Below are 144,179 nucleotides of genomic sequence, written 5' to 3'. Positions count from 1 at the left end.
TTTCTGGATTTAGGTTACAGCATATATGTCAATTATAGTTCAATAATGACAGATTTCATGTTTGTCTAATTCTTAAAACCACATCTGGGCAGTGTTTGAAAATGCAAATTATTAAGACAGCATTTCCGGGATTGCTATGTTTGTCTTTATGTAGGTATTTTAGTGACTTGACGTGCTGTTTGAAGCAACAGGGGTAAAGAAAAACAGTTCACCTTTTGCCTAAGTAATAATTTAGTCAATATGTGTGGCACTGGAAAAAAAGTGTGTGCTGGGGAATACTATTTATTTTAAGGATAAGCACATTCACTTTAATTCAAAAACAAGCAAAACTTCATTTTCAGGGTCACATTTAGTTTGGGTCAATCTCAGCCATGCTGGCTCAGCTGGGCATAAAAGGAGAAGTCAAGGTTTTATCAGGCATCTTCAAAAATCAGAGTAATCACTTTGCTGTAATTCAATTTGCTAAAGAGGAGAAGCTCTCCTTTGTAATAACTAAACTGTACACAGGAAGATTTATTTGTAAATGGTTTGGAGTTCTGCTGCCTCACAGCTTCAAATTCATTAGCTCAGGTACAAGCCTGTTAACTATCTGTGGTTTCCTCTCACATCTCCAAAATGTGCATATTGGATTAGTTATTTACTCAAAGCTCTCCCAGTATGCACCTCAGCAGTCTCTGCCTACCTTGTTCCTGATGCTGCAGGGATACTCTCAAACTCCCTGCAATCCTTCACTGTAATAAGTGATTTCAGAAAATGAATGATTCAATGGAAGGCCTTGAGGTGCTCAGTTTACACATAATAACACACATAATTTGCCACTGCAGCACTTGACTAGTATACAAATTTAAAGTGATGAACTCTTTAATACTATTAGGTTGACCACAATAGCTGTCCTTAACCATACTGATGTAAATGTTGTAAGTGTTATGAATAAATAAATTCAAAACAGAAGCCGATTTAATTACTCGATCAGTCACTCTTCAATTTAATACAGCACCTTTGAGAAGAACAGACACTGGCTTCAAAACTCTGCAATCACCCTCACCCCAATTTCTGACTACTAAACCATCACATTACTAAACCATAAGGCCTGAAGGCAAGAATAAAAATTATTTAGAAGGCAAGGCCTAATCCAGGCTTTGGATGTGAAGCATGAGTTAAGGTTTCTCAGGATGACTTAGCTCTATTATTCGATATTGCCATGTTGTGATTTTTTTCTTCTTGCCAGCATGGTCCTATGTAATAATGGAAAGGAGCTCCCAGTTTCAAAGTTATTTAAGTGACTAATCCTTATTAGTGAGGTAAAAAGCAAAACCTGCAAATACCAAATCAGCTGTTGCTGTTATGAAAAATAGAAACAAAACAAAAAAATCAAAGAGGTTCTAATTATAGTCAAACTGATTACTTAAAAGAAATAACATAGCCTTACTGACATGTAGAAACAAAAGAATACATTACCCAACACAAACATTTTATAACACAAAAATTAATAATAGTGGTATTAAGAAAACTGAAGTAAAATGAATAATGACAAGAAGATACATTTGTATTACACCAAAGTCTAAAAATACTAACTAAAGCTGATAAGCAAATACATACATTTATATTGTAACAAACATGATAAAATCATAATATTAAATATAACAAAGAAGATAGGTCTCATGAAGGTAAATAAGGCACAGTGTATATTCTGTACTTGTGTACATTTTGAGTATATATATGTACATTATATATATATATATATATATATATATATATATATATATATATATATATATATATATATATATATATATATATATATATATATATGTTATACAGTATCTGCCAAATAATACAAAGAGAGACACATGTTTCACCCTTATTGGGGCTCATCAGGTATATGCACTTACAGGGATCGAACTTCTGACCCAAATAATCAGATTGTGACTCAGACCTAAGAAAAAAAAAATGTATATACCGACATGAGTCGGTATCTTGCACCCCAAAAATGAGGCTGAGTCTCAGTATTGTAGGAAAACCAGTTTTAATCAAATCGAAACAGGAACAACAAGGTTATTTATTGTAGCAGAATCTATCATTCTACTATACACAGACACAAAAAACAGGCAGGGTCGGGGTAAGGTCAGTGGCCAAATTATAATGTTTCCTGCATCACCCATTGGGCGACAGGCACTTTGCACGTGGCAGCGGGCAGGTTGTAGTTACTTCTGTGGTGCTGCAAACCTGTGGTTTCGTAAGCGACAGACAAGCAACCCTCAACATATGTGGAAGTCGTGCTTCTGCATGTCATCCTGTCGGGGAGGGTCTCAAAAGGTCTCACAATATATATAACTACAACTAAATCAACCCAACACCAAATTTAGAAGAAAAAAATTTAACAAGACAAGGCATCATATAATAATTGAAAACAAAATAAAGGAGTAAGAAAGAAGGTATAACAGAAATAGAAAACAATTGTCTGTTAAAGACACCAAAATATAGTTAATTTGGTGGCTTGTATTGCATTTAAAAGTGCATCTCATGGGAAAAGGGAGAAGGCTCAGGGTGAAAACATATACAATTCGGGGAACCCCTCAGCCCCATAACAACCCTCACCCCCATACCCATGGTCTAAATATGAACTGAACAATGCTTGTCAAGACAGGCTGTACAAAAAGACCTGGGGCCTCATGCGTAACGCTGTGCGTAGAATTCACACTAAAACATGGCGTAAAGACAAAAGCGGAAATGTGCATATGCACAAAAAAATCCAGATGCATAAATCGTTCTTCCGCTCCATAAATTCCGGTCAGCGTGAAAAGTAACACACGTGCACGCACCTGCTGCCCCACCCCAACTCCTCCCAGAATTACACCTCTTTGAATATGCAAATCAATATAAATAGCCTTTAGGCTCTGCCTTCTGTGAAAAGGCAATGGCAAAAGCACAGGGAAAATAGACGAATTTCAGCAAATACCAATTTGAGGCAAGGAAAAACGTATTATTTGTTGGTTTAAACAGCGGTACAAACAACAAAAGGAAGTTGATCGAGTGACATAGAGTGTTGGAGAAACTCGAAAGCTCAAGTTCACAGTGCCCAAAATAAAAAAGAAGTCAGATATCAAAGTCGCTGTGAAAAGAGTCAGTTATCACATTTGTGCTTATTATTTTTTTAAAAATAGTGAGTCATATTCATAAATAACAGTGGTAACAGAACACGGATATGTTAGTAAACTATATTAAAAACTTGGCTTTTAATAGCACTTTACAATATCATCTAATTAAAAACATAGCCTTAATAGAGTTAGGGTGGCTCAATAGCTTTCAGAAACAGCAGATTTCAATGCGAGTGATGTCAAAGTGGCATTGATTCATGTCCTATTGTCAGTTGTTCCTTGTGGAGGGTCCATGACTAATTGTAGTTCAAATTTCTTAAACATGACATTTTTGAAAAATGCACATGATGCATAGTTAAAATGTCTATTGCAAAATCTCAAAGAAAAATTTTTGTGTTGAATCATTTTTTTTTTACTTTTACAGTAAACTTACCTCAAGCAGGAGAAGGGATCTGTTGTACAAGTAGCTGAGCACACACTCTCCCAGCATTTGATTCACTTGCATTGGAGATCAGGAACGGCCATCTGAATGAATAAAAGAGGAAAATATACAAAATTTTCAAATTGAAATTACCTCCCTCAAATCAAATTTGAAATATCAAACTAATCTATAATTAAAGTCACGCAGAATGTTTCTCTGCTTTAAGATAGATGAGTTTGCAGATTTGCCAATGATTTTCAAAGGGAGATATTGAAATTTCAAATATTTGTACAGCACACCCTATTTAAAATATCCAAAAAAACTGAATTTTCCCAAAAATATTCTTCACAAATATGTGTGCCACATTTGAACAAAATCAGTCCACTGGGAGCAGAGTTCTTTCAAGTGGACAGACATGGCAACTGCAGTAGGTACTTTTTACAGTATATATACCTAACATCCTGTATATCTGCTAGAACATTGTGAAAACTCAACAAATTACTTTAAGTTAGTCAGTGTTCATGTACACTGTGATATTATTATCTTTCATTTAATCATGAACACTCTGCTAATATGTAATTTACCACATTAAAATTTTTTTTTAACATATTCCATGACCGCACATACATCCACTTTTGTCCAGTTTAAAGTTGGAAATTAACCTAATGTCCATATCTTTTGGATGAGGATGAAATGGGATCATTCAGGGAAATACCACATTAACATCCAGAGAATCTGCAAACTCCACAAAGAGAATGACTGGGCCAGAAATGGAACATAGGCCCTTGAGCCTGTAAGACAGCAGTCATAACTATGTGCAGGCATTCCACCCTCCTAATAAATAGCCTGTTCATCCATTTTGCTTACCTGCTTTTTTGGAACCAGACCTTATGTCACACATGCATCTGCTTATTTGGATGGGTTCAAACAACCTAACCTTCATATATTTGTGATGTGGGAGGAAAGCATTGTTCCAAGAGAAAATCCACAGGCCACATGGTAAGGACATGCCAATTATCACCTGAACCCAGGACCCCCAGTCTGTAAGTTACCCAATGCCAATATGCCTATGGGAAGTTTTCTGCACACTCTATCAATGGATACAGATAGGGAGAAGGCAGGTGAAACTTTTAACCACAGTAAATAACTGGGGAAAATTGAATTGAATTTAATTCTTTTATTGTCATTGTACACATTAAATTGAGATTCAATGGGCAACTGCACCAAAAACAATAATCTTTCCAGAAAATGAGAAATACAGCTCAATAAAACAATACAAATATACAATATGAAAACCTAGGTACAATGTACATATACATATACTACAACATGCTCTACCGGGAGCACTTAATGGACTGACTGACATTTATAGCTCTTAGGATGAAGCTGTCTCTGAGCCTTGAAGTTCATGCTTGAAAGGCTCTACAGCATTTGCCAGATGGGAGAAGTTCAAATAGACTGTAGCATGGGGGAGTGGGATCCATGCAGATGTGGGTGGCTTTCCTGGGGCAGCGTATGCTATAAATGTCCTGCAGGGAAGATGCATTCAGACAATCCTTTTTGCTCTCAGCACTACCTGCTGTAGAGCTTTCCAATCAGCAACTGTGCAGCTGAGATACCACACACAAATACAGTGGGTTAGAATATTCTCTGTGGTGCAGCAGTAGTAGGTCAGCAACACCTTCAGCATTCTTAAGATAAACAGCTGTTGCTGTGCCTTCTTCAGCAGTGCAGTGATATTAGCTGTCCATGAAAGGTCCCTGGAGATATACATCCCCAGGAACCTAAAGCTTCATACACACTCCACCCTGTCCCCATTGGTGAAAACTGGAGCATTATCCTCATCTTCTGAAATCGATGATGAATGAGCTCCTTGTTCTTCCTTGTATTGAGGGTTAAGTTCTTCATGGTAAGTACCATCTCACCAGATTTTTCACCTCCGCTCTGATTTGTCATTATTGGACATTAACCCAATCACTGTTGTGTCATCTGCAAATGATACGTATTGGTGGTATATGCAGGTACACAATCTTGAGTGACAAAGAAAGTGGAATGATGCATTTTTGTGTAAGAAAATAGATACCCAATACGCGATCAAAGGTCCTTCTGATTTCCTTTTCACAGTCTTTGTAAACAAAATCATGTTATTTATGTGTTAGCTCAATCTTATCCTGGCATTGTCATTAAAGGATGAATGGAAAGGCATGCACCTGTAAAAAAAAATAAAAATTGGTGGTGGTTAATTCAACAGTAAAAGTTAAAAATGAAATGAGAAACACAATTCCTTTTTTTTGTAAGTTTTTACTGGAAGTTAATCTTCTTAATATTGTTGATTTCCCCTTCATACTTCTAAATTGGCTGCATTCTTACACAACATCTCCATAATTAGGTAAAGAAGACATAAGTTTCGAGGTAAGACAGTGATACTCAGTTAATCTAGTGCTGGAGAGAGGCAACATGTCACATCTTCATTGGCACATGCAAGTAAGAATTTCACTGCACTCTGTACATGTAACAGTAATGACACTATTATTATTTATCTTTTGACTTTTGATAGGTTACTTGAAAATATATTCTCTTTCCTGAATGCCATACTGTAATGATGATCATTGCTTGTAAAGGCTGGGGTCCTTGTCCGCCCAGGACGCCTCTTCACTGTATGGACCAGGGGAGCAAGTCTGATCAGGACCATACCTCCCTCGGAACACTAGATGGCAACCCCCCTGGGTTGCAGCGGTGCCTACGACTCCCGCAGGGCTACATGGGAGTTGGAGTTTGGTATAGCCCTGTTGGGATCCGTGGGCACCGCCAGGGGAAGCCCTACAGCGCAGCTCTTCTGCCACACCTGGAAGTGCTGCCGGAAATAGATCATCAAGCACCTGGAGCACTTCCGGGTGCGTTATAAAAGGAGCCAGCAGCCACTACTCTGGGACCCAGAGTCGGGTGGTAGTGGATGAAGCTTGCCAGAGAGGAGTGGTGAAGATAGAGAGTGAAGAGGAAAGTATTGTGCAGTATTTTGCTTCGGACTGTGTGTCGTGGACTCGTGGGAACGGGCAAGACGTTCTCCACGAGTGAAGAAAAATAAAAGCACTTGTGTTTTTAGCAGTGTGCCTCCCGTGGCTGTCTGTCGGGTTTAGCGTTGGTATAGTGCCATCTACAGTCACAAGGTCTTGTAATGGTAGAGATTGAAAATGGGGTTACATTAAATGATGATTTACTAATGAATAAAATGGGTGGCGCAGTGGCTGTCTCACAGATTCAGTGATCCAAGCTTGATTCCCATTACCAGTCACTGTCTGCATGAATATTACATGTTCTACACAAATCTGTGTGGGTTTCCCCTAGGTATTCTCCACTGTCATGTCCCAAAGGTGGAGGATGTTAGATAGATTGTTATATAGACTGGCAAGTCCAAGCTGGCCATATGTGTGTGGATGTGTGTGTGGGCCCTGCCATTGACCAGCACCCTGTTCAAAGTTGGTTCTTGCCTCGCATCCCATCCTGCTCTGAGGATACACTCTTTTTTTCGTTCATCCTTTTGTTTAAGTAATAAATGCCTGTTACTGCTGTGTTTCATCTTAAATTACAGATGAGGTTGTTCAGTTTGTGCAGAATGTTAGAATATACCAATAGGGACACAGGGGGTTAATGTTCTTTTAATTTGTTTTACAAGTAAAGGTTTAACAAATATTTTGATTGTACTGACTTTATTAGTGTTTTTGATTACAGTACTAATTAATATTTCAGTTTGGACAAAAATAGGTATGGTAAAATGCATGCTTTAGTTTAAGAAACAAATTTCATGAATGTGAACTTTCACTGGATGTCATTGCAAATAATAATAATAAAAAAAACTTTTTGTCACTGGTACAATTTGCAATGAAACTGAGAAATTATTTTATAAGTTTTAATATATGATCATGCTTCCAGCACTCCATTTATGAGTTTGGGAAAAAAATGAGGACACAAATGTCCCCAGTCCAAAATATAAGTCAATTATAACTAACAATCCTTCTCAACTGATGAAAAAAAATACAGTGCAATACCAAACTCTACAGAAGATCGCTGAAAGCACTAAGTAGAAAAGCCCCCTGGTCTGTACCAACTAACTGTTACCTAATCCACTTTCATCTAGTTCCCGTGACACACAGCCATTAAACAGAATGGATTATTGATTTTGTTCTCTCCACCAACTGAAAGATTGTCCATCACTGCCTAGGCAATAGAAGGAGAGCAGAGAAGCACTACTCATTAACCACAGTGCCACTCAATGATACGCATGTTATTGAAAAGGGAACGGCCAGGCTGAACTACATAAAAAGGTTTACTGCTACAATTATAAGTGGCGGAACAGAGTGTCAAGATGCTATCTTGTGAAAATGAAGCCTTGCTGATAAAAAAAATAAAAAGGGAGGGGCGGAGCTTTAATATAGCTGTAAATCAGTTATATACTGCACTTAATGCTGTAAAAGTTTACAGTGCTTCATTTTCTGAAATATAAGTATTGCCCTGCTTGGTAATTTTATTGATGTTAAGTCAGTCACACTATGTACATGTTATAATAAAGCCTAAACAGAAATAAGGGCACATAAAGCTTAAAAATATCTGAGAAGCAAATGTTCATCACATACTTCCTGGCTAATACTTATAATGCTAGAATAATCTGAAATGTTACAAGTTGGCCCTTTCCTATTGAAGCAGGGCTACATAAAATGTCAATTGTTTTTGTTCAATGTTTATAAGTGTTGTGTTTGTGTGATATTTTTCTCTTATTATATAATTTTTAGTTAATATACTATATAATAAATCCTTTACAATTTATTATAAGTACACTGTATATATCTACACGTATCTACTCTCTATATATAAAATCCTAAGCCTAAAAGTGCAACAATTTTAAGTGACATTTTTATGTGTGTTTTTTGTCACGCTTTAAATCAGGCTTATTTTAAAATCTGCATATATACAGTGCATCCGGAAAGTATTCACAGCGCATCACTTTTTCCACCTTTTGTTATGTTACAGCCTTATTCCAAAATGGATTAAATTCATTTTTTCCTCAGAATTCTACACACAACACCCCATAATGACAACGTGAAAAAAGTTTACTTGAGGTTTTTGCAAATTTATTAAAATAAAAAACTGAGAAATCCCATGTACATAAGTATTCACAGCCTTTGCTCAATACTTTGTCGATGCACCTTCGGCAGCAATTACAGCCTCAAGTCTTTTTGACTATGATGCCACAAGGTTGGCACACCTATCCTTGGCCAGTTTCATCCATTCCTCTTTGCAGCACCTCTCAAGCTCCATCAGGTTGGATGGGAAGCGTTGGTGCACAGCCATTTTAAGATCTCTCCAGAGATGTTCAATCGGATTCAAGTCTGGGCTCTGGCTGGGCCACTCAAGGACATTCACCAGAGTTGTCCTGAAGCCACTCCTTTGATATCTTGGCTGTGTGCTTAGGGTTGTTGTCCTGCTGAAAGATGAACCGTCGCCCCAGTCTGAAGTCAAGAGCACTCTGGAGCAGGTTTTCATCCAGGATGTCTCTGTACATTGCTGCGGTCATCTTTCCCTTTATCCTGACTAGTCTCCCAGTCCCTGCCGCTGAAAAACATCCCCACAGCATGATGCTGCCACCACCATGCTTCACTGTAGGGATGGTATTGGCCTGGTGATGAGCGGTGCCTGGTTTCCTCCAAACGTGACGCCTGGCATTCACACCAAAGAGTTCAATCTTTGTCTCATAAGACCAGAGAATTTTATTTCTCATGGTCTGAGAGTCCTTCAGGTGCCTTTTGGCAAACTCCAGGCGGGCTGCCATGTGCCTTTTACTAAGGAGTGGCTTCTGTCTGGCCACTCTACCATACAGGCCTGATTGGTGGATTGCTGCAGAGATGCTTGTCCTTCTGGAAGGTTCTCCTCTCTCCACAGAGGACCTCTGGAGCTCTGACAGAGTGACCATTGGGTTCTTGGTCACCTCCCTGACTAAGGCCCTTCTCCCCCGATCGCTCAGTTTAGATGGCCGGCCAGCTCTAGGAAGAGTCCTGGTGGTTTCGAACTTCTTCCACTTATGGATTTAACCACACCCGGGGCTAGAAATAAAAGATAAAGAGTAGGACAGCTGCTCTACAGGCTTTTGAATGTTCAAAGCACCGAGCAAGATGCAGATCACGCGGCATGGCTGCAGCAGCAAGCCAGCAGTTGATCGAACAAAGAGGAGGTAAAAAAACAACTGTTATTTGATTCCCATTGTATCACTGTTAAAGAGGGGGTTTCGGAGGAGTGACCACATTTCCTTGGAGTACGTTCAGCACCCATTTTCACAACGTGAGCAGCAGATGCGCGAATTGGCTGGCACATAGCACAGGCTGTGGGGGTTGGTGAGCGAAGGGAGCAGGGGGCGGTATATATATATATTTTAAAGCTGATTAATAATCCATTTAGGAAACTTTCTGCAACACTGGAATGGGCACCAGTTAATCACAGGGCACACATATACAAACACTTGGGAGGAAAAAAAGCAAAAGAATACTTACATGAAATGGGGAGAATGTGCAAACCCCACACTGAAATGAACCGGGCACAAGATTCAAAGCAAAGGACGCATGATCCATAAGATAGCAGTGCTAACCAGTGTGCCACATTTTAATTTTTATTAATAAATAACAATGGGGAGATAAGTTACAACATCCTGATTAAGGGTTATATTCCTCCTTCTGCAAATTCAGATTCAGCAAAAGAAATAATTCACTCTGTCAACAACACTCTAATAACAAATCTTTCCAAATATGTGTTGGCTTTGGTCATGGGACCTTGGAAGGAACAATGACAAACTTCCTAAAGTATATGTGATATTCTATTCATGGGCACAAAAAGGTGGATCTGCTTTAATTAAATGTTAAATGTATAAACCTGTGGCATGACTTATCAGATTTGACCACAACTTGATCCATCTTACTCCCATGTACAAGCCTGTTGTTAGGTGGCAGTAGCTCTTTCATCATTAGTCAAGCAAGAAGTTATTTTGTGTGTTCTTGTGTTTTGGAAGGTTGCTATTTGCCATAGTATTTCTATTTTTGTTGAGCTCCTGTAAAGTCTTATATTTCCCCTAGGAAAAAAATAAATGATCTATCTATCTATCTATCTATCTATCTATCTATCTATCTATCTATCTATCTATCTATCTATCTATCTATCTATCTATCTATCTATCTATCTATCTATCTATCTATCTATCTATCTATCTATCATTTTTACTATTTGTGCCCATTCCCCTTGACATAATTTACTCTAGAACATTATACGTTTTTAGGATAGTCAGTGGGTGGCACAGTGGTAGTGCTTCCCTGGTCCTCCCTGCATGGAGTTTGCATGTTCTCCCCATGTCTGTGTGGGTTTACTCCGGATGCTCTGGTTTCCTCCCACAGTCCAAAGACATGCAGGTTAGGTGCATTGGTGGTCCTAAATTGTCCCGTGGGTGTGTGTGTGTGCCTTGCGGTGGGCTGGCACCCTGCCCGAAATTTGTTCCTGCCTTGCGCTCTGTGATGGCTGGGATTGGCTCCCGCCGACCCCCGTGACCCTGTGTTAGGATATAGTGGGTTGGATAATGGATGGATGGATGGATAGTTAGTGATTATGGACTGCAACAAATAGATTCTTGATATGATGGTAGCTTCCAGTCTTCTGAAAAAATAAACACTTAATTTTGTGTATAAGGTAAACTGTTGTACTGCAAAATAAAGGTATGCTTTTCAATATGAAGTAATGAATCAAAATCTCTTAAATCAATTAGTGTGTCTATGTAAGTTTTTTTACAAGATTTGTATTTGCTCTTCATAGTGATCATTTTGCATTTGTCCGTACCATTTTCATAAAGTAATCTGCTCTCATATCCTCCTAAGCCCATTTTCTAATGGCCTCGCTTTTGGTACCCAATCTTCTAACAGCTTTTTCTAATCACATTTAGCCTTGGCAGAAGCTTAGAGTGTCTGCTGCCACTGCCTTAACAACCATCCAGTAAACAAGGCTTCTTACCATGTGCTAAGCAAACTTATTTGTACAAGATTTTTCTAGTTTCTGTAGTGAGGTACTGTTTTGTTGATTTAACTGAAAAATAAGAAGCTTTTATTTTGCTTCTATGCAGTTATTATATGAAATACCATTAACTTTTAAAGTAGGGATGACATTTATTATTTTCATTTTCCTATTAATTCCTGGTATTGTGATTGGGCTTTCCAGAGGAAGAGTCAAAAAGACAGACGTGAGATTGTTACCAAATATCTAAAAGAATCCATCAACCAATACTAATACAGTATAAAAGTCAAAACTGAAACTTCAAGACTTTACCAAAAGGTCAAAAAATCTTTGAGGCAAAAATAATCAATGAAAAAAAAACTTGAGCAGAACTTTATTATGTTTCCAGATACTTGGATGCAAACTGAAGTGTTCCACCATATTTTATAGGTGAGATCTAAAGATATAACACATTCCATGACTACCATGTTATGTGATCAGCAACTGCCAACAACATGGCAGTGCCCATGACAAAAAAACAAAAAAGAAGAATAAAACGAATATTTAATTCCATGAAAAATCTAAAACCCCAAAACACTATGCCACCAGGAAGCTCAAAAGAGATAACATCTAGGATGCCCTAGTGACCATTCACATTTTATTTTTCTCTGCTATATTTATCATAAATTTCCTTATTTCTTCATTGACCTTTGGGTCAACGTAGGACCAGAAACATAAACAAATAGTAGGATATCAAGACAAATTAAATTAAATACCACACTGGCTCCTGAAGACAAGGCAGGTTTTTTTTTATCTTTGATCTGGAAATTTATGGTTAAAACTCTCTGATGCCCAAAAATAAAATAAAATTTGTTTAAAGAGAAGCAATGCATTACGTAAAATACAAAGAAACATCAGAAGAATACCACTTTAAATGGAAATCCTCAGACAACAAGAGTGTCCCAACCAATAATAACTAATCTAAAACAAACATGGAACTCATCGATTTTTTACCAAAATATCAAAGCAGGTGGTTAGGAGCTAACATCACATGCCAATGACTTTGTTGTTAAGAGCTGAAACAATATAAAGTCTCAAAAGAACTCAGGGATGTGATTATTATGATCATTAAATAATGTGCGGCATACAATCACGGTAATTAGAGAGAAACTGTCCTATTATTTTTCACAAACAAAACCACTGTGCAGATCTTATGTTCCCATGGAGTATGCGAAAACTAACAAATTCCTAATACAAGAAATTGTATAAGGTGGAATAAAGAGCAAAAAAAAAAATCCCAGGGTCATGTCAAGTCATGTGTTGCTGTAAACTCACACCAGGAGCCATGTCATTTCATAGATCTTCACTTTGGTAACTACTGCTGGTCTGTTGCAAACTTCAGATGTGTGGATTACAAGGGCCCTCAAAAGCAGCCATCCTTATCAGTGTATGCTAAAGGAGAACTCCATTAACTGTTTGTGCAGGGACAGGCTGTAAGCTATGCGATGACGTCAGCTGAATTCTCTCTTGCTAATTCATACTGCTCTGTACCGAGCAGCGCTGCCACCGCAGGTCATCAAAAAGCATTTTCATTGCACTTCAAGTGAGAGCACCATTCATCTGTCTTCATAGCTTTCTTTGAATGGTACCAAAGACTTTGACTTGGTAAGTAGATGAGTCCTGAAATTCATTACCATCCCTCATTGTCTTCATAATAATAATTTAATAATTTTTTGCATTTATATAGCACTTTTTCTCACTACTCAAAGCGCTTAGCAATTGCAGGTTAAGGGCCCAACTTAAGGGCCCAACAGAGCAGAGTCCATATTGGCATTTACGGGATTCGAACCGGCAACCTTCCGATTGCCAGTGCAGATCCCTAGCCTCAGAGCCACCACTCTGCCTGTTTAATGATAAATAGTTAGTCATCTTCAACAATAGAACAGGATATAACCGTTTCAAACCCACTATATCTGACCCAGCAGCATCAAGCACTAGACAGGAACAAGCTCCCCACAGGGTGCCTGCCCTTTGCTGGAAGAAGATATAGCAACTTACGCATTTTGGTTAGGGGAGGAGGCATGAAAGAATGTTACGATTCTAACTCTCTTTTCAATTTTCATAACTTCCATACTCCATCTGATTAAACAGAATTTTTGGGGTGGAATACTTTTCTGCAAATTCTTTCATCAGGAAAATCCTAAAATGCAGGTCCCCAGCTCTTCTAATCTAAATTATTATGACATCCTAGAACTTCTGGTGCAGTTTTCATGCCTTGGAAGCCACCTGTCTTGTAGTTTCAGATAGTTTGAATCTTCCAAGTGAACAATGAGGTTGTCTGAACAAGCAGGAGTCATGCACTGGTTTGCGCAGCTTCTTTACAGCTATAGATGACTGCTTTGCATCAACTACTTGTGTCCTTATGGGCCTTATTCTTTTCCGAGATTTTCTTTCTCCTTCCACATTTGTAGGCAGCAGTTAAGATCAATCATGTTCAGTGTGTCTCTGTGTTCTATTTTTTCAATAATCTTTGAACTCATGTAAATAGCCTGTTTATGAAATATTCTTTATCATATATATTGTTTTAAAATGTATTATTATTATTTTGCTAGATTACTTACATTTCAGTTTTATTATGCATTGCTTGCCTTTTGAATTTTTTCTTGTGTTATATAAATCTGTAAAGACAGCATTTCTTGGGCTTTGCCAGGAGGAAACATCAAGAAAGTTTTTTGTTTTAAACAGATGTCTAGAAAAGGTGTGTTAAACCTCCTTGTTAGACACTGATTGGTTTATTGTATCAAAACAATATTTTCTTAAAGTTAAAAAAAGTGTTAGCACAGCCTGGCATTTCAGACCCCATCATTGCTGGACCCCAGGCACTCTAGAGCACCACAACTACTGATCAGCTTAACTCTAGGGCTTATGAATTGCTGCTCTTCATGCCTTTTTACACTCCAAACTTCAGTACATTCCAACATCATCCAGACAACAGCCAGAGCACCAGGAGCACCTCAGCTAACTGTTGGCATGAACTGAGTTTTATTTATTTTTTTGCAGTCATTCCTTGGCATTTAAAAATAACCAAGGCACAGTTTGTGGTGGGTTAGGAAAGTCAAAGGAACATAATAAGTTCATTTGTTTTTGTTTAGGAATGTTCTTAATGACGCTTCCAGGTAAATATGTTTTGCGACAGGTATCTTATTTGTGATATGGACTCTGCAATTTTGTCCATTTTGTTTGGTCTGATTGCCAGGCAGTTGATAGGTAGTGTCTGGTGAATGATATCACCAGGTCTAGTATCTAAAGGTCTGCATCATGTAACTCCTGGTTTGTCTAAATTTGTGGATATAATAAAGAAAAACTGACATTCTCATTAGTGTTTCAATTTGATTTTAGTCAGCAATTTCTTTTATTAATGGACTATGTCTTATTTTAGTTTTTGACTCTTATGCTATGTTCTTCAATTTATGACTTTGTTCAATTGTGTTTAATATTGTCTTTTTAGTATTGACCTTTGCCAGTTAAAAAAAAAAAAACCCTGATCTGGCTCCTGATTCCACTCTTATTTAACTACTGCTGCTGAACAGTGAAATCAGTACAACTGTTGCCTTCATCCTTGCTGACGTTTATTGCGGATCACCCAAAAGAAATTGGCTGTAGGTTTGTATGCTGATGGATTCTTAAAGACAAGCCCTTAGACTTATCATTTGTGTCATAATTAATTTGTGTTTTGTGGTTATTTTGCCACTGTTGTGGGTTCTGAGGTGGGACTGTAGGTGGAACAAATAGATTGAATCTGGTCCATCCATGAACACAGCATCACATTGTCATGTATATTAGGTTATTTGGGTTCTCTAAATTTGCCCAGTGGAAGTCTTAAAATGGACAGATATGCTTAATGATTGATGTTAGCAATTATCATGATCCCAGCCTCATTGTGCAAAATTGAAAGATGCATGGTAAATGCCTAAAAACACCAGAAATACGACCAAAGCTTACTCAAGATGATATTTTTTGTTACCAACTTTGATGTCCTATTTAAAACAGGTATCTGAATCAGTCATGTTATGCTCATCCACAGTAGACATTATTAAAACAGCCAGGCTGACTGGATGTCAGACTTCTACCCCCAAAGAAGACATTCCTCTCTCAGTTCCATCATAAATAATGCAGCAAAGGGGGCGGCATGGTGGCGCAGTGATAGCACTGCTCCCTCGCAGTAAGGAGACCCGGGTTCGCTTCCCGGGTCCTCCCTGCATGGAATTTGCATGTTCTCCCCATGTCTGCGTGGGTCCAAAGACATGCAGATTAGGTGGATTGGCGATTCTAAATTGTGTGCGTGTCCTGCGGTGGGTTGGCACCCTGCCCGGGATTGGTTCCTGCCTTGTGCCCTGTGTTGGCTGGGATTGGCTCCAGCAGACCCCCGTGACCCTGTGTTCAACTTCAGCCAGTTGGAAAATGGATGGATGGATAATGCAGCAAAGGAGAACAGAGGAAATCTTTAAAACATTGCTTTTCTAATGTGGGAATTTACACAATCTATTGAATCATACTGTAATATGTAGAAAAGTACACTTTGAGCCGTTTTTTGTACTTCAAATATAAATTGTGCTACATAAGCGGTGGAAGAGCATCTTGACTCTTTAGTTGAATTGATTCATACTGATAATTGTGCACCACTCTTCCTGTCTGGCATCATATGCAATAAAATTCAGGGGCATCAATTTATCATCAGCTGTCTTGGTCCTCAGACCACACTATGAAAAACAGTCATTGTTAACAAAAAAAGAGTTCTTCACCTATTCCTACTCCTCCACTGTAACCTCCACATATCACTATCTGAAGGTAGTGCAAATGCAGTCTGCTTTATTGGTCTTAAAGTTAGTTTTCCCCTATAATCTTCCTTTCCATGCTGCAAAATGTCTTGGTAGCTTTGGATAAAATGGTTTCTGGTAAGAAGAGGCGGGTACAGATGTGCGGTACCCGAAAGTGACGTCATGGATGGTGGCACATCAGTCTTCCTTTCAACTCAAGGGAAAGAAGAAGAGAATACTGTTATTGCATGATGCCCTCAGGTGGCCCAGGGTAATATTGTCATCAACTAAGCCTGTAAGCTGTTTCCCATGCGCACACGTGTGACACTGGCTTTAGTTTTAAATGTAGTCTCCTTTAATTTTCACTGATGTCCTCGCGTTTGTGATTCACCCTTAGGCTGAAAGACATACCTGTATACATACACCATACATAGCATTATTAAAGACCTCAGTCATTCCTGCAGAGACACTTTTCTCCCAACTCTCTTCTGGAAAACATTACAGGACCATTAGCTCATGAGGTCACTCGTACATATGACTATGTATGTGCACCAGATGTGTTTCTTATGTGTTTCCTATCGTTTGATATTGTATTTAATATATGGCACTGTATTCGTTGCCTATTGTATGTGTAATGCTGCTCTCGATATTCTATGGGAGTTACACAAGTAAGAATCTCATTTTACTGCATACACATGGCAAAAAACTTTCTTTCTTTCTTTAAGAACAACCACTTTCATCCACAATATAGCCCCCCTTGGCCACATTAAAGGGGACAGATGAAATTGAAAATGCAAATTGTATTTTTATAGGCACATAAACTTAAACGGAATTCTGACCATAAGGGAAATTTTTTCACAATTACAGCCATCCATGTGGCTTGATGAAATGGGAAATGCCACTCAAATGGCAATCATTTCTGACAGAACATTTTACAACATCATCTTATTTTACACCTTCTGCTTGACAGAGCATCCAAAGTAATTTCAATGCAGTATGTCACTGTCACCTATATTTGCTTAGGATGTCTGTTATTCGACACTAAGACTCCACTGCAGTTATTGGCACCTTTCATGTCTTCATTGTGATGAACGTCAGATACAGTAATTTTGAATTGTATGATCCATTAAAGGTAACAGAATCCAACTAATTCCACAAATTTTCTAACTTGAGAATGCCCAGTTTAAAATTTTTAACATAGACTTTGTTATTATAGTTCTTGAAAATCCACAAACAGGCTTTCCATTGTCTTTTGTGTGCAGTACAGTAGTTGGCTGATTTCATTTTGGTTTTCAATAAATAGATATGTCACTGTACATCTGTCCTATTCAAACACATTCAATCTAAATTACTGATTGTGGTGGATTACTACTGGCAGCCATGGCGAAGTGGGAGTTATTTCCGATCACTGGAATCTTCAGAGTGGAGCCACAGTGTGAGGATCCTCAGTGTGAAGTGCCTTGTCATAATTAAAAGCAATGTGACAAACAGTATGAAACCTGTACTTTTAAAAAACACAGCATTGTACCACAACGATGCATTATGTTATTTGTTCTTGATTTTCTCAGAATATTTCTTTTTTTATACTGTATTCCATTTTATTGTCTGTTTTATATTTCAAAGTTTTATATATATTGTATTTGTCTTTATTTAGTCTTTATGTGGATACCAGTAACGGCGCATTGCCAATACACTTGACTTGAGCATTCCTAGTTTTCATCCTCTTTCTCTCTACGTTTAGCATTCGTTTGCTCAGAGGTTGATGCGCTTGCTGCTTCCTGAGCAGCTCTCCTTTTCTCCACCCTAGCAAATCACTCCTTCGCTTCTTTTGTCTGCATCTATTCGTGTTAAAACTGATCAAGTCAGTGTTTGTGTTGCAATTATTTAGTATGTTTTCCTTAATTTTTCGCTTAAGCTGGCACTTAAGTGTTCAATCTGCCTCAAGAATGATTTAAGATATGAAGAAGTAGGGTAAGTGACAGCGAAGGTGGAAGGGAATGAAAATGGCACCCGTACGCATCCGCCGCATGGCCGCCCTGCTGGCCGCTGCCGAGAGTTGATTCTACAATAAAATAAAAATAAAAAGAGGAATAATCTTGGAGGTCAGTCATCACCCTGAAAGCAGATAGTAAACATCACGTAGTACAGGTGTACCAAATTTCAGGTCAATAGTTCAAATGGTTAGTGAGCTACAGGGGATTTAAAATCCTGGACAGACAAACAAACAGCCATGGTAGCGCATTATATATAAAGATTATTTGTATCCAATGTATATGCCCTGTTGATCATTCCAAATTTCTGTGAAGTGCTTTAAGCACAGGTAAAGGCACTATATAAAATTGTATTATTATTAATATTATTATTTTTATAGGATTGTTAGTATTTTCCACTTTACTTTTTTGTCATTTTCATTTTATGGTTTACTGTTGTCATTAAAATGAAAAATGCCTACATTTTATAATTGACAATAATTAGAGTCCTGCACTAAATGTGCAAGTCTTTATTGCTTTTGTTAATGTTTTTATTGGTTTTCACTTGAGAGTCCATCAACATTAGAGCACAGAATTATGAAGGTTACCAGCAAAACATGTAATAGGCTGCATTTATGATTTTAAAAATGTTTCTGTTTCACTGCATTTGTCTTTTGTTCATCATAGACAATCCCACAGTTTTTTTGTTGTACATGTTTTGAAAAAACGTGTTGCTGCCCCCAATATCAATATTTATGCTCTGTCATAATATCGAGAATTTATGAGTCTGTCCTCCCACAATTACATTATTCATGCAGTCCCACAGCAACAGGAAGATGCAGTGAATTTTTACCTCCCCAGAGTTTTGTGTTTATTACTTACTTCTACGGTGGTCACACCAATCATCCAAATATCACTGCAATACAAATGAAGAGGAATGGATACAATGCCAATGCTCCAACAACTACAACGGTGGCACTTTTATAATGAATTGCAGATGAGTTCATGCCTTTGAGTTGTCACATTTGTAAAAGATATTATAATTTAAAGGTTAGTACAGTAAATATTCTCTTTGAATATAATGCATTTTCTTGCCTTTTTATAAGTACTGGTGTCCTGCGACTCCATTAATCCTTAACGTAATAAGAAAAATATCAGACACAAAAGTATAGGACACTTATAGTACCAGATGATCAATGATAGCTATCCTCATACTTTATTATAAATAGATTCTTGGTTTCAGAACTTAATTCTGCAGGGGATTTTGTACAACTACTTTTAGACTTGGTATTGCAAAATGTACTCTGTTGTTTTCAAGTGTATTCTTGTGTGCTTCTGATAATGCGTCCTGTGGAAAGCTGACTCAAAAAGAACTGAACACCTTCAGAAAAGTATTACTCAGTACCTGAGTGGCATCTGAACATGCAGTATGCACCGCATCCTAGAGTGCTGCAATTGCAGATACTTCTTATTAATTAAGGATCAGAAGATGATATGTTATCAAAGCCTAATACAGAAACCAAATAGTAAAGTCAAAAAGGAAAAGCAGGAAGTTTTGGGACAATATATATTTAGCAAAGCAAAACACACATAAAGTAAAGTTATCTGATCCCAGGTACCAGGAGATGTTTCTAACTGAACTTTATACCTCTGACATCTACTGACAGCTTGACTCTGGACGTCACTCTTTGTAACACTACAACAACTGCTACAACAAAAGTGCACAAAATGGTGTCATCCGAGGTCAATCAAAAAGACATAGAAAAACAACATTTAAAATTGACTGACATCTGTAGGAATATAAAAAAAAACAGCCATCAAAAATTCTTTGGGTTAAAAAATACTTAGGAAAGACATACAGTATACTATAAATTAAACACTTGGAGAAAACAGGCAAAAACGCAAATTACAACTAAGGCTACGTTCACATTACCAGGAAAATAACTCAAATTCAGTTTTTTATTCCTTGATGTGAGCCAAATATGATGTTTTCAGGACTGTGTGGACAGAGAAATATGATATTTTCCAAACAGATTTGAGTCTCTTTCATATGTGCTCCTAGAATGAAATGGCCATGCAACAAGCATGAGAATGGAGAGATCAGAATTCATGTGTTTTTTGCACTTGGGCCAAGCACTGCAGTCATCAACCAGCACCAGCAGTGAGGCAAAACAACAATGGAGGAAAACTACAGCTGTTATAGTCACAGTCCCACCATTGCTGGCTCCTTTCTTGTACCCACACATCTCTTGGTGCAGCAGTAGCAGAAATAACTGGGAAAACAGCAAAAGCTTGCCATCTGGCTTTTTTTTTTGCCTTCTTGACCTACAGCTAGCAAATTGTTTGCCAATCTCAAAAGCAAAATGCGATGCATACACTAGCTACTAGCGCGTCCATCTTGTCGGTTTTAATACCATGAGTCATCTCTCAAATATAATGCTTTTTGCTGTTAATGATGCAGATGACTCTCACCCAAAGGTATCAATGTGCGCCTGCATGCTGTTATGTAGGACAGATGCATTCACATTACAGTTAGATACAGCAGGTCACTTGTACAAGAGAGGCAAACCCGATTTGAGCAATAAATAGGAATTGAGCGATGAGGCTAGTAATGTAAACGTAGCCACAGAGTTATATTTTAATTTGGAAGTTTTAGTGCTTGAAAAATGAAGGAATGCATTGTGGTTGCCATGTCAATCATCAACAGCGATATGCTATCAAAGGTCCAAGATGAATAAAATTATGGGATTGACATGTGCCATGTGATATGATGGATGCATATTGAGCATCTGTAAGATTAAGGAAAAACTACGATAGTTCCTTGATGAACTGGTTTTCACTAAATGTTCATATGACCTTTTTCAAAATAACAGAGAAATGGATGATAACATAGTATACCGTATATGGTAACCACAAATAATATTTGTTCAATCATCCATTCATCTTTTTAACCTATAATAGACTGCTAAAATCTGTCCTGGCTGCATCACTTACAAAGAGAGAATAAACCCTGGTTGTCATGCTGTTTGATGATATACTGTACTTACTTTTTCATGGCCAAATGAATAATTCTTGGATAAACAAAAAAATTAACAATTCTGTGGCATCAGAGGAAACAGAAGTTTAAAAAGAAATGCCTCAAGAACATTTGGAGTACATGCAAACTGCATACGGAAAGTGACCCAGTTCAGATTAAAACCCAGGCAACATTCAAATGATATTCAGTAAATCCATCCATCCATCCATTTTCCAACCCGCTGAATCCGAACACAGGGCCATGGGGGTCTGCTGGAGCCAATCCCAGCCAACACAGGGCACAAGGCAGGAACAAATCCTGGGCAGGGTGCCAACCCACCGCAGGACACACACAAATACACCCACACACCAAGCACACACTAGGGCCAATTTAGAATCGCCAATCCACCTAACCTGCATGTCTTTGGACTGTGGGAGGAAACCGGAGCGCCCGGAGGAAACCCACGCAGACACGGGGAGAACATGCAAACTCCACGCAGGGAGGACCCGGGAAGCGAACCCAGGTCCCCAGGTCTCCTAACTGCGAGGCAGCAACACTACCACTGCGCCACCGTGCCACCCCATATTCAGTAAATGCAAAACGCAAAGCAAAATATACTCATATATAAAGCGCTAATGTCTGTCCACCTGTTGTGCAATGACTCACAAACTAATGAGTCTAGAACGTTGCTCTTGGTCTTAATCAAAGGCATATTACCTGATATGTTCTGGAAATAAAAAAAAAAAAAAATGTGGACAGAAAAGTTTATTGTAATTACAGCATGGTCCCTACAAGCCCATCTACTGATAATCCCTAAGGAAACGATACACACGTGTTTTAATCAAGTGTAAGTTCTTACATTTGTAAACATCTGTCAGATAGTTTACTTTTTTTTACCTAGCCTTTTAAAGTACTTTTTTTTAGGACACTAGGACCACGTGTTTCACTAGCTTTAGATAAAATACTCACTGTGGCCTGTTTGGAACTCTGAGGCATGAGGGGTGGTGCTGGAGATAAGTGAAACACTTACAAATCATGTCCTCAATTTCGGTTTTGCACGTCCCATGCCAATATAAAATATTTCAGGCTTTCTGTACACTTTTCCATCACTATATGACAACATCTCTGCTTTGAGTGGGTTGGAATATTGATCTTCTTACATTTAAAGGTGAAGTTGTTCATCTGTAGTAACTCAAATCCATAATACAAAATTCTGTTGTGCTCCGCGGTCACTTTCTCCTCCTTCTTTTGTGGTTTGTGTCAGTTTTGAGAGCTGACTGTTATTATCAGTCTCTGTTCAAATTTCTTTCAGTTTGGTATCATTTACAAGCAGGCTGACGTACATAGTGCTGTTAAGGTCTGCATGCTGTTGCCCAAATCTGACAGAAAATCCCTGTCCGGTGGGTCTGCATCAAAAACATTCTTACATGGTAGATGGATAATTGTGAAATTGCATCTATTTAGCTGAAGTATTCTTGTTCTACAACCTCTGGTGATGTTAACAGAATTATTTCTAGAGCAAAATACAAATTATATGATTAAAAAGAAATGCAAAATCTATCAACAAACTAAAAATTCAACTTTCATTGCTGACAATAAACAAATGCAAATAACAGGAAACAAAACAATAAGTTCAGGAAAACAATACCTTCTGGGAACATCACCTACAATTCTCTTGTAAGCTTCTGTATCTTGTGTGACCACTTGTTGGGTGTTTTCTCAATTTTGCAGATGAGCCTGATGATGTTGCTTGCCATTAGCGATCAGGGGATCACATCTTTGGATGTTGCAATCCAAGCCATCCCAAAGGTGCAGTAAGGGGTTACATTCAGGGAAAAAAGTTGTCTAAGACAATACCTGCACACCAGAATTTCTCAGGATGTTTGAGACCATCACAGGGGTGTGTGTGTGTGTGTCACCAGACATTGTCATTCTTTAGGGATAGATGTCTAGGAGGCATGAGCAGAAGATCTCTGACAGATCGCCTTGTTCTAAGACCAGCAGTATGTAGCCTGTCCCTCATCACTGATGTTTGAATTTGGTCTTCCAGCAGTTTTAGCAACAGCTTAGAACAGAGATCTGAAATGCCCTCTCAGATGTACTAGTCTAATGTGATGGTCCAGCTCTCAAGTTGTCACTTCAGTGTGACTAGATCTGGGACAGTGATGAGCATTCCTGGCCTACTGAAAGTTTCCCTTGTGACGAACGGTCGGGCCCCATGCCCGGCCGGGACGCCCCTGCTATTTATGTTCCGGGGGAGCAACCATGGGCAGTCCAATACCTCCCCCAGGACGCTAGGTGGCAGCCTCCCTGGCCAACGGTGATTCCCCAACCTCCCGCAGGGCTCCATGGGAGATGGAGTCCTCCACAGCCTGGTTGGGGCCCGGTGTGGCCACTTGGGGGGGCTGTCTGGATGCAACAGCCTGGCTGGACGAATCTTCAGCCCCACCCAAAAGGGCAATTAGGACCAGGTTATCAAGCACCTGGAACGCTTCCGGGTGGGCTATAAAAAAGGCCAGCCACCACCACTCGAGGAGCCAGGGTCGGGAGGAGGAGGACTAAGCTTGAGGAGGAGTGGTGGTAAAGGAGAGAAGATTGTGTTGGTGTGGAAATTGTGCTTTTGTGGGACTGTTTTGGGCCTGTGGGACACAGGGAATGCGTGCCCCATGGCTGAAGAAAAAATAAACGTCTGTGTTTAAGACATACAGTGTCTGTCTGTCTGTGCCCGGGGCCTGGTCTTCTACAACTCATATCTGATCTACGGGATTCAAAGGCAAGAAAAAAACGTACATCCACTCTGGGGACGACTCACCAATCAAAAAGCAGAACTCACTAGAGCCCACCCTCTTAACTTTGACGAGGGAAATTAAGTAGCAGGGATTACAGTGTTTGCCAGCAATAGTTCATGAGATGCCTGCATGCAGCACACCAATGGCTCTCCTCCTTGCCTTTGGTGACAATCAACTGATTATGGAATGCACAGAAAGCTGACCAAGTTTGGCCTTTGTCATTCCATGAGCTAAACTTTTAATTAAAATGTTTTAAAAGTGATCTGATCTGGCATTTCTCCACGTGAACCTTATTGGTTAAAAAAGGCACCTAAAATGCTTTTGTGTATTTAGCGATGGCTCACTGCGCAAGCTGTAGTGCTGGTCAGCAGGCTAAAACAAACTGACAACTTTTTTTTGTTTTTTTTCTTTCCTACAAAAGGTTGCATTTCTTTTTAATATCAGTATACATGAAACGGGCTATTTTTTCCTACAAAAAGTTGACTTACACAAACAAAAAATAAAAATATGGATTGCTGGAGGCATGATTTAGAGGAAGCCAGTCAAAATCCTGTACTGAACTCAATAAAAAATGTATTGTATGGTACAACATATAAGCTTAAAGTCATCAAATCTTTGCTGTTAGATCCAAAACAATGAAAAAAATTACCACCAGAAGATTGGACTATGTGAGTTACCTCTTAAAAATAAAGGCCAGCTTGTGCGTAATATGGTCTCTGCAATTCAGTCTCTAGTAGACCTCAGTTCAAGCTTAGTATTTATTCTTTTCCCAGTGTACACAGAGCTCTCAAATAGGGGGTCCTCAGTTGGGGGCCATAGGGGTGTAGCTGCAAGGGGCTACCTTTAGTTCCTCCTTTAGTTCTTGTTTGTGATGGTTTTGCTTGTCTTCTGATGTCCCATCACAGTTTATGAGCACAGAGATAAGAAGGAATTGAGTTAGCTCAGTTAGTTGAGGCAGACAGTCTTACTGTTCTCATGGCAGAGGTAAAGTACATACAGCAGAATATTAAAAGATATATTTGTCTTCTTCCTCCTCTTCATCTTTTCCCACTTCTATATGGGGTTGATGTGTTTGATCCACCTTCTCTACACAGCTCAGTCTTGCACTTCCTCCTTAGTCAAACCCTTTTCCATTATCCATCCACCTCCTCTTAGGCTTTCCACGCTTTCTATTCCCCTGTACTTTCATTCCCATGACTCTTTTGCCCACATATTCATTGTCTCTCCTCATCCACTGCATCCACTAAACAGTGTCATCTCCAGACAGAGGAGAAGCTTCAGCGACAGACTGCTGTCTCTGTCCTGCTCCACTGACAGACTGAGGAGATCATTCCTCCCCCAAACTATGCGACTCTTCAATTCCACCCGGAGGAGTAAACGTTAACATTATTCAAAGTTATTGTCTGTTTTTACCTGCATTTTTTATTACTCTTTAATTTAATATTGTTTTTTGTATCAGTATGCTGCTGCTGGAGTATGTGAATTTCCCCTTGAGATTAATAAAGTATCTATCTATCTATCTATCTATCTATCTATCTATCTATCTATCTATCTATCTATCTATCTATCTATCTATCTATCTATCTATCTATCTATCTATCTATCTATCTATCTATCTATCTATCACATGTCCATACCACTTCAACCTACTTCCCACTACTTTCTTTGATGTCTCTACAACTTTTTTTGTACCTCTGATTGTCTCATTTCTTATTGTGTCACATTTTTTGTAACTCCACACATCCATCTCAACATTCTTATTTCTGCAACATCTAACTTTTTCTCATGTGGTCCCTTTATTGCCCATGTTTCCGCTCCATACATAATTGCTGGTCTTACCAATGTCTTAAAACCTTACCTTTAACCTTTGCCTTAATTCTTCAACCACACAATACTTGATACCTTCTTCCAATTGTTCCATCCACACTGTGCTCTGTGGGTTATCTCTGCATCTAATTTTCCATATCTGGCTATCACTGATCCTAGATATTTCAATGTATCCACTCTTTGCCAATAGCTCTCCCTGCAGGCTAACTTCTGAATCCTGATCATTATTAAGCCTTATATATTCTGTCTTCTTCCTATTTATCGTCAACCCTCTGTCTTCCAAAACTCTTCTCTGTTCTTCCAACTTCTTCTCCACTTTATCTTTTCTGGTGCTACACACAACAATGTCATCAGAAAAAAGTATGCACCAAGGGGATTAGAATTTTATCCCATGATTCAACACATCCGTAACCAGATCAAAGCGGCAAGGACTTAAAGAAGATCCCTGGTGCAGGCCTACTCTAATTGGGATCTTATCGGTTACCCCAACACTGCTTTTAACCCAAGTCCTCACTCCCTCATACATTTGCTAGATAATCCTCACATGCTTCTCTGGTACTCTTTTCTCCCACATGTACCCCCAGACCTCTCGACATGGCACTCTGTCATAAGCCTTCTCCAAATCAATAAGCACCGTATGCAAACCTTTCTGCTTTTCTTGATGCTTCCCTATAAGCTGTCTCAATGCAAAGACTGCATCAGTTGTTCATTTCCCTGGCATAAACCAAACTGCTCCTCTCCTATGGTGGTTACTTAAATAAGCTTTCTCTCATTAACCCTTTTCCAAAATTTTCATTGTATGTGACATCAGTTTTATCCCTCTATAGTTTCCACAATCCTGAATATCACCCATCTCCATATAAATGGGCACAATCACACTGCTCCTCCACTCCTCTAGTATTCTCTCCTGTTCATGGATCTTCTGCATTAGATCCCACAACACTTCCCATAAACTCTTCCACACTTACTCTGCTATTTTATCCAATCCTCCTGCCTTTCCATTCTTTTCAGGGCCTCTTTTACTTCATCTCTCTTTATTCTTGGTACTAATCTTTCATTTGGGACCCCATCCTCAAATTCTATCCTTGGAATCTCTTTAAAGTTGCTCTTCCATCTATTCCTGATACTATCATGCTCATTTAAGACTACACTTTTTTGCTCATCTTTTATCTGTTTTACCTAATTTTTTCTTCGATATTCTAAAAATCATTCTCTCATACTTTTTTGTCTACAATTTTTCATATATCTTCTCCAATCTATCCACCTTGGCGGACCTGGTGCCAGTCCTGGATAAATAGAGAGGGTTAGTGTCAGGATGGGCATCCAGCTGTAAAACTTTACCCAAAATTTTAATGACAGAATATTAAAAGATGTGATGAGTAAAAAATCAAGAGGGTGATAGCATTAAGAGGATGGATGCACAAAATACCGTGGGGAGGGAGCATGATGTATTCAAACTTGGGTGGGTGACAGTCAGCACATAGAGGTCACCAGAATGATGGATAGAAAATGATAGCCTTGTTTAGAATGTAAGGTTCCTGCCAAGACCGTTGCATCCCTGGGGTCTGTCCTATCCTTAAAGAGCCAGGCCTTAAAGACAGTTTCAAGGCTACCTGTTTGTTTTCCCTGTTAGGCAGCAGTGTCCGTCTCACGTATGCTAAATTGGATATCTCTTCCTAAAACTGATAAATTAACAAAATGTCTGTTCTGGGGTACTGTTTTGTCTTGGTAGAGCAATATTTTACTCTACTTTCCCCTTTTGTATTATTAATATGTAGCCTTTGTCAGAATGCCTCACATCTCACAGGCTTACCACTGTTTCTAAGTTATTGTACCATATAACCTCCCCACCTTCCCTTCTACATTTATAACCTCAGGCTATTAGGTGTAGTAAAAGACAAGCAAGACTTAAGTTACAATTTAAACAATGTATTATTGATAATATTCATAAATAATAACAATATGCAAAGTACATTTGAATATGGGCAGCCATACAACCTGATAAATGGTGATGTGTAGTTTCTAGTTACTTAAAATGTCTCTAGTTAAGGCATCATCTGTGGTCAGCGTTCTTCAGAACAGGCCGCATGCCTGTCTCAATATGGCTGCCGAGCTGTGCTCTTCATTGTGTTCTCCTTTTCAGTTCATGATGTGTGAGATGGTCATTCATCAATGTCAAAAGTCAAAGTGAACTTTATTGTCATCTCAACCATATACAAGTATACAGATAGACAAAATTGCGAAGCTCAGGGTCCACAGTGTAACAACATGACATGCAAATAACAAATTAAAAATAGAATTAAAATTAAAATTTAAAATTAAAACACAAACAAGACAAGACATTGTGCAGAGACAAGACAAAGAAGTAGCAGCAATATTGATGTGTAAGATATGTAATATAATAATAAATAATAGATATAGATAATACAGAAATGATCAGTGTATGATAATAGTTGTTTAAGACATGTGTAAACAATGACAGGTCAGAATGTTTCACAGCAGAAGGACATCAAGAGTGTCAAAATACTTAAAGGTCAGTATGAGATTTTCAGTTCCCCCAAATCCTGTCGTAAAATTCAAAGCGACTCAGTCCTGATGGGGGGCGGGGTTGTAAGCATGAATGCTTCTCACTAATGTAACACTAATATTACATTGCTTTGCCTAAGTTACAAATAAAGACATACAAAATATTTATCAATTTATATGCAAAATCTCACATCACAACAGGTACCTCTCAGTCATACTCCTATAATATGGGTTAGATTGTCTGTCTGCTAGCATCCTGGGGAGTCCTGTATAATTATTTCCAGAACACAACTCTCTCGCTAGTAGGATATGGTACGACTGCATCATTCATGATGACAGGGAATAATGCCCTTTGTAAGCACATTTTCTCATAATGGTATACAGAGGTGCATCGGGCTGCCACTGACAGTTTTACCACCCTAGTAAGTTTTTGTTGGGACTATCACATCTTTATCCTGGTAACTGTTTTCTAGCCAGGCACATCTTTTATATATAAATGTAAGCATACATGTATCAATACATACAGCATATGTCAAGCTCTGGGGTGTTTGTCATTAGAGCACATCAAAAGCTGTGGAGCTTACGGATTTATAGATTCTTAAAACATCAAAATCTTCTAAAGGTAACTCGTCATGTGAGATAAGCTCACAAATTCAACTTTAAATGTCTTCCTCAAGCTGGATGTCTTATGTCATTGACAAGAGGTGACTGCCTTGCATCACATTTATGTTATACAGTAGACAAATTCCAAAGAAGCTAGGCTCCTTTGGCTGAGGGTGAACACCAGAGCTTGATCTCTCCTAATTACCAGTGAACTCACAGTTTTCACAATCTATCTACAAACAAGGCAAAAAAAGTTTAGAATACAGCGTTAAATATACACACTGATCGGTACAATAACATAAATGCTGCAGATAAATAAAAGAAAAATGCAGAAGTGACAGATAACAAGATTAAAATGAAGATATGTACAGACTGCCAGAGGTGCTGAGTAAACCATGGGATAAAACTCTTTAGTATTTCTTGGAGCTCAGACATTTTGGCTTTTTCATTTATAAACAGAATAAATCGATTTGCAACCCATTATTTTTTTTTTCTCCCTGTGGGCTGTTTGTTCCTTATTCCACAGTGATGCCTGAAGCTGACTCTTAGGCAGAGTTCTATTCCCCTTGATAAAATCAAGGAAAACCGCTGTTCACTTTGTCCAACGCTGATGTTTTAGATTCCTAATGTAAGGGGTGTAACAAGAATGACTGGCTTCAAGGGCACCCCTCAGACCTTCTTGGGTCAGGCTGAACCAGGTTTTCGGTTTCCCTTCTTGACTGTGTCCTAGTGCACACACTTCTGGTGCCTTCCTGCAATGAAAATAAGACAGTCTTTGCAGGATCTGCAGGTGTCAGTCTCTTTTTCACGGCTTTACTGTGGCAGTGTGGTGTAGTGGTTAAGGGTTTTGGACTTGAAACCCTGAGTTAAACCCTAACACTGTGTGACCCTGAGCAAATAACTTGACCTGCCTGTGCTCCAATTGGAAAAACAAAAGAAATGTAACCACTTTTGTCATAAATGTTGTAGGTCACCTTGGATATAGGCATCAGCCAAATATATCCTAGGGCTGCTAATACAAGGAAATGGAGTAAACTGTGATACCATATAAACAAATATAGTAGCTATAGCATTTAACAGATTAGCAGCATATAAAAACTTTCATATAGTCTGTATGTTTGTATTTCATCTACCTAGTAGTGTTACCACCTCATGGATCCAGCAACCTTGGTTTGAGCTCTGCACTTGAACATTGCCTGTGTGGATTTTGCATATTCTTCACATATATTGTTTTTTCTCTGGGGAGCCCTGATTTTCCTCTCACATCCCCAAAGATGTGTGGATTAAAACAATCAGTGGTTCCAAATTGGCCCCCATATGAGTGTGTGTGTGTGAGTGAGAGTGGGAGGACTGCTGGTATAGGCTCTGAGCAACTGTGACCCTGAACTGTATTAATTAGGTTTGAGAATGAGATGAGTTCAAACCTAAAGATAGTTAATTTGGATCAAATTACTTGTTTTGAATCATGTAATTGTGAACGTTGTAATGTTATTTAAAGTTTAGGAGGACTACTTTACTCATATATTGTTTTACACATTTATTATGCAGTGTTCTGTGGTGGGCGGCACGGTGGCGCAGTGGGTAGCACTGCTGCCTCGCAGTTGGGAGACCTGGAGACCTGGGTTCACGTCCCGGATCCTGCCTGCGTGGAGTTTGCATGTTGTCCCTGTGTCTGCGTGGGTTTCCTCCGGGTGCTCCGGTTTCCTCCCACAGTCCAAAGACATGCTGGTTAGGTGGATTGGCGATTCTAAATTGGCCCTAGTGTATGCTTGGTGTGTGTGTGTTTGTGTGTGTCCTGCGGTGGGTTGGCACCCTGCCCGGGATTGGTTCCTGCCTTGTGCCCTGTGTTGGCTGGGATTGGATCCAGCAGACCCCCGTGACCCTGTGTTCGGATTCAGCGGGTTGGAAAATGGATGGATGTTCTGTGGTGGCATACGGCATTGGACTTTAAACCCCAAAATGACTGGTTAATTTCTTGTGTCTATAAAATGTTTTCACCCCCTTGGAAGTTTTAACATTTTTTTGTCAAAGAACATTGAATCACAGTGGATTTAACTTGTTTGTTTTTGTTTTTCTTCACTGATACAACAGAAAAAGACATCAGTTAGAAAGTGAAAACAGAATTACTGCAAAGTAGTTAAAAGAATTACAAATATAAAACACTAGCCATCCCCTGCGGCTCCGCCCGCGTAGTAGTTAAACAGGACAGTGAGGAAGGCCCTGCCCGGCTCCCTACTCCTGACATCATGCTTCCCCCTTCCCTCGGCCCACAGCCTCTGTCTCGAATTAGCGTGAATATATTGCTCCTGCAAGAGAACTATGATTCTTAGCGCGATGAGAGAAGACGCAAAATCAACCTGAATGTTCAAGCAAATTATAGAAAAAAACCCAAACTAAATTCGTTAAGCAGTTCTCTCATGAAAAGCGGACAGACATACAGACAGGGAGATGTTGGGTGTTATATATAGAGAGATAAAATAACTGATTGCATACAGTAAATATTCAGTCAGTATTTAGTAGATGACCTTTGGCAGCCATGACAGCCCTCAGTAAGTGTGTGCAGGTCTGTATAAGCTTTGCACATCTAGACGCTGCAATTTAACCCCATATTTTTTGTATGGAAAGCTGGTTAAGCTCTGTCAGGTGGCATGGATATTGGAGAGAACAGCCTTAAGTCCAGTCACAAATTCACAACTAGATTGAGATCTGGACTCTGACTCGGCAACTCCAGGGCATTAATATTGATGTTTTGAAGCCATTTCTGTGTAGAATTGGCTTTATGCTTATAGCCTTTGTCTTGCTGGAAAACAAATCTTCTCCCAAGGCACAGGTTTCTTACAGACCACAGCAGTTTTTCCTCCAAGATCTTCCTTATTTTGCTGCATTAATTTTCTCCTGTGCCCTCACAAGTCTTTCAGGGCCTGCTGCAGAGAAGCATCCCCACAACCTAACGCTGCCACCATAATACTTTACGGTGGGAATTGTGTATTTTTGCTAATGTGCAGGGTTTGGCTTACACCAAACATTCCATTTAGTTTGATGGACAAATAGTGTCATTAGACCATAGAATGTTCTTTCAGCTGATGTCACAGTCTTCCTTGTGCTTTCTGGCAAACTCCATGGGAGATAGCTTGTGCATTTTTTTAACAGTGACTTTGCCTTTGCCACACTCCCATCAAGCTGGTCCAATTTTTGTCACAGTAGCTTGTAACTTCTTTGAAGTTTTCATAGGTCTCTTGGTGGGTCCCCTCTCTAGTCCTCTTCTTGCATGATCACTCAGCTTTTGAGGACATCCTGCACTGGCAATTTATAGCTGTGCCATACTCTTTACATTCATTAATGATTGATTTAACTGGACTCCATGGGATATTCAGTGACTTGAGATATTTTCTTGGCTCCATCCCAACTTGTGCTTTTCAATCTCCTTTTCACAGAGTTGCTTGGAGTCTTCTTTAGTCATCATTGTGTAAGTTAGGCCACGATACAGACTGACCACAAGTTGGACCTTCCAGATAAAGAGTATTTATACTACAGTCAAGTGAAACTCCAGACAGGTGATCTCCACTGAACTAATTAGGCGACTTTTAAAACCATTTCACTGCACCACTAATGATGTAGGTGTGTGATTTTAAAGGGGGTGAATACTTATACTTAGTTCCTCAAGGCTCTGGATGATGTAGGACTGTCTTGGTTGACACACCTCTGCAACATCGCATGGACATCAGGGACAGTGCCTCTGGATTGGCAGACTGGGGTGGTGGCAGTTGTGTAGCTAGGGGGGGCAAGGAGGGGTCTTCTATCCCCAGGCGCAGCATCCAGGGGGCACCAAATTTCCCTTCCCCATTGCATTTTGGCAAACAGGAGGGGGCGCAAAATCTTCAGTGTCCCTGGGTGCTGAAAACCCTAACTACGCCTCTGGGTGGTGGTCCCCCTCTTTAAGAAAGGGGATCGGAGGGTGTGTTCCAACTACAGAGGGATCACACTCCTCAGCCTTGCTGGAAAAGTCTATTCGGGGGTTCTGGAGAGAAGGGTCCGTTGGATAGTCAAACCTCGGATTCAGGCGGAACAGTGTGGTTTTTGTCCTAGTTGCGGAACAGTGGACCAGCTCTACACCCTTGGCAGGGTTCTGGAGGGCGCATGGGAGTTTGCCCAACCAGTCTACATGTGTTTTGTGGACTTGGAAAAGGCATTCGACCGTGTTCCTCAGGGAATCCTGTGGGGGCGTGCTTGGGGAGTATGGGGTACCGGACCACCTGATAAGGGCTGTTCGGTCCCTGTACAACCGGTGTCAGAGCTTGGTCCACATTGCCGGCAGTAAGTCGAACCTGTTTCCAGTGAGAGCTGGACTCCGCCAGGGCTGCCCTTTGTCACCGATTCTGTTCATAACCTTTATGGATAGAATTTCTAGGTGCAGCCAGGGCGTTGAGGGGGTCTGGTTTGGTGGGCTCAGGATTGGGTCACTGCTTTTTGCAGATGATGTTGTCCTGTTTGCTTCATCAGGCCGTGATCTTAAGCTCTCTCTGAATCGGTTCGCAGCCAAGTGTGAAACGGCTGGGATGGAAATCAGCACCTCCAAATCCAAGACCATGGTCCTCAACCAGAAGAGGGTGGAGTGCCCTCTCAGGGTTGGGAGCGAGATCCTGCCCCAAGTGGAGGAGTTCAAGTATCTCGGGGTCTTGTTCATGAGTGAGGGAGGAATGGAGCGGGAGATTGACAGGCGGATCGGTGCGGCGTCCACAGTGATGCAGGCTCTGCATTGGTCTGTCGTGGTGAAAAAGGAGTCGAGCTGTAAGGCAAAGCTCTCAATTTACCGGTTGATCTATGTTCCTACCCTCACTTATGGTCATGAGCTGTGGGTAGTGACCGAAAGAACGAGATTGCAAATACAAACGGCTGAAATAAGTTTCTGCTGCAGGGTGTCTGGGCTTTCCCTTAAAGATAGGGTGAGAAGCTCAGTCATCCGGGAGGAGCTCAGAGTAGAGCCGCTGCTCCTCCGCATCGAGAGGAGTCAGATGAGGTGGCTCAGGCATGTGATAAGGATGCCTCCTGGACACCTCCCTGGTGAGGTGTTCCGGGCACGTCTAACCGAGAGGAGGCCTTGAGGAAGTCCCAGGACATGCTGGAGGGACTATGTCTCCCAGCTGGCTTGGGAACGCCTCGGATTCCCCGAAAGAGCTAGTAGAATTGGCCGGGGAGATGGAAGTCTGGGTATCTCTGCTCAAGCTGCTGCCCCCGCGACCCGATCTCGGATAAGCGGAAGAGGATGGATGGATACTTATGACATCAATTACTTTGTGCTTTATATTTGTAATTAATTAAGATCACATTGCAGAGATCTGTGTTCACTTTGACATTAAAGTCTTTTTTGTCTGATCATTGTCAGGAAATAGAAATTAAATTCCTTTGGTTCAATATTGTATAAGAATGAAATGTTAAGCTTCTAAGGAGTTGAATCAGCTTTATAGACACTATTTATTTTTAAAAAAAAATGAAACCGCTAATTATTTTAAATAGGGCTACCATGGAAACATGCTTTATTCAAACATGCTCACTTAAATGAGTAAGAATTCTGAAACATGACAGTTGCTTACCTGCTGCCTGTTTAAATCTTTTAATTAAAATAATATCAGAGGTATAGGAAATGTGTTATACCAGCACAGTAACACCATGGACGTTATAAATTGGAAAGAACTGTTAAATTGTACAATGTTTACTTTGCTTATAAGCCTGTTTATATTTTTTCATTTCATGTTTTCACGGTAAGAGCAGCTCTAATAAATGAATGCAGCTTCTGTCTGTGTATAGCAAAATCGATACCGTAACAAGGTTTATGTCTGCTGCTTTGGCTAAAATGTAAGCTCAAGCTTGCAATACACCCTTGTACACCTGCTGCATTTGTTTTGTTTTGGCTTGTTGGCAGATGGTTTATTGAACTCTGAAGACATAACTGTCAAATGGCTGGACAAGGATATAGGAATTATTGAGACATGAAATCATTTCTTCCGACTACCATAAGATGACATACAGCATTTCTTGTCTATGCATGATCGCTCAACTAATATATTTTAGGCCTGTTTTAATAAATAAAGCTGTTGACATCTGCAAAGGAACTCCCCTATAAAATTGATCGTTTTTGCGTTTTTGTATTATTTCTAATTATCTTGGAAATCTGGACATCTTCAAAAAAAAAAAACTTTCAACACAGTTACGTTGAACTTACATGGCATTTTTGGGTAGGGATATGACATTAATAACTAGACCCAGAGGGATAAATTGCCAATGTGTTACTTTATTAAGCCTAATTCCATTCACAACTTGCATTTGTCCTTGCAACTTCATCACTTAATGGATTATTCAACATGACCTTGATAAAACTCATTGTCATTGCTAATGAGAATACCCTAATAGAAATATGGATATATTAAGTCACAGACAATATATTCAGTGTTAAGAATAATTTATTAACATAATGTATCCACTACAACCCAAAAGCAGTTTGTAAATTCCTGTTCATTTAGTTTTGCTAAAAAAAAAAAAAGGTAATTATAGCCATGAACAGAGTCTTCGGTTCTGGGCTCTCAGCCAAGGAACACCCAATAATGCACTGGTAATTATAATGCCCTTTTCTCTCTGCCTTTCTGCAATTACATTTTATTTTATTTTCTACTCAGGTCTTTGGGGGACAATCCAAAAATAGACAACTGCTCACATTAAATTTTAAATTTAAATCTACTTTTAATTAAGAGTGTCAAGGCAAAATAAGGCTATGGGGTATTGTCAAAATAGAGCATAGGGGAAATTTTTTTTTTTTTCGTAAAATAATTACACCACACTGTTTGATTACATATGCTAACAGGCACAATGTTTCAGGCTTAAAAAGTGCTCAAAACACGATCCACGCTCATTCTATCACTGCCTGCTTTGGCAACGCTGACACATTTCAATGTCCTTGTCTGAACCATTCTCAGAACTCGTGGAAAATCCATACACCCACTCCCAGTTAGGACTCATTATGATACTAAGGAATTTAGTATTTTATAAAAGGTACAGAATTATTCAGCATTAAACAAGGTATTTTTTCAGCAACGTTTCCACCATTAAGACTGCCACACTCTTCCTTTTCCTTTCTTGGGTGCGTGAGAAAAGTTCAGATTTCTCCGGCTACGCACACCACCTTGTACAGGTGTACAGTGGACTCCACTCTCATTAGTTATGTAACATCCGAGTAGTACACCTGCTCAGGTCAAGTCTATGAAACACAGCGGAGTGTGCTGAAGTTGACACAGAATATTACTTTGTTGTATCTGTTGTCTTTTGTGTTTTGTTGAAAATGTTACAAATGATAGACCATAAGAGACATGACATTCAGCGCTGCATTGTATTTTGTACACATTTTTATATATAATATGCTACCGTGGCTCTTCGTTTGTCTGTCCAGGATTTTATATCACCTGTAGCTTGCAAACCGTTTGAACTATTGAACTGAAATTTGGTACACATATACTACGTGACATCTACTATCTGCTTTCGTGGTGAAGATTGACCCCTAAGGTTATTCCTCTTTTTATTTTTATTTTATTTTATTGTAGAATCAACTCTCGGCAGCGGCACATGCATACGGGCGCTGATCTCATTCCCTACCACCTTCGCCGTCACTTCCCCTACCTCTTCATATCTTAAATCATTCTTGAGGCAGATTGAAGACTTAAATGCCAGCTTAAATGAAAAATTAAGGAAAATGTACTGAGCAATTGAAACACAAACACTGACTTAATCAGTTTTAACTCAAAAAGATGCCGATGAAAGAAGAGAAGAAGTGGGCCGCTAGGGGTGCAGTAAAGAGGAGCTGCTCAGCAAGCAGCAAGCGCATCAACCTCTGAGCAAATGAATGCTAAACGTACAGAGAAAGAGGAGGAAAACTAGAAGTCAAGTGTATTCGCTGCACGTGCCGTTACTGATGCTAATGTATTTGATTTCAATTGAGAGGAATCGAGCACAAACGGCACAGAAATGAATGTTTCTTTATTGATATCTTGTTCTTTCTGACTCTGATAACTTGTCTTGCTCTGCTTATGTTGCACTAATGGTACTACCCAGAGGTAAGAAAATGACAGGCCACATAGGGGGAAAAGACAGGACCGAATATGGAATGTGAAATAAATGTAGTATGGTTGAATTCAATAAATCAATCTTATTTTTCATCAAACAGGATGTTGACCAGAAATCATCAGAACACACAATCACTAGATCCTCTGCCTTGAATCAAAACATGTAACACTTGGAAAGTTAGAATTCAAAATTGACTTCTACATGCCACCATATGTCATGAACTGAGATTCCCAATAGCAAATAAATCCCATAAGTACTTCCAAAATTGCCCACTGGTGGGAATAACTATCAAAAATGGCTTTGAAGAATCTTTATAAAACAAAAGATTTACTTTTTAACAAAAATGCACAGAAGCATAAGAAGATCCGTGGAGCTGGAAAGAAATTACTTAAGAAGCAAGCCAAACACTTTCCCAATATATAATGTAGTACTAGGGTGTTGTACCGTGTTAGCCATTATGAATGTAGAGAAAAGCCAAGCAAAATGACACCTTTTATTGGCTAACTAGAAAGATTACAATATGCAAGCGATTACATCTTGCCTGAAGAAGGGGCCTGAGTTGCCTCGAAAGCTTGCATATTGTAATCTTTCTAGTTAGCCAATAAAAGGTGTCATTTTGCTTGGCTTTTCCCAATATATAATGCAAAATGTCAAAAAGTTAAAAACAGAGCACAGGTTCAAATATCCAGCAATCACAAAAGGTACAAAGCACAGCAAAACAATGTAGCGGGGCTACATAGTAATAGTGTTTTCAATGTATGTGCTGAGTGCGTTTTGTTTCCATTGTCCCGTCTGCTGTTTATAAAGTGTGTGTCAGTGAATGTTGTCCCCGTAAATACAGAGGGGACGGATGAGGGAGAGAGACTGCAGCCCCAAGATGGAAAGCACCTGTTCACAATCAATTATATCCGGCTCTTTACTATTTAAACGATCAGGAGGGAAAAGAGAGGAGGAACTGAGAAAGACTGAGTTTTCAATTAACGACAACGAACCACCATTACCTGCTATTTTTCACATCGTTCTTTTGTATCCAGTTTGTTTTTCATTCCGCCAGATTTACTTCAGTTCAATCATCACCAGAGACCCCGGGGTCGGACTTCATTATCCATCACGTGCCGAGGAAACACGGTGAGATTGTTTCATCTTTCCGGGAGATTCAAACACATCCATTCTTTGTTGACCAGTCATCCGTATTCAGGACAGTAATATACCCGGACTCAAGTTCACGATCATTGTCATTTCCGTATTCATCCATTATTGTTATTTGCGTCGTGTGTGTTATACGTTACAGGGGCAAGGGAGGTTTCTTATTGTATATATGGTGTTTTCATGTTGTTGCTTTGGTGGTGGGATATACATATCTATATACATATACAGTATTTTCTACGTGGGGAATGTGCAGTATTGTTTTGTTATTGTGTTTCACTTAATATATTTATCCACTTATTTGACATACAGTACCTGCTTTTGTGTGCTCGTGATTCACCGTTGATTGAGGGGAAAATATTATTTGTTAGAGGTACGGCGTGGTATATGTAGGTTAGCCTCAGTAATTTATCCAGCCAACAGGTCTTGGTAGTGTAGCTGCCGGCTGAGTAAGGGGTCGGCCATTACAACACAAGTAAACACTCCACATCTTAGCACATTTGAAATGAACCACCAGGGACTATGAGAGACCCACCATATTTATACGGTGGAAATCAGTACCTGATGGTGTTTAGCAGGTGGTCCCATCTCTTGGGGAACCATCCACCAAACACAAGGAACATAACACAGGTATTAATAAAAAACAGATAATAAACAAAAGTAATATTAACATAGATAAACAGCACAAAAATCAATAAAGAAAGACAAGAAACATGACACTGATTTTCAGCCAGGGCTGAAACATGAGAGTCAATGATGTCACTCCAGAGTAAACCATGAACTCCGGAACTGCATCAAGTGTTTCAGCAATGGAACCACAAAATGCTGACACCCAGAATGAAAACAATATGGCTTTGTGGTAATTTCCAAAACAAATAATCCTTAAATTAACACTCATCATACCAATAGTTAATAGGTACACTAAGAAAGGCTTCATAATAATTACTAAAGATGTATAAAAATAAAGAAACTTTGGTATTCATAATTATTAAGAGGTAACATGTACTGTATAAAAAGCAAATATAGGAGTTACATTTGGACCACATTTGCTGAAGGCTACAAAAGTAGAGAACCTATAGGCCTAAGAGATCATTGACCGTTTCATTACAAAAAGCCAGTTTCCCTAACCTCACCCACATTCCATTCAGGTTATTTAACTAAACTGTAGCTCTACTAACACTTGGTCTGTCTGCTTTCTGAGCCTCATCTGACTGCAAGAGGTGTTAAGCAAAGATAAGCGGACATACGTAACTATAGAGACTCTTTCACCTAAAAAGGACATAAAAGGAAATTTATTTTAGGCTTGTAACTACAAACTGTTCTTTTCTAACTTTGATGAACAAAATAACCCACCTATAATCAAGTACTGGATCTGTAACTAAAAGTGATCTTGACCCAATCACGCTTCACATTGATTTCCTGGTAACATATTTTGACATCACAAAACTTTTCTAGCACAATAGGGAAATATGAAACTGTACATAGAAGTCATGAAGGAATTATGTAATCTGTCACCCCCCGTGATTTCTACTTGAGTAGTTTGACATTCTCAGGGCATTAACATCCAGCAATTGCAGTTGTTAAGTGTGACTTGCCCTCCGTGCCATGTAGTATGATGCCTTACATGGTATAACTATTCAGGTTTTTTAACAGAACCACAAAGTGAGCCATTTGTTGTGAACGAACAGGAAGTCACATGACGTACAGATCAATGAGTTAACCACTAGGCTCCAGCCATCTGAATTTTAAGCAGGAGCCTACATTAGAAAATTCAGTCAGGACTGCAAGTATACTAATGTTATACTATGGCAACTTACAGCTACTCTAATTAAAGGCACATATGTTTACAAATTTGACTGAGCGTTCTTCTTCTGGGTGATTTTCTCGAACGCTTTCAGTCAGATGAAAGTTCATAGGAGCTGTTAGGCTATCAGCAGCATAAGACGTGTGCATGCAGTTCATAGACACTTTCTATCGAAGGAGCAAACTTCATTTCAATTGAAATTGTCCATGCATTTAGCGATTGATTTGCTTCCTGAATCAGCATTGATTAGCTGTCATATCAATTAGCATGTTAATGAACACGACATGATGCAGCATGTCTTGATGCAGTGCAATAATTCTACAAAAAACACCCAGGAGGTAAAAGACAAGTCCTTGCTTTAAACTCAGACATCAGATTTGTGACAAATAAAGTGCATTAGCTTCAATTAAATCAAAATAACTACAGTATGTAATCACATAATTACATTTGCTTCACAGAGCACTCTATTACCTGCATTAGCTTTCATTCCCATTTGGCTTATTATGGCTTTATTAAGTAGCAATAAGTTTTTAGCAGTGAAAATCAGCGTGATGATTAACAGCTTTTTTGAAATACTTGATGGCTAAGCAAAGTGTTGCTGTTTTAAGGTTAAATTTGTAATTGTACTGCATTTTGACAATAGCGTTTGATGAATGCTTAAGCTCATAGAAGGTGTTTTTATACATCTACTTGGTGAAACAACCTTGGCATATCTGAGATTGAATAGTATATTTCTGAACCTATTTGATCCATCCAGAGATCACTGGGACAACAGCACATCGCAGAAGCATAAAGTGCCAATCAAGCAGCACCCTTAAATGGCCACCACTAAATAGCAAGACACTCTTGTGCACGTACACACACTCACTCATACAAAACCAGTTTAGAGTCATCAAAACTAAACTAATCTGCATGTGTTTTGTGATGTGAAAGGAGGGCCAGAGTACCTGGAGGAATGGCCACACAGACATGGGGAGAGCATGCGAACTCTACACTGACAGTGCCAGAGCTGTGGTTCGAACAGGTCTAACCACTGCACCTAAAAGCCCTATGTATTCAGCTTTTAAAGAAGAAGATAAAAAATAAACAGAAGTGAAAATCCAAAATAGCTATGTTTCAGAATCTTTTTTACAAAGCTAATATATTTAAAATGTAAACAAATACTCAGTACTGGATAAAGAGGCAGTAAGACAAGCAGGCATTTGTGACGATCTTTCGATCTTTCACACGCAATCAAGCATTTTGACTGTCCCATAAGCGCACATGTGTGACAATGTACAGTGAGAGCTTCAAGACAGCAAGACGTTTTACTGTTGCAGTGTGCACATTGCATGATTTTAAAATAAACATTTTTATGCACAATTCTCAGATTTAAAGTGCACAGAAAATCTTTGTTTTCTTCTTTTTTTCTCAAAGTTTCTTTTCATTACCTGATTCTGATGATGTCAGAAATTACGCAAAAGCATTCATCAGCAAACATTTTGAGCCTTTGTGATCATGAGCCAAGTTTAGTATAAATGTGGTGAAATAGCATATTTTTAGATCAAGAGACCACTTTCAGAAATAAGTATCAATAGTTTCAGAACTAACATCTTTGAACTTTTAAAAGATAAAAAAATGGCATCAAAATGCTGATAGAACGAATTACAGAAAAATTTACAAAGGACATTGTTCAGGACTAAGCAGGTTAGGCAATGATTGACTGATTATTGCATTATTTGTAATGAAGTAGTGTTTTTCACAGTGAAATTGCTGCATCTGCCAGTGACTTTGTTTGTTGAATATTTTATTTAAATTTCACTGCACGATTGACTCAGACAAAGCTTTTTTCCCAGTGCACCATGGTGCTTGGAGAGGCCAGTGTGACTTCACAGAGCTTTAGCAGCCAATGTTGAATGGGACACCCCTCCCAAGTATATAATGGACAATGGTGGCCAATATCCTGGACCAACCAGTATCCTGGATAAAATTATTGCTTAGGTATGAAATTTAATAAGATCCATTTTACTGTAAGCTAAAAATTAGCAGAAAACCTGAGAATCCATTTCAACCCAATACGCACAGAGAAGGAAACTGGAACTGTGGGTCTGTGCCCTAAAAGTAATGTCTTTTTAAAATATAATAACATGTTTAAAATGATCATATAACTGAGATAACGGAGTAAATCAATTTGACATAATTCAAAACTCAATTTCATAACAATGCTGACTTCCAATCTTCTCCTCAGGAAAAAGAACACACTCTTTGAGCTGTTTTCCAATCTAGCATTTGGCCTTTCTCTGCTCCCCTAGTCCATCCAGATCTGGATGCCACTCAGCCCCATCATCATGATGTCTTGTACTCAACATTTTCCTGGTATGGAACTCTTTTCTTTGTTTTTCAAATTACTGTGGCTACCTTTTGAGGAAGCAAAAGGTACTGGACTTTTCAAACATCTTCTCTGTGATGTGGTACATAGCCTCGACTCGGAAAAGCTTGAATCAGAAGTGCAAACATACAATTTTAAAAAAAGTTGCTTCTCGTTTTAATGCTAAAAATAAGTGGCTGTAGCGTTCAAGAAAATTTCACTAAACTGGAAAGTTCAGGTTGCACATGTGCACACATATCCAAAAGTAAACTGGAAAACTGCAAGGAAAACTGGTCTGGCCCCATCAGCCAGAAGAAGGCTTGCAACCATTTGGCATGAAGATATTTTCACATGCTATAAAAAAGTTATATATTTTTTAGAGAGGAAATTGTTTAGCGCAATGTTGGAAAAACAGGAAAAAAAAAACAGAAACAAAAGTTGATGGTTGTATTGAACATTTTAAAAATAAATCAAACTACTGAGGGAAAAGCATTACTTATTTTGCAGAACATATGGTGGGACTGTGCCTCCCTGGGCATTAAAGCAGGAACACCCCTGGTCATGGCTATTTATGAGTATGTGACTTTGCAAAGATATCGGAATCTTCAACATCAGAGAAGTATTTTTTTCTTACTTGATCACTCATTACATCAGATTAAACAACAACAACAACATTTATTTATATAGCACATTTTCATACAAAAAAATAGCTCAAAGTGCTTTACATAATGAAGAAAAGAAAAATAGAAGACAAAGTAAGAAATTAAAATAAGACAACATTAATTAACATAGAATAAGAGTAAGGTCCGATGGCCAGGGAGGACAGAAAAAACAAAAAAAAACTCCAGACGGCTGGAGAAAAAAATAAAATCTGCAGGGGTTCCAGGCCACGAGACCACCCAGTCCCCTCTGGGCATTCTACCTAACATAAATGAAAAAGTCCTCTTTGTATTTAGGGTTCTCACGGAAGGACTTGATGATGATGGTCATGCAGACTTCTGGCTTTTAATCCATCAATGTTGGAACATCATGGCGCTTTGAGTAGATGGTGGTTGCGCCACCACCACAAAGAAACTGGAAAAGAAACAGAAGAGAGAGTAGGGGTTAGTACGGATTTTAGAGCCACCATGAATAGTTATTATAATGAATTGAATATACAGAGTATCAGGATTAAATTAAAGTGAAGTTATGAGAAGGCCATGTTAAAGTAATGTGTTTTCAGCAGTTTTTTTAAAGTGCTCCACTGTATTAGCCTGGCGAATTCCTATTGGCAGGCTATTCCAGATTTTAGGGGCATAACAGCAGAAAGCCGCCTCACCACTTCTTTTAAGTTTTGCTCTTGGAATTCTAAGGAGACACTCAGTTGAGGATCTGAGGTTACGATTTGGGATATGACGTCAGACATTCCGATATATAAGATGGGGTGAGATTATTTAAGGCTTTATAAACCATAAGCAGAATTTTAAAGTCAATCCTGAGTGACACAGGTAACCAGTGTAGTGACATCAAAACTGGAGAAATGTGCTTGGATTTTCTTTTCCTAGTTAGGATTCTAGCAGCTGCATTCTGCACTAGTTGCAAACGATTTATGTCTTTTTTGGGTAGTCCTGAGAGGAGTGCGTTACAGCAATCTAGTCGACTGAAAATAAACGCGTGAACTAATTTCTCAGCATCTTTCACTGATATAAGAGGTCTAACTTTTGCTATATTTCTTATGTGAAAAAATGCTGTCCTAGTGGTCTGATGAATATGCAATTTAAAATTCAGATTACAGTCAACAGTTACCCCTAAGCTTTTTACCTCCGTCTTGACTTTTAATTCTAATATATCCAGTTTATTTCTAATAGCCTCATTGTATCCATTATTGCCAATCACTAAAATTTCAGTTTTCTCTTTATTTAGCTTTAGAAAATTACTATTCATCCATTCAGAAATACAAGTAAGACATTGTGTTAGTGAATCAAGAGAATCAGGGTCATCAGGTGCTATTGATGGGTACAGCTGTGTGTCATTAGCATAGCTGTGGTAGTTCACGTTGTGCCCTGAGATAATTTGACCCAACGGTAGCATGTAGATTAAGAACAGCAGTGGACCCAGGATAAAGCCTTGTGGAACACTATATAGGATATCATGTGTCTTTGAGTTGTAATTACCACAACTAACAAAGAATTTTCTCCCTGCCAGGTAGGATTCAAACCAATTTAAGACACTGCTAGAGAGGCCCACCCATTGACTAAGGCGATTTCTAAGAATATTATGATCAATGGTGTCAAATGCAGCACTCAGATCTAAGAGGATGAGAACAGATAAATGGCCTCTGTCTGCATTTACCCGCAAGTCATTTACTACTTTAACGAGTGCAGTTTCTGTGCTGTGATTTGTTCTAAAACCTGACTGAAATTTATCAAGAATAGCATGTTTATTGAGGTGCTCATTTAACTGCATAATGACTGCCTTCTCTAGAATTTTACTTAAGAAAGGCAGGTTAGAAATGGGTCTAAAATTTTCAAGAGCAGAGGGGTCAAGATTATTTTTCTTAATTAGGGGTTTAACTACAGCAGACTTAAGATAGTCTGGGAAGACCCCCGTATCTAATGACGCATTTACTATGTCAAGAATATTATCAATTAGCACACCCGATACTTCTTTGAAAAAACTTGTTGGTATTGGGTCAAGGATGCAGGTGGAGGGTTTCAGTTGAGAAATTATTTTATGTAAATCAGGTAAATCTATCCTGGTGAAAGAACTTAATTTGTTTGAAACGGAGTACTGGGGTTTAGGAGGATCCTCAGTGTTGGGGAGATATACTATGTTATTTCTAATATCATTAATTTTTTGATTAAATAATACAGCAATAGCCTCACAGGTTTTACTGGAAGTACTTTGGAGGCATTCCTTAGAGTTACCTGGGTAAAAAGACCAAACTGGCTCTAAATTGCTATTACTTTAGTAGTAAGGGCAGAAATATTATGCCTTATTGTCCATTACGTGTTTCAAACATTTTATATGATCTTTCTTTAAGTTTGCCTTTTTTATTTCTCTCTTCCTTTGCCCAGTGTCATTCACTTTATTACAGCCAAAGATAAAGTGACTATTCCATTGGCCATTATTACCAATATGATGTTAAGGTGAGAAGACAGGCAGCTCCTCCTAGAAATGAAAGAAAACAAAATGTATATACTGTATTGACCTCCACAAAAACAAAAGAGTTCTTGCTCACACAGTGAAAATGGGAATGAGTGTACCTGACTAAAACAATGAGAAGGTGTTCTCACATTTCCATATTTAAAAAGTGCTATTTGAGAACATGTCTTACTTCTATTCGAGACAATAGTTCCTGAACCATTCAGTCATTGGGTTCCTTTATTCTTTTTGACTTCATCTAATTAATCAATCCAGCTTTCTGCCTTGCGGAAATGAACAGTCTGACAAGCAAATAACTGAATTTCACATGCTTAACACAATTTGACCTTCAGAAAATGCTGCAAGTGGGCACAATTCCAGCAACCAGCAAAAGATCACTTTGCATTTCTGCATGGAATTAAAAAATATGTCAACTGTTCCTTGAATTGGTCAGATTAAAATAAGTGAAACTGCTCAATGTGGGAGAAAATAAGAAAAGAATGTTGAGGATAGCATAGAGCGGTCAGTTTACATTTTATTTATTTTACTTGCATTTATTTAATTCTATAAACACTTCTGATAATAAAACAACTTCCCTTCAGATGGGATACATAATATAAATGAACGTTTTTCAATTTCTAAATTCATGTGGCTCAGGGTTGCCCTAGGTTTGTCTCGAGAAAGCTCCTGCTTGGAAGTGCTTTCTAGTTTTTAATTTAACAACTTTTTATAGAAAATGCTGCAATAAACCTTCACAATGATCAGCATTTTCTTGTTAGTTTGACTTATTGAGGTCGTCCGAGTTGGAGAAGGTTGACAACTATAAAATATTATAGGGTGACCTGATCTCCCCTTTTACTTCCAGTTTTTAAACAAAATGAAATGCTTGATGATATAAACAAAGCAACAAAAAAACAATCACTACATAAAAGGGTGGTTTCGTATTAACTTGGTTCTGACATTGATTCATTAGACTTGGAGTTCCTTCAATCAATTCGCCTCCATGATTATGACAGCTCTTCCTCTCAAGACTCTGGAGGAAGAAAACCACATGAACATTAGCAGCAGTACCCCCTCTGGGCTCAGGGTGGTATCACATACCTGGGAAGAGCTTCGATGGTGACCCTCAGGTGTGCATGCATGACATTATATTAAGGAATGGAAATGGTCTTGAGAAATCTGTAGGATCTACCCTTTAGAAGTAACTTTCTTTACTTTAATCATGCAATACAAATTACAGTACAAGTACGGTAGTTAGACACAGAAGCTCCACATTTATACCCAATTCCGAAATATTAGGAGAATATGAAAAGTTGAAATAAAATAAAAAGTGATTTGTAAATTTACTTTGACTTAAATTCAAACAAAAATGGTATTAGGTCCAGGTATTTCATGTTTTACATCGTTTTTTGAAGATGCGTGTTTATTCTGAAATAGAAATTTCAAATGATCCAAAAAACCTGGAAAGGAGTAGTTTCAGACTAATAACGGTGTGACAAGTTGAAATAACAAGTGTGGAGACTGGCTCGGACACAGACAGGCACACGTTCATGTCACCCAACACACGTTTATTTTCACTATTTACATTGTCCATATTGTGCTCACAAACCCCAAAGTGCTGGCCACAACACAATGCCTTTTTCAGGCCGCCTCCTTGCCGTCCTCCCGACATCATCTTCCGTCCTCCCGACTCTTGTCCTTGACTGGAGGGAGGCGGCCCCTTTTATACAAACCCGGATGTGCTCCAGGTGCTCCCCGGCAATCTTCCACAGACACTCCCCAGTGTGGCGGAAGTGTCGGCTGTGTACCCGGAAGCACTCCGGGTGTCCCCTCTTCTCTTCCCCCCAGCACTTCCTGGTGTGGCCGAAGCACTGGGGTCCAGGGTCCGCAAGGCATCAGGGCACCCCCTGGCGGTGGCCATGGGCAACTACAGGGTAGAGCTTCCAAGCTCTGTACCCGTGGCCCCCAATACAACCAGGGAGGATGCCCCCTCGTGTCCTGGAGGAGGCACAAGCCCTCCTCCACTCCTCCTGGGCGTCCCAGGCCGGGCATGGATGCCCACCGGGCACCACACAAGATGATGTGAAACAGGTGAGGCAATTGTATTATTGTGTGTAAGGAGCCTCCAAAAATGCTTAGTCCTTTAAGATTAAGGATGGGTCAAAGCTCATCAATTTGTCAACAGACACATCAGCGAATAATCCAGAACTTTGAGAACAACATTCCACTAAGATAAATCAGTAGGATTTTTGGCATTTCATCCTGTACAGTGCACCATATAATTAAAAGTCATTAAATCTGGTCAAATCTCAGTGCATAAAGGGCAAGGCTGAAAGACACTTCTGAATGTGGTGATCTCTGAAAACGTCTTTAAATCTTTTTCGATCAACATCATTCACTGCTACATTCACAGATGCAAATGAAGGCTTTACTAAGCAAAGCAAAAGTTCAACACTGTCCAGAAGTGCCATTCACTTTTCTAGGCTTAATCTCATCTGAGATGGAAAGTACTACAGTGGCATTGTGTTATGTGGTGTGATGGAAAAAGCAGTTGCTGTGTTCTCCAGGCCAAACAGGAAAAGGATCATCCAAGTTATTATCAGCGTCAGATCCAAAAACCAGCATCTGTCATGGTATGGAGGTGTGTCAGTGACCATGGCATGGGTAACTTGCACATTTGTGAGGGAACCATTAAAATAAATAGGTACAAAGTTTCGAGCAGCATATACTGCAGTCCAGACAGCATCTTATTCAGATATATCCATGCATCTTCTTGCAGGACAACGCCAAACCATATTCTGTCTGGATTATGAGTATGAAGAGTGCTAGACTGAGCTGCCTGCACTCCTGACACGTCTCTGATTGAGAATGTGTGGTGCGTTATGAAGCACAAAATATTGCAATGAAAGCCTGGTATACTTGCATAGCTAAAGACCTGTATAACAGATGAATGGTGGAATTTTTTTTTGTTTTTTGAAGATACATGTTTATTCCTAAATTTTATTGTTAAATGTTCCAAAAAAGTTGGGATGGGATATAAAATATGGAAACTAAGGCCTATATACTTGTGTAGCTTATGACCTGGATAATGGATGAATGGGAGAAAATAATGCTTTCTAAACTCAACCAACTTGTGTCTTCAGTGCCCACACACTTAAAAAGTGTTAATAAAAGAAATGGTGATTTTACACAGTGGTAAGCACTCGACTGTCCCAACTTTCTGGAGCATATTGCAGGAATCAGGTTTGACATGAGTGTATAAATTAAATTCACAAAGTAAAACATCAAAAAAATGTGCTGTAGTTTTTTCAATGCAGGAGAATACAACATACAAATCACTCCTTTTTGTTTTTATTAGCATTTTCCATATTGTCCCATCTTTTTTGGAATTGAGGTTGTATTATTATTTGCCTAAAAGATGCAGTAGCAGTACAAATGCAATGTGAGACAATATACACTCAGGATTTATCTGAATATCTAAAACAACAAATTTAGTGATCATCACCCAACTTTGGATGTCATAGCATCTCTGACAAAGATAAGATAATATTACACTAATCAAAAACCTGAGGAAAAAGTCATCCAGATTAATGTTGTTTTTTTTTTTGGTTCTAAGCAGAGTACTCTTTTCCAAACTTTATTATTTAACTAGCAAAATACCCGCGCTTCGCAGCGGAGAAGTAGTATGTTAAAGAGGTTATGAAAAAAAAAGGAAACATTTTAAAAATAACGTAACATGATTGTCAATGTAATTGTGTTGTCATTGTTATGAGTGTTGCTGTGTTTTATATATATAAAATACACACACACACACACATATAAACATATATATACATATACATATACACATATATATACATATCTACATATATATATATATATATATATACATATACACATCCACATATCAACATATATATATACACATATATACACACACACACGCTTTATGGGTGATGACTGTTTTACTCTTTTTATGTTTATTTTATTTTATTGTAGAATCAACTCCTATCTGCGCACAGCAGGGCAGCCGTGGGCGGATGCGTATGGTGTATTCACTCCATGTTATCGTGCATTGCGCTGTCAGTGGTATTTTGATAAAAGAATTTGAACAACATATAAGAAGCGTATAAATTATTAAACAGTAAAACATTAACATTTAAGAAGTAAAGTTACATTAAGTACTACTGCAGTGCCTTCGGGTATACCTCATTTTTTGTTTGCCCATTACATGCTTAAATGTATACATTTTTTGGTGCACCTACCCGAGAACACGCGACATATAACCGAGCGTGGGAGAAGCCTGGATTTTAAACACGCGTTGAGTTCATCTGCTGGTCTCCCTCGTGGAATAACTGGTAATGTTTGACTAAAATCTACAGCGAGTAAAACGACATTACCTCCTATTTTTTTTTTTACGATCTCTGAGTTCTTGCTTTTTTCGGTTCAAGGCTTCATAAGCTCTTTTATGTTGTATGGTGTACTTATCCCAAACCATCATCTTTGAATGTTGCAAGACTTTCGCCTTGTATGTAGATCGGGGTAATTACATTCATTGCATTCCTAGTCTGAATCACAATGTGATTGTATGGGTGGTTACCTGGCACTGTAGGGTTGCCACCCGTCCTTTAAAATACGGAATCGTGCCGCGTTTGAGAATGAAATTGCGCGTCCCGTTTTGAATCAATACTGGACAGGATTTATCCCGTATTTTTTTTATCATTTTTTTTTTAAAGCACCGTCTCATGCAAATCATCCCACACGCATTTTATGAAGATGCCTCCTTTCCTACTTTTGATTGGGTAATACTTGATGTCATCGTTACTTTGATTGGTGTTTTTAACTGTCCAGTGAGGAGGGCGTGTCTTTTAAGTAGAGTCTGCAAAGTGTTGGCACTGAGATGTGGCGTCAGCGCCATAGTTGAAGCCCCTAACGTTGCGGTCAACAAGTCGGCTAACATCCGCCATGTGCCGTCTTTCAGTTGCGAGAAGCAGATCATAGAATGGTTGAAACTGTTGCCCCTAACGTTGCGCCACGGCGTGTGGTTCGTTTATACCTCGTGTCTTCTCATTAAACTTTTATCTCGCGAATATGTTATTGCAATCCGCAGCGGGAGCGTTTCTATAAACTTAATTTAAACTTACGTTTTACACCGTGCTTTGTTTCCCTTATGAACATGCTTGTATGCTTAACTCGCTCCGTTCTCAATTGTTTAATTAATTTTTTGCTCTTCGCTGTTTGCGGCTCTTCCTCCATTTCCCCCTACTTCGTTCTTTTATCTCGCGAATATGTTATTGCAATCCTTAACGGGAGCGTTTCAATAAACTGATTGAAAATAGTTTTGCATTTACCTTTTTAGTAAAAGGCGAGCTTTTAAGCCTGAGAAATCACCCCGTAAATGCACACGTTTAATTGGACATGTGTTAATATGTATGGTTACACAGTATTAAAAGACAGTGAACAACGTCAGTTACCTTTGTTCCCGCGTTTGATAAAAGGTGAGCTTTTAAGCCTGAGAAATCACCCCGTAAATGCACACGTTTAATTGCACATGTGTTAATATGTATGCTTACACAGTATTAAAAGACAGTCAAAAATTAACGTCATTTACCTTCGTTCCCGCGTGTGACTCGTGCTATAAATCTCTTCCTTGTTTTTAGTTCACGTGATTACGTAGGAGGCGTGATGACGCGATATGTGACTCCGCCTCCTCCATTACAGTGTATGGACAAAAAATATGTTCCAGTTATGACCATTACGCTTTGAATTTCGAAATGAAACCTGCCTAACTTTTGTAAGTAAGCTGTAAGGAATGAGCCTGCCAAATTTCAGCCTTCCACCTACACGGGAAGTTGGAGAATTAGTGATGAGTGAGTCAGTCAGTCAGTGAGTGAGTGAGTGAGTCAGTCAGTCAGTGAGGGCTTTGCCTTTTATTATTATAGATTAGGGGCATGATTCACAAAGCAGATGAGGAGGGCAGAATTAGCACCTTATTTTTAGCTATTTTTCCCCCTCCCCTTTCAGAAAACAATTATGCTATTAAAAATCATAAGAAGTAAATAAATTGAATATAAACAGAGCAATAAACTGCAACTGTAGTGAGCTATGTTATCTGAAACCATGTTACTTTGAAACAAATCAGACCTGATATGCTGAAATGGGCCAATCGCTACCGCTCATCTTCCTGAACTATAAGTTGGCTGATATAAAGATAAGCCAATATCACCCCCTGAAGTGCCCCAACGTATGTCTCCCTTTTGATATATTTAGCTCTAAAAAGTCAAATGAATATATACAGAATATTAAAAAAAGTGTTTCAGCAATTAGTAATTTTAGCAAAGCCAGAAAAAAATACCTTTAAAAAAGAAAGACATGAAGATGAAAAAAGCAATGACCTTTTCCTTCCCCAACAAACAATAATTCCTAATAAGTATGAATAAATTATGTACAGTGAAATAAACACCCCAGCCCCTCCTAAAATTCACACAAATAGTCCAGAATTCAAGTTGTCTGATTATAATGAGTCGAAGATTGTAGAATCCAGCCAATGAAAGAATGTGAAAATTTAAATGTAAAATGTTTCCACAGGCAGTACTGCACCATTATAAAAAAAAGAACTTCAATAAGCTCAATTGAGTCTAATCTAGTCATGATTAAATACAGGATTCATATCGCTGACCTTCGCCTATCTGGACATGTCTTCGTAGCGTTACAAGTTATTTATAGGGCCAATGCACATGCTGATGCATTTAGCTAGTTTTTCTGTCTTTTTCCTCCAATTGCTGTACTCTCTCTCCTTTTGAAAAACAGCACAATTTATGCAAATTCCTACTACAACTGGATGTCCAACCTTTAGGGGTGCTGCTGCCAATCAACTGTCTAGCATCTTCTTTTCCCGCACAAGCAGACCAGACAGACATGCGGCAAACACCTAACATTTTCTATGTGGTGGCCCTAGAACTTTGTATTATTTACTCAAAATCACATTTAAACATGGATTTTATACAGAAAATATAGCCTATAATTTGAGCTGAAATTAAGGTCATATTGTCCAATAAGATTAGCTATTTCACTTAGGTTCAAAGGTTTCAGAGACAAAGTCAACTGTTTTATGTTAATACATTTTAAATTAAAGTCTGTAACACAAAACTAAAAAAGAAAGAGCAACCAGAAAGACGCCCAGCTAGCTAAAAGAATTTGATTGTATTGTCATTTCTCAGAGACTCTTCAGGAACCAACAAAGTTTTGAATCGGAAAAAAAAACAACTGAATAAGTGCGAAGAAAGAAAAAAAAATCCCTGTTCTTACTTAATCCACCTTAACATAATAAATAAATCCTTGCTGGTCAACTTTGCCCCTGGTTTCTTCAAACAGACCTTTACTAGACCTTTATTAAGGAAACCAAATTTAGACTACTCTTAAAAATGATTTCTTATTTGACTAAACATCTGAAAACCTGTAGCCTTACAGCTCAAGGGTTATCTTAAAATAGCAGAAATTTTGAAAAAGATTTAAGTCTGGTTTTCATTGTGGCCATAGGACACACACACACACTACTTTATCACATCTTCTAATTCAAATATCATTTGTTGCACACAATGCTGTCATTTGGCCAAAATCTGGGGCCTTGGACACTTCTTGAATGTCTTTTCTGCCCTTTTCATTTGTATTTTCTTCATTTTGGCTTTTGTTTTCTTTGCCTATTGACATCAGTTACAGTACATTGCGTGGCATATGTGTGTTTGTCATATAACAAGCATTGCTGCCCAATGCTTGTGTATTCACACCGTGATGGACTGGTGCCCTCTTCTGGGGCCTCATGTATAACGCTGTGTGTAGAACTCACAATATAGCATGGCATAAGCACAAAAGCGGAAATGTTTGTACGCACAAAAAAATCCAGATGCATATATCTGTGCGAATGCCAACTTCCACATTCTTCCGCTCCATAAATCCCGGTCAGCGTGAAAAGTAATGCATGTGCACACGCCTGCTGTCCCGCCCCAACTCCTCCCAGAATTATGCCTCTTTGAATATGCAAATCAATATAAATAGCCCTTAAGCTCAGCCTTCTGTGAAAAGACAATGGCAAAAGCACAAGGGAAAATAGAAGAATTTCAGTGAATACCAAGAGGAGGCAAGGAAAAACACACAGTAATATTTTTTGGTTTAAACAGTGATATAATTAACAAAAGGAAGTTGATTGAGTGACATAGCGTGTCGGAGAAACTCGAAAGTTCAAGTTCACAAAGCCGCACAGTGCCCGAAATAAAAAAAAAGCTGTTTGATATCAAAGTCGCCGTGAAAAGACGAGTCGTAGCCCTCCGTCTGAGGGTCATGTGAAAGTTTATTAGGGTACAGAGAAAAGAAAAAGGCACACAGTGGGGAAAAAAGCACGAAATGTCAACTGTAATTTTGAAATTTCCACTTTAAATCACATGATTTATTTTGTCATTAAAGTAGAGCATCATAAATTTCATATTAAAATTGTTTAATTTACTAGTTTCTCAAATCTCATCATAACTAAAGTAGCATGTTAAATGCTTTGTTTTGTATTTGATCTTCTATGTGCTCTATGTGTGTGAATCACTACGTGCTTCCAGGCTTTCTCTTCCTCTGACAGGACACAGAATCCATTACATTCATAATATTACAGCTCTCTGAATAATTAAAATACTGAGATGTATACGTGATATCATTTTCAAGATGATAGGAGTTAAAGCATGTTATTAAACATGGGAACATGGTGGCACAGTGATTGTTCATGTCTCATGCAAGATGCTTGCTGCGCCATGCGTGACCTTTGATGAAATACTTTATTGTAGCAGTCCTGTCTCTTTCAAATGTACTAACCCACAATTCCTGTCCTTACTTTTCTTTCTCCAAATACCCAATCGCCACACAATGAGCACTGTAATAGACGTTAAGCCATCTGTAAGCTTAGAACGCCAATTCTTCAAAACTTTTAAGGAACATTGAAATATCTTCATAGTACATGTTTAATTATTCTATTCATCTATCCTTACAGTGTCGCGCCAATCCCAGCAAGCATACAGTGTGAGGCAGGAACAATCCGTGAACGGAGCACCATCTCCTCGCTAGTGCTGCAGCACTGTGTCCTCACATGTTTAATTATAAACAATATAAATTTAAATGGAGTTAGTTTTATCTGTATAATATAATAAACATATTTTGCTGCATTTCATCTTAAAAATGATATCGTCATCAAATGCAAATACGCGCTTTATAAAGTGGCTCAGGCTGTGCAATATTATAACTGTAGTGCAAGTTTACAGTGAGGTAATTGTACTTATAAGTAGAAACAGTTCTACAAGGAGCACTTGATGGACTGATCGAGTGCGTTTATAGTTCTTGGGATGAAACTGTTTCTGAACCGTGAGGTCCGTACAGGAAAGGCTTTGAAGCATTTGTTGTGTGAGAGCAGTTCAATAGACAACATGGCTGAGGCAGCGTGTGCTTGATGCTGTATACCGATAATTCTCTTTCCGATCAGATGCTGTAGATCTGTGATTCCACACACAGATATAGTGATATAAACACTCTGAGTGGTGCAGTGAGAGTAATATGGATTCAGATGATCCACTGTGGCAACCCCTAACGGGAGCAGCTGAAAGAAGAAAAAGAAGATGCAGTGAGAGTAACAACACTAAAGCAGCTGTGGTATTTGGAATACTTTGGCTATTACCTGGACCATTATATTGTTACAGGTTAATTACAATCAGATGCCTTACACTAATAAACAATATGCAGTTAGTTTCAGTGTATATAATCTAAAAAAGAAAGGGTAACCACACAGGAACAGTAGCACTGCTTTGATGCTGGATGCCACCAGTTTGCAAAACCAAGCGGAGAACTTGCGTACGCCAGGGTTGGAGCTACTGTGAACATGTGCGTGGCTTTACACCAAGTTTAGGTTTTATACATTGCGATTTGAGACATGGAAACGTTCGTACGCAACATTTTTGTGCGTACGCACCATTTATACATGAGGCCCCAAGTGTTCTTCCTGCCTTGTGCTTGATGACACTACACTGGATAATCACGTTAAGAAAATGGATGGATCAGTTACGGAAATCTTTGGACTAAAAATAAAAATAAAATTCTCCAACTTTCAAATCAGTTAAGAAAGTCTTCAAACACATCTGAACATATACGAACATTTTCAAACTTGTTTATTTATGCCAAAGCATTGAATAAACTATTAAATATTTATTTCATGGTTTTACACACAAAAATATATTTAACTTAATTTATACACTTGTAAAATATCTGATTTATTTGTACATTTTCATTACTTTTTTCATACTAATCTTTTCTTAATTTTTTGAGAAATTAAAGTTTATGTCTCAGTGACCAGCTGCTATGCTACAAATGTTCAGTAGTGTGCTCAGTTTAAAAATAATTCCTGATTTGACCTTTCAATGGTAGGGTGTGCTAATTCACAAATTGCTTTGTTATTTTTTATCTTTTAAATGTGTTTCCTGATTGGCAATTGGCAAAGCTGGTGCAATCAAAGTAGATGAGTGGGAGATTATGGGGAATCAAGAGGACATTACCCTGCAGAATTATCAAATCCCTCGACAAAGATTCCAGTTTTACATCACTAAAAAAGAACAGAGAACCTTTAATGGATTTTTACTACATTTGCATAGTACTCTGTGCAGGCCATCTCTGAATTACAAACATCTCCACAGCCACTCAAATACACCTTGTTACAGTTTGAGGAATGAAGTGGGACTGGATATTTGGGGTGGGGCTGGATGTTGGTGATGCACAATTACAGTCTCAGGCATTCTTACAGATGATACTGTGCTCACATGCTTTGATATACAGTAGGAGGTTTTTAAGTATAGGTAATGAAACCTTTTACTGATTTTTCCACTGTTTAAAAAAATAATATTGTTATGTTTTTAAAAAATTTTTTTCACCTTCACTTTCTTTTCTAAAGGAGACTGACATTGTGAGCCGTTAGTCATAAGCAGTGGTGCTCAATTGCTACCATGTGATGGTAGGAAGTTGAATCATGTGATATTAATGAGCCATCTGCATTTAAGATGGCAGTATGTTCTCTACCTTGTTGAAGTTTCAAAATATATATATAAAAAACAAATCTTTATGCATACTTAGTGTTTTGAATTCCCTAATATTTAGATTCTTTATTGCAAGAATGACAACATTGACTTTTGTTTTGCATTTTGGGCATTGGTTGCAAGGCTCTTTTGGCTTATTCTGGTTTTGCTTTTAGATTGTTTACTTAGATTGTCTATTTCATCTTCTTTTACTTGGACCCTGCCTTTTTGTTTTTTTAGTCACTTTTCATTAAGTGTTTAAACACAGACATCTTCCATTATCTTGAGTATTGTGGTTCCAAAAATATTGTTGAAATAGTCTAAGAAAGATTGAAAGGTTGTTCTTTTGAACATTAAATTTGTTGTGGTAAAGCTTAGGTAACAGCCTTATTAATAGTATACAATTAAGGGAAAACGTCTTATTCAGGTTAGTTGTGACGACTAATCATATGGTTAAATTGATGGATTCCCATGTTCTTTCAGTGTTATTCGTAGGTAAGTTTTTGAGGCCTGGGAATAATTATTTTTTCATCCGTATAAACAAGAAATTTGGTATTTCTTCACAAACATGGTATATATGCATCTGCCACAAGAATAATTGTCTAAAGTTAAATGTTTTCTGTAAATAAAAATAAAAACAAAAAAAAAAAAGTACACAGCCAGTACTGGCATTTTATGATGAAACCTTATGGGGCACAAGCACCAGATACTAAAAGCCTAAAAACATACCAAATAAGTCCTCTTTGAAACAGCAAACTTTTCAGTATAGGAAAACATGCCTTCCATGTTTCCAACACATGTTTGTAAAGGGATCTGGAACTAACCATTTTATCACATACAGTATTCCTGGTACTATTTCCCTTGAGGTAAGAATACATTTTCTATTTGTTTGTGTGATAAGCATTGGCCTTTGTGGGTGGCGTTCTCGTATGAATATGAAAGTAAATTAACACAACAGTAAGCATTTGCCATGAACAGTTTAGTGTGATTTTGTCTCTCAAGAGGAAACCACGCCCTGTGGGTGAAAGGGAGTATTGCAGAAGAAGACAGGGGCTGAGTTAGCATGCTCAGCCAGTCTGCTTTTAAAATACCTGAATCTCATAATATATATATATATATATATATATACTGTATATTTCCTTCTTCATTACTCTGTCTTCTCCTTATATACTATACCTTGGGGACCACTGGGGCGTGTACAACCACCCTAACCCAACTAGATTGGGCAGACATAAGTTCCAATCCAGCACATATGTTTATTTACAGCTGGAGAGCACTTTTCTCTGCTCCCCACAGCACAGTACATAAAGCACAGTCCTTTTCCTTCTTCTTCTTCTCCTCCCTCCCTCTTTCTTTCTTTCTTTCTTTCTTTCTTTCTTTCTTTCTTTCTTTCTTTCTTTCTTTCTTTCTCACCTCCTAACTCTGGGTCTTTGAATGAAGTGAGGGGGCTCCTTTTATTGTACTCCTGGAAGTGATCCAGGTGGCTCATTAATATTACCTGGAATCACTTCCAGGTGTGGTGAAAGTCCATTGTAGGGCTCTGCAGGTCCCCCTGGTGGCCCCCATGGAACCCAACCAGGCTGTACCAAACTCCAAGTCCCAGCATGCCCTGCAGAAATCTGAGGTGCCACAGCCACAGCTGCCCTCTAGCGTCCCTGGGAAGGTAGTGCCTCAGGGATGCTCTCTTCCCTGGTCCTTCCATCCAGCTGGTGTCCCAGCCGGTAAAGGCCGAGGCTGCCCGTCACAACCTATATGTTTTAGATTTCAAACAACATGGGATGTATCACATTACTAGGCCTGTTGCTACAGCATATTAAAAGCCAAAAATGTTATGCAATGCTCCTTATAATGCACTGTCTAATTAACATACAAAACGGTTAAAGAAATATACAAGACATTTTATAATTTATTGAAAATCATTAAGAAATTGTCACTAAATTAAATTGCATTTTTGTGCTCCATATTTCTCATGCTCATTCAGTTTATTCCGCAATTGATCATAAAGATAAGTAAGGCCTCTATTTCAATTGGAGCTATTATTTGTCTTTGTAAAGTCAATGCACTAAGGAGGGTGTTAGATTTATGTTTTTCTTGAAGATACTGTATATAAATTCTGATTTTTTTTTATATTCCTAAGCTTTTGTTGAATGTTTCATTTTTACAAGGCTTTCATTTCTTTAATTACACAGCTGGCACTCTGATATACTGTACATATTAAAGCTATATACAAGTATAAGTTTGATATTTTCCAAAGTTATTTCTTCACAGTCATGGTATAAATAATTTGCCACATTAAAATTAGTACTAAAGAGAAACATTTTTTATGATTTTTAAAAATTACCTAGCCTATTCTTATGGTTTAACAAGGGAGTGATGGAGCTGCTGTCCAAATGTGAAACAAAAAGCCCTAAAACTTACCAAATACATATTATTTTTCAAGCCAAGAGTGCCTCTGGGTATTTTTTTGTATACTTTGTTAATCAACGAGGGGAAATTATCTTTTTGTATGACCTTTGGGGGACAGTGTGCATGGTCAGCCATTGTATAGCTTGGGAGTAATTTTCAGATTAAGGGTCTTACTCAAGGCCCAATGGCATAGGAACCCTTCTGGCAGTAACGGGATTTGAACCGACAGCGTTCTAGATATTAGCACAGATCCTTAGTTGATCTGTATCTTGAAATTGCACACACATTGCAAAACAGTGTATATATTTGTTGGAAAAGCAAAATGCAAAACATTCTTGTTAGATTTATCCAGTTTAAATGGAGAATGGCTGCACACTTCAACTCACCAATTGTCTAAATCCATGAAAACCTTTCAGCCTCACTGGCATGGTATCACTTTGAAAAGTTGTCTTCTGGTGACATTGTGGCTGAATTTTGATACCCAAATGCAAATTGTGGTCTCTGTCATATAAACAACTAGACAGTGATCATTGAAAAAATGTCATGCTTACGATGACTCAAGATGATTTAAAATTACCATGCATCACAACTCAGAATCTATCTAATCATATTATGGGTAGGAGTATCCGTCTACCAGGAAGAAACATGAAACTTACTAATTACGTATATTCACTAAAAAAAGTTGTCTTCAGTTCTTTTATTGTCTTATCTTTACCAAGAATGACTCAGTGTGTGCTATAAAATTCAATAACTGGTTAGTGCCACTTCAGTCAGTTTGATTGTGGTTTGGCTTGATTGAACAATCTGTTTTTTTCAGTTTTTTTATCATGTTGGCACACAGAAATTACATAGTGTTGAGTGTTGATTGGCACTATGAGCAGGTGGCCTTGGCTCTTTCAAAAATCTAAGGCTTTTATAAAATAATGCAAGCAGTGTAATCGGTTTAGATTTGTTGTCATGTTTACAACGTACAATGAAACGCTTATGAGGGCACTTCACAAATACACACCACGCTGACATTATGTAAAGTAAAAAAACAGAATGCGACAGGCAAAATTAGGCTTTTAGGACAAATATCATCCTACGATTTGAGTGTGTATCTATTGTTATGTTACTCAGTATATATGCCAGCATTGCCTATACAAAAAGATAATTTGAGAACAAATGGCATATGAAAATAATATAACATTCATCAAATCTTTTGAGCAGAGAATCATTTGTTACAAAGGTATAATGTAACCATTACAGAAACACAACTTAAAAGAAAAAAGTAGGATATTATGCAGCCTGAAGCTATAGAAATCTGGTGAATTGGGGAAGCGAGAAGGGTAGATATCAAAACTTCACTTACAGACAAGCAAACAGGAAATTTTAACCTTACCTCAAGAACATAGTACCAAGAATCTTTGATATAATTTATTACATTCATTTTACTTTTGTTATAAGCATTCATTTGAAACATTATAGTCATGTTTTCTTAAGTTGAAACTTTTGCTGCTGAATGTATTAGGTAACTTTGAAAGCTTTTCTTTTCACATATAGGCCCCGACTCATCATCTCTATTTTAAAATGCAAGGACAGGCTAAGTACATTTCAAAATTTATATAAAATGCTTCATTTTAAAACACAGTTTTATATGGACAATTGTAAAAAACAAATACCAAACTTCCAGGGGCACTAAGCTAGAGTTCCACCAAGTAGCTGCATTTGTCCCCGTAGTCTGCTTCTGGCCGTAATTTATATACACAGGTGTCACTGCCACATTGTGGACTAGTGTATGTTGCACTGGAAAGGGAACTTGTACACGTTTTGCTAGGTTATGTTCCCTTTGACGTGTCAGAGCCCTGTACAAAATTAATTGATGTCTGCAGTATTAACTCTGACTTAATATCCAAGACCAGGACTCTCCTTTACTGTGAGTCTTCTGTAATTATCAGTGCTATTATACTACCTGACATCAAACTCTCATTTATTATACGAATATCACACACAACTATGTTCAGAAAACATGAAGACTTGAAGATAAACAAGCAGTGTAATAAAATATCACAGTTCCTTAAAGTAACAAACAAACTTCACTATCTGCCATACTAAAAAAGCAGTAGAGTCTAATGAACGCTACGCACCCAATGTGGATGATAAGGACTTCATCCAAAATGTATTTGCATCCATTCCCAATGTGAGCACTCATAAAATTGTAATGGCTGGGGACTTTAATTGTGTTTTAAATCCAGACCTAGATAGGTCTCCTGCCACAGGAGCGACAAAATCTAACACTGCAAAAACACAGTTTGTAACTGATCACAACTTATCAGACCCCTGGAGATTTCTAAACCCAAACTCAAGAGCATATTCCTTCTACTTAGCAGTGCATCATTTGGAGGTTTTGAACCCGAAACCGTTGGTAATGTCACCGATGAGCTGGACAGTGAGGCACAACAGTGAAGCAAGGGGATGGTGCAAAAAGTGCAGAGTGCTTTTATTAAAAACAACACAACTAAAATCAAAACAGTGTTCAAATAAATTAAGTGCAGTATTTTAGAAATCTTCAAATAATCCAATAAAAACAGGTAAAAGGGTGTAGGTTAAAAACACAATAGAAAAAAAATCCTTTTAAAACCGAGGTTAAACCAATGGCTGGAAGCAGTCCTCTAAAACAAAGCCCGGTGCCTTTTTTACTAGTGACTTCCCTGCTTCTCCCATCCAGGCTATGCACCAGGGGAGTCACCCTACATGCAGCTGACCTGATTCACTGTACTGGTCTGGTGGCCTTTCCGATTCCTGGCTCCGGTTCTGCACACCCAGACCGAGACTTGGGCTCCCCAGCGACCAGGATGCTCACGCTGGGGCTTCCACTTCCCAAGTCCCCAACTCCCGCTGCCTTCGCTGTGGCAAGCCAACCTTCTCCCGGTCACTCCTGCTCTAAACAAGCGCTTAGCAGGAGGGGCCACTACCATCGGCCCTCGAGTGCCGGCCAAACACCCCACTTGGGCTCGCCTCTCGCAGCTGCCTGCAATCAGCGCGAGCCTGCGCTTGCTCACTCGTTCGTTCGTTCTCCCTTACTGGCTTTCTCCGTCCTGCTTCCTGCCATCTTCTTCAACCTTAACCTCCCTTCACGTTCTTTTTTTCTTTCTCTCCTCTATCCGCCTCGTACTTCTATTAAATATTACGGAGACGTGGATCAGGTGTGGCAATTAGCAGCTCCCGGCAACAATTACGGATGCGGACGACTCCTCACCTGTGCACTTAAGCGAGGACCGTCCGCATCACGAATCATCCGGGAACCTATCCGGCCACACTACCACGACCCCTCTCTAAGCCATGAGGGCAGCGATAATTTATTTAAAAAGTGGCCTTTGACCTGAGCTGTGGACCCGCTATACCACAAAGAATTGATTATTTCTTTATAGATAACAATTTTTTGCCTACGATTAAATCTTGTAAGTAAGACGCTATTGTTATCTCTGACCATGCCCCTTTGATCATGAAGTTCAAATCATTATGCCCCATATAATTATCTCGCAGCTGGCATCTTAACCCACTTTTATTTTTTATTTTTATTTCTATATCCAAACAAATCAATTTTTTTAGAGACAAATACAGCCTCAGAGGTCTCTGCAGGAATACTCTGGAAAACTCTGAAGGCTTTCTTAAGAGGACAGATTATCTCATATCTTTCCCACAAAAAAAAATTGGACACCAAGAAGGTATCAGAGCTAATCAGTGAAATTACCAGAATAGATCAAGAACATTCCAGGTTCCAAAAGGAAAAGGAAAAGACAGGCTCTGCACTCAGAACTCAACCTCCTGACATCTAAAGAAACTGAACATTTTTAAATCAAGACATCATTAATATGAACATGGAGAGAAAGCTAATAAGATATTAGCTCAAAAAATCCACAAGCGGGAAGTTCACAATGCAGTCCCAGCAATTACCAACACAGACCGAAACAAAATCATTGACCATAAAAATATAATGCACACATTTAGAGACTACTACATTCTACTCAGTTTAAAGAGGACAAGACACAATTTAATGCATTTCTGAAGGCATTACAGATACTACAACTAGATACTCTCAGTGCAGTGGAATTGGATAAATCTCTGGCACTACAGAAATACTAGATGCTATAAACTCACTTCAGAGTGGGAAAGCAGCAAGCCCTGATGGCTACACTACAGAATTTTATAAGAAATACATATACATTATCTGAAATTGGAAAAAATCTAATTCTCACTTAGAGGATCCCTACAAAACATCTTCATAACCTGGCAGGATCTAATCAATAACATTTTAGAATAAGCATTTAAATTGAGGAAGCGGGTTCTCTTCCCTTTTTATTCTATTTATTTATTTGTTTTTCTTACTTCTGTTGGCCTTGCTCTCTTACTCAGGGGTGGGGGCTGATTTGTTTCTAATCTAGCTTTGTAAAACTTGACTTGCTTGTATGGAATGTTATTTGATTTTAATAAATTGAATAAAATTTTAAAAAATGAGACATCTCTTTCTTATTTAAATCTGCACCTCGTGGCTTTGCCTAATTCCTCAAATCTAAAATTATTATTCAAAGACGAAGACTAATGTTCCATGCTAAGTTACAGGTCACTTTAATAAATGAGCTCAGTTTTCAAGTTTTTTTTAGTGCCTGTGAGATAATTTATTGGACTAGACCCTAAATTTTATTGAAGTTTGTAAGTGCAAATTTTAACGCTGCACCTTTTGTCCAAGTAAACTAAGGTGGTGATTTGAGTTCAGCCTTGCAAATCCTCATAAGTTCTAATATGATCTTAATGTTTTGAAAGTATGTGGGTTTTGGACTCTGTGGATCTTATGCTTAAATAATGTGGATCCCAAACCTTAGCTGTAAGTGTGAACACATTGGCTCTTGGACTTTTTTAAGGATCTGACACCCAATGTCAATCGGTCCCTCTGGAACACTAATTCAAAGCCCCTGATAGCCTAAATTGGAGAAAGGGACAGGCGTCTGGACAGAAAACTAAGCTCTTTAGGCATTAGCATGGAATTGAGCACTTAACACTGTTATGGAGAAATCTTCAGAAAAAATGAGCAGTCTTCAGAAAGGCAGTCAGAATTTTGCCTTTATTGTATAGCACAGGAAACAATTGCAGAGAACATAAAGCCATCTCAGTTCATGAAATGAGCCCAGTGGATTGGGCTCGGCTAGTTTTTATTTTAGTTCTAATCGCAAAATATCCCCGTTTTGTACATGTTATCTTCACAATAATGACCTCGTACTGTACCTGTTTTCATAACAATTACCATGCCTTGTAAAATTGTGAAGAAGCTGTCTGTTGCTAGGGCCCTGCCTTTGTCCAGTCTGATAGTGGTTACGGGACATGGTATCAGCCACAGCGCTGCTCTTGTGAAAAGAATGAAGATAAATGCCATCAACTCTAAGAAGGCAAGGCATGTTTGTTGTACCATGTGAACGTCACTGAGAGAATAAAACTGAATAATAAACAACAAGCGCTAACTTTTACAAGTAGCCAAAAATTTACTCTGGGTGTTACAGACTCAAATCAAATGTATGTTTTGATTATATTGTAGAAATAATAATAATAATAGCAGCTCTCTGCTGAAAACACAGAGCGCCCGGTCTCAAACCCAGTACCTTCAGGTTAAAGGCAGAAGTTCTTACCTCTACACCATTCAAGAATACGTATAAACTCTCCTGTCGATTGACATTTGAGCTTGAGTTTTTAACTCATTAACAGCCACATGTAAACTGAATGTTTTTTTTTTCCTTTGGTTATATTCTTGAATAAAAGCGCACGTTTATTTGATATTTACACTAAAGTCTTCCTACATTATACATCTTCACGTCATTATTAGTATGACATGGAAAACGTTTTTAGGTATGTGTTCAGCATTTCTTGCATTTCCTTTCATTCTACACTTACCCAACTCCAGGCACCCCACACACAGATAAGGAGCCTTGGCTTGAGCTGGGAGAACTTTTTGCCTGAGATGAGCTCCGTCAAGGCGGGGGACAACAGGCTGCTTGTGCTGATCGACACATTTACAAAACAAAAGACACTGATGGAGAGGTGCGAAGGGATTTGAGGTGGGTCGGGATTACTAGTTTTTTTTGTGACTTCAGCAATTCTAGTGTTAAAGAGTTTATGCGCTAGTGAGCAAGTTTACTTAGTTTTCTGTAAGGGCCTGGAAGGTTTGCAAAAACTTGTTTAGACTTTGGTGAGTCCAAAAGCCCAGCAAAACCGCCATGTCCCAAAACAAAAACTTGTTTACTCAGTTCTCTGAAAAACACAGCATCCTTGGTCCATAAAATACAAGGCTAGTGAAAAACAAGCAGGCCACATTAATGACAAAAGCAGCGGCCTGTAAAAAGATGTCAAGCCAATCCTTTTAATAGTCAATAGTTTTAAAGTAATTAATAACGCATATTGATCCTTGATTTAAACCTCAACAATACATGTAAACCTGCAAGATTTGAGTTCTGGGTCCAGATATGCTTGTGGCAATGGGCTTAGAGCAAGGACCAATAAGACGTAAAGTATGCAACGTGCTATCAGTGTGTGCGCCTCACCTCTCTCTCTATCTCTCTCTCTATGAGGTTAAGGAGCAAACATATTTCTCACAATGTTCAGTCGCTGAAAAGAAGTTGGACTGACTAGGAGTATGTTGTTTTCTTCCATCCAGGGACAAACCTACACAAAACAAATTTGCAGGAAATGAACTACTTCAAAGTGGCATTCACCGTTTGTAAGACTTTAAGGAAGATTAGTCTTTATTTAGCTATTTCGGAACCTCAAACTAACTAACACATTACACTTACAATCCTAATTCCAAAAAAATTGTGACAATATGGAAAATGTTAATAAAATCAAAAGGAGTGATTTGTACAGGGTGTAAGTTCTGCTCACCCTGTAGTATATTGAAATCACTACAACACATTATTTAATATTATACCTTGTGAATTTAATTTTACACACTCATGTCAAATCTGAAGTTCCAAAACATGCTCCAACAAAGTTGGGACAGTCGTGCACTTTCCACTGCATACAATCAAAGTTTCGTTTATTGACACTTTTATTGACATTAAATGTGTGGGCATCAAAGATGCAAGTTGGTTAAGTTTAGGAAGTAGACTTTTCTTCCATTCATCTACTATGATGAGCCTTGACCCATCCTTACACTTGAATGGCTCCACATATACAACAACACAATTGTCTCACCTGTTTCACATCACATTGTTATCTCAACTTGTCACACTGTTGTCTGTCCTAAACTAACGCATCCCAAGTTTTTTGGAAAATTTGAAAATAAAATTTAAGAATAAACATGTATCTTCAAAAAACAAAACAAAATATTCCTCCATTCATCCGTTATACAGGTCATTAGTTAATCAAGTATACAAGGCTTTCATTGCCATATTTTGTGTTTCATAAGGCACCACACATTCTCAATCAGAGACGTGTCAGGACTACATCCAGGCCAATCTAACACTCATTGCTTTTGCACTCATGCCCTTGTAGTCCAGACAAAATGTGGTTTGATGTTCTGAAGAAAAATGAAGGGTTTGTCCATAGAAGAGACACTTGATGGCTGGCAGCATATGGTGCTCAAAAATTTGTACCTATCTTTCTACTTTAATGGTGCCCCTACAGATGTGCAAGTTACCTATGCCATGGTCACAGACACACCTTCATACCATGACACATACTGGCATTTGGATCTGATGCTGATAACAGCTTGGATGGAGCTTTCCTGTTTGGCCTGGAGAACACAACAACTGTTTTTCCCAAAGGCTATTTGAAATATTGACTCATCGGAGGGCAAAACACAATTCCACTGTATTACTTTCCATTTCAGATGAGATCAAGCTCAGAGAAGTCAGTTGCACATCTGGACAGTGTTGTATAACTTTGCATAGTAAAGCCTTCATGTGCATCTGTAAAGGCAGTGGTGAATGATGTTGATTGAGAAAGGTTTACCAAAGTCCAATCAGAAGTGGCTTTCAGCCATGCCCATTACACACCAAGATTTGACCAGATTCCTTGACTCTTTTAATTATGTTGTGCACTGTAGATGGTGAAATGCTAAAAATCTTACCAATTTGACTTTGTAAAATGTTGTTCTCAAAGTGCTGGCTTATTCACTGACCTATCTGTTGATAAATTGATGAGTCTTAACCCATCCTTACTCTTTAAGGACTAAGCATTTTTTAGAGGCTCCTTATATGACTCTCTTGTTTCACATCACCTTGTTATTTCAACCTGCCACGGTGTTACATGGCCAGAACTACCTCATCCCAACTCTTTGGAACATCTGAATATTCAATTTCAGAACAAAGATATATCTTTAAAAAAACATCGCAGTCGATTAAGTAAAACATGAACTACTTTGCCTTTGTTTTTGTTTGAACACAAATTAATGTAAACTTACAAATCACTTCTTTTTGTTTTTACTAGAATTTTCCATTCTGCCTCAGCGTTTTTGGAATGAGGGGCCTGTTCCGATATTTTCTTTTCAAAGGGTACATTACCCAATATTCTCTTCTGTTTTGAGAGGTGCTCTGTTATCAAAGACACAACCATATGGTGGCACCACTCTTTTACAAGCCACCTCTATGGGCATTCCAATTTTGGCAGACAAGAAGAATGATTTACAATTCTTAAGTATCATTTTTTCAGTGGAATATCAAATGAACACATTGATTTATTACTTGATAGACAGACTATAAGATGTGTTAAAAGACCTGAAATTAAACAGTGAGAAATGGCAGAATTAACTAGACCTGAATAAATGATTTGACAGGCTTTTGTACTTAGGAGACTTATGAAATATGAGACTGCTAGATTTAATCAAAAACTGCAAAAGGCTAATGAACTTGTCACCATGTTAAAACTGTTAATATGGCCCTCTGCATGTTGAGTTCATCAAAATAGTGTAGTTATAGGTTTGAGAGACAACTGGATTATCGAAAGTCTGATACTGGGAAAAGTTATAAACAGTCAGAGATTAAAAAAGTGACAAATTGACATTCTCAGTAATGCATATATAATAAGCTGTAGATGCAATTGAAAGACAAAAAAGTATAGCCAGCTCAGGAGAAAATGTTGAAACAAAGTGATAAGGGACCAGGCATTGCATAAATAATTTTTAAAGTGTGTCAGGTCCTTTATCCACACAAAGTCTCCATGTATAGCTACAGATGTTTCATTCTGTGTGTGATAAAAAAAGAATTTTAAGGCAAAGTGCATCAAGAAAATTATTGGACTAGGTAATGTAGAGTGTGGGGGCTAAGATTTCCCTCTTAACACTTCACTGTGAAAGTTGGCATGGTTTTCTATATTGTCTATACTGCTGGCTAATCATCAGCTTCTTTCAAAGAGATGTGTCGTAGGTGGTATAAGCTACCTATGACATGTGCAGTTCCATATCCATGAAATTTAGCCAAAGAATGTGTCCTAGCTCAGCGCTCCTCTATGGGCCCAGAATGATTTGTTTGATTTAAAAATCTTAAGAGCTCTACGTGATAGCCATGAGGAATATGAGGCCCTTCAGTTCACAGAAGGCTGAAGCAAACTATCCTTTAAACCTGTCACCTAGTAGTGTCCCCTCTTTTCCTTTCTGTGGTTCCCTCACTTTTTCGGTGGGGGAAAGTGCCCTTTAGTTTTTCAGTTTGCTGAAAGCTTAACTTAGTCTCAGTAAAGAAGTGAATCAATGTGTTTAAAGTCCTTTTCAGATGGGATTATTTTACATCAGGCAATACCCAAGGCTGATTGCCACTTCCAAAGAATTTTAATTATAATTTTGCTTTCCTTTACCTTTAATTTACTGAGAGAGGAAGGTGACCATGAGGAGATTTGTTTTTGCTTAGGGGGCTTTAGAAAGAAGATAGGTTGAGAAGCACTGTCCTAGCCATCCATCAACACTGCGTACGCCCTGTGGAACATAACAACATTTATTAATGTACCAGTTTTTCATAGAAAACATGTAGCTCAATGTTTTTTACAAGAACCTCAAAGAAAAAAATTACAATTACAAAGAAAAATAAATAAACAAACACAGAATACAGACAAACAACTAAGTAACAGCCCAAATGAGTGGGTATACCATGTTAACTTGCTAAAACTGTGGAGAACCACCCTGCCCCTACCCACCAACAAGCACTCTTTGCTTACTCATCCCCCCTTAACTTTGGACCAACCCTTTCCATAACTCAATGATGGGAGTTGGAAAAGATGATCCAGTCGATCCCTAAGGTGGTGAATGAGAAGCCAGGTTGGACCTCGCTGATTGAACACGACATTGTCACTGTGCCCAGGGTTGTCATCAGGGAAAGGCCTTATCGGCTTCCCGAGGCAAAATGGGCTGAGGTAGAGTTGGAAATCAGGCGTATGTTGGACCTTGGTATCATTGAGGAAAGCCATAGCCCCAGTCCAGCCCTATCGTCCTAGTTCCTAAGTCCGACGGTAGTTAGAGCTTTTATAACAACTTCCGTTGGCTTAATCAGGTATCTCAGTTTGACGCCTATCCAATGCTGCGCGTAGATGATCTGCTCAAGCAGCTCGGTAAGGCACTATTCCTGACCACCCTTGACATGACCAAGGGGTATTGGCAAATTCCTTTGACAGACACCGCTAAACCAAAGACCGCCTTTAGTACCCCTAGTGGGCACTGGCAGTATCGTGTCCTCCCATTTGGGTTACACGGGGCACCTGCAACCTTTCAACGTCTGGTGGACAGAGTGCTCCAGCTCCAAAACTCCTATAGTGCTGCCTACCTGGATGACATCGTCATCTTTGCCAACACATGGGAGGAACACCTACTGCACGTCTGGGCGGTGCTTCAGACACTAAGTAAAGCCGGTCACCGCATTAACCCAAAGAAATGTTTCTTCGGTCTAATGGAGGCTAAATATTTAGGCTACCTAGTGTGTCAGGGTACCATCCAGCCACAGCGCTCTAAAGTCAGTTCAATTCTAAACTGGCCCCGTGCAAAAGTCAAGAAACAAGTGCAAGCCTTCCTAGGGTTAGCGGGTTACTACAGCTGGTTTGTTCCTCGTTTTTCTGAGAGGCAGTACCTTTGACTGATTTAACAAAGAAGAGGGCACCTAACACTGTGGTATGGTCTAAAAGAACAGAGACTGCATTTTGTGACCTAAAGCCGACCCTAACATCAGCACCAGTTCTGAGAACACCACATTTCTCTTTGCCATTCATTCTCCAGACGGATGCTTCGGATACCAGACTGGGAGTCGTGTTGAGCCAAAGTGTCAATGGCGCTGAACACCCCATAATGTTCCTGAGCCGGATAGAGAGACCAGATATGCAGCCATCGAGAGGGAGGCTCTCATGATTAAGTGGGCAGTAACCCAATTGAGGTACTACCTCCTGGGATAGGAGTTTACTGTGGTCACCAACTATGCAGCCCTCCAATGGATGGTGTTGCATAAGGAATCAAACCCCTGTGTCACAAGGTGGTTTTCAGACCTTCAACCATACCGGTTTTCCATTACTTATTGGACAGGATCCCTCCAGGCAAATGCAGTTGCCCTCTCTTGGGTACATGACCTTGCGGCCCAGAACGCCTGACCCAATTTGTCTGGGCTGAGGGGGGAGCAGTGTCACACGTACACATCGGAGACAGCAGCAGGGTCCAGTTATTGTTGAAGCACCACATGGGACTGATTATATGCACTAATACCTTCTCTCATTCTTTGCAGGAACAATTAAGAACTCCACTTCCTGTTTCAGCATCAGACTGCCATTGGGATGATATCACTTCCCATTGACGACCCGCCTCTTCCTCTATCTCTACCATACTGTATAAACCCGAAAATCCTCCTGTTCTTCAGTCTGTTATATGTTTTAGTCTGAAAAGATTACTCTCTTTTCTAATCAATGATATTTTGCCTTACAGCAATCCTGACAATATATGGGGTGGATCCCCCCAAACCTTTATCTTGTTCCCTTTGTTTTCTTACAAAATATACAGTATATAATATATTAGAGCCAGTGCAAACAATAAATTACAAAAAACCCAAATTAAACAATTTAGAAAATATATCCATGTCATTCTGGTGCATGCAAGGTTTTTCATTAGTTACCGGATTTGAATTTTGGTGCATTTAACTTTTTTTCTTTTGTTTTGTTACTTCATCAAGGAGTTAATTATAACATTTTTGTTCATTAAATATTTTTGCAATAGTAAATCATATTCATATATTATATGTAGTTACATGAATTTGTAGGCTGCATTAAATACATGCTTTTTAACACACACTTTACAACATAATGTAGCTATAATCATACCCCAAATACATTTGTGGTGGCTCAATCTCTTTTATAGACTGCACAGCCCAATTCAAGTGATGCAAAATGTCATCAAATGATGTGTCTTAGTGGTGGAGGGTCCGTGACTAACTGTAGTTCAGATTTCTTAAACATAACATTTTTAAAAGAAGTACCGAAGGAGAATTAAAATCTTCATTGAACTCTCAGGGTAAAATTAGTGTCTGCATCACTCCTGTCCAGAATGGAACGTAGGTCTGGAGCTTTGCTGATAGATTGCAGTGTCAGTAAAATATTGAATTATCATTTAATACAAGATTTTTTTTTTTTTAATGTAAAAGTTTTTTATAATAACAAATTGGAGCCCCCCCCCCCAAAAAAAAACACCCCAAAAACCATTTAGTGTAATAAATACAAATCAACATTATTTATAAACACTCATTTTTTTATTTTCTGTCAACAACTAATATTTCTGCTTTCCCCTTGTTTACTGCTCATCCTTTCTGTAATTTTAGTAAGACATTGGATCAGAACTTCAGTGTCATCTGGTGCTGTAACTAATAAAGCCGTGTGTCATTTGTGGTAGGTCATCGTGTCTTTTAAAATAGCCTGGTCTTATGTCTTGCCTCTCACAGATGCAGTAGTTCTTACCCAGGTGTTCAGGGCTAGGAGTCAACTGTTTGGCTTTGTCTGATGTTCTCTACAATGGCATTGGTCCAGAAATGATGATTCTTGCAACAGGGGTACTCCTCCTTTATGGCTTAAACTAGTGACTAGAAGTCCATTGTCAGTGGTGACAGCAAATGATATTTACCCCAGTGTACAGCACTACTGTCCCACAGCCCGTGGGGGGTATTTTTCGTACGTGGATTACTCGTTTAGCTGGATATAATTGTTGACGATTTGGCCTGATCCTGGATCTATCGGTTTTTCGAAACTCTTGCTGGATGTGTTGTCATAGCAGCACATCCAAATCCTCAAACCTGCTCGGAGCAGGTTTATTCTATGTAAACAAGGATTAGCTCAAACACTTAATCAGTGTCCGTGCATGGAATTCATTCAGTCATGGCTTCATGAATGAGCGACCAATTGATATCGGTGCGCAAATTATAAGAAGAGAATTTCATATAGAGAGGGTTTTGCGCAATCGGCAAGATCCTTTATTGCTCCCGGAGGAAATTCTTTTCGAAAGATACCGCTTTAGCCGAGGGGGAATATTGTACCTCAAACATTTATTACCACCTTATATTCAAAGTCAAACTAGGCGAAGTGGGGTCTCACAACCACACAGACGTTATGCATTGCTTTGAGGTTTTTTGCAAGCGGTACTTTCTTTATATACTGTAGGCGATGAGGAAAATCTATCTAAAAGTGCAGTTTGCCAGGCAATTCGTAAAGTCTGTTTGGCTCTGAAATATTTCCTTCGGGTTTTCATAGTGTTTCCTGGACACCTGCATGTGCAGACAATAAAAGAGGCGTATCATGCCATTGCAGGTAGGTAATACACAGGCAAAAACACCCACAGTACCATGAAGAATCTCACAATCAGCCTAGCATTATCATTACCCAGAATTTCCAAATGTGATTGGGGCACATGGGACTGATCAGAGTGGAGTTTGATCAAATATTATTTGGAAAATGTACCTCTCCTCTTGATAAATAATCAGACACAGTGTCTTCATCAAATATTTGACCTTCGTCAATATCTCGTTAGTCAGACACAAGTTCTAGGGATATGATATTCCCTGCAATTGACCCAACAAAAAAAGGAGGGCTATATGGAACCTACCTATGGCACACATTGAGGACAAATATATGCAATGGCCATCCTTTACCTGAAATGAAGTGACCACTGCATCCTGCCACTGGTTCTGAGGAGGAGCTTCCCCCGGAATGCCCTCAGAAACAGGGCGATGGGCATTTTGCTGGAGAGCCAATGTTTTCTGCAGGGGTTCGGTCTGGACCATGTGGACCTCCACCTGTTTTTTTGCTTGTCTGCCTTCTTATTAGCTTTAAAATTAATGTTTTTTATATTATGATTATTTATGTCAACAATTCTTTAAATAGTTATATACCAATATTTACCAGTTTGAAGTATATTCTTGTACTTCACTTTAACCTGTTCCCATGTTCTCCTTGTGCTCACGTTTGATCTAGAATTATGACATATTAAATAATAATTAATCTGACACATATGAAATGAAACTCTGCATTCAGTAAGTACAATGCACACTACTTAGCGTTTAATTTGTCAGCCACTTTTTGCCAGCCGTCTTTTCTGGTTTTTGCTGCTTTTGCAGTGTTACCCCTTGTGCATATTAAATCTTGAAATTCTTCATGTCTTTCAAATAAAAGGTCCTGCCTCACTTGTGTGAAAAAAATGCACCCGTTCTTTCGTCATTTTGTTACAGCCTATCAAAGACTTGCTGATCATGTTTTCTAGACTCAATATATATGGGCTTTTCAATCAGCGCAGGGGCGCGCATTCATCTCAGATGATTAGATCCAGCTCGACTAATCTACTACACGGCTGCGTTTGAAAAACCGACTTATCCTGAGTGACTCAGGCGCCGCCGAGAGTGGCAGCCTTTTCAGCAGCTCTGTGTACGACTTGTGAATTTTCCCTTGGGATTAATAAAGTATCTATCTATCTATCTATCTATCTATCTATCTATCTATCTATCTATCTATCTATCTATCTATCTATCTATCTTATCCCGGGTGAGTTTCACTAGCATTAACTCATCCAAGATGAGGCATATGATCTCGGATGATTTAAACGACGTACGGAAAATACCCCCCTGTTCTTTAAGACTAACAGGACTCTGTTTTAATCTCAAGAAGATGTGGAACAAAGAGGCAGGACACAAAGGTTTTGTGGTCCAAAGGTGAAAAGTACAATTTGTGTATATTTGAGTTTCTGAGCAAAATATATAGGCACAGTGGGGGATCAGGGAACCTTAAAGCAGTTGCTAGTGATCAAGTCTGCCTAAGTATAGTAGAGTGCATTTCTGAAACATCCCAGATTCCATCACTGGGGATAACAGCAAGGGTAAAGCTGATTTGGGTCTGAGTGTCTTGGTGCATTGCTAAAATTGCAGAGTCAACTGTGGCTCCACATGACGCTTTATGTTTAGCTAGCAAGTGAGTTTTCAGTTCCCTGAGACCTGATTGTCTTGCAAGGTGCTGCTGCATCAGTCTGTCCAAGGTCTTCAGTTCGTCATCAACACATTTCATCTAACAAATGGTTGTCTTACATATTGTTACAGAACAGTTTCATAGTGTATTGCTTGGCTAAGTCATGTAAACCACTGATAAAAGGATGAAATTTTGATTGAGAAATCATTTGAGAAGGGTAAAAAGACAACTAAAATTGACAATCAAAAACCTACATTAATTTCTAGTTGACACATGACCTGAAGCTGGCTTCGAGAATAGTCAATACATGTACAAGATAACCTACATTTTGCAATGGTAAAACTGAAGAAAAAATTCAAGTTACACTCAATGACATACTCTTTTCACTAAGAAGGAAACAAGGAAATATAGTGGTGTGTGGAAAAAATTATCATCAGCAAACCAGAAAACTCCTTAGAATGATTTTTCAGAATACTTGTAGTAGCCGAGAGAAACATAACAAAGTTCAACAAGGCAGTATTTAGAGAAGTTTATTTATTCTTCAGAAAAAAGCATAGTTTACTGTACATACAACTATCTAACTTTCTTAATAAGCTACATTTGAAACATGGTATTCTGATGAGTATTCTACTAAAGTCGGCAAACCACCTTTTATTGTTTTATATTGTTTTTCCCTTGAATGTTTTCAAAAAAATTAAAAATAGCAACATACTTTATATAGGGTGGAAATAGGATGCTAACTTTTACAGGGACTTTGGAGGCCTACTAGATGTACAGTAGGCTACTGTACGTACAGTAAGCAACTGTGCATAAATAGATAGGTGTGTTATAGAACAGTGCTCTGCAAATAAAGAAAAGCAATGAGTTACAGCTACAAATAAATCCAAATATGGACATCTTTTATTACATTTAGCTTCCATGTGCTCTTGTTCATTGCAGCATGGCAGACCGATGTATTCTAAGAAAATTGCTTCTTTTATCAGTTAGGTTAATTTAAGTACCATAGTTAAATATATTTTAATTTACACCAATCAGCACAAGTCAAGTCAAGTTGGGGAGCATGCACTGGTACAGTGTGTTCCCGCACCCACTACACGACAAAACAATTCAGGTTCCCGTTTGGCAGCCCCCCAAGCAGACACGTGGTCCAGTCCCACCCTCCGGAAATGACTCTCTATCTGCCGCAGCCAGGTGTTACGTGGGCGACCCCTTGGCCAGGTCCAGTCACTCGGGTCCTCAACAATAAGGATCCTATGAGCTGGATCACCCTCGGGAAAACACGCCACATGGTCGTAGTGCCATAACTGATGATCCCTCACAATGCTGGTAATGTGTCTCATTCGGGACTCCATGAGCAATCGCTCATTCGACACAAAGTCAAACCAACGGTACCCAAGGATTTTCCGGATAGACACAGTACCAAAGGAGTCAGCATAGATAAAAATATATTTTCAAATAAGATACTTATGTGTCTTAATATTATTCAAAGATCTCAGAACCGTTAAATAGATTATTTTTGAATAAATATTTGGTTTATATAAATAAGACTACTTATATGTAAATTGTTATCAGAGAACAAAAATAAAAGTTAAAATAATATATAATATAATCTCATCTGTAATTTAAATGTGCTGGCACAAATGAAGTCAGAAAGTCCTATTTTACCTGGCAGGCAGTTTTAAGCTTGTGTTCCCTAACAGTTCCTCAGTTATTTGTTTTTTTTTTAGAACAACTAACTAATCACAGTTTTTAAATAAGTTTTTAACATCTCCATAAAGGCAACAGCTTTATACTCTCAGTTTGAAAAGAGATTTAATTAAATATACTGTAATTCAGTCTTCCTGAATTAAAGACAACAATAATAAGAATACAAATTGCTATTCTGAGCAAGCCCTGCCACCATCTGGAAAAGTAATTTTGATTATTTTAAAGAACGCTGGTTTGATGTCAAAAGTGGTGCCCCAGTCCGGAATCGGCTTTATATTTAGTGCTTGAATCTTTGTTGCCTTTTTCATTCTAAAACAGGCTGCCTGTAGCAGTTTGGCAGGAGCAGTTAACATAAGCCAAAGTGGAAGGTCCCACACTACCCTTTTGGCAAACCTGGTTAAACATTTTATCTACCATTAAAGAGCTACAGGGGTTATCCCTAACATGGAAGGAGTCCTGTTTGGAGCTGGGCCAGTTCTGGGAGAGATTGTTAAAAAGTAAAAGTTGATTTGTTTATTCAATTAAATTGATAGAAAGAAGATCAGTTTCTAAAGAAGCCTCACTTACTAAGATTTAAAGTGGACCTATTTTCCTACTTTAACCATGTCTGCTTCTAATTGCATAATCATATGTGGTATTAATTACATTTTCCCTTCTATAAATGTCAGAAATGATTTGTATAACTTGAGAAGTTCTAATTTGATAATTAAACATTGTCAGTGGCTACTTGACCAATGCCATATGTTTCCAAGTGTTAGAGTAACTGCTTGATTTACTCTATATCCAATAAATATGAGCTATGTTAAGTTTTACAAAAATGTACTTGGTCCTGTGTTTCATCTGTGATCAGACCGTTCAATAGTACCATTGGTAGTGACACGGACAGCTGTAGCATTTAGTCCAAAACCTTCAGAGGTTTCTAGTTTATCTGGCCAATGACATGTGCACAAGAATGAATAGAGACAGAGTCTTCATACAAAGAATCAAAGCTCACAACTTCATGCTTGTACCCACAAAGTCACTCCAGTTTCTATCCAGATGGCCTGCGCTAGTTTTCCACTAAAGAAGGCAGTATTTGTGCTGAATAGATGGTGTTACTACTTCATTAACGCAAGACTTGGCCCTTTTCAGAGAAACACAGAAATATTTAAGTATATTGGAGCTTAAACAAAAGAAACATTACAAACAAGAGCTCATTGGATGTCTAATAGCTAAGATGGTCCAGACTTTGTTTAACATAATCCAGGTTCCCCATGTTAATTACATTTATTGAAACTTCATTGACATTCTGATTACTCTTTGTGTGAAGAGGTGTTTGCTTATTTTCATCTTGAAGAATGGCAATTTCTTTAATTTCCTTTAAGATGAATTAAAAATAAAGCATAAAAAATAGCATTTGAATATGTGAGGATGCAAAGGGCCTTGTGTTTTAGAAAGAGGGAGCCACCATCTTGTTTTCTCAACTTCAGAAAGCAAAATAGTTTAACAAATGCATTTGAAACACATTGAAAATGTTGGTTGATTGTTATGCAATAACCACTACACTACCAAAATTATGGATGTTTGTTGACTTGAGCATGATTACCCTGCTTGTAAAGGACAAATAAAGTACTGCGTAAAATGTATTGATCAGTATAACTCAATTTGACATTTGTGGAAAGATGTCATCCCATTTTAACAAAACCTCCTTCATTATGTTTGCCCTAAAGCCACACCATTTTTTGATTATAATGTACCAGTAACGGTGCAAAACACTATAACGTGCAGTGAATACACTTGACTTGAGCATTGATAGTTTTCAGACTCTTTCTCTGTACGTTTAACATTTGCTTGCTCAGAGGTTGATGTGCTTGCTGCTTCCTGAACAGCTCTTCTTTTCCCCACCCTAGCAGCCCGCTTCTTCTCTTCTTTCATTGGCATCTTTTCGCGTTAAAACTGATTAAATCAGTGTTTGTGTTGCAATTACTTAGTATGTTTTCTTTAATTTATCACTTAAGCTGGCACTTAAGTCTTCAATCTGCCACAAGAATGATTTAAGATATGAAGAGGTAGAGGAAGTGACGGTGAAGGTGGTAGGGATGAAAACGGCGCCTGTATGCATGCGCCACATGGCCACCTTGCTGGCCGCTGCCAAGAGTTGATTCTACAATAAAGTAAAATAAAAATATAAAGAGGAATAACCTTGGAGGTGAATCATCTCCCCGAAAGCAGATAGTAGATGTCATGTAGTATATGCGTACCAAATTTCTGGTCAATAGGTCAAACAGTTTGCGAGCTACAGGTGATTTAAAGTCCTGGACATCTTCTATATAAAGATTCACGTACATATAGCATATACACTTGTATATCTTGCATCTCCTGTGGACTTATGAATGACAACATTAAACAGGCAAAAATGAATAAAGAATTGTACATTGGAAAACAATAATTGTACAGTAACTGTCTAAAGTTTTCCTTTTCAGGATGATTTAAATCTTTGCCTTTAGTGGTTGAGATGTAAACATAAACATGAGGAAAACCTCAAAGATTTGGCTTAAACCAGAGGTAAAATGCAAAAAATTAAATAGATAAAACATAAACTCCTATGGAAAACAAAGTTTAAACAATTTACATAAGGAGCTCACACTTAAGTAAGGTGGTCTCATCAGTTCCTATATGCATGTCCAATGTTTATGTCCTAACAACATCTGTGACTTGTAGTGTGGCCTGGTGATGTTTTCCACACACAATACTCAAACCAGAAAATGGAAGAAGTAAAATAAAAATTTTTTCAGATAAATAACCAGTAAAAACCTTAAATATGACCAGATCTTGACACTTATGACCAGTATGCTGCCTCAGATACAAATTCACACCAATTTATCAAAGTTTGGATCTATTATGACTACAAGAAATCTTGAAGGATTAAACTAAAAAAAAAAAAACTGACATGCCAATTACTGTATTTTAAAGTATGGTGGTAACTGGAAAAAAACTCATTAGCAAATAAGACTTTACCAAAGACTAGCTTGGCTTGCTTTGAAGAAATATGTAGGGATCTGCTGTCCTTTAGCAAGGCCTCCCAGGCTGTTCACTGATTGTGTTCGGTAACAGAACAGGTTGACATGTGCTTCATGAGGTGCGTACAGTAATAAGATCATAGCCTTTTCTATCATTCAAGCTTGCCACAATTAATCCTTGCCTACAATCTGGTCAAAGCACCTGTGTTTCTTCCCGGCAGCATTCTGTCTCACCCTGTATGAGTTCTGATTCTTCCACGCATCAGGTATTCCTTCACTGTGAAGAGCCAAACAGGAAAATCAACATTTAAATGTTCAAGAATAAGTGCAAAATGTCTCATCCTTTCCATAAGTGAACAACTATGTACTTTTTATTATAAAACCTTTTTTTTTCCCCCTGATACTCACTACTTTAACTTGAAGTACCATCATGGATTTAAAAATGGGACTTTCTTGAGCTCCTTATTTTTTCCTAGGTTACTTGCTATATTTCAAGGCTATTATACCTCCTTATAAAAATAAAGGCTATTGTAATAAAAAAATGTAAAACATAATTAGATGTTTCTTGCCAAAATGTATGATTGATTTAATCTATAAAAATGTGTGTATATGCAAACACCCTCAGTGTCATTTATTTATTTCCAAAGCTAGTGTTGTGACACATGCTTTAATAATTCAGTATCACTGCAATTTACATTCACTGCCTGTGGGCTCTGCTGCAAACAGCGCAACACAGGCTGAGCACACAGTGGGTCAATGCAGGTTACAGACAAGCAACCCCAAATAATCTCTCTTACAAAATGCCCATGGTGAGGATTATTTCACTGTAGACCAGCATTCCAAGTTAAAAGCACTACAGAATACCCAGATCTCTCCAGTGTTTGTTATATAGGCTTTTAGCCATGCCGATTTCTTAGTCTAATGTTCTATAAAGCCCACTTACAGTAGTCTTGCTGCAGATACATTATTACAAAAGGATTGAATGAAAATAAGTTCAAAATTTAGTCAGTTTTGCTTTAGATATATGTAACAATAATTCATGTGTTGAAAGGTATTATTTGATCGAAAGCATGAAACATCAAAGAAGATTTGGACAACTATCCTTATTCCCATAGTGAAATTTCAATATTATTGATCTGCTGCTAACATCAGCAGATAATAATTTGCTACCATGGAGATCTGCCAGCATTAAAATTATGTGTGTATGACTGAAGGAAATTAGAGGCAGTGATGTTAAGAGATTCACATTTTGCACCAAAAAGGAAATAGTGATTATTATTATGCATAAAAAAGGGTTTTTCTTTTATGACACGTTTACGTTTTTAAAAGTGACATGTTGATTTGTTTTAGCTTTCTATTAAATGTAAATATTATGCTATAATATGTAATATCATCCAGATCATCTACCTTATAATAATTTAAATTCTAAGCAAGAAATTTGATTTGTTTAGTAAAATTCTTGCAAAAAAATGAAAGAAAGCCACAGGGTGAATGAATCATACTCCAGACAGCTAATGCAATGGCAAATATTTGCCTTTCCTCTGTTCTCTATAAGAACAAGAAATGTAACCTTTATGTAAATTCCAATATTATTAAAAGCCCTTCACATTCTATGCCTCATAATGGAAACAGTAGGAGTACTACTTAAAATTTATATGGTTTCAGATAAAAACTCATGATTTCTGATGTTTCTTCACTGTTGTACTGATAATGTAATGCTCTGTGCCTGTCTTTATGTTAAGCGATGTTCGATTAACAGTGAAGGTCAAGGTCATGAGATTTAACTTGTTATCTACATTCTCACTTATGTCAGCCTCTACTTTACAATAAGACCAATGTAATTCAGCCTGGCAACAACTGATATGATCAACCCTGTTTTGCTTTAACATTACAAACTAGACTTCAGCGGTTATATTTCACACTGCACAGTACTATATTTAAACAAAATTGTAAAACTGTGCAATGAATTCTGGAAGCGTTAAAACTATAAAGCATTTATTAATAGACCCCAAGAAATTTAAGCCAAGACCCCTTGAACTATTGCAGGACACTATCAGCTTAATAATATTCAAAGCCTGTTATTTTGATTTTCAAACTCTGTATTAAATTTGAACTTGTGCAGATAATTATGGGGACCTGGGAATTTTATTACTGAAACAAATATTTACACATTTTTGGGAAAAAATATTCTAAGGAGACACACATTAAGTGTCTGTGACAAATTTATTTTGTTTCAGTTATACTACTCTATCATTTTCACCAGTTTGTTTAACACTATAATCCCTGAAGCCTACAAAAAAAACTTGTAATCCTGGCCTACCTTAAATCTGTTTGAACCTCTCCATCAGTGTCTTTTGTTTGGTAAGTGTGTCGATTGGCATAAGCAGCAAGCAACCTGCTATCTCATCCAACCCCACCACCGCAGAAAGGAGAAAAAGTTCCCCCAGCTCAGGCCTTGTTTATCTCAGAGTGTGGTACCTGGAGATGTATTGGGTAAATAATATATCATTATTTGGAACACATGCATTTCATGTGTGTCCCGTGTCTACAAAGATCTATGTAAGTGTAGGATGACAGGAAATGCAAGAAATGCTGAATACATACTGTGCCTAAAAGACAAACTTTTTCATGTTTTAGTACTAATGATAAAATTTTCACATTAAGTGTATAATGTGTGAAGACTGAAGTCCAAATATCAAATAAACACTTTCATAAAAGGTACAAGTATAACAAAACAAGTGTGGTTTTATTCAAGAATATAACTGAAGAAAACGGGTTAGTGTACTTTGCTGACATGACTGCATTGATAGTATAACGGTTAGAACTGCTGACTTATAATCAACAGGTTGCGGGTTCGATCCTGGCCACTTCCCAGAATTACCATTTTGAGTAGTGAGCTGCTCTTATTGTTACTAATATACAATAACAACATACATTTGATTTGAGTCTGTAACAGCCGGTGTGAATGTATGGTACTTGTAAAGATTAGCATTTTTATTTTTCATTCATTTCTGTCACGTTCACACTCCCCCCGATCTGACACTGCTGTTTTCAAATAAAGACGTGCTATAGCAGAGGTGAACTCAGATAAGAATGAGGGTTCTACATCAGAGAAAGAGAACAGAAGCCCTCCCCACAAAAAACATAATAATAATAATAATTCATTACATTTATATAGCGCTTTTCTCAGTACTCAAAGCGCTATCCACACAGGGAGGAACCGGGAAGCCCACTTATACATAAGAACAACGCAGCTGCACCAGGCATAAAGGCGAAAGATGGCACCGTTTGGATGCAGGAAGAGGTCCGCCATCATGCTGCCAGTCAGTCTGCTGCACACCTGTCCTTCAAAGAAACAGCACGGCTTACAGAGCTTGCCAAGGTATCGTGCAAAGTTCTGTTAATGACTATGTTTTGTAATGGTCTTTATATGAAAAACATGTATATGTTACTTATATAAAAGCCATATTGTATGTTATTTATCTATATTTATTTACTTATCTTCCTACAGCTTAAGTTCACAAGTAAACTGCAAAGCTTCCTCTGTTTGATCGACACAGGCATGCTCACAAAGTACATGTGTACTGAAGTGAATTTAGCTGTAGGTGCAAAAGGATTAATGGTGGGCTGGGATTATGAGTTTTTTCATAGGCTTCAGGGATTCTAGTGTTAAACACTTGGATTCCAGGTTTTACTTGAGTTAAGATACTTTCTGTGAAGCATTTTTAAGTGGCTCTCCGCCAGATGTTAAATTTACATAAATACAGTCAAGCCCGCACTAATAGTACACGTCACCTACAGCAGCACTGCAGATGGACATGGCATGTATGCCCTGAATTTTGATAGCTAAATATAAACTGTTGATCTTCCAGAAGAGTGAGTGGCAGTAAGCCAGCACTGGCTAGAATTCATTCATCAAGGATCTTTCCTTGTCGCAGTCCCTGCAGTGGCTGTTATTGCTCATCTTCTGAGGGAGCAGAGGCCGTTGGGTACAAGAAGGCCAGCATGACATTTAAAAGCGGGCCAGTGATACCAAAAAGAGGAAGTGTTTTGTGTCTGGAGTTGCCTGTCTGTCTGCCTTCTGTTTTGATACCTGTGGATTCTTGTTTTGTCCTGGATTGTCTCTTGTTCTGGGCTATGGTCTGTCAGTTGTCTTCCAGCACATGAGGACTGTCCGGGGATTTGTTGTCATCCTGTGAAGAAAGGATCCCATTCATCCGTCTTCATTTCATCAGGAAATACCAGTAGGACTATATTTACATTCCCATTCAATGTGCTGAAATCTGGACTATCTACCTCCATCTTTGCATTTCATCCGTTGCTGTTTTCCGTGAACTTTATATATTGATGTGGTTTGTCTTCGTGTTTATTGTATACCACCGTAAAGGGACTGGGGTGGGAGTATTTAGAGTATAGTTATATTTCATTTGTAAGTGTTTAATACATTCTTTAATTGTTTTATCACCTGTTGTTTTCTGTCTCTGCTTGTGGTTGTATGCAGGTTGGGCCAAGGCTGGGACAGTCCCTGGAATCTCCACCAAAGAAATAGCGGCACCAGACCACTACAAGCTACTGGAGGAAAAAACATAGTGCTATGGCAAGCTAAAATGAAATGGTCACAAAATCTATCCATCCCATCTGCTAAAACTGCTTTATCCTGAATAGGATCACGGAGAAGCTGGAGTCTATACCAGCAAGCGTAGGGTACAAGGTAGGAATAATCCCTAAACTGGGTGACAGTCCATTGCAAGTTGAGCACACACAAGCACACACTAGGGCTGATTTAGCTGCGACAATCCATCCAACCTGTATGTCTTTGGATGTGGGAGGAAGCAATCGGAAAATCTAAAAGAAATTATAATAAATTATGAACACTGGTTTACCAGTTTTAAGTTAATGACAGACCAGGAAATTTGAATGCTAGTAAACAAAACTGAAGCCTGTTTGTGACAACTAAATCAAAGTTATAGTGTTTGCAGACTCCTTATTCAAATATTTAAAACAGGAAGTCTGGAATTTAAGTCAGACTTATTTTTTTTTGTTAATAATGGCAAACATACATTTGCCAATGGAATTTTATTTTTTTTAAAGAGTTGCATTGCTTATAAATTAATAATATGGTGCCTCTCTAAGCTACCTTCTACATGTCCACTAGCTGTTCAGAAACACACCACACCATTCTGAATAGAAAAATGAGAAACAGAAGCCTTAAAAGTTACCAAATATTGTAAATCTATACTGAAATAGCCAGAAAGCATGACTTTTGCATTTGTAGGGCATGTTTATGACAACAAAAAAGTTGAAACTAATTCACTTTACCACTGACTCTTAGCATTGACTTTCCTGAAGGAAAGATATGTGTACATTCAATTGTCTGCTCACAGCGATTGGCATGGGTAGAGTTTTCATTTAAACAACAGCTAGTATGACAGAAGTCATGGTCCAAATCAGACATGATGAATTAGAATATGTTTGTAGCTGTTTAGCATGATACTGCCTTTCAGCTAAAATGGTTCACAACTACAAATGTCTAAGATGTAAAGACAGATTGAAACATCTACATGGAAATTCCATTCCATGATTCCTACTTTTAGCAGCAAAGGCATTTATCCTATGGTTGACTTTATTTTCCATTTTCACATGTGGGCCACCAATGACCAGTTGTCATATGCATCGCCATACATTCTCCACAGAAAACATAATTTTTTTATGCAACAGAGCACACACAGCAGTTCAATAATGTTGATTTACAGTTTTCATGATACACAAAACTATTACAACTTGTTGTGCTTTTAGCTAAAGAGTCCCACGGCTATGAAAACACTGCATTCTTCTTAAAAGCCAGCCCTGTTGGTAAGGTGTGGCTGTTCATATAAAATTAATAACTGCATGCACCTAAGCAACTTAACCACAGCAATTATGTTTACAGCATAACCTTACTTTCAGTCACTCAGAACAAACCTGATGGTTCAGATGGCTTACCGTATTGGAATATGCTGAAACACAAATGAGCAGTTGAGTTGTAGACCTGCCGCTCATCAATACATTTATATTCATATTTACTACTGGCTTACCTCATCTGAGTCTGTGAAACTGCACAGGGAAATTGACGTTCTGGTTAGAACATATGAACATAAGAAATATGACGAACAAGATGAGACCATTCAGTTCATCAAACTTATTTGTTTAGCTAATAGATAAGCTGAACCAATGACACATTCAGATACTTCTTAAAAGTTGCCAGTTCTTCTGCTTCAACTACATGTCTCAACAGTTTGCTCCAGATCCTTCTTTGTGTAAAGACATGCTTCTTGGTTTCAGTCCTAAATGCACTCCCCCTTAATTATCACTGGTGTACTCGAGTGTGTGATTTGTCATTTAGTCAAAAGTATTCCACTGAATCTGCGTTATTAATGCTGTTGAGAATTTTAAAGGCCTGGATTCAGCCCCATGGCAGTCTCCTCTGCTCAAAACTAAACAGGTTTAATTCTCCATGTCTTTCAGCTTAGGACATGTCCTTAGATCCTTGAGTCCACCTGATTGCTGCCCTCTGTACATCTTCAAGTGCTGCTATTTCTTTCTCATAGTGTGTTGACCAGACTTGCACACAGTACTCCAGATGCAGTCTCACCAGTGTATTATTACAGAGTCTGAGCCTAACACTCCACATTTTATATTCAACAGTTTTTAAGATATAACCTAGAATTTTGTTTGCCTTTTTGATAGCTTCTATGCATTGCTTTGATCCGTTGGTGGGCAACGTTGATTCTGGATGCCTGCAGTGCCTACACGTTTTCATTCCAACCAATCCTTGAAATCCTTGAAACCAATCCTTGGTAATATGTCAACAGAAACGTGTCTCAGTCAAGCCACGTCAGACCACTCCATAGTGACTAATTATTAGTAGTAGTAGTTCGTATTGCCGAGGTGAAGAAACACTTCACTGGTGCTTTGTAACTGTTATGACGACCTGTGCTTTGAAAGAAACAGGTATGGCTGATTTCCTACTTGAGCATTTCCATCTGTGTTTGTAAAATGGTGTATTTTGCAAATAAGGATCCCCTGACTCAAGCTGCCCTCCATCCAGTGTCAGAATGAAAGTCCTATCCTCTTCCCATAGCACAAATGGCTATCATGCACTGAAAGTAACAATAACAGTTTTGTAACAATATTATTTAGCACTTGGTGCTCACTCTTAACAATCTTACAGAAAACATAAACTTACTGTAGAGTACACCATTATTTCATGATATATGAGTATTCTGCTTAGGCAGGACTATGTCAATAAATATTAAAAACTGTTCACTTTAAAAGTGAACACTCATCAGCTGATTCTCCAAAAAGCTGTTTTACTGTAAACTTGTCATCCTGTCTTTATACATCAGAAAATTAAGAGGAAAGCCTTTGTTATGTGAATGTACTTTTGTATCCATAAGGAGGAAAAAAAGAAGCCCTTGAAGTTTGAAAGATATGTTGGAAAGTGATTTGGTAGAGCTTTAATCTGGCCAGAATAGGAGAGGAGCAAATCTATTGCACAATGCCATCTAGAATTATAAAGGAATAAATAATATAAATAAATAAAATAATAATAATAATAATAATATTAAATAATAATAATATTAAAAAAATAATAATAAATAAAATAAATAATATAAAGGAAAGAATGTCTATCAGCAAAGAATTCCTTGATTTGGATTTTACTTTATAGTCCTATCCATTGTAGCATTTGACCAAGTCCAATTTTATAGTGTAAATGCAGCAATTGTCTGTCAGCTTTGGTTCTGCCTGGGCCATCATTAAACCATATTAACACATTTCCATTTCCTCTTTTCAGTGTCCTGCTGTGGTAATTCACCCCATTATTATCCGGACAAAATAACTATTCCTTAGTTTGAAGTGATGCTTTGCAATTGGATAAATGGCATTGGTGGTGACAGACCAATGTATGCTTCAACTATAATAATGGATTCTAATCTACAAAAGAGTGCAGTGAGACTTCCAAAGAAGGGGCTGGATATTCAACTGGCTAATTAAATATAATGAAAAAATCCAAGTAGTACATACTGTATTTAAGGTACTAATGTTTCATTTAAATGGTTTGTTTAAAATTTACCCAGAGTAAAGCACAGTAAAACATGCATGCCAAAATCTGTGAAACCTAAAAACAGAGGAAGTAAATATTATTAACACCTGTTGATAAATGTTTTGGAGGTGTGGTAGCCTGACGTGAAAAACCTTTCTGTTAAAACATTATAATGCCATGTTAGGGAGAAAACGGGTGCCTTAGGGATAGTTTTTACACTCAGTCCACAGTCACTGTCATGCATGACAAGAAATAATTTATTCGCTTGATCACATCAGCAATAAACTCTTGATATTTCAAAAACGTAATTTCCAACTTCTTACTCTTTTATCATAAAAATCTCTGACATTTCTTTCAATTTTAAAGTCACTAAATCTAATTATTTCATCCTTATATGGTTCATATTCTTTGAATTCGGGTATTGGAAAATTGCTAATAAAACGATTGCAGTCTAAACTGTCACCCAGCCTCTTTCAATAAAGTCACAATTCTCCTTTGTAAAGTTTTAGTAAGTGCTAATCTTTTTGCAAATTGTGACTTTTTTAAGACTTTTTTTTTGCCAGCACATTTATTATTGGGCTTGGGTCCTTTTATGCTTTAGCCATTTAAATGTTTGCCACAAAACTCCCAAGCAAATTGGCATTGTCTTTCCAAGCATTTGATAAAAACTGCTTTCTCAACAGATGTGACTGTACTTATTAAATCATGTTAGAAGTTGTTTAAAGAGAAGGGAGAAGCAAGTGGAGTGTAGAAGAAAGAAGACCATGGCTCAGGAAATTAATGCACAAGTGTATTAACAGTCTCAACGAATTTTCATATAATTTTAAACTTAAGTAATAGGAACGTATATTTAGAATTAAACATTTCATGTGGGTGGGTTGCAGTGTCATTGTAATATTTTTCTTTGAGATTGCCTATGTTAATTCTGGTTAAATACTTTTGGCATTATGCTACACGTGCCAGAGTCAACCGTAATTGGAGGAAGAGAGCAACAGGATTGGTTGAAATTAGCGCTCCCCAGTATAAAAGGCACTTCTGTCTGAAGGGTTTATCTTTCATTTTAGTTTGTTCTGCCTTTAGACCGGCTAGAGAGAGCAAGGTGGCAAAATTGCAGAGCATTTCAGTGTGCAACAGTTCTTGACAGCTTGTGTCTATGTTTGTATATATTTTTCTTTTTGCTTATTATAGATATCTCCTAGACATTGAAAAGGTTTGGTGGAGATATTTATATGAATTGGGGGTTTTGGTGCACTTTTTATATATACACTTGATTTCTCTATTTGTAAATATTTTTGTGGATTATTTTTTGGGACTGATAATTATTTTAGTGCTTCAAGGAACAACGTCCTGAACAACATATCAATAGAAGAGGATTGACTTTCATAGTGTATAAACATTTTTCTTTTGATATGGGGACATTGGATTTCACTATAATTACTGTAAATAATCACCTTTTTTATCTTTATGGATTTTTGTGTATCATTGCTTATGGACTGTGTTACAGAGCCTGAAGGACATGATTTTGTCCCTACACACTGTAAATAAATTGCACCTTTGTGTTGACACCCAATATTTTTTCTGTGTCTCTGTCTCTTAAACCTCTCCTGCTGGTCCCATTCACACCCGAACTACAACGTCGCTCCGTGTGTAGTTTGGTGTCCACATTCCCACCTCATGGGGTGTCTCAAGATCTTTCTACCTCGAGTGTTGCCATCTGACCATAGAATCTGTAAAATAATAAATTAATGAGTCTGTTATCTCTAATATTATTTCTATAAAATTCAGTATCATTTTACTAGCATTTGATTTCATCTCTATAATTTTTATCATCACAGTTTTTATAATTATATTCTTCTTAAATAAAATTGTATTGCAATTTTCATAAAATTCATTAAGTGTGTTCAATGTTTGAAATACTGTGATATTGTATTGAAATAGAAGGACTGAGTCACACACAGAATAACAGATTAGCCCAAAAAGAGCATGCTTATTAAGGAGCATCAAAAGGGAGCCTAGTTTAAACTTGAGTGGCTGGCTTCAGTCTACTTTGGGCAAAAATATTCTTCACTTTCAAAGTTCAAAAATATATTTTGTAATACCTGAAAACACACTATAAATACCCCACACGGGAGCGAATCACTGTCAACCCCTGGCATGCATAAAGCAAGGTAACAAGAAATCTTTGCAAAGGAGGGTTTATTAAAGAAAAGGAAAAATACAGCAAAAGGTTTACCAGAGGAAAAAATAATGAAAAAAGGACTTGCCCAGAAGGCAACTAGTTCCACTTCAAAATCTACAAGAATAAACAGAGAAAAAGTAACAAAAAGGTGAGAACCAGAGCAAAAATACAAAGATGAAAACAATTCTTAAGGAACAAATAAAATCCAGAACACATTCAAAATTAACCAGAACAGTCCTTTAATGGTGAGGACCACCCACAAAATACAAGGAACATGAGGGAATTGCGAGATACATATGTGGTATAGCAGGTCTGCAGCTCAGAAAATGTGACTGTTATAATAATTATAATAACTACTCGCATTGGCAAGTCAGCAGGTGCGAGCGATCTGCTGAGAAGACAGCTCATCTCCGGGTTGGTGCAAGGCAGTCAGCCATCTGTGTGTTGCCTTGTCAGGACGTGTGGCCAGTCTAATTGTCTCATTATCAGCCCACGGCGGCAATCAGGCAATTGCTTCTGCGACCACTCTGCGGCATATAAAAGGAGAGCGCAAGATCAGAAAGAAAATGAGAGAGTGATCCAGGTAACGAAAGATATGAACGGAGGTTAAAGGAAGAGAAAGAAGGAGGCCGGAGGTGGAAGGAGCCGATGCAAGCAAGCTCAAGAGTGGGAGAGGGCAGGCAGCTGGGAAGGAGCAAGTGGCTGATGCCCAGGGGCTGAAGGAGTGATCGCTCTGGCTGAGTAACTTAGGGAGCCAGAGTGATGTGTGTTGAAAGGGATATCTCACTGTGTAAGTCTGGGAAGGCAGCAGGGGTCGATGAGGTTCGGATTGGAAGCCCCAGTGTGAGCGCCCTGGCCTTTAGGAACCCCAACCTAGGTCTGGAGTGGAATCCTTGCTTTAGTCATAGAATGGCAGGGACCTGGATCTGTGGAAGGTTGGCTGTGACTGTCAGCAGGGTGACTACTCTTCTGCGAGGGCCGTACGGGATTAGCGGCGGAGACGTCAGTTTTAAGAAAGATGCACATGGCTTTTAGAAAAGTGCAGTTTTCTGTCAGTTTTTAACCTCATTTTTAATGGATTTATTTATCTGAATTTTAGCAACCACTTTCACTTTTATTGGATTATTTATTTATTGAACTCTGTGCTGCCCTTATTGAACCCTTTGTTTTTCATGGATTATTTTAATAAAAGCACTGAGCACTTGCTTTGTTTGGTGTCCTCATTTACTTGGCTCATCTCTCAGAAACTTTATCGGCGGTGGTGAGTATTGGAGGCTCCAGGTGGGACCAGGTAGTGTGGGACCGACCTGCACCTTCACAACACATAATAACTAAATAATAAACAAACAGAATAAAATTAAAAGAAAGCAGAGAACATAGAGCAGGGTGATACCTTGCCAGTTGTTAGAGTCTTTAATGTCACCTTTTTTGGCAGCTTGACAGTGATTCGTTTACTCCAGGAATGAGTAATGTCGGTCCTGGAGGGCTGCAGTAGCTGCAGGTTTTTGTTCCATCCCAATTTCTTAATGAGAAATCAAGCACTTTTTGCTCAAGCAACATTTTAGGTGTCTCGATTGTTAAGATTTCCCAATGTTAATTGCTTCTTTTAGTCTTAAAAAGCTGCATTCACAGTTTTTATTTGCTTGACAAAGGAAGACACAGTTCCCCATCTAGCTTGTCTCAGTTTTCACTTGTGTCCATGTGTGTGAGTGTTCTTCTAGTTGAAAAAACATTTGGAAGGAAACTGAAAAGAAAAAGGTGGATTACTGTGAATTACATAACTGTTTAAAGATTCAAATCATTTTGATGATATCCTTGGAAGGGAAAAAAAACTGTGAATTATGAATGACCCTACATGGCCGAAGTAATAAGCCATACAATTAAATAAGATGAGTTATTGGTAAGGACTGGTTTTTAATCAAGCAACTGGGTTTGAACAAAAACCTGCTGCCACTCTGGCCCTCCAGGGCCATTGTTGCTCACCAATGCTGTATGCCATTCACTGGGAACCATTGTCTCCTGCCAGTAACAGTTTGTCCAGACTGTCACCTCCATGCTTAAGCATCTCTGCTGTTACTTGATTTCTTTCCAGGGCTTGGTTTTCTTCAAATTTTTCACTGTTCTGAATGCTTTGGTCTTTGTAATTTTTCTTGTTTTTACTGTAAACTCTGGCACATGAGTTATTTTATTGATTATTAAAATGCCTGCATGGGGCATGTATTTAGTCTTTTTCTGAAAGTCTCTGTCTGTCTTATTAGATCTTCTCAATGCTTGTGGGATGCATGTGTTCCCTTATTCATGTTGAATGGATCGCTGTCAAGTCGGGCATCCCAATCCTGTCTAACCGAAAAAACTAAACAAAAGACATAGAAAAGAACAAAAAAAAAAAATGTTATTCCTACAGTGCAATGATATTTGACCATACACGTTCTTCATGCTTTACTCTTAGTTGGCCTAGCTTGCCCCTTGTTTTTATTTTAAAGGCTGCCCTTAATCCTTGAAGGGCTGTCTGTTATATTTCTCTAGGATATGAAATCTCTGATTCAGCAGTTTTTCCAAAAGTCACCACATGAGACAATTTCTACAGCAGTTGTCCCTAAACCTCTCTGCACAAACTCACTGATCCCATCAGCCTTGCGGTCAGTATAATTTTAAGGTCGATGTAACATCACACAACATCTAGTCAGAGGGGATGTCAAACTTGATGGCTGAAATGACCAATTTTGTTTCCTGAGTATGTTAATTTACATGACTAAGAAATTCTGGTAATGTTAAATTAGATGACTCCATGATGACTTTCCAACACCTTTACACATTTCTAAAATGAGCTTGTCCCCTTTTTTTATAGTGAATAAGGTGCTTCCTGGTGGAGCTGGTGCCCATGACAAAGAGTTTACGGATATGGTAAGCTCATTTGTAGTCTTGGACCTTTTTTCTTTTTTTCACTTTGCCATGGTATTTAAAACAGAATACATCGGACAGACGAGTCTGTCTTCTCTTTGTCAGGTCCAAAACACTTTTGTTCCTTATTTCTCATTGCTGCATGATATGCATGGCACTCATTGGTTGTCAGTCCTTGCACGCACACAAACCAGCTCCAGCAACTTAAGACAAAGTGAAACCTGTTTGATTTTGTCAGGACGAGTAACAAAGTGGTTGGATTGATCATTAGGCATTTCAGACTATATGAATAGAAGTCACAGGACATTACATGAATGCTGCGCCATACTAATGTTACCTAAATTAAGTCTACGACTAAAACTCACTGGAAAAGCGTTGTAATGTAATATGGCCTTAACATTCAACTTTGAATGTCCACCACAGCATTAAAATGAAGAAAGCCTGTGGCGACCCATGAACAACCAGCTGGGACTAATTATATATCTGTACCAAATTACGGTGTACAGGTTATCCAGTATTCTTAAAACTGCGGGAGCAAGACTATCCTGCAATCCACAGTCAATTTCCAAATTTTCTTGTGAATTTTATGAAACCAATTTAGCACAAAATTGCCAGTCTCTTATATTAGTGCAATTGAAATGGATACATTTATTATTAACCAAAGAAATATGGTCCCTTTAGGCTGCAGATTTAACGTTTGTTCACAATCGTCCTACACAAAGCTGGGAAAATGATCACAATCTCTCCAAAAGTATATAAAGTGTATCTGTTTATAATTCCTCTTCTGTTTCCTCGTAAATTCAGGGTAAAACTAAATCTATTCACTGTAAAATTTGCCAATTTCAGTTAAGCTGATGCATTGTTGTGATGATTCTGTGGCGAACACCTCAGCCACTGTGTCACCTCCAAGTAGTTAAAAAGGGACCACCGGTGGGGTTTTACTTGAGTCCTTTGTGCGACTTTAATAGCTTTTTAATCCTGCAAGTCTAATTCCTTCCCTTGAGCACATTGCTAACACAGGCCTGTTCATTCAGAGTGAGTGGGCAGGAGAAAATGCCAAGAATTATGATGTGTGCCAGGAATCTGGCCGCCTTTCACTGTGAAATGCATCATTGTAATGCAGTGCAGAGTGTAACAGTTCAAGGATTAACATTTTCAGCATGTATTGAAACACAATGTATGCTGTCTGGTACTCTGTAAGTGTTTAACGACAGTTTCCAAACAGATAATTTAGCGGGAAGAAAAAATTAACCTAAGATAACTGTTTCCCATTACAGCTTACTTTGGAGACAGCACTCTAAAAAATTTTTTTCATTTTTATTACATTTCTCTTACTGATTACTAATTTTAATAATTTATATAATCACTTTTTTAGAGTCAGATTTTCTTTTCATACTGAAAGCAACGTACAGAAGAAAATAGAATAGTAAATAAAATGTTTGACAATTACTAAACTATATAAAAGTACATTTTATTCAGACTCTATAATGCATAAATTAGTTTGCATCTAAAATTTCATGTGCAGTTCTGATTCCAATGTAAAGCCTACTCAGTCTTGGACAGAAAGGGTTAATTGTGGGCGTTGATAAAGTTAGCAAAGAAGAATTCTTTCAGTTAAATAGTGAATGGCATACCCAAGGACACCAGTGAAAATTAAAGTGAAGGGCATTGAAGATGAAAGTAAAGAAATGGTGGGAATCTAAAGTATAATAAACTACTGTCACAATAACGACCATGAGACATTGCGAAGGGTTGGGGCAGCCACCCATTTAATAGTTTCCGGCTGCAAAACTGATTCAAAAATAGAGACATGTTTATTCAACAGAGTCCAAAAAAGAACTGCCTCTCCTGAGAAAAGATGGAAGTGAAGGAAGTGATGTCATCAACACCGGAACCGGACGTGACGTCATTGGCTGCCCCAGAGCCGGGCGGGATTTCCCTAGAATGGTCTGCAAAAGATCGAGAGGGAAAATTAGTGCACTTCGCCACCCCCTGGTCTGGCGTGGAATCACATGTACTTAAGCCTTTTAGTTGTCTCCTAAACACACATGTGTGACACTACCAAAGCATGTAGTTGAGGTGGAAACCTTAACATTTCAAATGTATCAGGTTGAGATATGGGGACATCCAGGTTATCTAATAATTCTTGATGGAATTAATGCCCTCATCTTCTTTGTCAAAATTCTCGTATTCTTATGTAGCACAATTCTTTGTAGTAACTTAACCTCTTCAATAAATTTTCATTCTTTTATTGTGAAACTTATAGGGTTAATGAAATTCTCCCTGTATACATGCCTGGATCCCTGAATGAGCCTGTCAAGCTCAGATCCCAGACCCCAAAAGTCAAGGGGGCCGTCACAAAAATTAAACCAATAGAAGTCTCTGTAAGCTAGGACGCCTGATTTATTAATAATTATTTTGTATTCCTCCTCTAGTTGTGTTATCTGTGTCATCTCAACCATATACAAGTATACAGATAGACTAAATTGCGAAGCTCAGGGTCCACAGTGTAACAACATGAAATGCAAATGATAAATTAGAAATAGATTTAAAATTAAAATTTAAAATGAAAACACAAACAAGACAAGACATTGTGCAAAGACAAGACAAGGAAGTAGCAGCAATATTGACATGTAGTTAGTAATATGAACATTGATGCAATGAATAGTATTTGCAGTCTAGATACATAAATATAGTCAATAGATATGTAATATAATAAATAATAGATATAGATAATACAGAAATTATCAGTGTATGATAATAGTTGTTTAAGACATGTGTACACAATGACAGGTCAGAATGTTTCACGGCAGAAGGATATCAAGAGTGTCAAAATACTTAAAGGTCAGTATGAGATTTTTAGTTCTTTTTCTACATGCACGCTAGTCTTTGCAGGAAAGTGGCTTGCATGTATAAAAGTTCTATTTTTAGAGGTAGTTGAGGCAGCCTGGTGTTAAGGAGTCTAACAGCTTGGGGGTAAAAACTCTCCTGCTGCCTGGCAGATCTGGCTTTGATGCTGAGGTATCTTCTCTTGGATGGCAGAAGTGTGAAAAGTCCATGTCAGGGGTGTAAGGGGTCCTGCACAATGCTGCAGGCCTTGCGGACACTGTGTTTTTAAAGTATGTCCTGTAGTGAAGGGAGAGGCACCCCAATAATGTTCTCTGCTGTCTTCACTATCCTTTGCAGGCGCTTGCGGTCGGATATGTTGCAGTTGCCATACCAGACAGTGATGCAGCTGGTCAGAACACTCCCAATGGTGCCTCTGTAGAACATGGTGAGGATGGAAGGGGGAAGACTTGCTCACTTCAGCCGCCTCAGGAAGTGTAGTCTCTGCTGGGCTTTCTTAATTAGTGATGAGGTGTTATGCGTCCACGTAATTTACTCAGTTATGTGCACACCGAGGAACTTGGTAATCCTAACAGTCTCCATATCTAAACTGTTGATGCTGAGAGGGATGTGGGCAAGATGTGATTTTCTGAAATCCACGATTATCTCTTTTGTTTTGTCAACATTGAGAGATAGATTGTTGCCTTCACACCATGCAGACAGCTGTTCCACCTCATCTCTGTATGCTGTTTCATCATCCCTGCTTATCAGTCCCAGCACTGTCGTATCATCCGCAAACTTGATGATGTGGTTGGTGTTATGCGTGGCTGTGCAGTCGTGAGTCAGCAGGGTGAAGAGCAGTGGACTAGGCACGCAGCACTGCGGCGCTCCAGTGCTCAGTGTAATGTTGCTGGAAGTGTTGCAGCCCATCCAAACTGACTGGGGCCTCTCTGTCAAGAAGTCCAGGATCCAATTGCAGAGGGTGGTGTTCAGGCCCAACCTACTCAGTTTTACAAACAGCTTTTGAGGGATGATTGTGTTGAAGGCAGAGCTAAAGTCTATGAATAGCATCCTGACATATGTGTCTTTTTTATCCAGATGTGTCAGGGAGAGGTGAAGTGCAGAGCATATGCCATCCTCAGTTGACCTGTCTGAGCGGTATGTAAACTGAAAAGGGTCAAGGGAGGCAGGGAGATTAGTCTTTATGTGTGACATGACTAACCTTTCGAAGCACTTCATGATGATTGGCGTGAGTGCAACCGGTTGGTAGTCATTCAAGCATATCACTGATGACTTCTTCGGCACTGGTATGATGGTGGTTGACTTGAAGCATGCTGGGACTGACAACTGGCTCAGAGATGTGTTGAAGATGTCTGTGAGGACATCAGCCAGTTGACTGGCACATTCTTTGTGCACACAACCAGGTATGTTGTCAGGTCCTGCAGCCTTGCATGGATTGACTCTGGATAGAGTCCTCTTCATGTCAGTTATGGAGAGACAAAGTACCTGGTCAGTGGAGGGAGGTGTTGCTTTTCTTGAAGGCTCTTTGCTCTGCGCCTCAAACCGTGCAAAGAAGTTGTTCAGCTCATTTGGTAGTGAGGCATCACCATCGCTGCTGTGTGGTTTGGGCTCGTAGTTTGTAATTGTCTGAATGCACTACCACATACGATGTGCATCTCTGGTGCTGCTGAATTGTTTGTTAATCCTCTGCGCATATGCCCACTTAGCTCTCCTTATAGCACGAGACAGGTTGGCTCTGGCCACCCTGAGGCGGCCTTGTCTCCAGATATGAAGGCTGCATTTCTGATCTTGAGCAGCTTGTGCACGTCTCTCGTCATCCAGGGCTTTTGGTTGGCTCTTGTGGTAACATCCTTGGTAACAGTAACATCCTCTATGCATTTGGAGATGTAGCCAGTCACAGAGTCTGTGTACTCCTCCAGATTGATGGAGTCACCATCCATAGCAGCCTCCCTGAAAATGTCCCAGTCTGTCAATTCGAAGCAGTCTTTCAGAGCTGAAACAGCACCAACCTACCACACTCTGATGTTCTTGCAGGTTGGTTGAGTGCGCTTCAGCAGGGACTTCTATGCAGGAACTATAAACACGCTGATATGGTCTGAGTAGCCGAGGTGGGGGCAGGGTAGGGCCTTGTAGGCATCAGGAGCGCTTGTGTAAACATTGTCCAGACAGCTTGCCCCTCTAGTAGCAAAGTTCACATTCTGGAAGAAAAATGGGTTGTAAACAAATAGTAAATATGAAAGTTGTAAAATAAATTCAAACTCAAGTCCAAAAATAAAAATAACTAATGAATAATAATCCTGGGAGCCAAGAAACTATTAAATGCCTTTGAAAATTTGAAAATACTGTATAAAGTAATAAAACATGAAATAAACATGAAAAAAAATATGAAAGAACCAAGTCAATTCACAACATTCAGCATTGGACATAGAGATATCCTTCACATCTTCTACAACTCTGCGATGGTCAGTGCGATTTTCTACGTTGTGGTGTCCTGGGCTGGTAACATCACTTCAAGAGAGGCCTACCAACTCAACAGGCTAAATAAAAGGGCAAGCTCAGTTATGGGATGCATTCTGGTCTCCCTGTAGGAAGTAGCAAAGGAGAGAATGAAAAGAAAACTGAGTGCCATTTTGAACAATGCTGTACATCCTATCCTCTCTCTGACACATTAACAGTGAGAACTTTCAGCCAACTAATCATTCAACAGAAGTGTGTTAAAAAACGCCTTTATACCAACAGCAATATGCTAGTGTAATGCCTCACTGGGACTGGGACTTCCAGGTCAGTAATTTTATTTCTTTTAGTCATTCTAGTGTACGTTCAAACCATATTGTGTGCGTGTATATATATATATATATATATATATATATAATAATATATATATATATATATATATATATATATATAATATATATATATTTATCCTATGTATTTATTTGTTTAAAGAGCTTCTGTAAAAAGCCAGTTTTTCCCCAGGGAACAAATAAAGTTCTATCTATCTATCTATCTATCTATCTATCTATCTATCTATCTATCTATCTATCTATCTATCTATCTATCTATCTATCTATCTATCTATCTATCTATCTATCTATCTATCTATCTATCTATCTATCTATCTATCTATCGGATGTGTAAAGCACAGCTTGTGAGCATCCACATGTAGTGTGTTGTATGTTGAGTGTCATAGAAATCTAGTTCCACATCGTTTGTTCAGCTTTAGTGAGGACAGTCCCATTTTGAGCAAACTAGTGACTGACATTTTTGTAGTTGCTTTTGTGGGAGGAAAGCAGACATATGACGGTCATGTTATTTCGCAATTTGTGTTACTGTGGGTTTTAAACGTATTTGCGTTTTATTAATGACTGGAAAGTATATAGGCTGTTGTGCTTTTTGCTTATTGCCAGCTCTCCATGTAAATCATGCAAATTATTGTCATGTAAATTATATAGTACCAGTAACGGCACACTGCACAATAATGTGCAGTGAATACACTTGACTTGAGCATTCGTAGTTTTCATACTCTTTCTCTGTACGTTTAGCATTCATTTGCTTAGAGGTTGATACGATTACTGCTTCCTGAGCAGCTCTTTCTTTCTCCACCCTAGTTCTTTTCTTCTTTCATCTGCATCTTTTCACATTAAAACTGTGCGTTTTCCTTAATTATTCAATCTGCCTCAAGAATGATTTAAGATATTAAGAGGTAGGGGAAGTGACGGCGAAGGTGGTAGGGAATGAGAGCAGCACTCATATGCATGCGCCACCCTGCTGGCTACTACAATAAAATAAAAAGAGGAATAGCCTTAGAGGTCAATGATCACCCCTAAAGTGGATAGTAGACGTCACGTAGTATATGTGTACCAAATTTCACGTCAATAGTTCAAACAGTTTGCGAGCTACAGGTGATTTAAATCCTGGACAGACAAACGAACAGCCACGGTAGCATATTATATAAGAAGCTGAGCTATCTATTCAGTTGGTATAAGTTATTAGATTTTGTTTTGTGTGTTATAAATACAACCAAACACTGGCATTTGGTTCAATTACACACTTTCATTTGATTGGTTCTGGCTGGTGGCAGGGATTGGGGGAGACCAACCCAATGTCTTATCAGACTCATGTAGATTCGATTATACACAGTTGGTAAGTGAAACTCCTTCTGATTGTACATTACAAAATTCTAAAATTCTGTAAACACCACATTACAAACATTAATTCTACTTGCCTAAACTTTGCTTGGGAATGTCTAATATAATATAAAGTATCACCCTATTCAGAAACTTTAAAACTACTTTTGCACAGGATCTTTTATTTTTGATGACAGATATTTTAACTATTTAACTAAGATATCAACTATTTAATACTTTAATAACTTAGTCTAATCTTTACATTAAGTTGTGTAGGAAACTATGTTTAAAATCAACTATGAAGAAGAAGTTGGTGCTCAATTACACAAATTGAATTTAATATCTACAGGTTTTATTTAATCATTTAATGTGACAAATGTTTTCATAGCTGCAAACACAAAAAATGAAATAGGGAAACAACAGATTAAAAGCTAACATTTTAGAGAAAAATCTTAACATCCACATTGTTTAATCAAAGTTAAAGACCAATAATGCAACAAAAAGACTGAAATCTGAGTGTACAGGACACAGATTTGGAACTTGAATTTCAGCAGCATTAAAACCTAGACCTAGGTAAGAGGACATAACTTATTTAAGCAATATATTAGGTAAGGTTTTGTTGTAATAAATAGTATAATAATAAAAAATGTAAACTGGTAAGTGACAGAGCTAAAATAATGATCAGTTATTCAAAATCCAGGGCATTCTGTACGTACAGCACGTGACGTCACAGTTCCAGACTCCTGCGTTTGAGTCTCAGATTGTGTGCAGCCTTTGTGCAGTTTAAACATTTACCCCTTGGCAGTGTGACATATTACAATTCCAGATGGCAATAAAAATATTAAACTGATTCACACGTGGGAACTGCATACAAGAGACCCCTCGGTCCTTCCTGTTTAATAAGAGGTCATGTTTGGCAATTTCATGAATGAGAACGTGTAGGTGGTTACTGTTTGTGCCCCTCAAAAAAACTTGACAGCATAATGCCAGGTTTAAAATTGGACTATATAAACGACAAGCGAGAATAATGCCCATCTCTTTGTAATAGTTTTTTGGAATCAAAAATGTGATTTTTTTTAAATACATATAATGTATACCGGTAATTTAAATGTTTTAAAACAAAAGCATCCCTTACACTTGATACAATAAAGGACCATCTTATTAGTACGTAAAAGAATACCTTCCTTAAGTGAGTCTGTAAATTCCAAACTGCATACGCTTCCAGATTACTGAATTTATATTCTTTCTGGGAACGTGGCCATTTACAGTCTGAGCACATTATAAACTCTCCCTAACGCAATAATCACAATAAACAAAAATGAGATTTGTCATTTGGTTACAGCAATCCTAGTGAATACAGTGCAATGCAGCTTTAATGAAAACTTAAAATTAAGTCCTTTTTGCAATTAATTTATAAAGACCAATTATAAAATACAATGATACATTTTTTCAAAAAGTTTAACTCTGTTAAGAATATTGTATTACACATCAATTAACCGTAGCCATATCTGTATAGAATTACTTATTCTTCTCTCCTAACAAGAAACTTTGTTAATATTCAAATATAGTACATAGTATTCATATACTGTAGGTCATCTTTACTATTAGCATGTTCTAAATGTAATTACTTTGAAAAAATGTGATTATCATCACACAGTGTTATTAACTTTCATTAGCTAATAAATGAAAATGCAATAAGATGTAATTCTGTGACTAATACTAATGATCACTGCACAGCAGAACACTTATATGAAAATCTGTTTTAATAAAAATATGGTCATGTCAGTTACAGTTTAAAATACAGAATGCATTTTCAATATAATTAAACATCCTTTCATGTTATTTTCATCTTTAACAGCAGTTATTATAGGTTTAATTAATTTAGGACCTATTTGTTATAATTGCTTTGTAATACACTTTGTAATGAGGCTCACTATGAAAGGCACTAGATTAATTCATGATTGAGGGCCAGTTCTTTAGTATCTTTATTCCGCAATTGTAAAAAAAAAAAGAAAAATGCAGATACAGTTTAAACCATATCTTTAACTGTAAAGGGCAAATAACCTTTCTGATTAGAAGTTGTTTTCATTTTAAATATCTCTTCTCCATTCTAAAGGAAGTAATAGATCTGGGAACTGCGGTAAGTGTGTAAATTGCTAAAGGAAGCCTGCTGTTGTTTGACAGTTAAAAAGAGACGTGTCATCACTGATTCTTCAATGTTGATTGCATGTTGTAAGCTGGAACTCATTCTGAGAAGCTAAGCGGCCAGTAGAATACAATTAATATTATGTCTGGCACTTTATTGTACTAGTGTTATCATGCTATTGCCAGAATCACAGCATTGTTTAACTTCTGTGGCTTAAAGAGTTAGCACTTACAGGGTACTCCAGAATGTAATATTCTATACATGGTAAAAAAAATGCAAAAACAGCTCAGCTTCCTTTAGGATTTAACTGAAGAACTGCACAAAATAATGAATAAATACACAGCTTGTAAACATATTTTGTTGTTTTTATGGATTTTATTGTATTCCAGGTTGGCAAGGAAATGGGCCAAAATCTGAGCCTAGTCACTGTCTGTGAGCTCTTCTGATTTTCCTCACACATCACAACAATGCATGTATTAGATTGATTACTGATATTAACTCTTTCAGGGCTGATGTCGACTTCTGTCAAAATTCAGGGGTAGAGGGCAGTAATCAGCTGTAAACTGCAACAAAACTCGCCCTTACATTTTAGTCCGACTCTCTTTGCTAGAAGGACAGTTGCATAGCTTTGTCGATTTAACCTCAAATACCTATGCGTGGGTGAGTAGCGAAGAGCAAATAACCACTAAATTGGCATTGACATCTGGCAAGAGACCAAAGCAAATGTGAAAAGCAAAATACTCCATGGACGTTTCACGTAATTTCGTTGAGTAAGACTCTGACTTGTCAGACTCCGACCTGGAGATGGATATCAAAAACGACAGTGAGGTAGTAGTATCCTCAGCTGATCGTGGGGCTGAACACTTTTGTGTGGCGTTCGCCTGGGAGGACCACCACTTATGATGACAAGAGGTACAAACTAGATTGCGTCACACTGCGACCGCCACCCACCTGCCGTGCGAAGACAGCTGGTCTACCGTGCATTCCTACTGACCATCGAGATGCCCCTGCACAGCGACTGCTGCCAGAGATGCCAAACATGCACCAACAGCATCCGCAGCACGTAGCAACAGACATTTTATGTTGATTTATGTGTGAACCATTGCATTGGTTTTTTGGAAAAAATATTCAGCCCTCAAAGAGTTCAATTGTCTCTATATGATTTAATGTGGATGTGTGCCCTCAGACAGACTGGCATGTCATCCAGGGACTGGTACCTGCCTTATGCCCAATGCATCTGGGAAAGGCTTCTGCACCCCCCAAGATTATAAGTTGCATTAAGAGGTGTCAGAACCTAGCTGGATGCAATGTAAGCAAATATTTTCACCCTTGTATTTAAAAAGTATACCTTAGGTATTTAACAGTAATAATGACAGAGCCAATTTAAAAGCACATGGAAAGAGAGGTAAAAACAATTGTTTTCAAGGTGATTAAATTGTTTAAACTATAGGCACATCTCCCCATGGCCAGTGTTTTAGAGATCTACAACATCGTGAAATGTAATTTGAAACATGATTGACAGCGGACTAAATTAATGATTGAATGCAAAATACTTTGAAGGCTACTGTTACAGAGTAGTTATTCACAATAATAATTTGAAATCGAGCAGGAAAAGTGTGTAATGTACTGTAAGTCTGTAAAGATCCTGAATTAAGTACGTGTTGTTTATGATGCTAAAAATGATAGTTATGTAGAAATAGAATTGTACAGAAAGGTTGTATCTTCTTACAGTGTCAGAGTATGGAGCAGCCTAACTATTCAGTTTCATGAAGGTCACAGTACATACAGGGAATCCACATATGGGCATATTTTTTACAGCAGCTTTTCCCAAAATAAAAGTAATAAACTAAAATAAAAATTTTGCCTACTAGGACAGAAATCAGGGTAGCACTTCATCAATGTATTGATATACTGGTCAAATATAACGTATGGGGAATCATTTTTACATTGTATTTTTCTATTTTAATTACAATTATAACATTAAAGCAGCTCTGTCCTTATTTTAGCTGATTTTGAGTGCGCTAACGTTTGTTTTTATTAAATACATTTAGGCACCCACTTCCCTTGACCTTGACATTGACATTGGTAAATGAGTCAGAAAATGAATAGATGAGTGGATGGATACTTCTGTCTGTTTTGTGATGCCGCTCCTGGCCACCCAAGATTAATTTTTGACTTTGATTCCTGATCCTGTGCTTTGTTTTTGACAATTACCTTTTCTTGTTTTCAGATCTTTTTGCCTCTCGCTGACTACATCTCAGTCTGCTCCATTCAACTATTGTGCATCTCATGGTCTAGTTTTTCTTTCTTCTCTGCCATCTGGTACTTGCTTGCTGTAAGTAATTATAATAGAAAAGTACTCATAAGGGGCCAGTTTAGAGATGCAACTCAAGCTAAATAGCAAATGTTTGCAATAGTGAAAGAGAAAATCAAGCAGGAGAACATACAAAGTGTCTGGTTGGAGAATTAAATATGGGTATCAAGAGTTGTGCTCTATCAGCAATACACACTGTGCCATTGTGTCACTCATTTATATTATAAGCATATTGAATAAGTTGTTAGGAACGCTGTACTAATACTGGGTAGGGCCTCGTTTTGTCTAAGTTCTTCATGACATGGATTCCACAAGATGCTGATGGCATTCCTTTCAGATTCTGACCCATATTGACATAACTGTATCATGCAGTTTCTACAGATTTGTCAGCTGCGCATCCATGCCATGAACGTCATGTTCGACCAAATCCCAAAGCTGTTCGGACTGGAAAGACCACTGAAGAACTCTGAACTCGTTATCATTATCATGAAACCAGATTTGCTTTTTGATGTGGTGCACTATCATGCTGGAAGTAGCCATTTGAAGATGGGAAAACTGTGGTCCTAAAGGGATGCACATGGTTAATAACAATATTAAAATAGGCCATGGCATTCAAGCAATGATTGATCAGCATTAAGGATCCCAAGTATGCCAAGAAAACATTCTTCACACCATTGTGCTTCGGCAGAAATTGAGATTCATCAGACCAGGCTTCATTTTTCCAGGTTTGTCTCACTGCCGCCTCATCATTCTGTTGTTGCCTAAAAGGAGTGGAACTCGTGGTGTTCTTTTGCTGTCGTAGCCCCCCTGCCTCAAGGTTGTGCATTCTGAGATGCTTTTCTGCTTACCACAGTTGTACAGATTGGTTATCTCAGTTACCATTGTCTTTCTTTCAGCTCGAAACAGTCTTTTGTGTGTGAAAATCCCAGGTGATCAGCAGTTACAGACCTTTTGGCACCAATAATCATGCCATTGGTCAAAATTACTGAGGTGACAGTTTTTCCCCATTCTAGTGTTTGCTGTGACTATTAACTGAAGCTCCTGACCTGTATCTGTATGATTTTATGTATTGTGCTGTTGCCAAATGATTGGCAGATTAGATAATTGCATAGATATGCAGGTGTACAGGTGTTTCTAATTATTTGCTCAGTAAGTGTATTTATGAAGCAAACATTGGAAAAAAAAATAAGGAGAAGTGTGTTAGTACTAAAGCCAAAAATTTACAGTAAAAGTTGTATTGTTTAAAGGTATCTACCAATTAAACTACAATGCCTTCATTCTACATTGTAAATAAAGGATTCAGAATTTCTAAATGCACCGTAGTATATATTTTTTAAAACTATTAAAGCTTTTGTTCAAGGACAGGAAATAATCTTTTAATACATGAAATCCTTTAAAGAATTGGAATTGCTTATCTTTAATCAGGTGTTCAGTTTGGCCACAGAATGATAATGCAGCATATTGTGTTTTCATAGCACACTGACAATTTACATTTTCTTTTTAGTTGTTAATTATTTAACAAAATCTCAAGAACAACTATCAATGTTAATTACATACAGCATAAAATATCCTGTCTTTTTAAAATAAATTGGCAATGTTTATATGCCTCAAAAACAAACATTGTTGTATTACATTTAAAAACATTCTGTTGTGAAAACTGATTATTAACAGCAAGAATGTACTGGCAGTTGAATGAGCCTGAATGATTTCCGAGATAAGCAAAGTGGTTAAAAATTTACACGCGTATATTATAATGCAATCTTAAGCCACCTGTCACTAATTTTTAAATAGTGTTGCTTAAGTTACTCCTGCCATGCCTGTGATTTGTTTTCGATGCTGCAGAATTTTCCAAAAGACAGCATTCTGTTATTGTTTAATACAGCTATAAATGCAAGATCGATTTTTTTAACCATTTCAAATATCAACATTCTCTTGGGATTACTCAGTTCTTGTTGAGAAAGTGCATTCTGTTATTTTTAAGGAAAAGTAATGTGACTTTGATTGGTACATTTAATGATCCCAGTTTTCCACTCTTTCAGTGTGTGTTTTAAAATCGTAACAGACAGCTGTAGACTGGAAGAAAATTATTACACATTTACCGTATCTTCTCTTTAGAGGCCATTATCTTCTAGGCCTTCATGATTAAAATTTGTAACAAGTGCTGCAGTGTATTATTATTAATCTGCAATCATCGACTGTGATATCACAATTTTGTTGAGCCTTTACTTTTTTTATGCACCAGGTTAGTCCATAGATAAAATAAGTATCATCTTCTCACAGAGAATGAATGTGTTACCATTTTCATTACAAATTATTATTTTTAAGAAATTCAATCATAATTATTTAAAAGATACATTCATTAAAATATTTGATGCTTTTTTTATTTAAATTTTTTTAATTTCCACGATTTTCACTAAAAGTGTGATCAACATATTATCATGCATGTGCCCTTGGTTACCACCTTATGGGCTCTGAAGAGGTAACTAACAGTATCACAGAAAAGCCGCTCCAGAAGGACCAGAACCAAATGAAGCAACAAACAGGGAAAGGTAAGAGCTCAGCTTGCCAAAGCCCAGTTACTAATTTATAACGTGTTTTTGTACCCAGTTACAGTATGTTGACAAGTTTTACATACGGTAATGTGGCTGGGAAAGCAGACCAGGTTACACAGGCAAAAGGTTGGCATATCAGCCAGGTCAACATTTTTAATTAGAACAGAAATAACAGGCATTTACACTGGTAAGCAAGAAAACAAAGCAGTTTCAGTCAGCCTTCAAACAAATATAAAGTTAACAAAAGAGTTGGAGCTCTGTCCTCCTCGAATGCCTGGTCAATATGTGATGCCCCATTTTCGGGACCGGCTCTGTTTTATAGTGTCTGTGACAGAAGGAGCAGAGCCTTCTCAGCACATTGTGGCAGGGATACTTTCCCTACTTGTTGCATCATTTGGTTGTGGTCATCAATAACGCTTGAAAATGGTACACTGCAAAAAACGCATATACAGAAACTAGACAAAAAACTTTAAATGGGAGTTGTTTTGCTTTCATTTAGAAATAAATATCTGCCAATGGGGTAAGCAAAATTTACTTAAGAATTCTTAAAGTGAGCTAAAAATCATAAATACAGTTTTTAGGAAAAATCAGTATTTCTTACAATAAGGAAAACAAGATTTAATTTTATGATATAAATATTTTACACTTGCATAGATTTCATTTTTTGCAATGTACAATAACATTTTGGTACTCTTTTATTCAGGTTTTCTAAAAGCTAGACATCTCTACTTTAAATTAATATTGAAAGTTTTTAGATTGGGCAAGCTTCAATGCCCTCTCAAAGACACAATGCAGGAGCAATGCCCACTTCGGGCAACAATGTATATCATTTGTAGAAGATTACTAGCCATAACAGCAAATCCTGCTGTCCTTAGAAAGAAACTGTAATATTAAATTGCTGTGAACCACTTAGGCTGTAACTGCAAAAAAAGGATGAGAAAATGGTTAAATAACTTGTATGCTTAAGTGCTTCACTGTATATGTAACTTGGATGCTTAAATGCTTGTTGTATTCATACATGTCTGTTTACTATAGCAGAAAAGCAAAATGTATCCTTATATGTTTTATTGTTTTTGTATGAAGTTGTTTTGGCTATGCTTGCCTGTTTAGCTAAGACATCCTGCCCCATTTGTACCCAGCACATTACTAAGGGAACAAGGAGAAAATGACAATTATTACTTTTTATTTTGTTTTTAATAAGAATTTATATACTGAATATGTGTGTATATATATATATATATATATATATATATATATATATATATATATATATATTGTGAGGTTTCTGAACTCTTTTGGGAACCATCCCCCCCCCCCCCCCCCCAACGGGACGACAGGCCAAAATGCGATTGCCATGTCTGTAGAGGGCTGCTTGTCTGTCACCGAGGCAACCACCAAAGCAACTATGACTTGGCACTTTTTAAATAAACAGGATTCTGAGAAACTAATTCATGCATTTATCTCTAGTAGGATTGACTACTGCAATGCGGTGTTCACTGGATGTTCAAACTGTTCTTTATACAGCCTCCAGTTAATCCAAAATGCGGCTGCAAGAATTATTACAAGAACAAGAAAATACGAACACATACCTCCAGTTCTTAAATCCTTACACTGGCTCCTGGTTAAGTTTAGGGCAGATTTCAAAATCCTTCTTTTAACATATAAAGCATTAAATGGTCGAGGTCTGGCTTACTTGTCTGAACTTATCATGACATAAAAACCAGAGCGTCCATTAAGATCTCAAGATGCCGGTCTGCTTATGATTCCAAGGATTAATAAAATAACAGTGGGAGGTCGAGCTTTTAGTTACAGGGCCCCTAAACTGTGGAATGATCTGCCTGCTACTATAAGAGATGCCCCTTTGGTCTCAGCTTTTAAATCCCGGCTGAAGACTCACTACTTCAGTTTAGCATATCCTGACTAGAGCTGCTGATTAACTGTACAGACTGCATCTCTGTTGTTAGTCATTAGCACTTAAACATAAGTAACATGACAGTTATAATTGTATACTAACCCTCACTTATTCTGTTTTTCTTCTCGGTACTCAAATGTGGCACTTGGTGCCATGGCCCACCTGCCAAGTTGTTTTGCCTGCCTAAGGAAAAGTCATCCCAGATGGAGGATCGCAGGAATTGTGGGAAAGAAGGGTCCTTTCATCGGATTGGGTGGCCCAGCACTGTTTCAGCCGTGGAATGGCCAAATGGGGGAGGCAGCTTGAAGGATGAGGTCTCCAGGACTCTACACAAATCCAAATCTTATTATGGGATATATCATCTACTGTTAAATTCTGCTCTGTACTTCTAAAATTTATATTTTTTATTTCTTACTATATTGAGAAATTGTTCTGTTCTGTGTACAGCATTGTATTGTATTGACCCCCTTCTTTTGACACCCACTGCACGCCCAACCTACCTGGAAAGGGGTCTCTCTTTGAACTGCCTTTCCCAAGATTTCTTCCATTTTTCCTACAAGGTTTTTTTGGGAGTTTTTCCTTGTCTTCTTAGAGAGTCAAGGCTGAGGGGCTGTCAAGAGGCAGGGCCTGTTAAAGCCCATTGCGGCACTTCCTGTGTGATTTTGGGCTATACAAAAATAAACTGTATTGTAACTGTATTGTACTTGATCGCAGTCGTGCTATAAGCGTCTGTCGTTGATGGGTGATGCAGGGAACAGTATAATTTGGTCACTGACCTGGTCCCAACCCTGCCTGTTTGCTGTGTCTATGTATCTGGGAGTGGTAGATCCCACTACAATAAATAACCATGCTGCTCCTGTTTCAAGTAGAATAAAAATTGGTTTTACTAAAGTACTGAGACTCAGCCTCATGTTTTGGGGTGCAAGACAGTGGTTATATTTATCTTATATATAAATGCCTGCGTATGGTAGTGTGTGTGTTTGTCTGTTCGACTCTGTTGCCAAAGTGAAACTGCTGAGAAAAGAGCAACTCTCCTAGCCACTAGTACACAAGTGAGGTGAGCACATTGGCAAAACAAAACCTCCAAGGAGAGAGAAACTCGCTTAGCCGCTGATAAACAATGGAGGTGAGCAGTTCGGTAAAACAAAACTACCAAGGAAAGAGAACTCCACTTAGCCGCAATTCAAAACCGATGCGATTGATTGATTGATGTGCCAGAATCCATGGTTTCTAGGAGCCCGGGCTTTTTACAGCACAGGCTTACACAGCTAGTATAATATAATTATAATTAATATACATAATTATTTTTTTTTTTTTGCCAAAGGCTTTTAATCAGTTTATTAATTTTGGAAGCTAAAGATAATATTAACATATAGGTTTGTAAAAAATTAAACCATTTATCTGAGTAAGATTGTCTGATTGGTGCAAACTATAATGTTTCTTGACTACACTATGCAAATTAACCTAACATTTTTAAGATTGTTGCTTTGTTATATTCATCAGTCTTGTCATGACAGACTAACTGTTTAACATGAAATGAAAATGAAGGAAATGTCTCACACTCTTTCACACTAGATTGTAGCATGAAAATGATTGCAATAATACGGCTATAGATGTGCACATCTGCATCATCCTTCAAAGCTGTATTCTGTATGCAAGTTGTCCAATTGGGGCTAGTTTGGAATTTCCCATTAATCTTCACACTCATGTTTTCTAAAAACTACAAATAAAATCTATCCTGAAGTAACCTGAAAATAAAGTTAATATGGACAAAAGAACATTTTGGTTTAAAAAGGTTGATTAGGTTCGTCCATTTTAGCTTAATTTATTTTCAGATATTCCATGAACTTATAATTTACATGGTTTCTGGCATGGGGAAATCATTTCAAAGTACCATTATCAGTTCATTACAACATGCAAAGATGTATATTGTGTAGATAGGTATTTTGTGAGGGACTCCACTTCACTGATTTTATCCCCCAATTTAACTTCTGCTTGTTTATCTATTAGTTAGATGTCAGGCTGCGATTCCTTTCATTGACACTGATCACAGAATTGACTGCACATGTCATTTATCATTACCTTACGCAGAGATATTAAACAGAGTGTATGCTGATCAAGTAGAGGAGTGGGTACAACATTTTATTCAATCGTTAAGTCATAAGCATAAATGTTCTTAATTCCTTAAATGTGCCTAAAGCTGAAATTAAGCAATTACACATGGTGTTGCATTTACGCCAAATGCAACCTGGATGGACAGCAGTGCTTCTCGTTGAAGGCGAGATACCCAATATGCGTGCTGTTGAGGTGGAATGTCTGGCAGGATATTTGGCTGAGATGGAACCCAGACCATTGACTTGCCCTGGTAGTTAGGTCTTTTTCATACTTCTCTGCAGCATCCTTGACACAATGGGTTGTCAAAGAGTAACACCCTTCCCAAGGTAGCCTCAGGCTTCTCAACCAGGATTCCAGGCCCTACCTCTCTTCTCAATCTTCCATTAGTTAATATTTTACTTCTGACAACAGTTTCACAGGATGCACCTAATGCTTTTTACACCTTCTGCCTACACTGAAGTCAAAATCCCATTTTTACTGGTTCTTGCCAGGAACGAGTCAAGCCAAGCAGCTCAGAAAATCTTATAATAGAATAATGGCTAGACAAAGTACAATTAATACTAAATTTTTCTATATTTTTCTACTACAGTACATGCTTTTTATCAGTATTATATAACGTGGCAGTGGCTGATGGACACTTAGATTCTCAGTGCCTTTAAGATGGTGATTTAAGTATTTTAATTTGGAGATGTCAGGAATGCACCCAGACCTGACTCAGCGTGCACACTCACACAAAGAGACACATAATACAGCAGCTGAAATGAATAGAAAAGAAAGTATATTAAACAAATAATGAAGGCAGAAAACAGTTAACGAACAATATTCATGGTAAATCCCACCCAGATAACACTGATGATAATTGTTAAACTAACACAGATACAAATGAAACCCGATAAAACACTAAGCAATCAACAGTTAAAAACTTATGACAAAAGTCCTTACACAGTCCAGGACAACAGATCATAAGTGAACAGCCTACTGAATGTTATGAAATGTATTGTCCTACTGTGTTCCAGACTTGTAGTGATAGTGATTGGGATTGCTTTCCAAACAAAGACATTCTCCAACCAAGGTGAAATCACATGAACAATCAGGTACAGGACAACAAGATAAACCCAGAAAAAACTGTAAAACAAGGTGTGATAGAATTTGTAATCCATTTGTAGGGTGAAATATTGCATCATGCAGACATCAGATGATCTCAATTCCCTCCTCCGGCATCTTTTTAAAAGTAGAACCTTATCAAGTTCCACCAAGTAACCCCCGCGTCAGGTGCCCAATGGTGTAGTATTCTTGGGGTTGCTGGGAGTTGCAGTCCAATTAACTAGTGCTACCACAGTGTGTCTAATCAATGCATGTATGATATTGGAGTGACACAGCACATAATTATTCATAGTCCATCATAATTCATCTCCATATAATGCAATACATTTTATTAAATCCAAAGGATAATTTAAGATGCAGCAATTACTGTGAGCAAAATCATGCTGCAGAGACATAAAAATTACAAGGCACTGACCATCTAGTAAATTTGACGTAATTATACAAACAATGCAGAGCCCTTAAATATATGTTACATACTGTAATTTGTTGTATGAATGGCTCAGCTCTTGTTGTGTATCAGGGCCTGATAATAATGACTTCTGCCTTAATTGCTAGTTGAAGCCCATTTTGAGCCCTAGGTGGGATTGACCCACTTCACCCTTTGATGTAGTCAGTATTATTAGACTGCATATACTGCAGACTTTAAGGAGTACACAAAACTTGGTGTACCAAGCGCATGCACTTTTACTTTTAGTACTCAGTGTCATCAGAGTTAGTAAACTGGTGGGGAAGATGGGCGGGGTCTCCATCAGGTTTACTTTCATTAACAATGCCTCTACATTACCATCACACTTTGACAACAGGGGGTTGTTCTCCTCCTTTTCTGGAGTGAGTGAGCCTTCAGAAACACAAACAGTGCCCCTTTGTACCAATATTATCATACTTCTACAATCCCAGGGGTTATCCTTCCATATCTGGAGTGTGCGCCCCTTCACTTTCATTACTGTTGCACTTCAGAGGAAGGTGCTATAAGCAGCCACCAATATAGCTTAATGTATTGAACGGCTCTGCTTCTAACAAAGATTTTTTTGATATAGAATAAGAGAATTATCTGGGTTACACAACTTCTGCACCACTCACTCCCAAGCCTGGCATTTTTGTCTGTATTCCAATTTAGTTTAGTTTATTTATTATATTTAATTTATTCCAGTTTATTTAGTTTATTGTTTCATTTTATTGTTCCATAAGAATATTATACACTCGCAATGCAGTATACCAATAACATTGTTTTTGTCTTTCATCAGGAAAAAAAAAATCTCTGTGGGCAGAACTGTGTTATCTGATCATTGAGTCTAAGCTATACTTGATTTTAAATTAATTTGACATTCTTTGCTCAACCTTTTCCAAGTGTCAATGTTTAAACCATTTTAGATTTTCAAGTGCACTACACTTCATTAGCTTTTTCAGCTTAGGCCATTAATTCTATTAAAGTGAAGTTGCCAGAGAAGAGAAAACAAAACAATTGAAAGTGGATTATTATGTCACTAGAGTGCTATAACTTTTACATGAATGCAATTCAGTATTGCATGTGATTCAGAAGTGACAGCAGGCCCTTTATTGTACAGATTTTATGTTAGTGGTGCTCATCACACAGAAGAGTGAGTGGAGAAAAAAGGAAACATGTTTATAATGTAAGTAATTATAACTTCACTGAAGTATTAAAATGTTGAAAATATTTGGGGATCGTGAAAATGATGTATGGCTGCTGAACAAGGCAGCTATTACAGATCACTGCTAGACAGCTCATTATTTCTTCATTAGCCAAGATGACGTGTCATCAGCCATCTTCCTTCTCCTTTCGACTGATCTGTCATAACAAATATGTGCATTTTGATTGCATTTTACTGTCTTAATAATTTGTATTTTTTAAATATCTTCATAAAAGGAAATTAAAAAGCAAATGAAAAGCTGTTCTTCTTCTAAGGTTTATAGGTTACACTGCTTTAATTTCTAATATATCAGTATGTTTCCCAAAGAGATGTGGTATACCACAAGGCTATACTGGATGGAGTTCATTAAATACAAATGGTTTGAGTCGATTTAGAGATGCAGTTATTGGGTGAACATTTCATTCTGAAGTTGATCTTCAAAAGTTGTCTTTTTATTATCATACTGTCATCTCTTCCAAGGTAATTAGACAGTCACTGATTGTACAATCCTAATATGCTAGATAGGCAGTGGGGAGTTGTTACAAAGACAATAAACCAAATAGATGTGGATTCAGTCCTCACTTTTGACTCATTAAGCTGCAGATATAATAAAGGAACAAAATATAAACAATTTAGTATAGTAATATTATAAGTCATGCTGGGCAAAGCAATCTGGTAATAAATAGTAATAATCATGATCCACACCATGAACAATTCAATCCATATGCGTCTTGTTGAAAATCAGTCATTCAGTTATTTCCTGATTTGGTTTGTCCACTACAGGATCATGGAGAACCACTGCCTGCCCTGGCAGTATCGGATTAAAAGGCAGGACAAAAAAAAATGAAGGTTGTATTGTCAGTCTTTCACAGGGCATACCCTTCAACCAGGGGCGATGCTACTATTCAGAAGCTAGGCCCCGCCAAATGCTTCTATTATAATTATGTTACTCATTAACGATCACCCCATTGGACCTCACATCGATCGTGAATGAATCAAGCTGTTCAAAACTTCAAAAGCACCCACCCTGAACCTTAGATTGATCATCAATGAATGGAGCCACTCTAAACTTCAAGAGGACTCCATCCCCAGAACTCTGCTCCTGTCAACAAAAAGTTTTACAATTAAAAAATGGCTTATGGCTTTCCCGCCCAGTTGTTTCTAGGGTCCCCGTTTTACAATTCCTGGCTCTGCTGCTCCCCTTAACCACTGACACTCACTCACACCAGGCAAATTTAGTGTTAGCTCTCATTCAACCTAACCTGCGCATCTGGAAAGAAAAGTCCATTTGCACACGGACAGAGTATGTAGACTCTGCATAGACAGTTGTTTGGGATAGGATTTGAACCCAAAAATCATTCATTCATTCAATTTCTGAACATATAAAACAGAGTCACAGGGAAGTGTAGTCACTTGGACCAATTGTAAAGAAGTCCTGATTCCTTCACACACACTCACTTATTTCTGTCTGATTTACTGTTGACACTCAAACTAATTCATAGATTTTTTTGATGTAGGAAAAACAAAATCTTCTGTTTGAACTCACACAGAAAGTATGCCAAGTCTCATTAACAGGTCAAGATCTGAACCAAGGACTTTGGGGTTGTGAGGAAATAAGGCTAACGACTGGGTCTCTTTTGTGTCTTGCAGAAATTTAAAAAGGGCAAATGTATTGTCTATCCATCCATGTTGTAATACAACACAAAAATATGGAGGAACATCTTGGTGCCAAGAATCTCAAAATTCAAAGGATTATTGTTTTTGAAGAACACTATTCCATTTTAACACAAGATTCTCAAACGCTCTGTTCAATTCAGTGCCACACAGAGCCATTGTCCACCCTGTGTAAAATAATTTTAAAAAGGACTAAATATAATTTTAAAAAATTATAAGAAAATGATATTCAGCAACAGTGATTTAAAAGATAATATGCAATAGGAAAATATTTCTTATTCTTTAAATGTACATTTTCCAGTACAGAGTATGGCAATAAATAGCAAAGTGCGCCTGTCCACACTGCCTTACTTGCTAGCCTTCCTGAAAGAGTCTACTTTTTGGATGGAGATGAATTTTAGTAGAATTAGTTGAATATCAATTCAGAACACTGGAAAGAACAGCTGGACTGAAAAGTTTGTGAAGCAAATTACCCAGTCGGAGATCTGACTTGAGTGGCTGCGAAAGTAGCGCACACAATCTAAAGTGCCTTTTCTTCACGGCAGAGACCGCTTGCCTGATGGTTCCTTTCAGAGTTTGTCCCATCAATAAAAACCTTGTTGCAATGTTAAAAGGTCTGAATTTTCATATAAGAATTGCACCCCCTGTGGTGGTGACTTGTTTGCTTATGGAAAATATTTTTTTCACTATTAGTCTATTCTAAGTCAAGCTAAAACAAGAAAGAAAGGCAATGTTACTTACTCAGGGCATGTATTTGATTTTTGTTTTGTTTTTGAATAATTATGTAGTAATCTTCTTTATAAAATATTAACTGATATATTCCTAAAACAAGATTGTGCCAAACCTCAAGCCCTGGGAAAAAATATTAAAATGTATTCTCAGAAAATAAAGAATAGGACATATTTGCATATCCTTATTTAACATTATTCTAGCTGTGTAACTGTGATGGCTGGGCAACAGCACTTAGCAGTATTTAAATACCACCTTCAAAAATTAGAAGAAACCCTTTATAAAGAACAGGATAAACTTAAACAAATATTTCAAGCACAGGTTTAACTTGACTTATTACTGAATTATTTTTATTATTTTTCTGAACCACACAAGTGGATAATCAGTACTAAGAGCTGCTACACTTACCAAGGGAATTTCAAGACTGTCATTAACAGAAGTGAGTCATCTACTTTCTTTCAAAGGTAAAGTTCAGAGCCTTCTCAAAGTGGCTAGGAAGCACTTTTGGGGGGTTAATTGTATTCCTGCATCGGATGACAAATCTCAGGAAAAGCATTAGTAATTAGAATCCCGCTCTAATCAAAGAACTTAATTATGGGGAATGTACATGATTAAGGAAAGAGGTTCAATAGATTACATTAACATACTTTTAAAACAGCACAGAAAAAAGTGCACCGAACCTTAAAGTAGGTGGAGATAAAACGTTAATATTGATTTCATTTTCTTGATGAAGAATTACTGAGTGATTGTCAGATGATGAAGTTGTGATTTCCTGGCATTGCATTCAAAACTGGGTCAAGGCATATCCACTAACTGTAGGAAAAAAGAAAGTGAAAAATTATATAAGACTATAATATTGTCCATCCATCCATTATCCAACCCGCTATATCCTAACACAGGGTCACGGGGGTCTGCTGGAGCCAATCCCAGCCAACACAGGGCACAAGGCAGGAAACAAACCCCAGGCAAGTCACCAGCCCACCGCAGGGCGTGCATACACACACCCACACACCAAGCACACACTAGGGACAATTTAGAATCGCCAATACACCTAACCTGCATGTCTTTGGACTGTGGGAGGAAAGCGAAGCACCCGGAGGAAACCCACGGAGACACGGGGAGAACATGCAAACTCACGCAGTATTGACCCAGGAAGCGAACCCGGGTCTCCTAACTGCGAGGCAGCAACGCTACCCACTATGCCACCATGCCACACTATAATATTGTACTTGAACAAAATTATATACTGCTTATAAAAAGTATCCAACCCTTTGATACTTTTCAAATTTTATTGTTATATGATATTGAAACACAGTGGATTGAATGTAGCTTTTTTGACATCAATCAACAGAAAAACACTCTTTAATGTTAAAGTGAAAACAGATCTCTGAAAGGTGGTCTGGATTACTTACAAATATAAATCACACAATAACAACGGTCTATTGATGCAGCTGTTTTCTAAACCTATATGGACCAGTACTAGGGGATCCAAGACCTATTGGGGCAAAAGACAGGAACCACTCTTGGACGTGAGGCCAATTGATATCAGGTCATACCTATCGGCCCATTCTCATGTGATTTATACAAGATTAAGAATTAAAAGTAAGTGTGTGAGTTTGTCCTGCTGTGGACTGACATCTGATACATGGCTGGTTCAAATATTGTGCCCAGTGCAACCAGGATAAACGTGTGCTGGTCACAAACATGTTCTTGAATATGAAGATTTAAAAAAATGGCTGGATATACAGATTTAAAAAATCTGTGATTTTTTTTGTGTGTGTTGTATGTCATTAATTAGTATTTTTCTATGCAGTGGTCAAAAAACGTACATCTGGAAGCAGTACTCTAAAATTTCCATGAAAACTAGAATGGGGGATCAGCTTGATCAATTTTGTAAGTAATCAGGCTGACAAGTCCGATACCCTAATGTCTTCCACAGCAGAACCATGTTTGAGGTAATGACTGAATATCCTTTGATCATGTGTCAATCGCAGTGCCTAGAATGCTCAGATAACAATGGCCACGAGGAAGCGTTACAGACCTCTGACACAATTACATTGACTACTGTCGCTGATTCGAAATAACCATTTTATTAAACAAAATACCTTTTCACAGGTCTCACAATAACTAACGTTCTTTTTTCTTTTTTTCTCCATTTCTTTCATTCACTCCAGCAGGCAAACCACACCTCATCCACCCAACTCCCCAGGTGGACCGAGGTGGCCCCTTAGATGCCTCACCTGGGAGTACTTCTGGCGTCAAGAAGGAAGCACTCCCAGGTCAGGCTAGATCCCCAGAAAGTAAGGACAGCCCTCTCTTGTAGCCCAACAGGGTTGTCCCATGGGACTGCAATTCCCAGCATGCTCTGCAGGGACATGGATAGGCATAATTGTACCAGAATGCTGCCACCCAGTGTGTCAGTGGAGCCTGCAGTCTCGGGAGGCTGTCTCCCCCTGTCCATCTTCTACCCTGGCCTCCCTGCCAAGTAAAGCTATGTGGTTTATCACAACCAGGATGTCATCCGTCACAATGACATATTTGTCAATAGTTTGAATAGATGAGTGCATTTGATAGTAGCCAAATCATTGTTCTTTGAGAGGTCATACACAGATGCAGGTTGGTTATTGTTAGTGAAGATGGTATGCCAAAAGGCTCTGATCTGAGAGACAACGTAGGTCAGGTGGATTGTACTCCAACTCATCCCACCTGGGATTTGAATCCTAGAGCAGAAGGTGCTAATCATTGCATCACCACATCTCTCACTATGATAAGCATTATTTATAATATTTTAATTTAAAACAAAAATCAGAATTTCAATCAGTACTTTGCATTGTCTAACAACTTGTGGCACACTCCTCGAACTGATTAGTAAGACTTCTAGGTATGGCAAAAGACTATCAGGGCTGCAACCCAGCATACAACAGTCAACCCTGTCTGTAATTCCATGGACTGAAGATAGGCGATGAGTCCTACTTCTCCATTGGGACTGATGACTAGCAAATTTGAACAGGTAATGCAAGCAATGGAGCCACCTAGATAATATTTTTGAACAGAACACCAAAACACAGCATATTATTATGTTGTATGGCATCATATGTAATAGCTGTAGCCTCTTCTAGTTGTCTGTAGTGCTGATTGGAGAACTTCGCCAAAGCATTTTTCACAGTGAAATTGCTGGCTCACTGGTGAACTTATTTGCCAAAGGTTTCTCTGAAAATTCTTTGTACAGCCAACTTTTTTCCCTCAGCAACCTATGATGTTCTGATAGGCCAGTCTGACATCAAAGAGCTGGAGCAGCCACTACCCGATCTGTGATGCAGGCTTGATTTGCTTTGTGCACATGCAGAACCTGTGCATGTGCTTTCTGTAAGCGTGCTCCACCTTAAACTTTACAGTGCTCCCCATTTGTGCTGCAAACATGAGTGAATAATTTATACACTCATGCGTGGTGTCACTACGCAACCGGTACTCAACGTACATTTAATTAAAAAAAAATCACAGTATTTTCATTTGTGGATACTTTAGTTGGCCATAAGGAGAATATTGTGAAAATACATTGTTGTTCTGCATAGATTTGTTATACGTTGTGTCTTCAATGCTGTTATTTTCCTCGCTAGGTAGCACAGATCAGGTTGTGACAGGGACAGCCCCTCGAATATATAACACTGATCCCTTGCATCATAGGCTCTGTGAGTGTTAATTTTAGTAGTAATAGGAGCTCAGGAGATGCAGAAAGAGATAAAGGACTCAGAGTATTGCACACTTGGGGAGGCTTGGTGGCACAAGGATTAGCACTGCTGCCTCACAGCTCAAGGCCACAAGAGTTGGCAGACACTTGGCTAGCCCTTAGAAGACCTTTGAACCATTATAATTCACTCAAAACTAGCTCAGTTACTCCTACCCCATTGACTTCAATGCATTTCGGCAAATTCACCGAAATTCCCATTTCCACATTTCTACATTTTCACTGAACTCAAGGTGAAGTAAATTCAAGAGGGTTTGCTCATCACCTGTTGTTAGGATCAGTCTGACATGTAACAATACACTGATATGCCTGTAGTCATTTTCTATCTCTGTGCAGTTCCTAGGTATGATTATCACCCTTTCCTGTCTGTGATAGGTTATGTAATGGAACACTCTAGAACACCCAGTCTCATCTACTCCACACAGACCATTGCCTTTCTGGTAAAGTTGGCTCTGTGCAGCATGGGATAGCATTTGGCACCTGATTGTTTTGTAGTGTTACCTGATGCCTAATGCATTTCTTTAGGCAATGCTAAGAGAGCTACTGCACATAAACTTAATGTACATCATTATGCAAATTACCAACAAAATGGTTAAATGGTTATCTTTTCCAGTTCCAAAGCCCACCACTGGTCCTTTAGGGAATCTGGCAGCAGTAGCAACACATCTGGCACTTAAAGACACTTTCAAGGAAGAGCGCAAATTCAGATCCACTTTATACACAAGGAATTGTACTGTGGAGAGCAGGTGGCACTTCAAAAGCTTCTCAAGGTACTTGACAATTCTTTTAAATGTCCCCTCCTACTAAAAGCTAATGAGGCACAGAGGCCGAACTGGGCAGTGAACTCCACCAGATAATTTATTGTCAATTGCGGTTGCATTTGTGTCTTTCATCATCTGCCAGTCTGTTAAGTTCTTGTCCTTTTCATTGTCTGCCTTGCTCTTACTTTTATTCTAGTTAATTCATGTCATACACTAACACAGACTCAAGGGTGGAAAAACAGGAAACCTTCCTCCAGGCTTTCTTTATTCACAAAGTACATGATAAGTACATCTAAGAGTACTGTGCTGATCATACAGTAGGTGGTCTTTCAGGTTTACAATTTCTAAAATACATTCCTGTGAGTGGTTCCGGACTTCAGCACTGCAGATGTTCGGTTGTATAGAAGCTGAACTCTAAATAAAAGATCTGTATAAAAGGAATACTGGAAAGAAATACAAGCTAAATTGAGCCGCTTGGTGACACAGCCAATAGTCCCGTAAGATGCAGCTCTGAGGACTGTGGTCTAGTTCCAGGATCTGGTGAGCTGTGTGTTCATTTTCTCCCATTTTTGTTCAGTAAAGCTCTTTTTTCATACACAATCCAAAAATACAATGTCAGGTTGATTGGAGTGTCTAAACTGCCCTAGCGTGAGTGCCTGTGTGGGTAAGGGCATGCTGAGTGTCTGCTGACGCCTGCCAGGTCAGATTGCAGCCACCTCCCTCTTGGCGTTGACTTGAGAAGAAAACGGTTGAATGGTCAAATGAAATGAATTCACATAAAGAACTGGGTAGCAGAGAGCACAATTTTTATCATTTGCTGTGTTATCTGAAGATTAAAGATGATTTCCTCAATTTTCAGTGCAGTTACACTTGAGAGGGTGATTTATCTGTACTTTGATATCAAGACCAAGGTATAAAGCGGCTGTGCAGAGGGGTTATGGAGAGAAGTGAGGCTGAACAGACAGACTCCTTGAGTAATTTCAGGAATTGCTGGGCAACTAGAAACGCAGACATCTGAGATGATGAGAGGATAGCAATAAAGAGAAAGTACACGGAAAACAATTATTCAACTTCTTCAAATTTGTTCAAAAATGGAAATATTCTCAAACAAGCAATTGCTTCCAGGGATTTTTTTTTAATTGTTAATGCTGCTCTGCCAGCAGCAAAATATCCAACACTCATCAGAGTGACGTTTGTTTTTTCAGAGCAGCAGATGGTGCTGGCGCTGGCTCAAGCGACGTCTCGTCTTCTATAACTGTGTTTTCATTGATGGCAGCGTCTCCACTGATGTCGAAAAAACCAGCCAATATTAAAAAAAAAAAAAAAAAAAAAAAGTACACTACTGAGCATGTGCAGATTTGCTGAAACAAACTAGAGGTTCTTGCAAAAAGAAATTGTGAGCATTCGGTTCTAAGTTAGCACAAATAGACTTGGATGAAATAAATTCAGTACAGTAACTGAATTTGAGCATACATGTGGAGTGCAGATTATTTCAAAGTGATACCAAAGTTTCAAATTATACTAATAATTATATTATTATACTAATAATAATAGTTGCCAGGTCCAGGGTTGTTTCCTGCTCTGCGTTTATTTCTGCAGGCCAGTGGTGTTCACTGCAGACTCCAAATTGAGGAGTAAAAGTAAACCAATACAGACAGATCTACTGGCAATAAATAAATAAGAAGTGACAAGACTGTCACAGAATTTGGGGTCAGTTGTGGTTTGGGGTGCTTTATCTGTTGAGTTTTCATGTTGTCCTTATGTTTCAGTAGATAACCTTCAGAAACCCCATTTTCCTCTCACAGTTATCTGTCAGATTGCTTTGGTGTCTTTAAATTGCCTTGACCTATGGGCATGTGTGGCTTTCTCTGAACAGTTGTAACTAGAGACTAAAGCCCCAATTGCTGCCTTGTGCCCACTGCACCTAGCATAGACTCTCCTAATGATGTTCAACTGGACTCAAAGGGTCTAAAAATGGATCAATAAATAAGTGCAAGGAGCTATGTGTTAGTGTTTCAGCTATAATTACATAGCAGCAGGATTACCATATACAGTTGATTTAAACATACGTTTACAATACAGATGTGTGGTTGACGTTCAAGATTAGAGAAAACCTTTGCTTTATGTGTAAAGATTTGAAAGTTGTCACATATGCACTTTGGGTCAGTTAGTTCTAATTTGGCTCATTTGCATTACCCAATACACACGAAAGAGAATATTTTATAGATACAGATAAAGAGAAAGTGGAACTGGAAAAATGACAAATGTTAGCTTTAAGAGATGCCAGAGAGGGAAAAGGCTCAGTTAATTAGGATGGAGTGTCAGCAAGGACAATTTCGCAAGATGTTGCCTAGCTTATTGGCCAAACAGTTGTCTTTAGTGATGAGGATATGCACCTTAATATTATAGTACTGTCATATCTATGAATAATAAAAAGGTTGTAGCTCTGTGCCTTCCAAATGGCCCACTTTTAGTTTATGCTAGGAAGCATGCAAACCTCCAGTCCTCAAATAAAGTGGTTCATCTAGAACAAGCTGAGTTTTTCCTTTTTGGTAAGACAATGTTTTGTTTTCACCCTGCAAAATTACAGCTTTATCATGATCACATTGGTGACTTTCCAATACAGGGCTCTTTTGTTGGCATGTATTTTTCTCTTGTTCTTGCATTCTGTATTAATCGCCTTCTGTGATGTGCCTGCTGCTCTTCGTTTTCTTCTTCCTATTACAAAGTTCATAGCCAAGGTCGATGATCAATAAAACACAATGCACCTTATTATGAATTTGGAAGACTACTTGGTGTGTGCTCTGGGATAATCAATAGGTGGGCTTGTGAATATTGTGTTTGCAGTGCTTGTCTATCAGCATGTGTTTATCTGTTTTTTTGTTGTTTTCCATTCTATATTCTCTTTTTTTGTCTTGCACTCCTATGAGCCTTCATCACTGCCTGCAGCTCAATCACTCTATCTTAAGCACCTACTGCGACACACCTGACACTAAGCAGATGTCACCAGTCTTCTTTTTACTTTTTTGTATTAGAGTTGTTTGTCATATTTGATGATCAGTAAACACAATGCTTGCACTTGATTATGAATGCTGATCATTTATGTACCATAACCTGGGGGATTAAGCATTATTAGGCCATAAACATTTGATTAAGACAAAGATCAAGGTGCTAGCTAAGGTAGCTACACATGGACCCCCAGTCACACGCATAGAGATGATGCTGATTTTTCTTCTTCTTCATCTTCCTGTTAAGGACTTCCTCATCGCTGCATCAGGCTCTGCAATTTGCTTGATGCTCAGCAAATGTCACTGGCCTTCTTTTTCTTTTCATCATGTCACTACAATCGCCTATCACTTTGCCGATGGTGTTCTTCGCATTTTGTGCAGTACCAATATGTATCATGTCATAAGCTTTTGATCAAGGTTCCAGAACCTGTAGTTCGAGAGTAATCATTTGACAGCCAGATAGACCTTAGCATTTTATATATATATATATATATATATATATATATATATATATATTGTATATATGTAGATAGATAAGATTATATCATTGATAATATGCATAAGCTTAAGACAGTTATTCATCCATCAATCCATCCATCCATCAATTTTAAGTCACAAAGAACCAGAGCCTATCCTGGCAGCATCAGGAGTAAAGCAGAGTCCATACCCGTGCCAGCATACCAGTTTTTTTGCAGTGCACACTCCTGCCTACACTTACTTATCTTGGGGACGTGGAAGGAAAGTCAAAATTGAACTTGCAAACTCCACACATACAGTTCTCTGTTTCTGATTCAAATGCCATCCCTTAGAGCAGTAAACAGTTGTTTTACCAATAATACACTTTTATCTTTATACAGAGTACACTTGTAGGTGGCACAGTGGTGTGTTTGTTAGTGTCTGTCACACATTTCAAACAGCTTGGGTTTAATTCTCAGCAAGATCACTGTCTGTGTGATGCTCTTCCTGTGTCATCATTGTGTCTGTCCACATAATCCGGCCTTCTCTTGCTTAATAAAGATGTGTATGTTAATTTAGTTGACAAATCAAAATTGACCTGTTATGAGTGAGCAAATATGTTTGTGCCTTGGAGTTAAATCTTTTCTAGGGTTTCTTTGCTCCTAATGCTCCCCACACCAAGGTTTCTCTAGATGGAATAATGAAAATACATGGGTGGATGAACAGAAAGGTAGTACATTTCTACTCTGCTATGAAATCCAGTTTGTGCAACTCAAAATTTAGCCCTCAATTTTCAAACAATCAACCTTGTTCTCTATTACAGGCCCAAATAACATGAGGTAGGCCTCATAATCAAAGAAGAACATTTACAAAAAAACAAAAACAAACAGATAATCCAAAAATGAGATAAACAACAAGAGTATGAAAAGATACCCCAGCACAAGTGCAGAGACAGTTCAGACCTTAATAGAGCCGAAGGCAGTCCCACAACTACAGCCTTAGGTTCAGCATGCAGAGATCAACGGAATATATATATGAAAAAGGATAATACTTGAGAGAAGAAACAAAACTAATTAAAGAAATATACAATACAAAAGGGAAGAAAATAAGAGAACATTCTAAAACATAAAGCACACACAAATTTATAAAAAATGTCAAAATAAACAAATATATATATAAAATCCTAAGCCTAAAAGTGCAACGATTTTATGTGACGTTTTTATGTCACTTTTTTGTCACGCTTTAAATCAGGCTTATTTTGAAACCTACATATATATATTTGGTATCATTCTTTTCAGAATTTATCGAACTTTAATTTGATGTTGTTAGATTTTCAGATTCTTATTCCGTTTTTAAATTATAAAATAAAAAAAAAAATCAAGAACTCACGTCCCGTGAGACGAGATGTTGTGCCAAGAGATTTAAAAACGTCCGGAGCCGGAAATAAAAGACAAAGAGTAGGACAACTGTTGTACAGGCTTTTAAATGTTCAAAGCACCGTGCGAGATGCAGATCATGCGGCAAGGCAGCAGCAGCAAGTCAAAAGCTGATCGAGCAAAGAGGAGGTAAAAGAAAAATGTATTTGTTTCCCATTGTATCACCGTTTAAGAGGGGGTTTCGGAGGAGCAACCACGTCTCCTTGGGGTGCGTTCAGCCCCCCTCTTCACCACGAGTGGCAGAGACGCGAAGTGGCTGGCGCGTAGCGCAGGCCGGGGGGTTGTTGAGTGAAGCTAGCAGGGGGCGAACCCCCTAGTAAACAAATAACAATAATTAGTATGGCCACCAGTGCTAAAATGTATGACTAAGAGGTGGAAAAGTGGCAGGCCACTAGGGCAGAGAATGAAGGGTTAGAAGATTAAATGTAAGTCAGTTTCTGTCCTCCCCAGCCATCTTACCTTATTATCGGAGTCATCTTTTAAGACTTAATAATACAACACCATTTTTTACAAGTTTAATGTTTTACTCTGCTGGCCTAGCTCTCTTTCTCATGGGTGGGTGTTGATTTGTTTCGAACTTAGTTTTGTCAAACTTGACTTGCTTGTTTGGAATGTTAATTGATTTTAATAAAATGCAAAAAAAAAAAAAATACAACACTATGTATAAGGAGTCTACATTTCTACTAATTTTGTCTATTTTATGAAAGTCTGTATTGATTTCTTTTATTATTTATTAATTATTATCCATCCATCCATCCATTATCCAACCCGCTATATCCTAACAAAGGGTCATGGGGGTCTGCTGGAGCCAATCCCAGCCATTACAGGGTGCAAGGCAGCAACAAACCCCGGGCAGGGCATCAGCCTACCACAGGGCACACACACACACACACACACACCCACACACTAGGGACAATTTAGGATCACCAATGAACCTAACCTGCATATCTTTGGACTGTGTGTGGAAACCAGAGCACCCAGAGGAAACCCATGCAGACACGGGGAGAAAATGCAAACTCCACGCAGTGAGGACCCAGGAAGTGAACCCAGGTCTCCTTACTGCGAGGCAGCAGTGCTACCACTACGCCACCATGCCGCCAATTATTAATTATTATTCTTGCCTAATTCTATTTTGGTTTTTTTCCTTGCAAATATTTCTTTGACATCTTGTAAAGCACTTTGAGCTATATCCCATATATGAAAATGTGCTATAGAAATGAAAGTTCTTGTTGTTGTTGTAGTAAACATGGCAAGTCAAAACCAAAGAATGAACCCTATCTTTTGTCTAAACCAAAATGTAGCCCAAACTCAAGTTCAAAGCACAGTTATTTCATTGTTTGCTGGGATTTGGAGACCAGAAACCCAGAAGAGCTTTCTAGAAAATGTGTCCAGATAACTTGGATGATGAGTACTGTGCGTTGACAGTTTATAAGCCATTGGGCCAATGATATTACTGGGAGACGTTGCCAGAAAACCCGTGAATGCATCCATCACCACAGGTGCTCATAATGATAGGTCATAAAACACCAAAACAAAAATTCCTAATGAAAGCAACTTATATATTCAGAATCAAAAATGTAGAAAACAGACTGGACTGCTAATAAGAAACATTTCTGTAGCTTGAGAAAAGTGATAAAAGTCACACAAGAAAAGAATAAAAGTCACACAGTTCTAACAATATAAGAAATAGAGCTGACTACCTCACGAAAATTAACAATTTAGCCCTTTTAAATTCACCAGTGTATTTGTACAAATGACAAATGTGTCTTTGAGGCATTCTTGGTGCGCTGTAATCACTTTGATTTTGTTTATTACCTTTCTACGCTAAGCCTATTGTGTGGTCCTCTAGTGGCAGTCATAAACATAACAGACTAGTCAATCTAATTATCTGCATACAATGGTGGATTATCCTGGTAATCACTCGTGCTGCTCTTCGTGCAAATTGGATCACAATTCTGAGGAGCAGTTCGTATGTTGTCAACAGATGGTATCAAATGGGGACAAGTCGTAGAGAATAAATGTATACTAAGTGCCCCAGGAGACATACATAAAACTATAAATGGGCAGTGTGTCCAGAGGGGTCAGGTTTAAACTACAGTATGTGCCGTGTACCACCTATACATTACATTAAGTATCACTAACACCGCAGCCAACAGGCAAACCTCTGATCTCTGGAGCTTGTGTTGTCAGGAGAGCTTTAAAGAGATACGAAAAGATTTGAATGATAATTAAAATTTAGCAACTATACAATTTCAGGTACAAACTAAACAAATGGATAAAAATGTGGATTTTAATATCAATTAGTTTAATGCTATGAATCAGCCATCCACTATCTTAAGAGAATGACTTTAAACTAAAGACAATTTGTGTACCAAAAGCTTATTAAGCAAAATAAGCAGGCTTCTCAACCACAAGCCCCATGATGGGTGATGTCTAGGACTATCAAAAGCGCAAACAGAAGTGAAGGACTTCTGCCAGCACGTTAACTCAAGAATTATTTTTTACGCTTTATTCAAAGAGCTTAGAGCAGCATATGAATTAATAGTTGTCAATGGTGTTTGAGAAAGAAACGACACTGACAGATGATGAGGGGGAAGACTTAGAATGTTTAATGTTGCAGCAAACAAGAAAAAGGAAGTAGAAGACTGTTAATTTATCAAGACTGTCGCTAGAAACGGAGGCTGAGAAACTTTGATTCATATGGCGTGCTAAATGCAAGCTTATGCTAATGAGCACCACACAGAGGAGTGAAACAGGAGTCTTCTACCCCATATTTAGTAACCTGCTTTTCTTTTTTTAAAAAAAGACATTACTTGTCACCAAATACCCCACCTACCAACACCTTCACTGTGCTAATCAATGAAGGTACGTTTGTCATAAAATCTAGGAGATGGGGCTAAGCAGGCAGGGTAGTATTGTGGATAAGGAACTGGACTACCCAAGATGGCCAGTTCAGTTCCTAACTTTAGCTCACCATGTGACCCTGAATGAGCCACATACTGTATCCCCCCCTGTGCTTCATATGTGATTGTTCTGTATTCTGATATTTTATATCACCTAGAAGAGAGTTAGTTAAATATAAAATAATAGTAATCAACCTGAACAATGATGTCATTGAATATTGTTATCTATACCCAGAATTGCATCTGTGTGAAGCTTGTGATGACCTGTACAACCCATAGGCTTTTTAGCCGAAAAAAGGACATGGGGTGGCCTAAATGTCCTATTCTCTCAATGATTTCTACTCCATTATGTTTTTGAAGTACTGTGACAGACAGGTGTTTCTTCATATGTTTAGCCTTTACTCACTAACCTTTGACTGACTGACTATACCAGACTTGGACTTTCTCATGAGCAAGACCTACCCGATTCTGTCATAAGCGCAATGATGGGCAGCAAATTACTATATATTTATTTACCAAGATCAATGAAGTGCCAAGGATTTGAACTCATTTATTTATGAAAGAACCCACAAAAAATACAAGCAAATAAAAAAATGATTAGAAAACTCTCTTTCACTTAAAATAACGGATATCATCATTTGGCTTATACAGAGAATTCAGCAGTACATTACGCCTACAAGTGGATGTGTGAAGAAAGAGAGAAGTACGGTAAATATGCGTATCTGTTATTGAAGTGTGCAGGAGGATATTCCAAATAAACAGAGCCAAGTATAGGAAGACTAGAATGAAAAATGACTTTGGCGTTAATAATCTTCCTTCATCTTGTGAAGGCCTTTATAATCAATGTTCTTTCTTTCTTTCAGATACAACTAAATAGATAGATAGATAGATAGATAGATAGATAGATAGATAGATAGATAGATAGATAGATAGATAGATAGATAGATAGATAGATAGATAGATAGATAGATAGATAGATAGATAGATAGATATGTACTCTCTTATTTGTTTCATCCTGCATTTTTTAAAGACAAATACTTATATACAAATGACAATGGCAGTACATTGCAATCATTTTTTGTTATTGGCCTCAATTAGTGAGCAGTTATATTTTGAATTGAGAGGAAAATGCAAAAAAATGTAAAATAGTATGTTCTTTTTTCTTTCCCTTTCTCCATTTTCTCTTTTGGGATTCAGAAAAACAAAAGAATTACATGAATTATTAGAGCATCAAAGCAATAGGAGGCTACAGTCATATTTACTGCTGCTACTGCATGAAGCTTTTACTCTTCCAATAGTGTTGATTTTCAGTAGTCTGTGTACAGTAAAAAACAAGGCAGTGGATTATATGTTTGAGTCAATCAATAACTCAATCACACTTTCATATACTTTCAAATAAGGTCGCTTTATAAAGCATTACTTGATTGTTTGTATATATATATTTTTTTTCCACAGTATTTGATATGCGCTGCATTAAGCAAACTTTCCAAGCTCTACTGGTCTCCATCGTCACTTAGTGTGTTTACACAGTATGTTTGATGAACCGAAGTTTGAAGATTTAATTAAAAAAGGTTGCAGGCAGGCAGTCTGTTACTGATGTAATTCTTATCACTTTGCTGCCTTTTCTCCTTTGTCAGAGGTTTACGCTCCATGTTTATCCTTAATAAAAAATAACATGGATTATTAAAAAGTATAAAGAGGAAGCAGGGTGCTCCATTTCTAAGTTAAGTGGAGCTGGAAAACAGTATGGGAATCATAGAGGAAAAAAGACAAAGCAGTGACACTGCTGCCTAAATTTGTACAAACAAGAGATTTGTATTGCTCTAGCTTATGATAAATATGGATAATGCAACACTATCTATCCATCCATCCATTTTCCAACCCGCTGAATCCGAACACAGGGTCACGGGGGTCTGCTGGAGCCAATCCCAGCCAACACAGGGCACAAGGCAGGAACCAATCCCGGGCAGGGTGCCAACCCACCGCAGGACACACACAAACCAAGCACACACTAGGGTCAATTTAGAATCGCCAATCCACCTAACCTGCATGTCTTTGGACTGTGGGAGGAAACCGGAGCGCTCGGAGGAAACCCACGCAGACACAGGGAGAACATGCAAACACCACGCAGGGAGGACCCGGGAAGCGAACCCAGGTCCCCAGGTCTCCCAACTGCGAGGCAGCAGCGCTACCCACTGTGTATTATTTTATAAATATTTGGTATGTAAGTAGCATTTGCTTTTATGCAAATCATGAGGGACCAGAGCGTACCCCAGCAGGGTTAAACATAAAACAAAGACCAAACCTTGATTAAGCACCAGTCCAAATGTGGACACAAATGATGTCCCTCTCACTGTGGAGAAGTCATATTCTTATGCATAATGCAATACCATCAGAGTGAAGGGGTCTGATCAGTTCCAACTTCATTCAGCAGCAATGAACCCAAATACATAGCCATACAGTGAAAATAGGAGCAGTGAACCGTGCAATCCTGCCACGTATGGTGCGGTCCCCATAGAGCCCTGATCTCAGCATCATCAAGCCAGTCTGGGATTACCTGAGAGACAGACACTCTTAAAAATAAAGGTGTCAGAGTGCTTCTTTAGATGATGCCATAGGGGAACCATTTTTGAGCCATCCACATGAAGGTTCCAGAAAAGCCTTTTATTTATTTTAATTTGTAACCAGCTCCATACAGTAAATAACCATAAATAGATGGTAACAGATTTGTCATAAAGCAATGGGTCATGATTTTAAGAGGACTCTAGCTACATATGTACAGTAACACAAGCTAAGTCCAGGTTTTCTTAATCTGTTGGTGTCCTCCTAGGTAGCCTACCAAACATTATTTTTTGTTTTTTTCTACATATTAGGATGTTTTTTGAAGTACAAAGACCCAGCTTGATTTGAAAGAACACTTTCACAGAATGAAACAGTGCTTTGTCTAGTGATGGCTTTGTCAATTCCAAAACACAGGTAAAGAATCACATAGTGCCATTAAAGAACCATTATTTTTAAGAGTGTAAGGCTGCCAAAGTCTGCAAGAGAGCTGGAACAACTGACCACATCACTACCTTCAGAGACTACATGCTACTTAAGTCAAAGGTGGCTCACACCGAATATTGATGTCAATTATGTTTTTATTCTTTTTACTTCACTTTATAGGGAGTTTATTGATTAATAAAAACTATTCATGGCATTGTTTTTAGAAGATGCATGCTTTACAGTATTTTTTCAGAAGTTCCTAAGACGTTTGCACGGCACTGAAGTGCAAAAAAAAACTGGAAGAACACAAACAAAAATGAAGCAGACATGAGCAGAAGATTCAGACTCCAGTTAGACAATGACAAAATACAAGATCTGCACCTAAAACGCTGGATCTATCGGCATTATTGCTAACCACTGTGCCACCGTGCCATGTATCACTTTTATTTTCTCTTAGCCTAACTTTTGTGCCCTATGCTCGGGCACTTTAAATGTGTTTATTTTCAAGTGCATATCCTAGAGCCTTCATAAGCTGTAGTACATAATGACTTGCCTTCAGCAAAGATGTTATTCATGTTTTTTTTTACTCACAATAACCAAGGGCTTTCCTAGTCATTCCTAGTTACTGTTGGCATACTAATTTACAACTTCCAGTTATACACGTATTCAAGGATCAACTCCTTTTCTGAACCCACCTTTTCCAGGACATAATTGGGGGAATTAACACCAATACGGGGAAAGGAGAAAGCATTTCTTGATAGGGTGTTAGATTATTAAAAGGCACAATGTACATTTATATAGGCTCATTACTGTCACAGGTACTGAGTAAAATAAATGCATTTATAATATACACTAATCAACATACAACATGTGATCACTCTCCCACACCATGATTAGTTAGTATAACTAACATACCTCAATACTTTTGGCTTGCTTATCTGGAAAATTTAGAAAGATATTACTCATGAAAAATAATAGACTATTTCTTACAATATGCACTCAAGAATTGACTGTCCAATGGCTCCTATCTGCTAGACACTTTACTGCAAGCTTCTTTTCATCTTTTACCCATGCAAGGCTTTAATGCACACACAAATTTTCACACAGGAAGAGTGATAAATTCAAATCTCCAAGTAAGCTACTAAAATTTATTTTGACTATGGAAAAGAATCCATGCATACATGTTAACTTCATACAAATATGCTGGATATTAAACTAAAATTTAAATGATACACCACAGTCATATCCACAAGATCAATCAATCCGTTTTTTAACAGCACTTTTAAAAAATAAACAACATGCGATGTTACGAGGCACATTAAGTGTGTATGAATTTCATACTAGTACTTCATATTAGCATGTTCAAAATCAATCATATTGTACGTCACAGACAGAATGGCAGTTAAATTATGTGACAATCTGCTGATGCCAGGGTACTCCTGCTGTTTGATCTTAGTGCAGCCTTTGACACCATAAAGCATAATATAATTCTGCCTTGCCTTTTTTCAAATGGCGTAGCTTTACAATTCTGTCTTGGTTTAAAGCTTGGTAAATGTTAGTCCTCTTCTGCCACTACTACCCAAGGTGTATTACACGGATCTGTTCTTGCTCCTTTTCTGTTTCTAATATACATGATCCCTTTAGAAAATATAATTTGATGATCTCAGCTTTCATTTTTGTGCTGACGACACTCAGATCTTTCTCAATACCAGATCTACCTCTAAAACTCCCCCTCAAAATTCGCTTGAATGCATTTCTGATTTACAGACTTGATTGGACACAAATTTTCTTAAACTGAATGCTACTAGGACTGAAGTGTTGCTGGCTGGTCCCAACTCAATTGTCTCAGCCTTCACAAGTTGTGCGTAATTTAGGAATCCTCCTTATCTCATCACTTATCATTAAGCCATATATGAGCTCACTTGTCAAAACTGCATTATCACTCATCTTTGCCCATTACTTAACAGCAGAGACACAGAAACAGTTGTGTGTGCTTTTCATTACAGGTAATGTAATTACCTGTTTGTTGCCGTTCCTGCCAAAATGCTCAATAGATTGCAATGAGGCACTAGAGTTCTTACATACAAGTGTGCAGAACACATTGCTCATTTCTATCATCACCTGCACTGCACTAGCTTCCTGTTTCCTTACATATCAAATATAAACTTATACCCATTATCCATCCATCCATTATCCAACCTGCTGAATCTGAACACAGGGTCACGGGGGTCTGCTGGAGCCAATCCCAGCCAACACAGGGCACAAGGCAGGAACCAATCCCGGGCAGGGTGCCAACCCACCGCAGGACACCCACAAACGCACCCACACACCAAGCACACACTAGGGCCAATTTAGAATCGCCAATCCACCTAACCTGCACGTCTTTGGACTGTGAGAGGAAACCGGAGCGCCCGGAGGAAACCCACGCGGACACCGGGAGAAAAGGCAAACTCCACGCAGGGAGGACCCAGGAAGCGAACCCCCAGGTCTCCTAAATGCGAGGCAGCAGCGCTACCCACTGTACCACCGTGCCACCCCTTATACCCATTATTTACAAGATTTTACGTGGTTTAGCTCCAACATATCTCGTTCAATGGTTTCCATCCATCCATCCATTTTCCAACCCGCTGAATCCGAACACAGGGTCACGGGGGTCTGCTGGAGCCAATCCCAGCCAACACAGGGCACAAGGCAGGAACCAATCCCGGGCAGGGTGCCAACCCACCGCAGGACTTGTTCAATGGTTTCATCACTATAATCCTTCACGTGTCCTTAGGTCCTCTGGTGCTGCACTCCTAATGGTCACACAGACTTAAGTTTCTTCCAGGGGTGACAAATCATTCAGTGTCATGGCCCCCTGAGTCTGGAACTCCTTAACACAATATCTGCGTGACTGCTCTGCGCTTTCTTCTTTCAAAACTTGAAAATTTTCTTATTTAATTAACACATTTCTTCAGCCTAGAATTTTAAGTCATGTAGGATTTGACAGTTTTGTCTATTTAGTGTTTGTTTTATGTTGTTATGTTTACTTGTTTTTGGTTTCTTACGAGGGGCATTCAAATATAAAAAGGAATTTATGAGCTACACTTTATTTATTTAATACAATGAAACGACTTACACACTATTTTTCTATATAGTCTCCGGCCACGGCAATACACTTGTTCCAGAACTTTAATCCCCGAAGAGTAAAAGTCTTTTGAGTGCATGTTGACCAATTCTTACACAGCGTCAATAACCTCCTCGTTTGACTTGAATTTCTTCCCTCCTAAAAATTCCTTAAGTGGACCAAAGAGATGATAGTCCCTCTCTGAATGACTTGCACCAATCATACAGTCTAGACAGAGAGAGACACTCATCCTCAAACTGATGTTTAAGTCTCTAATAAATCTGAGATGGAATGACTCCTTCATTTGTCAAAAATTTAATAATTTGCTTCGCAAGAATATTGTGTACCTTCTGCTCCGACGTGTTGATTACAACTGACAGGAAGGTGGGAAAGAGCAGCTAGCACTACTAACAACAAGTTCATATAGTATGTGTGTGTTTGTCCAATGAGTCAGGTCTACCTTGCACTCTTTATAAGAACCGACCATGAAAATTCCTGTTTATAATTGAACACCCCTCGTATGTTTTTTAAAATTCCAAAAAAGCATCCTTGGATTTAAGAAAAATAAAATTTGTTATTATTAATGTTATTATTATTGTTGTTGTTATTAATTTAGGAATATCTTAGGGAAAGAAACACCTAACATTGTATAAAGAATCTAAGTGTAATGCATTAAGGCAAGGGGAGCAAATAGAAATGTGCAGGAGATGCGTTACAAGGGGCTCATAGTGGTGGGCGCTATTGAACAGCCTCACTCATTGTTTAGTAAAGGCTGCTGTCCCCAGGCTCCGGTGGACTAAGCTATAGCACTCTGTCTTCACGGGATCAGTCATAGCCCACTAGAGTACAGTGCTGTGTCTTAAAGAAGGATCGGTCATGGCAGATTAAACTTCATTACTCTTTCTTAAAGGGGGATGACCATAAGTACATCACTGACTGAGGTACACCTCGATGGGGCCAAAACACAAATCTTAAAATACCCACTTCAAAACATCTTACTGTGACATTTTTTTCAGAGCCTGAATAGAAACATTAAAATAAAATGCATTACACAAAAGATTATCAAAAGTCTTCATTTCAGTTTTTTTTTTAAATTTTATTGATTTTATTGAAATCCCACAACATTCCATACAAATAGATCAATTTTTACAGAAATAGGATCGAAAACAAATCAACCCCCAAGCCTGTGAAAGAGAGCATGGCCAGCAGAGTAAAACTTAAAGCTAGTAAAAATAAGTAAATAGATGAATTAATAAGTGAATAAAGATAAATGGAGAAGAAAAAGAAATGGGGAGAGAATCTGCTTCCTCAGTGCTTTAAAAGCTTATTCTAAAATATTATTGATTAGGTCCTGCCAGGTTTTTAAAAAGTTCTTCACAGATCCTCTACGTGAGAATCTGATTTTTTCCAATTTCAAATAGTATGTAACATCAATTACCCACTGACTTAGAATAGGAGAGTTAGGATTCTTCCAGTTGAGCAAGATAAGTCTGTGTGCCAATAGTGTAGTGAAGGCAATCACAGTTTGTTTGTCCTTCTCCACTTTAAGCCCATCTGGGAGTACAGTAATCCCTCCTCGATCGCGGGGGTTGAAGGTGAAAATCCGAGAAGTAGAAACCATATGTTTATATGGTTATTTTTATATTGTCATGCTTGGGTCACAGATTTGCACAGAAACACAGGAAGTTGTAGAGAGACAGGAACTTTATTCAAACACTGCAAACAAACATTTGTCTCTTTTTCAAAAGTTTAAACTGTGCTCCATGACAAGACAGAGATGACAGTTCCGTCTCACAATTAAAAGAATGCAAACATATCTTCCTCTTCAAAGGAGTGCGCATCAGGAGCAGAGAATGTCAGAGAGAGAGAAAAGCAAACAAATCAATAGGGCTGTTTGGCTTTTAAGTATGCGAAGCACCGCGGCACAAAGCAGTTGCGATGAAGGCAGCAGCTCACACCCCCTCCGTTAGGAGCAGAGAATGTCAGAGAGAGAGACAGATAAAAACAAACAATCAAAAATCAATACGTGCCCTTCGAGCTTTTAAGTATGCGAAGCACCGTGCAGCATGTCACTTCACGAAGCAGCTGCACAGAAGGGAGCAACGTGAAGGTAATCTTTCAGCATTTTTAGACGAGTATCCGTATCGTCTAGGTGTGCGAACAGCCCCCCTGCTCACACCCCCTCCGTCAGGAGCAGAGAATGTCAGAGCAAGAGAGAGAGAGGGAAAAGTAAGTTGGGTAGCTTCTCAGCCATCTGCCAATAGCGTCCCTTGTATGAAATCAACTGGGCAAACCAACTGAGGAAGCATGTACCAGAAATTAAAAGATCCATTTTCCGCAGAAATCCGCGAACCAGCAAAAAATCTGCGATATATATTTAAATATGCTTACATATAAAATCCGCGATAGAGTGAAGCCGCGAAAGTCGAAGCGCGACATAGCGAGGGATTACTGTACAACAAACACAGCTGTTAGTGGATTAGGAGGGATTGTGACATCAAGAATGTCTGAAAGGCATTTAAAGATTTTGGTCCAGAATGATGTTAATTTGGTGCAGGCCCAAAACATGTGAACCAGTGGAACTCAATTGCAGCGTTCGCAGGTTGGATCTTGCCATGGAGACATTTTGGACAATTTAAACGAATATTATGTGCTCGATATATAATTTTGAGTTGAATAATTGTATGCTTTGCTCATTTGGAGCTCAAGTGGATTCTCTGCATTGCTACCTTCCACTCCTTTTCTGAGATGTTGAGTGAGAGATCCTTTTCCCATTGTCCACTTAGATCTTTGAAAGGAAGGGACTCTAAAATGGTTTCAAATATTGCAGAAATGCCTTCTGAGTCCTCAAGACTGAGCAATATTTTTTCCAGCATAAAGGGAAGTGGGAGTTGAGGAAAATCTGATGATAAAAGGGAAGGTGTCCATTCTAATATTGTGTGCTTGAAAGTTCACTGGAAAGAGCACACTTTTAGTCAAATTAATTCTGAGACCAGAAATCTTTTGAAATTCTGTTAGTGCAATTAGGACTGCAGGGACAGTATTTTGTGGGTCTGATATATACAGTACCATATCCTTTGCATATTTCATTTCAGTTTTAAACAAAAGAACATGTGGCATAAAGTTCCAAAACTTATTATAATAAGATCACAAATAAAAAAATAAACAAGGTCTCTCACTCTGTACTAAAATAAAGTCGCATGTGTTTGAGTACTGTATGAAAAAGGTTCTGTCTAGTGAGTTAATTAGCTCGACTTCAGACCAAAAGTCTGTTTAAGATTAGACCCTGCAAAGACAGTCTATGTAGTTTCATAAGCTAAGTGACAATGAAAAATGGATGGATGTCCCCAGCCTGCAGCTCTTACTCAATCCAAGTCGATCCATTATTCTCCATCAGTCTTCTGCCTGAATAAACTACCTTTTCTCTTCTTGGCTTTAATTTCTTTAAAACGTACCCTACTGTACCTCATACTGATGCCGCCTCTGCTCTGCTGCTGCTTACTGTCAATTGATTTCAACTGTAAACTCACTTTATTTCTGTACTGTTTACTTGAATTTAAATCTCTAATTCCAAAACAGCTTTGTTGGCATGGAATAAACGCTTGACGTTGCCAGAGCAATAACAATAAATTAGAAATTAATAATTATGCATACATTAAAACAGAAATAAACAGAAAAAGAAAACAAACATCTAGGACTCTTCCAAATAAAAGCCTGAAGACATTTTCACACTTTAAGTGATGAAACGTCTATCCACATGGCACCTACATATTGAGCTGCTAGTTCAGCAGAATGATTATTTTATCTGTGTTATTTAGAAAGAAGAACGTGGGATTCTTCACTATAAGTTGCAAATCTGGTGCATTCTGAGGAAAAAGAACATCACAGTTTACAACTCCCCTTGCTCACAGTGACCACTAAACTTCCCTTCACTATTAGACTATTAGACTATAAGACTTCTTGATACACTAGGCCTCTGTATTTAGTCAAAATTAGTCTTATTTCAAGTTTTAAAAAAAGTTAAGGTTAGGGTTAGCCTTAGGGTCAGGGTTTTTTATTATTTTGTGTGTACTTTTTTATACATTTCTCTGATCGAGTCTGTTTGCTGATTCACTTTTATTTCCTTTGATATTGCTGTATTTCTTTCTTAAAGTTCAGGCTAAAATTTGTTTGTTGCATACGTTCATTTAATTGAATGAGATTTAAAACCTGCACATTGTGGGATGTTGATGATGTGAAATTGCACTTTAGCAAAAAACAACTGACAATGGAATGCAAAGTCATTAGCAAACTGTTATGTGATGGCACTGCAGAAGCATTGTGGACCTGTAGACATGGCTAAATAAAGTGGCAATAGACACGCCTGAGGCCTGACACCAAAAAGAATGTCAATATGAACATCTCAAAAAGCATCATCCTTGTCTATATCAAATGAAGACAGAGGGACAGGTTAAAAAATCACCTCTGGCTAAGCACTTACCAGAAATGTTCTTTAATATTCACTAACTAACCAGAAACTGCAGCAGGTGCTTCTGCTTAAACTGACCAAGCAGGTTTACAAAAAGGTGCTGTGTATGACATTAACATAAACCTTCAAAATAATGAGAAGACAAACCTGAAAATGCTGAGGGTAAATATTCACTGTCCAAAAATTTCCTTTACAATCAAAATCCATCTATCATCAAATCTAATTAAATTCATGGCTACAGCCAATGTGGTAAATGTAGAAGGCCGTGTCCAGAAAAGAAAAGACCAGCACTGCTGCATTGTTCCACAGCTCCAAACTAAAAAGAAATAATACTTAATAATGGAAATGGTAATGTTTTCTGCAGATGATGAGAACCATTCACCCCACCATGTTTGGGGTACAGGAGCAAATGAGAACACCCAGAAAAAATCCACATAAACATAGAAAGAACATGCAGAATTCCAACTATGGTTAACTAAACCTGGCATGCATAAAGTTATCATTTAGTTCTTATCTCTATATATATATAAAATTCAATATCTCTCTGTCTGTATATCCGTCCGCTTTTCATGAGAGAACTACTTAACGAATTTAGATTGGGTTTTTTCAAGAATTTCTTTGAACCTTCCAGATGATTTTGCGACTTCCCTCATAGCGCTAAGAATCATAATTCAGACTATAGCGATATATTCACGCTATTCCGAGACAGAGTCTGAGGGCCGAGGGGACGGGGAAGCGTGACATCAGGAGTGGGGAGTTGGTCTACCTCTGTGTTTTGGAGTGTACCTTGCCTCCGCTTAGCTAGCGATACCTTTTTTGTTTATTGATTTTTAAAGATTGTCCTGTTTCTCTACTACGTGGGCGGAGCCGCAGGGGATGGCTAGTTGTCTACTATTCACACAATTACATTATATTTTAAAAGTCATGTCACTTTCTAACCCACTTAATCCACACTAGGTTTGTGGTGGAGCTGGAGGCTATCCCATCTAGCACAGAGTGCAAGGCAGGTGCAGACCACAGACACGGAACCAGTTCATCTCATAGAGAGCACAAACTGATACACACACCCAAACATCTAGGTCAATTTAGTGCTGCCAATTCACCTAACCTGCATGTCTTTGGACTGTGGGAGGAAGCCAGTGCACCCAGAAGAAACCAGGAAGACACACAGATAAACATGCACACTCTGTGTATGGAGGACCCAGGACATGAACCCTGGTCTTCTTACTACAAAGCAGCAGTGTTACAACTGTTCCACTGTGCTGACCTATATTTTAAATGTGCTCTCTGAAAAATGTCACATTACAAAGCTTATCATTATTAAAATACAGCATGTTGTTGCATATTTTAAATAGACTTATAGATGTATTTTGTAAATGAGATAAAAAAGGGTTATAATGCTGCACATGGTATAAAAACGTGAATGTAAAAGTTTTCTCTGTCCTCATGCTAATGTCATACCCTATTGCCTTCTGCAAACCAATAGGAGGTTTCTCCAAAAAAAAATGAAAATTGGACCATCTGCTGACATAGTGGGAGAGGTCGTGGAGGCACGTCAAAAGAGCAGCAGTGTCAAAATGAATCAAGAACGATTGGATGCAAGCCCAGGGAGGCTTGACTGCTGTGGTCTTCAGAGCATAGAATGAAAGAAGGACAGGAAATGATACCTCAGGGACTCAACATGGTGCTTTGAAAAGAGCTTAAAGTTAACTTTAAAAAAAGGATGGAGAATTGAGATAAGCATCTACTGTATACAATTGCCTGTATACAGTTGCCTTCTCACTTTAGAGAAAGAGTAATCCTCCAAAGTCACATTTTTACAATATGAAAGGGTAAACAGTATTTCACTGATGGTTCTTTTCAGTTGAAATTTTTTTCTAAGAAACGTCGTCTTGGCGTTTTTCTAATTAATGTGACCAACCCGAGCATATTGATCATTCAACTGACAGAATGAAGTGAGGACAGGTGTCTGTGTTTGAGCAACACAGGGGCAAATTTAAACAAAACCCAGAGATGACAGTCTCAAATAATTCACAACTCATTTTCCTTTTACTAAAAAAACAGCAGAACACTTCTGTTGTTGATAAGTTGTAAAGGTTTGCTTGAGATGCAGTCCTATTCCATCCATCCATTCCTACATGGCTAGTTCTTTTTATGCTCAGCTTGATGAAAAGCTGATCAGGAAAGATGACACTTGCTTTACCCCATTAAGATGTTAAATTGTTCAGGGATTCCCAGGTATTGTCAGGCCTGGTGTGTGCCTTCCTTCCTTCCTCCAGGGTCACAGTGCTCCATTTTTGGTGCACCCACAACAGTGGGCTCTCATGTGCATCCTCACCCACATACAGTAACTAATCCACCTCAAATGTTCCTTTTAGTCCAGGAGGACACTGGCTCTACTTTCATATTCTCTTATACTGTCAGGCTTATTACTCAGTTGATATTGGGGTCATAGGAGGTCCTTACATGTTTAGCAGAACCCAGACATTACGTATAGCATGTGCAAGTGGACCTTTTAAAATATAGAGCACAATATTTCTTGTTAAACACAAGTTTGATCTTTTACTTCCATTTTGCCTCTCTTCTTTGCTGATTTTATTTTTTTATTGTAACAGCAAATGAGGGAGAGAGCAGAGAGAGATAAAAGTGCAGCCCATTAGCTGCAGTGCCATTTTATGATGTGCCCTACACAGTGTGCTGCCTATAAGATTATGGCTACAGGAAGGTGCTGAGGTCAAAACAGAGTAAAAGAGAAAGCTTATGGCTCGCTGACAATATCACTAAAAAAAAAGAGAATCATGTAATTAATTTCAGATGTATAGTCGAGAATTGCGTTGCTTGATCATTAATAGCTTCCCCTGATTAATCACACCTCTTTATTTCATTTTCTCGTATCTTCTCCCTGATTTTACTTGACCGTTTGCTGAGTTGCTCTTCCCTGTGACTTTACTGTAAATCTGTACTTGTTGTTCATACACTCATCTGCCATTTAATCATCAATGCAAATTCATTACATTTTGTGGTTTTTTTTTACTTACTCATTATGTAGTATAATTCTTAAATTTGCAGGGAACCACTTGTGACAGTGTGCCAGAGGCTATGTGATTGATTCATTGATTAATTAGTGAATATTACTGTCTTAATTTCAAAGACATTTTATACATTTTATACAAGCTTTCCTAAGCTTGTCAGAAGCCATGGGCAGAAGACATTAGCAGACATTAAGAGAGAGAGAAAAAAGGCATCTGTTAAAACTAATGCAACAACCCCTGAATATAAACAGCTTTAAGTGTGCTGGAAAATTCTAATGCACTGAGAAAGAAGCACAGTATAAGACCTCTACACCCCAGGGGATATGGCTGCAGAGGCAGTTAAAGGGGCTGGAGGAACTATTGCTCAAAATTCAAATGGTGTGCAAAACAATTCACCTTGTTAGAATTTATGGTTCAAGCTTTATTAACTGACTATGACTTGTCCTTCCTTAAAAACGACTCAATATAACAAGACATAACAGTACAGGAAAACACATACGAGTATTCGCCTAAACTTCATTTTATGATATCATTTGAAAATAGTGCAGCAGTTATGTATCTATTTATTTGTCACTTTGCATGTGCTATCCTTTATCTGTGGGAACAATTTAGGTCTCTACATGTCTCTCCTGTTGTTACATCATCTTACTTATTTTCAAAACTGCTGCAAGAAGACAATGAGTTGAAATAAGAAAAGCAAACATGAGTATTGATGGGAGTATAGAGAAGCAAATGTGCTAGATAATAATGGGGGGCACAGTTTTATCAAGTCTGAATAATCAGGACAACTATTTCTGCTACATGAATAGGAATGGAGGATGCACTGAAAAACTTCCCCAAAATCCAATTTTTTCAAAAATGTTCAAAGTGGACAACCTTCTGTAGAAGCACAAAAATGAGACAAAACATAGTTAAAGGCATGTCCAGTTTATCTGAAGAACATTGACCTGGGATTGAATGAACTATGTGCAACTCTCCAAGTCCCCCTGGCTTGTTATGGCGCCACAGGTTTGAAGCATGGAAGCTCAACCTTGCTGGGGCTTGTGGCCACCTTGGGAATGGCTGAGTCTGCAGGACTGCAGTAACACCCAGACTTATGTCCGGAAGGAGATCATGGGACACCTGCAGCACTTCCAGGTGCTCTTTATAAGGGAGCAACCTCACTCCACTCTGGGAGCCAGAGTCGGGAAGAATATGATGAAGCCTGAGGGAGGAGTGGAGGCAGAATAGAGAAGAAGAGACTGAGAAATGCTGCCTGCTTAATTGACCGCTTATTACTGTGCTGTACTGTGCATTGGTGGTGGGAACAGGTGAAGAGCGTTTCCCACCTAGAAATAAAAACTTGTATATTGTGACTTGTAAAGAAGTCTCAGAGCCCCAATCCCCAGATATAACTTCACAAACGCAAGTTCTGTGTTACTTTTTAAACAAAATATCTTATCACAGGTTTATTCTTCTTCTTTACAAGCAAAAACACAATTCTTCTCTTGTTTTCTTTCTTTATGCTGGACCTGGGAGTACTTCTGGAGCTACCTTATTACATCCAGGAGTTACTTCCAGATCAGATGGAACCAGCTTAAAACAAAGAAATCTCTTCCCCTGCAGCTCTCCCTGTGACTCCCAAGAAACCCAGCAGGGCCACCCATTGGGACTACAACTCCAAATGAGCTCTGTCAGTATGCACATGGAAGATCCACTGGAGGGATGCTGCCACCTAAAATACTGGGGAAGCACATGGGCTTGGAAGACTACTTCCCTCCATCCATCCATTATAAATGCTTCCCAGCCGAGTAAGAAGTCATCTTTCCCAGCCAGAGTGCCAACCAATTCTGTGTCCTCTATGACAATATATACACAATCTAAACCATAGAACTCAACAATTTGGAAAAAAGGTATACTGTAATATAAATAATAGGAATTTAATAAAAAATAGTGTTCATAAGAGGCTGACATAGTCTTATAGACTATTGACAATAGTAAAGTTGGTGTGTGGGTGTGTTTGTGTGTGTCCTGCGGTGGGTTGGCACCCTGCCCGGGATTGGTTCCCTGCCTTGTGCCCTGTGTTGGCTGGGATTGGCTCCGGCAGACCCCCGGGACCCTGTGTTCGGATTCAGCGGGTTGGAAAATGGATGGATGGATGGATGAAGTCTACCAGAGGATACATCATGCTTAGTATAGCTAAGAGATGACATGATGCCATATTACAAAAATGGTCATAAGTGAATTCAGAAAATTAATGCAGTATGTGTATAGAGACAAATGCAAAGGATCATCTCCATTTATGTTTCAAGGTCTCACAGTGCTCTACAGTTGCATTTATCACATATATGTGCATCAAAAATCATGGACGGAATATTTTGGTAATGCCTGTGATTACTCTCATTGCACTTGTTACAATTAAAACTGAATGGCAACCCCTAGTTTCTTTCTTCGCAAAACATTCACCTTATTTTATCAGATATGCAACTTTCAAATATACAGTTGTCTATTAAATGTTTATATCATAATGGATTACCATTTCCCATTTGCCTTCTTATTACAATAACAATATCTAGTGACATTTAGAAAAAAATAAGCAAACAAGGGTGTCAGGAGTAATTTGTGACAGATGGGTATCAACAAGAGTGAAAGGGAAGATCTACAGGCCGGTAGTGAGACCAGCTATGTTATATGGGTTGGAGACTTTGGCACTGACCAGAAAGCAGAAGATGGA

The sequence above is a fragment of the Erpetoichthys calabaricus genome, chromosome 14 (assembly GCF_900747795.2).
Source record: "Erpetoichthys calabaricus chromosome 14, fErpCal1.3, whole genome shotgun sequence".
In the NCBI taxonomy this organism is placed as follows: domain Eukaryota; kingdom Metazoa; phylum Chordata; class Cladistia; order Polypteriformes; family Polypteridae; genus Erpetoichthys; species Erpetoichthys calabaricus.
The sequence above is the reverse complement of the archived record's forward strand: the minus strand, read 5'-3'. Positions refer to the sequence as shown.